At 46.1% G+C, this 144,179-nt stretch overlaps 1 protein-coding gene across 3 annotated transcripts; it reads right to left on the bottom strand.

The window, feature by feature from the left end:
• Window positions 1-8,640: 8,640 nt before the first annotated feature.
• On the bottom strand, window positions 8,641-115,600 carry LOC138299332 (uncharacterized). Of its 3 annotated transcripts, XM_069237518.1 has the most exons (8): window positions 115,384-115,600; window positions 108,434-108,599; window positions 106,967-107,203; window positions 46,748-47,748; window positions 25,503-25,573; window positions 20,651-20,965; window positions 19,447-19,693; window positions 8,641-9,361 (listed from the first exon to the last, which is right to left on the bottom strand). In XM_069237518.1, the coding sequence occupies exons 3-8, from the start codon at window positions 107,131-107,133 to the stop codon at window positions 9,105-9,107; spliced, it is 2,058 nt and encodes a 685-aa protein (XP_069093619.1). In that variant the 5' UTR covers window positions 107,134-107,203; window positions 108,434-108,599; window positions 115,384-115,600; the 3' UTR covers window positions 8,641-9,104. The 3 variants fall into 3 exon arrangements, with proteins under 3 accessions (XP_069093619.1, XP_069093620.1, XP_069093621.1); XM_069237519.1 differs by lacking the exon at window positions 108,434-108,599; XM_069237520.1 differs by lacking the exons at window positions 108,434-108,599; window positions 115,384-115,600 and adding an exon at window positions 115,213-115,287.
• Window positions 115,601-144,179: the final 28,579 nt, after the last annotated feature.

A 144,179-nucleotide genomic window follows, 5' to 3' on the forward strand; every position in this document is an offset into this window, starting at 1 on the left:
CTGATGGAAAACATATTGCTTTTGTCCCCCCTCCTGTCAAAATGAACAGGTGTACAGAAATCGGAAGAGTTTCCACTCAATGAATGTACAGATGGTGTGCTTGGCGGACCAGTACATCTCCCATGTCAATGCTAAGTATCCTGGGTCGGTGCATGATGCCTTTGGCCTGAGGAATAGCAGCATCCCAAATGTGATGGCCCAACTACAGAGGCACAAGGTGTGGCTAATAGGTAAGCCCTGGTCCCCACCCAGTATATGTTGGTGTATGGGTATGGTGTGGGCCATATGGGATAGTGTGTGGCTAAATGTTGTCCCTCAATTTTTGCAGGTGACTCTGGTTACCCCAACCTATCATGGCTACTGACCCCTGTGAGGAATGCCAGGACAAGGGCAGAAAAATGTTACAATGATGCACATGGGCAAACCAGAAGGATCATAGGGAGAACCTTTGGGCTCCCGAAGGCCAGGTTTAGGTGCCTCCATCTAAAAGGTGGATCCCTGTGCTACTCACCCAAGAAGGTCTGCCAGATAATAGTGGCATGCTGCATGTTGCACAACCTTGCCCTGAGACGCCATATGCCTTTTCTGCAGGAGGAGGAGGCTGGAGATGGCCATGTGACAGCAGTGGACCCTGTGGACCGTGAGGATGAGGAGGCAGAGGATGAGGATGAGGATGAGAACAACAGAACAGCAGTCATCAGACAGTACTTCCAATGACACACAGGTAAGACAGTGTTACTTCACATTTCATTGTCATTATTTTGTAAATCTTTGGCACTGGCATTCTGTTATTTCCCAATTCTATGCCCACTTACTGTACACTTTGGCAATTCATTTTTCAGATGTTGGTGCCTCACAATAGCTCCTGGTGTGATCACTGCAGCCAACTACAGGTCTTTAATTTGTGCTAATTTTCTGTACAGTTGGTTTGCAATGTTTTACATGTTACAATGAATAAATATTTGATATACATGACATACTCCAAAATATTGTTTTTTCACAGGGTGTTTATTGAAGTGCTAATATATGGAAGGGCAAGTGCAATGGGATGGGGTGATGATGGAGGGAATTCCAGGGTATAGTTCCAGTCTGTAGCACAGGTGCATTGTCCATGGGGACATAGGAAGGGGAGCAATGGCAGTTCAAGGTGGACAGGGTGACTGAGTGGGACACAAGGGTGACATTCAGGAGAGTCTCATTTCCTGGCGGGGGTCTTGGCAATAGTCTCTGGCTTCTGCCTAGATTACAGGGAACGTTTGCGGGGTGGTTCTCCTTCTGCAGGGAGAGGGGTGCTGGTGGCCTGTGAGTCCTGTGGTGGGGCCTCCTGTTCACTAGCAGCAGCGGAGGTGGAAGACAGTTCAGATGTGTGGCTAGTGGCAGGGGCCCGCTGTTGTGAGACTGTCTCCCTCATTATATTGGCCATGTCTGCCAGCACCCCTGCTAAGAAGACCAGGGTGGTGTTGATGGCCTACAAATCCTCCCTGATCCCCTGGTACTGTCCCTCCTGCAGTCGCCTGTTCTCCTGCACATTGTCCAGGATCTGGCCCATCGTGTCCTGGGAGTGTTGGTATGCTCCCAGGATCTCTGCAAGTGCCTCCTGGAGAGTCTGTTCCCTGGGCGTGTCCTCCCCCTAGCACACAGCACTCCTCACAGTTTCCCTGATGTCCTGTGCTTCTGTCCCTTGAACCGTGTGCCCACTGCCACTGACACCAGGTCCCTGATTGTCATGGGTATAAGTTGTGGCCTGGGGTCCCTGTAGAGGTGGACACACTGCTGACTGATGTTTCCTGGGGACAGAGGTGGGTGGGTGCTGTAGTGGTGTTTCCAGATGGGGGAGTCTGCGGTTGTCTGTGACTGGGCTTGGATAACAGACTGTCCAGAGGACCCTGATGGGCCAGGTTGGTCATCCAGATCCAGGCGACCGGAGTTGCTGTCATCACTGTGGGCCTCTTATGTGGGGGGACTGGATATTGCTGGCACCTTCTGTCCAATAACATTAGCTGGGATACCTGTGGGGATCTTAATGATGTGTTAATTTTTCTGTGTGTGACATACTTTGATTCGGTGTCTTGCCCTGTTTGGTTGTATTGGCCCTGGCAGCTTCCACTTGTGTAAGTTGGTAGGTGGTAGGCTAGCTGATTCTCCCTAGTGTGCATGCTTTAGTGATGGGTGTCCATGCATGGCTGTGAGTGGTGTCCATGCATTGGTATGGCATGCAGGGCTTGGCATTGGGATGAGTGAGATGTGATGGGGGGGGGGGGGGGACGTGGTGGAGTGATGAGGGTGGGGGTATGTGATGGCATGCAGGTAGGGGGGTGATAGTAGCAAAGAGTTGACTTACCAGAGTCCAGGCCTCCACCAACTCCTGCCAGGCACTCAGGATGCATGATTGCTAAGACTTGCTCCTCCCATGCTGTTAGTTGTGGGGGAGGAGGTGGGGGTCCACCGCCAGTCCTCTGTACAGCGAGTTGGTGTCTTGCTGCAATGGAACGTACATTCCCCCGTAGGTCGTTCCACCTCTTCCTGATGTCATCCCTAGTTCTTGGGTGCTGTCCCACGGCATTGACCCTGTCCACGATCCTCCGCCATAGCTCCATCTTCCTTGCAATGGATATCTGCAGCACCTGTGCTCCAAATAGCTGAGGCTCTACCCTGATGATTTCCTCCACCATGACCCTTAGCTCCTCCTCTGAGAATCGGGGGTGTCTTTGTGGTGCCATGGGTGTTGTGTGAGGTGTGTAGGTCAGGGTGTGTAGGGTAATGTGTTGAGGTGTATGATGTGGGGTACGTGAGTGGTGTATAGATGTGAGTGCTGTGTGGCTCTGATTGTGTCAGTTGTCTTGCTGTCTCCCTCTGGTTGCAATTGTTTGTAGTCATAAAGAGTTGTGGGTAATGTGGGTGTGTTTTATAGTGGTGTGGGTGAGTGGGTGGGTGTGGTGTGTGTATGGGTATCAGGTGTGTGTTGTTTGGATTGTCCAATGTGGTGCTGTTTTGTTTATGTGTGTGTATTTTGAGTGTGGTGGTATATACCGCAAGTGGTTTACCGCCATTGAATGTCTGCCGTGGTGATTCATGGGTCATAGTTTGGTGGGTGTTGTTCTGTTGGCGTAACGCTGTGGGTTTTGATACCGCCACTTTATCACTCACCTTTGGTGTGGCGGATTTGTGGCTGAATAGTGACAAATTGGTGTGTGTGTCATAATATGGTAAATGGATATCTGCCGCCACCGTGGTATGTTGGCGGCAGTCAGCGTGGCGGTAAGTGGAATTTATGGCCAATGTCATAAAGAGGGCCTAAATGTAATTAAGGGTCTGAGGCTCTGAAGTTTTATGTTGGGGTTCTGCTTCTTTTGAAGTGTCCACTCCTGCTCCTTCTTCCTCTTGAAAAGCAGTACATCACAGCAGAAGTAACTCCAAAAGCCACCACACAGGCCCTAAGAGTGACCAGAGTTCAGACCTAGATGTCAGCCACAATCATATTTGCTTCAAAATGTTAGCCCACTGTTTATGATTCTCTTATCTACCCCATCTCCTTCCTGATATGTGTCGAGGCACCTTACTTGTGACCTCTCACTTGTATGAAAGAGCACCCTCTACAGCAGTGGTTCCCAACCTTTTGATTTCTGTGGACCCCCACTTTAACATTAATGGAACCCAGGGACCCCCACTGAATCATCATTAGAATCCGGGGACCCCCGCCTGAGTCTTTACTGGAAGCTGGGGACCTAATTTGTCAATATTTGTTAATGTTATTTAATTTTCTAGGCTCTCACGGACCCCCTGAGAAGGCTTCGCGGACCCCCAGGGGTCCCCGGACCACAGGTTGGGAACCACTGCTCTACAGGGGAGTCTGGTTCGCCCCTCCCCAGAGTGGATCCCACCCAGGTTACAGGAATTCAGCAGTACAAAAATCTGTCCATGTGAAGTACTCTACCTCCTTATGTCTTCACCATGCAGGCCTTGGTCTCCCAAAATGGAACCCAGAGTCCTTCATCCTATGTAGTATTCAAAGGCATCTTTACACCCAGTGCATGTATACAGCATACACATATTGCATACAGCACTATGCCTTCCATGTATTGAACCACTCATGGAAACACATACACCCATAGTCCTACATTTAATATACAAACAGTGCTCAGCACTGTTTCCTTAATGTATTGCAGCATTCATAGGCACACATACACCAAGCACATCCATTTAGTATGCACACACTGCCTATCACAGTATCTTTTGATGTATTAGAGCTGAACCACCAACTGCCTCGACGGAGTGCTCTTCCTAGCCGCCTGCTGGCGGGCTCCCACTGACCATATTTAGATGTATAGTACTGCAAGCGTTGCTCTGGTGGCGGATTGCTGATAAAGGGAGCCAGTTGCGGGAGTCAATGTACAATGGCATTGGCTGTGGAAAAGATGCAAGTAACACACATCCTATGTATGTTAGCCATATGTCTACACCTCCATAACACACTACACAACACAACACATACACACCATGATCCTTTGCCATTTCCGCAGAACACAACATTTACATGCAGAAGATACACAATGCCATACATCCTAAAACACAATATACACATACTATTGACACTACACCCACATACAACAGAACTACACCTACCAACTAAATGATACACTCCTCTGTACAAACACATGATCCTTTGCCATTCCACCGGAACACACCATTTACATGCAGAAAATACACAATGCCATACATCCTAAAACACAATAAACACGTACTATTGACACTACACCCACATACAGCACAACCACAACTACCAACTCAATGACACACTCATCTATTCAAACACACTCACACAAACACAACTACACACATCACAACTAGAACTACACAACCACACTCATCTGGATGTTGCACACAGCAACACAACCAAACATACACAACAAACGCCAGACCCACATGCAAGTGGCAGACATATAGACACAACTAAATCAATAGATGCCTATTCATGATATGGACCCCCCCTGGACTACAGACAGGAGACAAGTGAAGGGCAACAGAGCTAGGGGAAATTGTTTCATCCAAACATTTTTCATATGAGTTACATTGCCAAAATAATGTACATGAGAGTAGGAGTACATGTCTCATGATCTGAATCCAACTTTCACAAAGTGTGTCCCACATTGTGTATTGTTGTCCGATTCATTCATTGTGTCATTGGAATGGAATTTTTGTTGCAGTGATATACATGTACTGACTCACATTAAAAAATGGAAGCACAACATTTCACTTACAGGCCCATTGCAAGGTTCACACATGGACATAGTTTACAATTGTGATGTACTCTTTATTTTGGTGCAAGCATTAATTTGGTAAAGAATACTTACACCAAAATAAAAATTGTGTATGTCACTGATTTATTTTATATACAGGTGTTTCTCCACTGATGTCTGACACAGATGGCTTACAGACATATGTATGTCACTAGTTGTTTTTACAAATATTTGTGCAACATGTATATTACTGCACTGGTTCTGAGCTAACGTTAAGTGACCAAACAACATTCACTAGTTATATGTAATGGTTACCTTTCTGTCCAGCAACAATGGGGGTCGTGTTTCCTTTGTGGTCCAGTGGTAGCAGCAACGGCAGGTCTTGTCCAGTCAGGTCCAGACAAAAAAGGAAGTGGAAATGGGGAAAAAAGGTAGGACTTTACCTAATTTCCCTTCCATTCTGCCAATTCAGGTGTGGTGTTAACACCTCCGCAGGCACATCGTAATTCGCTCAGCGGGAAGAATGGCTGGAGTCATGCCGCCAACCACTATATCCAATTGCGCCTTTGACATGGATGGAGATTTCTGGCAGATTGCCGGGACTTGGGCTGTCTTTTGTCTAAGGAATTGGCAACATCTAAATATCGTGGGTGGACCCAAGGTGGCGGAGGGAAATCCAATGGAAAAGTGACAGCGGGACCGATACTGCCAAGATTTAAATCGGGCTCATTAGTACAGTTGGGCACTCTGGTCAGGGATGCACGTCCTTTGCTATACAGGGGACTGTTCTGTCTTATTATCATACTTAAAGATTCAACGGTGCTGATGCTTCACAAAGTCAGGGGAGTGACTGTGGTATTCCAAGAACAACTAAAGGAGGAGTTAGCAATGCTGTATGTAAGAGGAATTGTAGTCAAAATAGAAGCCTCAAAATGACTTGCCCCAAAGGTGTTTGCCTGCAAGACACAAATGTGCATAGACTTTCCTCACATGAACAGGAATATCCAAATGAACAGACGCCTTCTGCACACCATCGAGGAGCTGCTTTCAATAATCAATTTAATACAGTTGTTAACCGCATTGGACCTGTAATCTTCTTTCCTTCAACTAGAATTGTACCATTTACCCCCTTTTGCAAACCATTTTGTTATATACTGGTTCTGATAAAAACTATTTTACCTAGCTTTGACACTGGAAGTGTTTCAGAGACCACTGTCAAAGTTGTTTGGATAAAATGTATGTGCATGTAACATTCTTTAAGGATGACATCCAGGTGTGAGGTAACTAAGAAGGAGCATCGCCGTTAAAAGACATTTTGGAGATTTGGGCGAATGATGTGCTCACAATACGGAGGGAAAAGTGCCATAAGAAGGTAAGTGGAATGATGTACCTAAAGGTTAGTGTTTGGCCTTAAAGGAGCTTAATAAATGTTTTATTGGGGACTTTTTCACAAAACAACCAGGGCAAATTCCAATTTCTTAGGTCTTGTGAAATATTACATCAAATGTAATACCAAACCTTTTGAGAACATGCATAAAATACGTTACTTTTTGTGTGTAAAAGAGGTGTGCCAGATATATTCAGTGAGCTTGAGAGGGATGAGGCAAAATTCTTTGCACTGGTGTTATGTTATTTAAAATCTAGCACACTTTTCACAGTGGTGGTGACTCTGAAGAATCTGATTACAGTGCTAAGTTTGAGGCAAGGTGATATATAGTTCACTCTGGAGAATACTTTCCTTGGCAATAAATGATACATACAGGTGATATTCATTTAAAGTGATGATGTGTTGTAAATATTCATAGCATGCCATAAGGTATTCAGTCATGGGTCTAAGTCCTTTCTACACTTAATTACTACAATAGTTGTTTCAAAAGTACACCCAAGGATAGTTCAATGACTGGCTAACTAGAGGAATTACAGCTTTGTAACTGAACACATATTGGTGACAAGAACACTGTTTCTGCTTGTTTGTCACGTTGAGCAGTGACCCAAAATGAGGAGGTGAAAAAGGTAATTTAGCAGTTCTGTGTCGTTTGATGTCATAAAGGTGTTGTGGGTTGGTGTTGAACATGGGTGAGTGGCTGGAGATACCTGAGAAAGTTAAATGGCTCAATGCAGGGAAATAGGAAACTGTATGTAGAGTTGAAGAAGCACAGAACATAAAAGGTTGAGTTGATGTTAGAGGGTGAATGGTAAGAAAAGACTAGTACTCTATATTGTTGCTTTTGCTCAAGATGATCATTTAGGGCAGAGTTTCGCTAGATTGACTAACTAGGAGATATGGTGTCAGTATGTCGTTATTAAATGTGAACAGAGATGGATTATAGTGCAAGTGCATTAAGGGACATGAGTCAGTTCATGAGATCCATCTATGCAGACTGCTGATGGCCTGTGCAAGATTCAGATAAGGTAGAAAGGGATATTATGTGTTGTTTTTCACTATAACATTTGACAGCAGTGCGTCATATGAGAGTGTATTATTAGATTATTCTAGTTTTGTGAAGATTTGTACACCGGTTGTAATAAAGCTGTTGGTTTTCTTTAGTGACAGTCCATCCACTTGGTTGCAAGAAACAGCATAAAAATTTGTTTGAATTTACTGACAAAAGTTTTGAAAAAATCGATATCCAAAATGTATGTTTGTTGTAGTATCACCAACAATCAATTCACAGAAGCGTGAATTAGTTGCTGAAAGATAGCTCTGGGAGATGGTCATTTTGGGCATGAAGTAATGTGAAGTGGAGAAAGTTTACCAGAGTACAGGGTATATGGTGATGGAGCAAAGCTTATTTTTGTGGCTTCTTGGTAGAGTACCTGTTATAAATATGGTTTTGATGCAAGCTATTAGAAGGACAGAATGGAAACAACATATAGTGAGATATATTATGATCAGCAAATAGATGTTGCCAATGTGAAGGCAGGGTGAGAAATCCCCTACTTACAGCAAAGGAACTGCTTGTGTACATGGAACCTAAGGGAGTGTTGAAAGCAGAAATATAAGCAACACTGGATGATTGGTTTGGATTAAATGAGAGCTATATTAGGTATTTCAATGATGTACAGGAATTATTGGGGGCATCAGAGATGTGTATACGTTGAGAAAGATGTGTTCTAAGGGTAGTTATCTCTGATCTGCCCAAGAAAGGCTTGGTTTTTTTTTAGGGAAAGGAAGTACATGATACAAAGATTAATCTGTAGAATGTTGTTCAGACCAGACAATGGCATCCATTTTTTCTTGTGGATGTATTATTATAATATCAAGAATAATATATGGATCAGTGGGTTATCAGAAGTGGACCTGTCCCTGTCCTAAAGTAAAGGTTGATTGATGACTGTATATCCCCATTACAAGACCTGCTTCATTTTGACTGAAATACCACTAGTGAGACGTTTTATTTTTGTGCGTTTTATTTAGAGACCTGTTGTAAAGATTCACACTTTTGATACTCATTGCTCTGCACCAAAGGAGATGTCTCCTCTGGTTGAGAAGAAGTTTTTGGAATTAAAAACAGAAGATCACATTGATTACCTTCAGTGGTCCTCAGAAATATAGATTCCATCTCTTCTTTACACCAAACATATCCTGCCAGCAAGACTTTAGGTCACCACAAGGCAAGAGTCATTTTCTGAAATCCGTTGATGATGTCATTGGTCTATAGCTTGCCATTCTGCAATGCTTCATAGCCTATCACCAATGTCTGCAGAAAACAGTCGTTGCTTTAAGCCTGGAGGCAGATAAAAATGCCTACAATTCTTGTATCCAAGAGGCCAACTGCTGGATGTGGAGCTTGCCCACACTCAAGAGAAAGACCTAAGTTCATAGAAACTGGGCCCTATGACGATGGGAAAAACAATCATCAGTCATCAACTATATGGTGGGTTGTCCATTGACATGACAGAATCCTGGTAAGGTTCAGAGTTCTGGAGCATTGCTGCCCCTTTCCTGCAAGGAGACAGTGATCCCTCAGCAATTACCTCTGTTCTGGGACAAGGCTGACCTCCTCCTTCCATCCAATCGATGCGGATGGACATCTTCTTGACTGCTCGGCGAGATGTTCCACACTTGCTATTGATCACAGCATTGAAGTTGCAACCTCTGCCACACACATTGGTAACATACTCTGTATGGGGGATGAAGAAACATATGAGGTTTGTGGGAATAAGCAGATGCTTAGAATCATTAATAATATTCAGCCCATTGCAACAGAAGGTCTAACTACATAATTCTGGATCCAGCTATTAGAAGGAAAGAATTCATACTTCATTTGGAGTTATTTATTTCAGTAAATAAAATATGCGTTCATACATGGCCAACTTAATCTAGGCAGCAACAATACCAGGACTCCTATTTGTTGTTGGGCAAATCTCAGCCCTTGGGATTCACCATGTAGGGTACCCAATGAATCTCTGGTGGGACACTGGTTTTCCACCCTCACTATCTGACCCACTGGTGATGAATGTGGACCAGTGGGAGTTGACCCTCTTTCGGACACTTTGGTATTGGCTTATCATTATATAAGGGGGTTTGGTACGAGTAGCTTATTTCCTCCTTCATTCTCTGATGTTTAGTTTTGTACACCATACATACAGGGCTGGTTTAGCTTTTGATGGAGATGATACTCCATTGCAACACTGAGATTTAAACTCATGTGTAAATGGTCTGCCCGGTTGCTGATATACTCCTCCGACAGCCTAATGGAGTATAGCCGTAAGAGGTTCACACATATAACACCGCCTGTCCAATTTAGAGTGGACGGTATTATGTTTTTTTTGATTTGTCACTTCCAGGTAAAACCTCGAGGCGTGGGACCCCTCACCATGGAAGACCACTCCCCTGGTGTGGGGGGTATTAGTTACACTTTTCCCCAAAACAAACTCCAGCTTTGGGAATTTGTTTTTCGAAAAGTTAAAATTTGTACAAGTTTGATGTGTGGCAGTCATGTGACTGCGGCTCATTACAATGTTTAGAATTGTCTGCAGAGCTGGCAGACAACTCTAAATTTGGAGGGCGGAGGACCTTGGTGTGGCAGAAATAAAGTACTGCCCCATAACGACGGATAAACCTTCGCTCGGCAAACTCTATATCAGCTCCTATATTCCTAAACGTTTTTGTACCTGATAGACCTTTCAGGGAATTTAGTGACACTTCCTGGGAATTAAGCAATTTCCTTTTGACATGTGATACAAATTCTTAAGCATGCTATTAGGATTACAAAAAGTTTTGAGAAATAACACTTTTTGTGTTTGTGACAGCACTTCTTTGGCCTATGATGGTCAAGTGCATTTACGTAATCTTAATAAGGATCTTTCTTGGCTGTTACTGGAAATGCAGCCTTTAATCCCATGCAATCACTTTAGGGCACATTTTGACTGCCAGTGTCTCAGCAGTTATTGTTAACCCAGTATTCCCTTTGAGGGCCTCTGTTGGTTATCACAGAACTGCAACACCTCATCTCCATGGAATCTCTGAAAAGAGAATAAGTTACTTACCTGTAACTGTGGTTCTCCAGTGTTGGCATCTTTCGTAGATTCACATGCTTGAATCTTTTTCTGTCGTCGAAGTGGGAGCTCTACGGTACCATAATAAAGAAATACATGACATTACTATAGGATACAATGGCAATGAAACATTCACTTTCGTAACTTATCCATGTAATATAAAAAGAACTGAGCTCCACCCGATCATGTGATGGCATCCTCTAGAATACTCCCACATAGACTGGATCCCTCAGATTTTCAAGCATTAGTTGGAAGTATACTCCCGTAACAATAAAGGGAGCCTCTATGTCTACGGGGAGGAGGGTGCGTTGCATATGAATCTATGAAAGATGCAAAACTGGAGAACTACAGTTACAGGTAAGTAACAGATTTTTTCTCCAGAATTCGATCTTTCATAAATTCACATGCTTGAATCAGAATAGCAACCAGCTACAGCAATATATATATCTCTGTATATATATATATATATATATCTATATTTAGATATTGATGCAAAACACAAGCGAGAACTCTGGGTACTTCCCAAATTTAGGTGGAGAGCAGCTCCAGTAAGAAGCACTGTACAACACCCGCGACACTCTAGATTTGCTCACCGCAAATGTCTGTTTATCTAGCAAAGTTTTTAAGCATAGGATTGACACAGTGTCATTCTCGCCGAGCTGTAAAATGACAAAAGCCATTTACCACTCTAGGCACAGTATTACAGCTTTGGACTGGTCAAATACCATCCAAGGCAACCTGGAATGAGTAATGCAACCCCTGACATATGCTTCGCTCTCATTAGAGCTCTTCAGAGAAGTTTAGCTTTGTCCAGACACAAGAGAGCACCCAGTATAAGTCAAAACAAGACCCTTTCAAGGTTAGAGTGACCCATAAATTATGCAAAACACAAGCAAGAATTCTGGGTAGTTCCCAAATTTAGGTGTAGAGCAGCTCCAGTAAGGAGCACACTACAACACCAGCCACACTCTAGATTTGCTCACCTCAAATGTCTGTTTATCTAGCAAAGTCTTTAAGCATAGGATCAGCACAGTGCTATCCACGCTGAGCTAGATAGGGACAAAGGCCCTCATTCTGACTTTGGCGGGCGGCGGAGGCCGCCCGCCAAAATCCCGCCATCAGAATACCGCTGCGCGGTCAAAAGACCGCCGCGGTTATTCTGAGTTTCCCGCTGGGCTGGCGGGCGACCGCCAGAAGGCCGCCCGCCAGCCCAGCGGGAAACCCCCTTCCATGAGGATGCCGGCTCCGAATGGTGCTGGCGGAGTGGAAGGGGTGCGACGGGTGCAGTTGCACCCGTCGCGATTTTCAGTGTCTGCTTGGCAGACACTGAAAATCTTGGTGGGGCCCTGTTACGGGGGCCCCTGCAGTGCCCATGCCATTGGCATGGGCACTGCAGGGGCCCCCAGAGGCCCCACGACACCCGTTACCGCCATCCGGTTCCTGGCGGCGAACACCGCCAGGAACAGGATGGCGGTAAGGGGGTCGGAATCCCCATGGCGGCGCTGCTAGCAGCACCGCCGTGGAGGATTCCCCAGGGCAGCGGGAAACCGGCGGGACACCGCCGGTTTCCCGTTTCTGACCGCGGCTGTACCGCCGCGGTCAGAATGCCACGGAAGCACTGCCAGCCTGTTGGCGGTGCTTCCTCTGCCCTCTGCCCTGGCGGTGAGACACCGCCAGGGTCAGAATGAGGGCCAAAGTCTTTTGCCATTTGTACAGAAAAATCTTTAAGCATAGGATTGACACAGTGTCATCCTCGCCAAGCTGTAAAATGGCAAAAGCCATTTACCACTCCAGGCACAGTAGTACAGCTTTGGACTGGTAAAAATACCATCCAAGCCAACCTGGAATGAGTAAAGCAACACCTGACACATGTTTCGCTCTCATTAGAGCTCTTCATAGGGGTTTAGCTATGTCCAGAGACAAGGTAAAAGGCTTTTGTCATTTGAGGTACAAATGGCAAAAGACTTTGGGGGTCATTCTGACCCTGGCGGTCACCGACCGCCAGGGCCAACGACCGCGGAAGCACCGCCAACAGGCTGGCGGTGCTTCCATGGGCATTCTGACCGCGGCGGTACAGCCGCGGTCAGAAACGGGAAACCGGCGGTGTCCCGCCGGTTTCCCGCTGCCCCAGGGAATCCTCCACGGCGGCGCTGCTTGCAGCGCCGCCATGGGGATTCCGACCCCCTTACCGCCATCCTGTTCCTGGCGGTGACAGGATGGCGGTAACGGGTGTCATGGGGGCCCCTGTAGTGCCCATGCCAATGGCATGGGCACTGCAGGGGCCCCCTAACAGGGCCCCACATTGATTTTCAGTGCCTGCCAAGCAGACACTGAAAATCGCGACGGGTGCCACTGCACCCGTCGCACGCCTTCAACTCCGCCGGCTCCATTCGGAGCCGGCATCCTCGTTGAAGGCGCTTTCCCGCTGGGCAGGCGGGCGGCCTTCTGGCGGTCGCCCGCCAGCCCAGCGGGAAAGCCAGAATGGCCGCCGCGGTCATTCGGCGGCTCCCGCCAGGCGTGCGGTTACCGCCGCCGGCGGGAGTCGGAATGACCCCCTTTGTCCCTATCTAGCTCGGCATAGATAGCACTGTGCTGATCCTATGCTTTAAAACTTTGCTAGATAAACAGACATTTGAGGTGAGCAAATCTAAAGTGTCGCTAGTGTTGTAGAGTGCTCCTTACCTAAATTTGGGAACTACCCAGAGTCCTCACTTGTGTTTTGCATAATTTATGCGTCACTCTAACCCTTAAAGGTTCTTGTTTTGATAAATAAATAAAATATATATATAGAGATGGTGGGTATAAACATATAAATCTGTAAATATTAAGGAGACATATGTGACCAAAATGGGGCTCACCTTATTAAAATAAATGCTGTAACACTGACTGTCGAACAGCTGCGTCACTGCGCAGTGCTGATTCCAGACAATAATGCTGTGTGAATCAACGTTCATTCTTGCATGTCGAAGCTCTACATATCTACTCTAGAGGAACCCCAGCAAACAAGGCTACTGAGATAAAGACAGCTTTAGTGGAATGCATCTTGACTTTTGTATTCAAAGGTCTGCCAGCCTTGGACTGGCAGAACTGGATAGCTGCTGACAGCCATTGAGCAATGCTTACCTTTGTGACTAGGGCACCTTTACAATTAATTACTCCCAATATGTTTCCAGCAGTTGATCTGTATTCCTGAAGTGTTTGGTGCACGGCAAATAAGATTTCAGACATCTTTTACCGTCAACATATTCAGAGATCTTTCCACTGCTGAGGGTTTGGAAAGAAAGTCCTTAGTATCACAGCCTCATTCAGATACAAAACCCCAAGGACTTTGGGGATACATGTCAGGTAAGTTCTGAGCATCACAGAGTCACCTATAAAAAGTAAGACAGCTCTTGAATAATAAAAGCTTGCATCTCACTAACCCGTCTAGTTGATTTCAAGGCTAGCAATAATGCTACTTTCCATGACAGAAATTTGAGTTCTGCTTAGTGTATTGGCTCAAACATACTTTTCATTTATTGTGCCAGCACTACCTTAATTTGCCATGTCAGTGGAGGAGACTATATTGAGGAAAAAAACACCCTTAATAGTCCTCTAAGGAATTGATTTATGAGCCTGTTAGACCAGAGAAATAGAAAAAAAGTTCAAAGAGTGTCTATATCTTGCTTTTGCAGCCAGGTGTACTTTAATTGACACTTTAATTAGTCCTGATGTTTCCAGAGACAAGAGATATGGCAGCATTTGTTCTGGAGAAGCCTGAATAGGGTGTATGTTTGACTTCCTGCACCATAGACAGAAATGTTCAGACTTTAACCTATAGGTTTTTGTAGTTGTGTCCGCTCTAGCTTTGGCTGGAGTATCCCTATTGTGTTGAGATATATTTAGGTCTGCAAACTCATACTAGTCAGAAACCGTGTGGATAAGTGTAGAGAAGTCAGATCTGGATTAAGGACCTGGCCTTTGTTCATCCTCAACAGCGTCCTGAAAAGTTTCAGCTGAATGTGGTTGGATTTCGACAGCAGGAACATCTCTGTGAACCAATGCTGTCTAGGCTATTTTGGGGCTATCACGATTATACAACACTGCTCTGCCTTCATCTTGTTGAGAAGTCTTGATTTGGGAGGTATGGGGGAAAGTGTATGCAAAGGTCCCTGACCATCTGATTTAAAAGGCATTCCCCCATGATCCCGGACAGAGATGTTAACTTGCATAAAACTGGCATTTCCGGTTCTCTTTGGTGGCAAAGAGATAGAGAAATGGCATGCCCCACAGGGAGAAGATTTTGTTCAGGGTCGGCTGATGAAGCTCTCATTAGTGGGAGCGGTTCCTTGTTCTGCTTAGCATGTCCGCCATGAGGTTGCTTGTTCAAGGAACATGCGCCAGCCAAAGCGTTATTCTGTGTTGTATAGTTCAGTGCCAGATCTGTTAAGCTTCCTTGCAAAGGGCTAGCCATCTTGTGTCCTCTTGCTTCTTGAGATAGTGAATGCTGGTGGTACTGTCCAAACCAACGAACACTGAAGTGCCTGCTGTCCCTGGCAGGAAAGCTTGAAGACTTAAGAAAATTGCTTTGAGCTCTAGCCCAGTGCTTAATTTGTGCTTGCTGTTTCTGGTGTGGACCACCAACACTTATTTTTGAGGGCTGGCACTTATTTTTCTGCCTCAAGTGTTTACTGCGAGCAAAAGACACATATGGAAAAAACGGGGGAAGAGAAAAGCAAAAAAGTGTCACAAAGGGAGAAAGCAGAAAGCTGCAAGAGTGAGCAGGAGGGGGCGGTACTGGCTTTAAATGGATTGGAGAGGTCGAGTTGGCCTCAGGATTACGCTGCCTCAGTATTCCATGTGTGCATATTTAATTGCAGCAGCCATGTGTTTCAGAGGAGAGCTCTGGGCACCAGCACGTTTTTATTTACAACTTATGCACTGATGTAGCCTATTGATGTGCATTCTCTTTTAGTTCGGAGTCCACACTTTCCCCTTATTTGAAGGTCTTGAAGATGGCCGCCCCAGCCCTCCAAGGAGTAATCCATAGTTATCTCGCAATCAGGTAACTGAGGCAAGAATGTTAAGCCTTGGAGAGATTGTTGGCTGTTGTCCACCAGGTCAGAGCTTCTTTCATGGTTGGCAAGATCTTTAGCAAATCATCAAAGGATCCTTCTGTCTGTGTCAACTGTGTGTCTAGTTCTTCCTGTGAAGGTTTTGTTTTCAGATGGGAGAATGGACCTAGAGGTATGGCAGATAACTTCATGCCTAGGAGCAATTTGACCAGATATACTGAAATGGACTTTCTTCTCAAAAGTCTGAGAGCTAGTTGTTGGAGCTGCTGTTGTCTGTCCTGAGATAAGAATGTTTTGCCTTGCGTGGTATCCAAAGCCTCTCCCAGGAATATTATTTTTGGCAATGGAAGAATTGACAATTCCTGGTGCTTGACAATTAGACCTACAATGTTAGGCGGGCTTCCGTGGCTTTTGATGCTTGATGGGCTGTTGGTGCTTTTATCAGCCAGTCGTCGAAGTATGGGAATATCTGATAACCTTTCTTTTGTTGGAAAGCTGCAATAGGAGCAAGACATTTTGTAAAGCTGCAGAGAGCTGTTCTGAGGCTGAATGGAAGGACTTTTAATTAATAGTGTGTACCAGCTACCACGAATCTTAAACATTTCCGATGTTTGGGATGTATGGACATATGAAAATATGCATCCTGTAAATTCAGGTTTGTCATGTAGTATCCATGGTTGAGGAGATGGAGGATGTTTGTGAGGGTTGCCATTTGAAAGGATTGCTTCCATTGATATTTGTTAAACTTTTGAAGATTTAAAATGTGTCACCATTCCCCTGGTTTCTTTTTTATGAGGAAAAACACAGGAGTAGAAACTCATTCTTTTTTTAGAGCGTGGAAAATGTACTATTGCTCCTTTGCTTAACATGGTGAGGGCTTTTTTTTTTTTGTAAATGAAGGCGAGGTCTTTGAAGTAGCCAGTGGTCTTTTGATGAATTCTATAGTATATATGTAAGTGATAAGGTCTAAAACCCATCTGTTGGATGTTATATAATGCCCCTAAAAGGAAGAAGGTGGAGATTTTGGCCCCCGCTTCGGTCGGAAGAGGCATAACTGGCACTTGCGGATGGTCACTGTTTTCTGCTATTGTTTCTTCCTGGTGGATTAGTTTCTGTCTCAAGATTTGCTAGGTATAAGCTACCGCAGGTGGTGGTCAACGGGATTGCTGCTGGTAGGCTGGCCTATATTGCTGCTGGAAGGGTTGATAGTGGTGAAACCAATGGTAACCTTCTCTGTAGGATGTAAAACCCTTTCCTCTTGCTCTTCAAAAGGGGACCTTGCAAAATTGTAGGATGCCCAGCGATCTTGCAGTGTTGGTATCTGCCTTGATGGTCTGTAAGGTGTTATCCACGTGTTTCCCAAATCGGCCATCATAGGCCATGTCCAGAATCTTACTCTGTACCTCAGGTTGAGAAGACATTGCTTTCAACCATCCCTGCCACCATAAGACTGCAGTTCCTGTTAGCTGCCAAAAGTCAGTTGATGCTATATCCATAGTGCAGTCAATCATTTTGGATGCTGCTCCTTCTCCCTCTTGTAGGATTCTCTTTGCTTCCGCTCTTTTGTCTTCAGGCATGAGGTCTATGAGAGCACTTATGTCATACCACATTTCCCAGTCGTACCTGCCCACTATGGCAAAGGAGTTGGCAGCAATCACTGTGATAGCTGACATTGCGGAAAACCTTTTACTTTTACTCATTGTCAGATGAGGAGCGGTCATCCCTAGGAGCTGCAATGTTGGAAGCCAGGGCCATCTCTTATGTAAAAGGAGGCAGGATAGGACTAGGTGTTCCAGGAGATGGAATCGGAATTGGAGAATTGCTTAGTGGGCTCCCTAAATCTCTGATAATAATCTTGCAGCATCCCTTGCAAGTCTTGAAACAGGGTCAAAGAAATTTGCCCCATACTTTTTTGGGAGGTAGAATGGCCAAACTGCTGGGTGTTTCCCCTGTTGCTTAGGCCTTTAAGCGCCACTTTTCTGCTAAGGTTCATATTATTCCTCATAATACTGTTCCCCATCCTCATCCTGATATGTTATATGGAGCTCAGAAGGGCTGTGGGCTGTGCTGAATGGGCTGTCATCGTCTGATTCTTCTACATCAAGAACGTGAGGGTAGGGAGAAACCTTACTCGGCGAAGTGTGCTCAGGAAGCAGTAAAGTTTTTGTGCTTTTTACTCTTGCCGATGGTGTCATTGTTGAGGAGGTCATAATCAAGTCTGTGGTTTCAGTTTCAAGGTGCATGGGCTTTTTTTAGATCTTCAGCACTGACAAAGTTATCCTCGTCGGCGAACCCCCTCTGTCAGTGGTATCCTTGTCAACTGCTTTCTCTTGAGTCTCAACAATACCTTCGCCAATGGAATCAACGCTGATGATGTAAAGGATGGCATCGGTGATGATGGTATTTTCGGTGCTGAGGTTGTCAACATCGTTGAGATCTTGAAAGCAATCTTTGCTTTTGTCGTTGGCCATTCTGAGGAGGACTTCTTTGGACACACTCTGGACTTAGAAGGAGAGGTGAATGGAGAGCTTGCAGTTTCTGAAAAGGCTTGTTCTCCTTTCTTCTTATTTGAACTGTTTCTGACGTACGCATGGTGAGTCTTTTTAAGCCCTTTCTGGACTCCTCTGATGCTCCTTGGTCATGCAACCTTTCCGTTTTGCATGACCTTTACTAAGAGGTTGAAGAAGCCTCCCCTTTTAATCATTCAGGGTGTTTGTTGAAAAGGTGCAACAAATTTTGCAGTCCTTTACCTTATGTTGAGGAAAGAGGCAATAGAGACGGACCTTGTGGGGGTCTTCAAAGTGAAGTTTTGCCTTCCCACAGGTACCAAAGGCCTGAAGAGCCCTTTTATTGATTAATCTGACATAGAAGTAGGTATTAGAAAAGTTCTTTCTCAACTGGTTTAAGAAAACTGAGCAGAGCTCAGGGAGAATTGCTTCACACAACATGCGGTAGAAAATCTGATGGATTCAGCCTCTGTGGGGAGTATTTGGGTTGGAGTTTGGTTCTTTTAAATGACATGGATGAGTTATGAAAGTGAATGTTTTATTGCCTTTGTATCCTATAGTAATGTCATACACTGCTTAATTATGGTATCGTGGAACTCCCACTTCAACGGCGATGAAAGATTCAAGCAGGTGAATCTATGAACAATCTAATCTTGGAAAAGGTATCCACTAACTGTAATTGTAAACCTTGCTGCTCCTCTCAATGTTATCTTTGCGCAGACATCCCACCTGTCAGTGAACCTACAACCCTTCGTCTCTGTTTAATTATATCTGTGTAATCTCCAAGAGCACATCAGTTAACTGTGACTGGAACAGCAGCCTGTCTTATCTGTGTAATGTGCTCCACGATGCCACACAAACAATATTTTCAATAATGCCATCTGTTATGTCTCAGATGTAATTTGTGAGTGGAGTGCGAGGTGTTACAATGACATAGCTAATCGTGACAGGCAGACTAAAAATGTCTCACTTTTTTATCTCTCTATGCCATTTGTTAAAACCAGGGGATAAATCTTTCAGCATGTTTCAGGTCGTTTGTATGCTATTAAAGCACATGTATATGTTGTGCTTTTACTGGTATGTAAAGTGTGCAAATTATGTAAATGCTGCCTTCCAGTACACAACACTCCATGAAACCTTGCATACCTTTAATGGCACCCACCACAGCGACAGGAAGGCGAATGGGCTTCTCCATAGTGGTGTTGTTGTGTGCAATGCGTTGCCCAGTGGCGGAGGACCTGGCTAGCGTCTCCCGCGAAAAAAAGTAGTCCAGCAAGCGCCGTGTCATCAACTTGGGCTTTTCATTTGAGATCTGCGACAGGTCATCCAGCTGATGATGAGTGATGTACACCCCAGAGTTGGGGATAAGCTCTAATTTGGGACGTCCATTTTCCTGAGAGGAGGCAAGGAAGTTAACTGTTAGGCTGCTGTCTTTTGTAGATGGCTGGTATTTCAAAAGATAAGCCCAAAGATACTAATTGAGTGGTTAATATTTTGTAAAACCACATAATTCAGATAACTTCTGTACATGATGCACATAGTAGGCAAAGCATACATTTTAAGAAACAACACTTACCAACAGTCCCACACAATACCATAGAAAGCTTCTGCTGCTAAATATATATCATTCAAAATGTTCCTTCTGAACACTAGTAAGAACCTCAGAAAACACGAGCTAAGTTTAAAATCCCCATTTTTACAATCATGCCACCAAATGACACGAGATAATGTGTTGTGTCCTGTGTTTGGGCCTCCTTCCTGTTTGCTCAATGTCCTTCCTGTATGCCAGTTTATTCCTGGTTTTGTTCTTTGAGAAAGGCTTTTGCTAGTGTTCTATAACGAAGTATTTTGTTAGTTTCAGTTGGTGGGGTTGAGACCAGAGGACTGAGTACAAATCTGATTAAACCTGATTAAACTGCACTGTACAAGTTACTGCCTAGCTACAGTTATTATTTCAAAAAGGGCAGGAAGAGAAAGAGATTGTTGCAGAGAGAGTGGGTGCTCAGTTGACTGGCAAATTGCTATTTAGTAAGCATGTATGACCAGGGAAGGCAATGACAGAAAGTGTCTGTGACCACAAGGGGAGATAACAGAAAGGAATGTCAAAGTAATAGGTCAAACCTTTAAAAAGATTGACAGGAACTGATGACTTAGTATTAAGAAGACTGCAGCAGATATATTTAACTCCCATACGGTCCACCTAAATTGATCACATGAAAAACATCTGATCCCTTCAACTCTCTGAATTCACACCAAATCTTTTATCCCTCCCTGTCACCCAAATGTTCCTAAGCTGCACCAAATCTTTCTAGCATCTGAACCCCTCTAGCCAAACTCATGTGCTCCGCACCTCAACCGGCGAGGCCCAGGCAGGTGTGCCATCAGGTAGAGTTTCTTGGATGGTGTCCTCCCACAAGCCGCAGGATTCGTTGAGGCCAGCTGGGCTGCCAGAGCTCTCCTCTGTATTCATCCAGTACTGGAAGCCCCCTGTCACGGCGCTCACCCTCAGCGTGCCCACCGGTGAGGACTCCTGCACCTCTGCATGGTCCGGTTTCTGCTCTGCCCTGGAGACCTGCTGATGGAAAGGGGGTACTCGCACTTCTGTTGGAGGCATCTTTGGCTCTGGTGCAGGTACCAATGGTGGTAATGGGACTCGCCCATTCACCTAAAGAGATGATAAGAAATTAATCAGAGCCTTGACTGGGTATATTCTTATGCATGTTATCCCGTGGGACTGTAATACAAAAGCACAATCCTTTACAATCTTACATGGAAGCACGTATCGCTTTCTGTACATATTTATACACATACCTCTTCCTGTATTTGTTTCTTACACATGCCTCCCCAGTTGTGCTGTATACACTTCTTGAGGACCACTCTTTCCTCTGCGCAGTCTGACACAGTGACAAGCTTCCTGTACATATTTCTTCAGAAGCTCTGCTGCCTGTTCACATCAAGAAAGAGCACTGCTTCCTCTATACATTTGCATGAGGCCCTGCTTTCTTACACACCCACAACACTACAAGGCTCAGGCAAAGTCACTCCCCTTGCTTGTAATCGTGTACTGCCATCTCAGCCGTTCAGACTGGGGCTTCTCTATTCTAAACTTGTTCCTCTCTCCCACCAATCAAAAGCACTGGTCAGTTGAACATTTTTTGAGAGAGGGTTTTAAAACAATTGATGGTGAAATCAGAACAGACATAATGGAGGGTCGTACCAGGCAATTGTGATCCGAAGGTTTACATCCACATTAAGACCCAGGCCTGCTACTGTGGTAGAGTCGGGCAGTCAGCTGCTCTGTGCATAGATTGAGTGGCAGACAGAGCAGGTGTTCATGCAGAACCAGCGAAGACAACAAAATGGGAGCCAGTAACTGTGTTCGTATGTGGGAGTGTCAAATAACAGAGCAGGAGTTTCTTATTGATCTCTCTCGGAGCAGCTAGATGACATGTCTGGGCTAAACAGCTCTCAGCCTAGTCTTTCAGCTACAGTAAGGTGGGCATTTCACATTTTAGAAAATAAAGCTTTCTTTAAGAGAGAGAGTCTACATATTCAATATTCAGTAATTACAAAGCTAGTATTCCCTCAATGAAGGGACATAATACAAATTAGATATGAGTTGCACTCCATATATAGGCAAAATATATCACTTGACTTATGCCTTGTGAGGCTATTTGTCTGCCATCATAGAACCACAGATTGCATGATAATTACCCCGTCAGTCATATGTGATAAGTTTACCTCTAGAAGCAGCAACAAATGCAAGCATACATTCCAGAAAAATTATGGCCCTCATTCTGACCCTGGCGGTCCTAAACCGCCAGGGCAACGGAAGCACCGCCAACAGGCTGGCGGTGCTTCAGTGCCCATTCTGACCGCGGCGGTAAAGCCGCGGTCAGAAAAGGGGATCCGGCGGGATTTCCCCTGGGCCAGAGAATGGGGATTCCGACCCCCTTCCCGCCATCCTGTTTCTGGCGGTAAAACCCGCCAGGAACAGGATGGCGGGAACGGGTGTCGTGGGGCCCCCTGCACTGGCATGGGCAGTGCAGGGGCCCCCTAACAGGGCCCCACAAAGATTTTCACTGTCTGCTATGCAGACAGTGAAAATCGAGACGGGTGCTACTGCACCCGTCGCACCCCTGCAACTCCGCCGGCTCAATTCGGAGCCGGCTTCCTCGTTGCAGGGGCTTTCCCGCTGGGCCGGCGTCGATCTTCTGGCGATCGCCCGCCGGCCCAGCGGGAAAGTCAAAATGACCCCCGCGGTCTATTGACCGCGGTGCGGTCTTTCGGCGGTTTCCGCTCGCCCGCCGCCGCCGGACTCAGAATTAGCCCCTATGTGTTTTAGGAATTAAATGGGAATTCACCACTGTATTTTGTTTCAAAATGTCTACAGAGAGTGACACTTTCATAATCTTTCGGGCCATTTTTTTCCAGTCTGCCTCCTTAAATGTATCAGCGACCCTTCCTAAAAAAGCTAATTTGCCACCACAAGCCTCTTACAATAGAAAACAGAATGACCCAAGTGAAGTTTCCATACATGCTGAAATATTAAGTGTTACTTCTCAGGACGCTGAAAGGCTGAAACATTCTCCCATAGGTTCAAACTCATTACCTGCAGGTTTGTGGCTGGATAATGAGCTAGTTGAACTATCCTACCATGATATAGGCACAATTCTATGTAATCTCTCCACGTGTGCACTGCTGTTTGTAAACAGCACCATGTGGGTGCAGGAACATATTCCTCACAATACCTGGTGTGCACTAGATGGTCAGATCTCTTGAATGCACTGCTACAGGAGTGTGGAGTTTCAGCAATGCATCTAGGTGGGTTGCTATAGTGTCAGATGGAGGAAGGGTCTTACATGAGTGCCAGGAGTGTCTACTGACTGCATGGACTGAGTCTAGTTAATGACAGTGCTTGCAAGTGACCTACTAGTTGTAAATATTCAGAGGCATTGCCAGGGACGGTAGATGTGAGTATATTCCCAAAGGATGCAGATGGTTGGAGTCACCAAATAGGGTAGTCTTACAGCACTGAATCTTGGCCCTGTACCTCATATAGGGTAAAAAGATGTGATTCTTTCTGGAAGGCCCTGGCTTGAAAGAGACTTCTCTGGAAGATGTAAAAGGAGCCTTATGACACAATGGCTGGATGTCACAGCTATAGCCGGGCTCGAGCCTCCAGCGGTCAGGACCTCAAGAATTCCTAAGTGTCTTTTCAGCTAAATACAGGACATAAAATGGAAAGGATTAATTTGCTAAGTACAGCCCTCTATCTTCAGCAAGGAAGTATGTGGGTGATGCATGACCAGTCACCAATACAGGGCTACGTATGTGGTTTCACTTTGTGCGGTGTGGGTCTGTCTCATACAGTACCATACCTCATACACAACCTAGTACTGAGTCACAAAGGGCGACTGGCACACCGTTTTGTTCAAGATGGAACTGGTGCATAGTCCCTTGCATAGGTTCATATGACTTTAGCTTGCCACACTAGGGAAAGTTTAACTCAGAGTTGCTGGGAGAGCCTCCCAAGATGCACAAGGATGGTAGAAGTACCCTAGTACTGAAGCAAAAACGTAATCTTAGAGAACTAAAACAGCCACTGGAGTCACTACTGGCCCGTGCTGAATGATGTACGATTATCTCTGTGAGTGTTGTATTTTTTTGCAAGTCTAGAATAGCCATATGATCCTGGTCACTACTGCTGCAGATATCTTTAATTGGTCTATCACACTATAGCTAGTTCCCCATTCTATGCCAGACGTCCACTATATCTTCGTTGTTCTTTAATGAGATGATAAAGCTGTATCGCTGTTGTGTCAGGAGATTTAATTTTTGGCCCCTGGTCCTGAATAGCTTGTACATGCTATCATGTTGGTAGTGGTTGTTGGTGCCACTATATGGAGAAAGGCACTACATATAAACTTCCTTTTATGGTGTTGCTTTTACTTAATCTTTGACAACATTTTTGTTTGTTTTCTATTCAGGATTACTTATACAATACTTCATTACACATTATGATATACACTATGGATACAACGAGGTTAGTTTGAGAATTTAATATAATTGGACCACTTAATTGGGTTAGGTTTATTTGATTATATGTAAAGGTAGCTGATACTTTATTAGTATCTCTCATTATTTATAGATATTCACTATAATATAAGGATTGGACTTTCCGGCTATATAGATATTTTGAATAAGGTAGGCGTGTTGATTTGTTGAACTTTATATAAGCTTAGGGTTATAAACTCTTGGTTTTTCTCACCTCACTAGTGGGTTTTGGAGTGACACTACTTGGTGTTTTGCACTTCCTTTTCTAATTTACAGTGGTGTTCTCACGTGATAGGTTATTTGGGCCAAATGGCTTTTTTTGGACTTGCGCACTTGTGTCTTCACAACACTCTGATTAGGAGACTAACTAATGTCGAATTTTTCATGTGGATGTTTTTGGAAACCTCCTATTTTGTTTTAGTTGTAATCATTTATTTTTCCTACTTTCAAGTAATCAACCTTGTATTAGTTTGTTTACACAATTGTCACGGGCTGAAGGGCTTAGATCGTCTTTGTTAATTAATATTCTTTTATCTGTCAATCAAACGTAAATTGGATTGCGTATACTATAGCTATAGTTACTGTTTTATTTATTTCAGCCCTGATGAAGTCTTTAAGATTATTATCTTATTGGACGAAACACGTGTTGGCGTTTGGCTGTTGTTGATTCATGAATATTGAATCGATGAACGTTTTCGTTTTCCGAAATGATCTGCTCTTCTGAAAGAATAAATTGAGTTATACTCACTCATGAGTTCCTGTGCGTCAGCAAAATTTATCAGAACATTTTGGCACCAGATATGTAATATGGACCAGGAAACATTTACCTAAATACTGAGTACTGATACACGATTGCCGTGACAATTTGTTCTTATTCCTTTTATAATTTGTCCAGTTCAAACTGTGGAATAATTAACAGAGGGTTCCTGAGGAAAAACACGTCTCCCCTTTTGGGCTCATGTGACACAGCAATGACATATGAGAATATATGATTCACACTCCTAACACAATATAAGACTAGTGGTTTCTGACCTCCGACCTTACAAATTATATGAGAGAAATCATAAGCTTGCAGGGTCAGAAGGCACATTCCAGCAATGTGCAACAAGCACTATATTAACTAGTGAACATATGAAAAGGTTTACCTGCGACCTCACGTTCGTCTCCAGGAATCCAATGAGGCCTTTCAGAAACTGGATGTTGCTGTCAGTCACATCTGGATAGAGAAAAAGGAGTGAGCTACATAAGGTTGGTGTTTTACACTGCCAATAAACTCAGAACCCCCATAAAAATACCTATGGATTGCATCCCAGTTGATGGGAGGGGCCATGCATTCCATAATGGAGCAGGTGGCACAAAAGGGATATATTATAGGGATGCCACTTAGCCAGTATTCACCAAATTGAGAAAGTGCCAAAAATGGCAAAACTTCTAATTTTCAAATACTCATATATTGTGCGTCACACACTGAGAAGACAAGCTGAAGCTGAAGGCCAACGCTTTTGGAAACAATTTTAGTCTGCCATCAGAAGGCAAGAAGGATGCCAGACTAGATTAGGTGGTATACTTTATCTGGTACACGGCATTGCTTATTGCAGAGTGCAACAAACATTCTTTTTGGAGAGGTGCTAAGCATCGCTTGCAAGCGTTACATGTGAAACCAAGTATTGAGGGATGGGGGACAGAGAGAGAGAGAAGGAAAAAAGACAGCGTCAAATAACTGGACTTGGATAGGCAGACATAATAAGACAACATGAGATATCCTGGAACATGGTGGAGGGACACAGAACAAACGAGAAAAAACATAGGTCTTAAGTACTAAGACCCAGTCACAACCAAGATGTATATTTTGCACACCAACTGGTTTGAAAATGTAAAGGCAAAGTGCATTGCAACCTATGCCCCAGCAGAACACATTGCAAATTACACATCTGCTGGGAATGCGAAAACAACCTGTGTAATGAAAATTAATTAATTAAGCTGGTTGTTAGCGACTCCCTGTGATTGGCTGCCTACACAGGAACTGTGACCTGCAAGAACGGCAGGTCACCATCCTTACAACTACTTTCCAAATTGGGAATCATTGTTTTTCAAAAAAGGCCATTGTCTATTCAAGGGACAGCTGCTGAGGGGGATGAAGTAGTAAGCAGTGGTCCCTGTGGAAGCTGTTCTATAGTGAAAGTTGCTTTTGCAAATAAGGTACTACCCCGTTAAGGTGTTGGTTACTCTTCAATGGTTTGTAACTGCAGCTGCTGTCGCAAACAGTTTCTCCCCCTTTGACGTCTCTTCCTATGTGGGATTCTAATGATTTGGAAAACTGCTTTCTAATTGTGATTCGAATTCAAATGGGATGGGTCAGATGGGGCAGGACAAAAAAGGACCAATCCTTGGCCGGTGCCCAAGCTAGCGGCAAAGAGCTTAGGCAGAGTAGTTGATCAACAGCTTTCTCTAAGACCACAGATTAAAGCTGTGGACTAAAAATGTGTTTCTATTTTTTAAGCACCATCAAGAAACTACAACAGTTTTTTATTGTTGATGCGATGAGGACCATTATGGCAGCCTTCATTGGCAGGAGACTGGATTACGCAAATAGCATGTATCCTGGCTTCCTAAATTGGGATATTGTAAGACCACAACTGCTTCAGAATGCAGCAGCCAGGCAGGTATTCGAGGCCCCTCGCAGATCACACACCTTCCCTCTTCTGAAACGGCTCCACTGGTTGCCAGTGAAGCAGCAGAAATTTGCTGCTTAGTTTTTTAAGCTTTTGCATGGGTTGGCCCTGGATTTCTTGACCTGTCGTGTGGTGAAATATTCTCTGAAGAGGGAATTCCACTCTTCTACATGTAGGGCCAGATGTATCAAAAAAAGAAATCGCTATTTTTGAATTGCAAAATGCTATGTATCATATTTGCTATTCGGTAATAGCGATTTCTTAAAAATCGCAAATGCTATTACCGAATCGCAAATTGCGATACTGGCCCCATTCGCACCTATGGGCCTGTAGGCCCATATTGGTGAATTTGTTGCATTTCCCAAATTGCGAATTCCTAAGTGGAATTTGCAAATTTGGGAAATGCAAAACCCAGGGTGCTGGGGGCCTAAGGCCCCCTCTGCTGCACCCCATGATTTCTTTTCAGGACATGTAAGGCGCACACATCACACTTTGGCATGTGTGCGTTACATGTCAATTTAAAAAATGCATTTTTAAAATTTGCACATGGTTACCACCAAGTTCAACTTGGTGGTAATAGCGATTCCTTAAAGCCCAATTCGCATTAAGGAATTGCTTGTTACATGTGGTTTAGAAATCGCAAATGAGGATTCCTTATTTGCGATTTCTTATTTAAAGAATCGCAATTTGCGATTCTCTAAATGGGCTCGCAATTTTAAGGAATCGCTATTCTAGTGATTCCTTAAATTTGCGTTGCGAATGCCTTTCATAAATACTGAAAGGCATTTTTGCATTAGGAAACGGCCATTCGCACCGTTTGTGAATGCAAAAATGGATGATACATCTGGCCCTTTATCTCCTGGTGGACCAAGATTCTGCAAATCAAGAGTTGGCGGTTGAAGGTTCTCGGAGTTAGCCCCAATCGCTTGGAACTTGCCCCCACTGCACATATGATATCTTACTGAAATAAAAACTTTCAGGAGCACTTTTAAAACCTGGCTCTTTATGAAAACATTTGAGCTGCACCCCAAAGGTTAGCCTCACGCTCTAGTATATCTAGCTCTCTATCAAGCTTAGCCCCATGATACCAGCTGGTGAATAAGCACTTTATAAATATCGGATAACTTAACCCTACTTTAGGTGCTGAATTTGCACAGAGTGTAGAGGAGAAAAGAGGTACAACTGTGAACAGGGACTGCATGAGGGCAAAGAAGGACGAAGAAAACAGGAGCAGCCCATGTATGGTGTGTGCACTCAAACAGAGGGCAGGGGAAGAGACAGTCAAGTGAAGGACTGGTGGAAGTCAGGAAACAGGAGAAGAGAAAAAGGACATGAAAACAGACACAGTTACACATGCTCAGAGGGAACAAATAAGGCAGGGGCAAGGGTCTGTCCAGATATACAAACAATAGAAAAAGACACCAGCATCTGTGCCCTCGTCTCTGCCATTTTTGCCATCCTTCTCTCTGGTCACAAATCTAACTAATGTATCTGGAGGTGCTGCCAACGTCTTTAATATAGCACTCACAAAAAACAGTTAATAAGCCTAAAAGTGTTCATACATAATAAAAGCACTCATAATTTGCTCCAGATACAATTAGATCACTTGTCACGTACTGATATCCCGCTGGCTTAGCAAGCCAAGGTTTTCCAGCTGTACCACCTTCATGACATCGACCTCCATTCATCATGGCTTAGATGTTGTGTAAATAGATACCCTTGTTAGACTTTTCATCCTTGGCGTGGTCTCCCTTAACTTTTTGCCTCTGCTCCCAAGGTTGTTGATGTGTGCTGGACTCTGATTTTGCTGTTCTTGTTACTCTGGGCACTTTACCACTGCTAACCAGTGCTAAAGTGCAAGTGCTCCTTTACAAAATGTGTATATGATTGGTTTATCCATGATTGGTATATTTGATTTACTAGTACGTCCCTAGTAAAGTGCACTAGAGGTGCCAGGGCCTGTAAATCAAATGCTACTAGTGGGCCTGCAGCACTGGTTGTGCCACCCACATAAGTAGCTCTGTAATCATGACTCAGACCTGCCATTGCAGTGTCTGTGTTTGCAGTTTTTACCTGTAAATTCGACTTGGCAAGTGTACCTACTTGCCAGGCCTAAACCTTCCCTTTTCTTACATGTCAGACACACCTAAGGTAGGCCCTAGGTAGCCCCATGGGCAGGGTGCAGTGTATGGTTAAGGTAGGACATATAGTAATGTGTTTTATATGTCCTGACAGTGAAATATTGCTAGATTCGTTTTCACTGTTGCAAGGCCTGGCTCTCTCATAGGTTAACATGGGGGCTACCTTTAAATCTGATTAAAGTGTAGATTCCCTTTGGGAGCGGATGGACATGTGGAGTTTGGGGTCTCTGAGCTCACAATTTAAAAATACATCTTTTAGTAAAGTTGATTTTAAGATTGTGCGTTTGAAAATACCACTTTTAGAAAGTGAGCATTTACTTGCTTATACCATTTCTGTGACTCTGCCTGTTTGTGGATTCCCTGTCTGGGTCAGTTTGACAGTTGGGCAGGTTGCACCTCACACTAGACATTGACACAAAAGGAGCAGGGGTGTAGTCTGCATTTCCTGTTGAGCCATCTGTGCTGGGAGGGAGGGGAGGAGTGGTCACTTACACCTGAAAGGGCTGTGCCTGCCCTCACACAATGCAGTCTCCAACCCCCTGGTGAGTGTCTGGGGCCTGGCCTGGGCAAGGCAGGATTTCACATTCCAAAAAGACTTTACTTTGAAGTAGGCCTACTTCAAAGGAGAAATTGGGTATAAGAAGGGCACCCAAAACCACAGACTTTAGAACACTTCTGGAAACAAGAGGGACCTCTGCCTGGAGAAGAGCTGAGAAGTGCTGCCCTGCTTGTGACTTTGCTTTGTGGAGCTATCCTGCAGTTGCTGCTTCTGCCAGAGTAAGAGGGCAAAGACTGGACTTTGTGTGCCTTCCATCTTGTGAAGAAATCTCCAAGGGCTTGATTTAGAACTTGCCTCCTGTTGTTTGAAGTCTCAGGGACAGCAAAGACTTCTCTCTGCCAGCACCTGGAGTCTCTGGAGAGACTCCTGCTCTGACAAGTGGTGCCCTATCCAGTCCCTGGGCCCTTGGAAGGAAAGCTGGTGGAAATCCAAGGAAATCGACTTAGGACAACTTCGGACCGATGCCGCTGCTGAATTCGGTGCCGTCGCCTGCAACCGACTCCGTGATCTTTAATGGAACGTGACGACCTTCGCAGGCTCGACGCCGCTGCAGCCCCGCTGAAGTCCGCGACTCTGTGGAAGTCGCTGCACCACGTTGAGACCGACACCGGTCGAAGTGTGCGGATTCAACGTTTCGCACCGACGCCGCGATCCCCGACTTTGCGCATCGACTCGTTTTCACTCTTCACCAAAGGTACTGTACTTGGGGGTCTACGCGACTCCGTGTCCGACGCCACGATCCCTGACTTCGCGCATCGACTCGTTTTCACTCTTCACCAAAGGTACTGTACTTGGGGGTCTACGCGACTCCGTGTCCGGCGCCGCTGGTGTCGGCTTGTTGGGAACGACTCCGTCAGGATGCCGTGTTAACACCTCATCGAAGCATTTTGTGTTTCTAAGCGCTATTTTTGAGTTTTATCTTTAAAAATTCATAACTTGACTTGTGCATGTCGGATTTTTGTCGTTTTGGTCTTGTTTTGTTTAGATAAATATTTCCTATTTCTCTAAACTAGTGTTGTGTCATTTTGTAGTGTTTTCATTAAGTTACTGTGAGTGTTGGTACAAATACTTTACACCTAGCACTCTGAAGTTAAGCCTACTGCTCAGCCAAGCTACCAAGGGGGTAAGCAGGGGTTAGCTGAGAGTGATTCTCTTTTACCCTGACTAGAGTGAGGGTCCTTGCTTGAACAGGGGGTAACCTGACTGTCAACCAAAGACCCCATTTCTAACACCCCCAATCATGGGTGTCTATGGCAGAGGTCTTCAATCAGTGGGTCGCGACCCCCAGGGGGCCATGGAGTCTTGGAAAGGGGGTCGCGCATTCCCCCAACTGATCGTTAAAATGCTTCAGCTGAACTTATGTTGATAGTCTCCTGTGCTGTGAAATGAAGCTGCACAGACAGCTAAAGAATGCTTTGTGCCAAGGGGCCTGCTTCCTAAATGAAATGCAAAAGCGAGGTACAAGTTGATCGGCAAATGGTAAAATATACAAATGTTAAGGATGCTTTGGAGCCGGTTCTGGCTTTAATTGATCGAATCACTCAAAGCTTTGTGATGACAAAGATTTGTTCTTTTTGAGTGGTAGTGCAAAGAGTTAACAACTGGGCTGGGAAGTGTGTGCTTTTAATTGTATATACATAGTGCTTACTACCCCTGAGGAGGTGTTGAAGGGACAGATGTTAAAATTTTTTATTACATATGGTCTGGTATTACTTAAATCTACATTTTGGAAATACCATTTTATCTTAAACCTTATACAGTGTGTAATGCAAATATAAAATAATGACTTACATATTCACAGGGCTTCCTGTCACAGGCTGTGACCTCGTGGCACTAAAAATACACAAGTCGCTATTCTCACTGCACCAACCAAGATTTAATTCTGTGGCTGTCTGGTTACACACCTGCCTGTTATTTTATATGTAGCTACCTGATGGTGAAAGACCTACAAAAAACTTACAGAATATTTTGGGGCTTATTTATGAGAGGCTTGTTCCACCACATTAACCCTTTTATTAACACTCTGGCGGCACAAGCCTCTCAGGCATACCTATGATGCAACGCACAGCAACCCTAAGCAGCTCTGCATGGCCTCATAGATATAGAGTAAGCCAAAGCAGCGCAAGCTGTGCGTTGCCTTACTCTGAGTCAAAAAGGCGTTCCATGGGCGTTGCTGTGGGTGTTCCCATGCAACACCCATGGATTTTGACTCTCCCCCAGATTTACAAAATCACGTAAACTGGAGCAGTGCCAAAACCTTACACAGGTATAATGAGGAGAAATGTTTTGACTTCTCCTAATTTTTTCCTCTTGCCATGTGTGTTGCATTCTGCTGCACACATGGAAAGAGAAAAAATACGTCTTGGGAGGTTTTTGTTCAGGAAGGTGCCCCTTCCTGCACAAAAACAATCCTGCCTACATTCAGGCTAAGTATCAATTTGTGCACTAGCACAGGGGGAAGGACATGAATGCACTGTATTTCATAAATATGGTGCATTCCTGCCCTCTTATACTGGGGTAGGGCAGTGTAGCAAGAAGACTTGTGGTGCTGCCCCATGCCAATTCCTCATAAATGATGACCTTTGATTTTAGCCACACCCTTGACCACGCCCAAAAAACTCACCGACCTTTGGTTTGCTAAACACTGTTTCATATTATTTTCTCACCATCAACATTATTTGTAGTGGGAATTGAGGATGTTTATGATTGTCGATCATCAGGAGTACCAGCTTCTAGAATTTTTTGTCAGGAGGGGGTCCTTATGCCTAAGAGCTTTTGAGAGAGGGTCCTGGCATCAAAAAGTTTGAAGACCTCTGGTCTATGGGGAGGGGGCTTGACCACCCTGCATTTAGGTACCACAGCCTGGTGTGCAGGTTCACAGTGCAGCGTGACACTACAGCTGCCATAGTGTTACACTGCCAGCCTGCCAGCACTAGTATGGCCACGGCCCTCGTTAAAATTATGCCAATGAGGGTCTATATACGTGGATGAAGACAGATGCCTGACCATTCCTTTTCTAGCATGTGTCCTAATTGGTGTTAACAAATGCTACATTCAAGAGGTGTATCAGTCTTCTACAACATCTTGAAAAAACACCGCAGTCATTGGTGAAAAGTCGGCAAAAAGGCTAACTAAGCATTACGCCTCTCAAGTGTCAGTGTGAATGTAAAATATTTCATTAGAAAATAGTGCTTGATATAGGTTTGGTTTAGTTAGTATAACTAAACCTGTGTTATGAATGTGCAGAAGCAGTTCTTTGTCTTCAAGTTTTTTGCATTAATAATATATACATTTTCTTTCTGTATTTAGACCTATTCACCATTTTTTATTTGATTGATTTTCAGATGTGCTTACTCGATTACGTTCTTAAAGACACACTGCATTATTGACTTTACTGTTAACTTGATTAACTTCTCCTTTCTTTAACCCCTACAGTGCGGGCGTCGGCCACTGCTCGACGCCCACATTACCTCCCTGGTACGGGTCACAACCAGTGGCCGACACTAGGGAGGGGTTAAAAAATAGCCCGGGAGACGCAAAAGATCTTCAGTGTCTAACCCCAGCCCTCCCCAGGTGATGTCACCACACCGTGAGGCGCGCTGACGTCACTATATGGTGGTGGGGAAAACAGCCTCAAACGGCCTTCCTGACGTTCGGGAAGGCCTCCTTTGAAAGCACAGCACAGACCCTGGGAGTGATTTTTTAGTCAGAGGAGTCCCATTCGATAACTCCTCTTATATTGATTATGAGGGAGGTGATGAGGATAGTCCTGCTGTCCCTTCGCAAGCACAGTCTGCGCAGCGGGACAATAGCAGGTTAGCTCAACCCAGAGAGCGGGTGCATGCACCAGCAAGCACAGAGAGAGTGCTCTCTTGGGAGCTCCCCAATTTAGTTCAGCCCCAAATTCCACCGCCCAAATCGTATTGTGGAGACATCAAAATTGTCTATCACAAAACAACCTGGTTTTGTAAGGCAGGCACCTGCGTTTTTGGTCCTGGGCTCGGTGCCCTTATAGGGAAACATACCAAAACCAGACTTTTATGGAAAATAGACACCCGGGGGAGTCCACAGAGGTGTGACTTGTGTGGATTTCCCAAAGTTTTCTTACCCAAAATACCCTGCAAAGATGAAATGTTGAATAAAAACTAACTTTTTTCTTGTATTTCTGTCACACAATCTACAGGAGTATCCTGGATCCACAAAATTCCTACCACCCAGTGTTTCCCCATCTGTCCCCACTTGAGTGCCTGTACCTAGTGCCTGTGTCAGGAATGGATCACCCCAGGGTCAACGGTTGCCCTCATGTAAGGACAAACATTGACTGTTGTCTGATCTATTCCTGTCGCGGGCACTAGGCCTACCCACACAAGTGAGGTACCATTTTTAATGGGAGACTTGGGGGAATGCTGGGTGGAAGAAGATGTGTGGCTCCTCTCAGATTGCAGAACTTTCTATCGCCGAAATGTGAGGAAAAAGTGTTTTTTTGCCAAATGTTGAGGTTTGCAAAGGATTCTGGGTAACAGAACCTGGTGAGAGCCCCACAAGTCACCCCATTCTGAATTTCCCTAGATGTCTAGTTTTAAAAAATGTATAGGTTTGCTAGGTTTCCCTAACTGCTGGCTGAGCTAGAGGCCAAAGACCAAAGCTAGGCACTTTGCTGAAAACAGGTTTGTTTTCTTTAGGAAAATGTGATGTGTCCATGTTGTGTTTTGAAGCATTTCCTGTTGCGGGCACTAGGCCTACCCACACGGTGAGGTACCATTTTTATTGGGAGACTTGGGGTAATGCTGGGTGGAAGGAAGTTTGTGGCTTCTCTCAGATTCCAGAACTTTGCAGCACTGAAATCTGAGGGAAAAGTGTTCTTTTGCCAAATTTTGAGATTTGCAAAGGATTCTGGGTAACAGAACCTGGTGAGAGCCCCACAAGTCACCCCTCCTGGATTTCCCCAGGTGTCTAGTTTTCAAACATCCACAGGTGTGGTAGGTTTCCCTAGGTGCCGGCTGAGCTAGAGGCCAAAATCCACAGCTAGGCACTTTCCAAAAAACACATCAGATTTCAATGTGAAAATGTGATGTGTTCATGTGGGGTTTCCTATCAAGGGCATTAGGCCTACCCACGCAAGTGAGGTACCAATTTTATCGGAAGACTTGGGGGAACAAAGAATAGCAGAACAAGTGTTATTACCCCTTATCTTTCTCTACATTTTCCCTTCCAAGTGTAAGACAGTGTGTAAAAAATATGTCTATTTGAGAAATGCCCTGTAATTCACATGCTAGTATGGGCACCCTAGAATTCAGAGATTTGCAAATAACCACTGCTTCTCAACACCTTATCTTTGGCCCATTTTGGAAGTACAAAGGTTTCCTTGATACCTATTTTTCACTCTTTATATTTCACCAAATAAATTGCTGTACACCCGGTATACAATGAAAACCCATTGCAAGGTGCAACTCCTTTATTGGCTCTGGGTACCTAGGGTTCTTGATGAACGTACAAGTCCTATATATCCCCGCAACCAGAAGAGTCCAGCAAACGTAGCGGTATATTACTTTTGAAAAAATGACATTGCAGGAAAAAGTTACAAAGTAAAACGAGGAGAAAAATTGCTGTTTTTTTCACCTCCATTTCAATATTTTTTTATTTCAGCTGTTATGTTCTGTAGGAAAACCTTGTAGGATCTAAACAAATGACCCCTTGCTGAATTCAGAATTGTGTCTACTTTTCAGAAATGTTTAGCTATCCTGGATCCAGCATTGGTTTCACACCCATTTCTGTCACTAACTGGAAGGAGGCTAAAAGCACAAAAAATAGTGAAAATGGGGTATGTCTCTGTAAAATGCCAAACTTGTGTTGAAAAATGTGGTTTTCTGATTAAAGTTTGCCTGTTCCTGAAAGCTGGAAAGATGGTGATTTTAGCACCGCAAACCCGTTGCTGATGCCATTTTCAGGGGAAAAACACATGCTTTCTTCTGCAGCCCTTTTTTCCAATTTTTCTGGAAAAACAATTTAATTTTAGCTGTATTTTGGCTAATTTGTTGGTCTCCTCCAGGGTAACCCACTAACTCTGGGTACCCTTAGAATCCCTAGGATGTTGGAAAAAAAAGGACACAAATTTGACGTGGATAGCCTATGTGGACAAAAAGTTATGAAAGCCTGAGCACAAACTACCCCAAATAGCCAAAAAAAGGGCTCAGCCCTGGGGGAAAGAGTGGGGGGGGGGGGAGGGGTGGGGGTAGGCCCAGCAGCTAAGAAGTAGAAGTGGTGCTATGAATTTCTATTTTTTTAATGTAATCTAGCACCTACAAGATCAAAGTGCCAACCACAGGTACCTGGTCTTGCGAGACCAGGTCAAAGTCAAAATTTACAGCTGACTGTGTGGTTCTGACAAGGGGCTGGGCTGGGTCCGATCTTGGCCCACCTTCGGACTTTCTTAATCTATCAATCAGTATTTGTAAAGAGCAGCTACTCACCTGAGAGGGTCTCAAGGCGCTGAGGGGGGCGTCATCCATAGAGTCACGTCTTGATGTTCTTCCTGAAGATGGTGACCAACAGGCTTTGTTTGAGGTGCAGGGGGATGTTGTTTCAGCTCTTTGCTGCATTGTAGGTGAAGGATCGTCCTCCGGTGGTGGTTTTGCAGATGCAAGGGATGGTGGCCAGGGCCATCTGGGCGGAGCGGAGGGATCTGGCGGGGGTGTGGAAGGAGACGCGGTGGTCCAGGCAGGCTGGTCCTGTGTTTTTTTAAAAGGTTGACTTTCAACTAGTCAAGGCCCTAGGCTGTAACTGAGGCTGAGTCATCGACGATGAAGAGCCACTGGATGAGGTCTCGGTGAAGCCATTGATGAAGGCAGGGAAAGCTCTGAGCGAGAGAAGCCGGATTTCCAGACCGAGGAGTTTGTCTTTATCAGTGGAGTGCTGGTTGCATCAAGGATGGTGAAGATTCCTATCTCCTGACTTAGATGTTTTTCTAAGGCTTGGATTTACCCAGAGGAGCAAGGCTGCAGACTGTAGGTGAAGAGGCCTCCAGTCACCAGGATGTCCACCTGAAGAGGATTTGCTGCTGCAGAGAGGACGTAGTGGGAGCTACGGTGAAGTCAATCCATCCAGCGATATACCCTGCTCAGATTGGCTGGCAGGTAGCTCCTGACTTTCTGTTGGCTCTCAGAGCAGTTTTTGCTGAAATATTTTCTAAGTCCAAGGTTTAGGATTTTGGTAAGAGAAGGCCACTTTAACCACATACCAACGGTCCAGGACCTGGGGAGGCACCGCTTGGGGACTAGGACTCACTCCAGCAGCGACAAGCAGCAGTAAGCAGGTAAGTTGTAGGGTCTCTGAAGCTTGTTGTGTCCCTGTATCTCACACAGGAGGCCAGCCAGCTAGCCCTTGGAGTCACTCTAGTGGTCCTGGGTTCAAGGATGTAGGGCATCGGGACAGTCCATCAGGACATCCAGTAGCAGGGAAGCAGGACAGTCCTTATGCTGAGTCTTTCACAGGTTCAGATGTGATCTGAAGGGTGGTTACGGGGGTACAATATTTTTTCCTGGTGCCAGTCTTTGTGTGTGGAGGTAAACTTTGTCCTCCCCCCACATCTGCTTCTGGAAAGTTCTTTCCTTCCCATGTCAAGGCTCCAAACTGTCTGTGGTGTTGACAAAAGGCTGGTGTCAAGTTCCTTTGTGTATACTAGAAGGAAAGCCCTTTGACGTGTAAATGGAGGGCACAACAACTTCCTCAGTGTCCTGACAGAATGGTCCATCCTGTCTGGCCCTTCCTGTCCATAGCTAGTCCCCCTTGTGCCACTCTCTGGGAGGTAGACACAACCCCCCAACATAAAAGCCATTCACAGTCATATGACCAATGACGCTGGCAGAAGGTGCAAATGATTGCCACAAGAAAATGTCAATTCTCTAAAATTGACATTTTCAGTAATATGATTAAAATCCAAATATATCATCAAAGAGGATTTTTCAATTCCAATCCATTTGAGCCTAAACAGCAGAGCTCTATCAGCTCCCAATCCCAAGGTGACACTTATTAAATTTAATAAGGTAACCCAGTGTCAGTCAATGGAAAAAATAGGCCTTATCACAGTTAAAAAACAATCTTAGGGATTTTTCACTGGCAGGACACGTAAAACATAGGGGTTTTTCACGGACAGGACAAGTAAAACTTAAGTGCACATGTCCTTCTTTTTAAATACCATGCACCCTGCCCTAGGAGTTGTTTGGGGGTCTACATTAGGGGTGACATTTAAGTACTAAAATGGAAGGTTTAGGCCTGGTGAAGCTATTTATTTTGCCAGGCCAAAATGGGAGTTTAAATTGTATTACTTGTTGCAGTGGCAGGCCTGAAACAGGCTTTAAATGTTACTTTAGTGCGTGGCACAATGAGTGCTGCATGCCCACTAGGAGCATTTAATTTACACTGGATTCAAGCTAGCCTGGCTGATGAGGGGTGATACCCGAAACCGGTCCCAGGATGCTTGTTTCTGGTCAAGCGTGGACCTGGCCTTGCAGATCAGGCTGGATTGCTCCCAGGGGGGTTGGGGCAAGACTGATTTGCTTATAGCTGGGCCCGAACTGGAGAGGAATGGTGAGAAGAAGAATGATGGATTCAACACAGATCTCCTCCGACACAGTACAGGCAAGAGTGTGCCCTTAGGAGGAGAGACACTTATCAATCATTCAGAAGTGTAATTCGCTCATAAAAGCCTCTCATCAAACGGCGAGGGCAGTATCCTGTCTTCTTAACTCAGAACATTTCATTCTCTAGACGTAAGGAGGTTTTTAAAGTTTTATCTTGATAAAACACAAGACATCTGCAGATTGGACCAATTATTTATCAATTATGACTTTCATGATAGAATGACACTTCTGAATGATTGATAAGCATCTCTCCTCCGAAGGACACACTCTTGCCTGTATTGTGTCAATGGAGGCTACCAGATAATGCGATGTTTGGACTGGAGTAGGTATTGATTTGCTGAGGTCGACATGAAGCCCCAACCATTGCAGGAGGTCGCAAGTCCAGTTGTAATGAAGCTGGGCTTCCTCAGATGTTGACGCCTTGATTAGCCAATCATCTGTGTATGGGTAGATGAAGGTTTGGTGTTTCCTGCGGTGGGCAGCTACTACTGCCATGCACTTGGAGAAAGTTCTGGTTGCTGATTTTAGGCCAAATGGAAGTACTTGGCCCTGCCCCACCATGAACCTCCAGAACTTTTGATGTTGTCTGGCTATTGGAATGTGAAAGTATGCGTCTTGAAAGTTGATGTAACAAAGCCAATCCCCCTGGTGTAATTGGGGGTAGGTTTGATGTAATGCTAGCATCCGGAACCTTTCCTGCCAAATACATTTGTTGGCTGTTTTGAGGTTGAGTATGGGTCTGAATTTGTTCTTGTCTTTCTTTTTCACCACACGGTATCTCAAATAAATGCTCGTTCTTCGTTGTTTGTGTAGAACGTGTTCCGTCACCTGTTTTTGTAAGAAGATATTGACTTCTGACCATAGCAAAGGGAGATGGAAATTGGACAGTTTCGGAGGTATGGACAGTGGAGAACTGGTGAATCTGAGACAATACTCATTTTGCACAACATTGAGAACCCAGTTGTCTTTTGTTATGTTTTTCCTCTATGTCAGATAATTGGAAATGCTTCCCCTCCACTGCATTGGGTAACAGAAGAGGGGGAAGTAATAATTCAGGGTTTAGATCCTGATGGTTTTTGCCACATTGAGCAGGATGCTAGGTGGATCTTCCCCTGGTCTGCTACCATTGGTGTTGCTGATAGGGTTGTTGATGTGATTGTTGGCGACCCTGATACCATTGAGGGGTTTGAACCCTCTGAGTGTAGAAAATGGTGTTGATCAGACCAGAAAGATTTTCTCTGCTCTTTGGGTTTCTCTAATCCTATTGCTTTAAGAGTCTCCATTTCAACCTTCATGCGTCCTATCTCATCATCTGTGTGGCTTCCAAATAGAGTAGAGCTGGAGAATGGGAGAGTTAGTATTCTCTGTTGGGACTCTGGCTTGAGGAATGTGAGGCGGAGCCAAGAATGTCTTCTCAGAGAGATGCTGTGGCAGTAGTCACATGCTGCTAATAAGAAAGAGTCTGCTGCTGTGCTTACTACTTGATTGGAGACTATTAAATCTTCATTGAGTATTTCCATTAAGTCTTCTCTTTTATCGTCTCTTTTATCTCTGGAGAAATGTTCTGCAAACTGTTGCATGGATTGCCATAATGCCATATCATATCAGCCAAGTAGAGCCGTTGCACTTGCCGCTTCTGTGGTGGTTGCTGCCATGCTGCACACCTTTTGACCCACTGAGTCCAGCTTTCTACTCTCCTTATTGGGAAGTACTGTAGAAGCAGGAGTAGTGGTATGGTGCTTTTTGCCGCTACTACAATCAGAGTCTGGAGACGGGTCAGTACGGAGGAAGGCAGGATCTTGCTCCAGAAGGCAATATTTATTTTGGAGCCTTGATGGAGCCAGTTTTACTGTGGCTGGAGTCAGGAAAAGATCCATAGCTTGAAGGAGACCTGGCACCAGTGGAATTAATGGTTGTGATGCTGTCCTGTGTTGAAGTGTTTTGAAGATTACTAAGTTTGAGGGGGTCGGAGTGAACATAGGAACGTTAAGCTTTGCAGCTCCCCTCACCAAGCCCTCCTGGAATGTGGTGATATCATCCACCAATAAAACTCAAGTTGGAAGAGAATCTGACAGTGTCGGAGAGCATCTTGAGCTGTGACGGTGCCTGGGACATCAACTGATTGCAGGAGTGGTGCTGGTATAGGAGGAACAGTAGGCAGTGGTGGAGGAGGAGGTGGTGATGGTCAAAGAGATGAGGCTGGTGGAAGAAAACATGGTTCAACCCTCGTAAAAGAGGAGTATGTTCTGGAATACTCCGAAACTGGAGAGGAATAAATGCTTCTCCTCTTTGTCCTTGCCTCATGTAGTGTCGTTGAAGGACTCCTTGACGTTGACCTTCTTTGATGCCTCAACATCGATCTACTCCTTGCCGGGGATGCCTCAACGTTGATGTTGCCCTTGACGGAGACCTTCAACGGTGTCTCAACGTCAATGGGGACCTTGACTGCAGGTGTTGTTGATGCCTCGGTGCCGATGGATTACTTGACGGTGACGCTGAACGAGGTCTGTGTGTCGACGGTGTGTAACGTCGACCCACTTTGTCTCAATTGTTGAACTTCAGTGCTTTCACAACATTGAGCCGGCTGTTGACGGCAAACAGGCAGGCACTGTCGATCCGCTTGACGTCAACCAGGACCAATGTTGTTTTTGCGCTGTTGTCTTCTTTATGGATGACTGAAAGACAGCTAACAGGGCCCTGGTAGATGAATGAGCCTCTCCTCACCCTGAGCTCCCACCTTCGAATGAAGCTTGTTGTCTTCGCCGCTCCTCAGAGCCATGGAAGAGAATTTTCTCCCTTTCTCTCAGAGTGGGCCTGGAAAAGATCTTGCACTGGTGGCAAGACTCACAAACATGACTTGAGGGAAGGCAGATTATGCAGACTTCATGTGGGTTCGTTTTGGTCTTTATTCTCCCGCAGGCAGGGCATTTATTAAACAAAGATGGCATTTTGTTTGACTAAATACTTCACTTTTCTGTCACAAAAATGAAGAAAAGGCTAGACAGAGATGAAAGTCGTCGAATGGAACAGTTGACAACAAACTCTATGTGGATTTTGTGCGGAATAAAACCTAAAAAAGGCAGAGTTCAATGCTCCAGGATCTTGTCAGCAGAAGCCGTAAAAAAGAACTGAAGCAACTGTCATCAGCTGAGCATGAATGGGAAACTGGTGGTCCCTAGGCTCTTAAAGGCACAGCCTCTATTTTTAACTCTTATAATGACAGCCTGTGGGGCTACACTTTTCTGTTCTCCTTCCTTCCTCTCTATACTCTTAAAAAAGGCTTTGTAAAAGATATTTATACTGTTTTACAAAAACAGCAAGCATTTATATGCATATACAGTTCTCCTGGCCCTTTTTTTAACTACAAGATGAAAAATTGGACAACTGTAGCCTATTCCTAGAGGATCCATAATATGTTTTGTTCTCAAGTGACTCTGCAGGCCTTCCCGAAGAAAGGCGAACATCTACACTTATAAGATATATTGCGAAAAAGTGCTCTGAGGTCCACGCACGTGGGCAGAACTATTCAGTACATATGCAGATCCCCTATGAAAGAAGCCTAATTACAGGAGCACTGAATAGACCTCCACGCCCCTTGGGATACTGGCACAGTGTCCAAGATAAATTTTTCTTTTTAGTTTACATAATGAAGGCACATTTTTTTATTTTTGTTTAAAAAAGGTCAGCTAACTAAAACTAAAATTTGACAGTATCCTCAAATTCTAACTCTTACAAGGTTAAAGGTAAAGGGGGTAGAGAGTTGCTACATGTTACTCAGACAGCAAACTAACACTGTCCCATTTAAAGCCACGCAGGCCATAGATCCAGAGGACACTGCTTAGCAGTGTAATGGTAGTTCATGTTGGAGCTTGTGCTAGATAACTGAAGTACAGTAGAAGACTGTAGGGTTTGAAAGGAGGATTGTTTATGAATTTAGTAATGATTTCCATGATCGATCACTAGTGAAAAAGGTCACGTACCTGTAGTCCTGGTTCTGTATCATATCTTCAATGAAATCATAAAAGCTTGAGTAATTACCTGATGTGTGAACTTACCCCGGAGCACCGTTTTGCAAAGACGTTTTACATGGAAACAGCATCACAGAATGTCTTTATCCATGGGTATATATTCAGATCTGTGAAATGGAAGCCTAAAAGAAACCTAATTCTTCCGTGAGTGTTCGAAGTAATCCTGCAGGATAGTGTCACAGAACTGAATTGCAGCATCTAAATGCAGAGAAAGCCCTTTCCAGCAGAAAACATAAAGTTACAAATGCAGCCTAGTAGGCTTACATTTTACACAAAAAGAAAAAAAAGAAGCCTTTCCTGTCAGGTCAAGAACTTGGAAAGCACCACTGCCCAGAGTGTTTTGTCCTGGCAGGTGCCTCCCAGAGTCACTTCTTTTTAACAGCATAGAATAGAGAATGATTATATATTACTTCAGGATCAATGCATCAAATTCAAGGACTGTAGGCATGCTTGTTGGATTTGGCCCTGAAGTCTGGTAGAAGATCTGGTTTGCCAGGTAGTCTCCTATGATGTACAACCGACAGATCTACAAGGTCCGGGTATCAGCACTGTCTGAGATATTTTGATCTTGAATAGCCTAACACTGATGGCAGGCCATGTTCCGAATTTTGTTGATGTGTTGTGTCCACATTGATGCTTCTACAGTGAACAGGTCAGAACTTAGGCTCTGGACTGTGACTTTGGTGATCTTGAGATCGGTCTCCATTGGTGGCGAGAATTATGTTGTGTTTCTCTGCCAACTGATCTTTTCCCCGTAGACCTCACTCATTGGTGTTTTGTCTTGGTCAGGAGATGTTAAGGAGACTAAAGCAGGCTGAGAGGCGGATCTTTCTAGCCTCTTATTCACCTCTTCTACCCTCATGTGCTCCAACAACTGTGTTAATGGATACAAGTGGTTGCCTTTAAGGACTCAAAGGCATCTAGGGGCACTTGGAGACAAACACTGGCATTCTGACTGAAAAAACATAAGTCAGATATAAAAAAAAAAATGGTCACTCAAAAGCGGGTGGTAAAATACATCGAGTGAATCAGGTAAACATATTTTCCAGGCAGGAAAAAATGAAAACATTTGAGGTAAAAGGCCCCAGCAAGTGTTCTGACATATTTCTCTGACAAATCAGAAAAAGAACTGGGTCTGGGAGGCAACTGCCAGTACAATGCACTCTGGGATAGGGTGCCTCCCACGTTCCTAAAGCGATAGGCTTATATTTTCTTCCTCTATACAATGTAAGCCAATCAGGCTGCATTTTCTACCTTCATTGCATATGCTGAAAAGGGATTTCTCTGTGTTTCGATTGCAATTCTATGACATTTGGAGGATTATTTTAAACAGTCAGAGAAAAATTAGGCTTCTTTTATGTTTCCATTTCACATATCTGAATATGAACTCACAGATAAATACATGCTATTTCCACTGAAGAAAACTTTGCAAAATAGTATTATGGGGTCTGCACACGCAGTGGGAAATTATTCAAGTGTTTATGACAATGAATGAAGATCCTACGATGCAGAAGTACATTTTCCTCTTCCATAACTCGAGCTTCAATTTTATTCACAAACAACAATAAAGGAGATAACTCACTCCTATTCTCCTAAGTGACAAACACTACACTACTATAGAAAGAGAATTGTAAATGAACAGACCTATACATTTACCATGTAGCCAAAAAGATTTCCCAGAGACGACTGACTCACTTGGATATCTGATTTGGAGTCATGATCTAAGCTCTAGCGCCCTGGAGAGATGTCAACTGAGCACTAGGTGTCTGCTCTGTAAATGCTAGCATTTGGAATATTCCACTGCAATACATATCTTTTTTCTAGTTGAATGTGCTCTATGCCTTCCTGTGAGAAGATTTATTTGCTTTATGGTAGCAATGTAGAAACCTCCTCACATGTAAAGTGTGGAGTGATTTCTTTTTGCGTGTATTGATAGAAAAAATGTGAGAAAATGTAGGGAGTGTCATAGTCTTGTTAAGTCTGAAATTACTTTTGAGAGGAAGGTCTGTTGGATCCTTACTACGTTACCCCTGTTCAAAAATGTATCTGGCTTATCAGAAGAAAGAACATTTGTTTTGCTAATCTCCGGTGCATAGATGATAACCACTAGTAAGGCTACCAAGAAAGGTGCTCTAGAGAAGCTCTGTGCATGGGGAGATGGGGGGAGAGATGGGAGTCAGTTTATAGTGTTAGAGCAGAGTGGGATCCTGATTTGGATAATACTTTTCTATGGCTCTTCAAAACTCTTAATTATAGGTAAGGAACGAGGCCTGAGAAAGGCTTTTTCTTTCGTAATACCTGTTACACACACTGTTGTGAGTACACATTTTGAATCAGACTTTGTTAAGATTAGAACATAAGTGACTACTGTTTTTTGTGGCACCTCATCAAATCAACAATGTTCTCCACAAATAAAATATAATACCTCTTCCATGTGAATGTAAAAGATGATATGATAGACAGTTTGTTTGCTTTTTTCAGTATGTTCATGAGGTCTAGGGGGAGACTCGAGTGCCAATACTGCAGACTTTTTGGAGGCAGTCAACAAGTTCAAACAAGTTTAAAGACTATAGGTTCTGATGAATAATCTGCCACGCGCTATTGTCAGCTAGTCCTATCTGCACTGGTGGCATGACCAAGTGCTTCCTCTTAGGTATCTAATGAGGAAGTGCTGTCTCTGTCTTGTGAGGATTCCCCCAGTCTGAAGGGTCTGTCCATGCACAGATGTAATCCTCTACAGAAATACCTCCTCAAACCTTTGGTCAAAGTTCACACCATTGCAACAGAGTCCTTGAATGGCATACCCTTCCATGTACAGTGCCTTAATGCTGTGTACCTAAATGGTACGTCCATCAACACCATGGGCCTCGACAATGAATGCAGCAATATCAAGCAGGGCCTAATTTAGAATGCTGGTATTACTGGACCAGAGAGTCTCAATGTTGATGAAAAGTGCTGTGACTGTTGCAACTTGTGCTCTCTTCTCTTTTTCATAAACCTCTCCATGGGTAAAGTTCAGGATGGTCTCAAACACCTCAGTAATAGTGCTACTCTGGCCTTATCTTTAGTGACAGACCCATCTACAGCAGACTCTGAGGTAGCTCTGGACATAAGCCAAATCTTCCTGATATCTTCAGGCCCACCTGAAATGCACAAGATATATTATGTCACTGTTAGAGATACTCACAGGGACGGTTTACGAATAGTTAAAGCATGGTGGCTAAAGCAAATCGCAAAACCATTCCAAATATTATGAAGGACAAAGAACTTCAAACGAAACTGAGGGACTCCAAAGTCAAAATCTAGCCGGAAATAAATGTTTAGGTACGACATGTTCAGGCATCCTGTCTGCAGAGACTAGAAAACTGAAATGCCAGTTAAGGCTAGAGGGTTCAGCATGAAGTCTTATAGACGCTGTACAGTTTTTCTCCCTCTGAACTGAATGCATATAGTTCATTTTAAGATAGATATTGCAGGAAGAGTTAGGTTCTGAGGCTTTCTTATTTTCACGTTTGGTTTTAGTTGGCTAGCCTAAATACAATAAAAATAAAAGAAAAACCTGCCTTCAGGTAGGCATATAAATAAGTGCATAAAAGACAAGCATTCCTGTGTAGCTATTAAGGACCTAATTAAAGGTGCCTCAGTAAATTCCATCCTGAGCAAACTGCTATTTGCGTGCAGATCATAATTATTAGTGGTGCAATGTTTATCATAACCTGTAATTATTGGGTGCAATTGACTTCATACCCCTGCCACCATTAAATTTCAGCGAATCAAACCTGGCCCAATTATACAAGATAAAGGGGCGAGTACAGCAAGTACCAAAACCTGCATCTGATGCCACAAAAAGTCAGAATAGGCAGTAACTATTAAAACCGATAAATTTCTAACTCATCGGTGACTAGAATTTGACTAGAATAGTACTTTTATTTGATTAATAAAATTAACCACAACAGTACACACGCCTTGGTGACTACTTTTATCTGGTGCAATAGTTCTCCTAACTACTTTAGCACAGCTTTCTACAAATCTGCTTGCCTCTTTCTCCAGCAACATGACCAACAGCAGGTGTTATGACCCCATTGGAAAGTGACTAGCTCCCCACAGCGTCAAGAACAGGTACTAACCAGGCTATGAGCCCTCAAAGTCCTAGTCACACTGAAGTAGGCAAGGGCTACCATGTCAGCCTATTATTACTCTTTTACATTTATGTTGTTAAGCTTAATTTGCGCCTTAGGATGTTCAATACTTGGCTATCTAATTCATGTCAGTAATTTTGTAATCTGTGAATTAGGGCTTTGGCTTTATATTTTAGTATTTGATTAGTTGAAGGTGATAAAAATGTAGTTACCAATCGAGCTGTTTCCGGGGCCCAGCAGCAGCCTGGCTTGGCTTGCTTTAGCTGCCTCCTCATTTCTGCTGGACAGCAGGTCATTTTGCTCCTCTAGGGTCCGCATCTGTGTCTTCAGCTGTTCATTCTCCTGCTCCAGCTCTTTAATTCTTCGCTCCTGCTGAGCAGACACCTCCTCCCGGGAGGCCAGCAACTTCCGCAGCTCAGTTACCTGTGTCTCCAGCTCCTTGACTAGTTCTGCATAGAGTCCTGTCACCCTGCTCCCTTGAATGAGGCTCCTACTATGATCTACCTGGGGCCCAGTTACCCTACTTCCCTGGAAACTGCTATTGCTGTTGTGGTTTGACTGCGACCCAGTCACTCTGCTCCCTTGGATGCTGCAGTTGTGGTCTACCTGCTGCCCAGTTTTCCTTCCTCCGTGAATGTTGCTATTTATGTGGTTTGCTTGCAGCCCTGTCGTCTTACTTTCCTGGGAGCTGCTGCTGCAATGGTCAGCATGAGGCCCAGTGGTTCGGCTACCCAGAATGCTGTTACTGTGGTCACTGTGTAGTCCAATGGTTCGCCCCCCCTGCATGCAGCTATTGTGATCAGCTTGCATCCTAGAAGTTCTGCTCCCTTGGGTACTGAGATTGTTGCGGACAGTGCATTTAGACACATCTTGAGGACTGCAATCCAGGGAGAATCCTGGCTGTTCCTGGACAGATGTGTTGCTGTGTAATGTTAAAGGTCCAGGATGAGTGCTGCCAAAGTCTGTGTTCATAGCTAGCCGCACTACATCATGATGGTTCTCAGCTCTTGAATCGAGGTTTGTGCCCTGCAAGTTCTTTCCAAAGGCCAAGTTCGGAAGCTCCTGTCCACTGGGTCGCCGGGGAAAGGACAAGTTTACGAGGCTGTGAGACTGGGGTCCACTGAAGGTTTTCTGACGTTTCCGAAGTTTGATATCTTCTTCTTTGTTCATCCCATAGTGACAGCTTCTGCCCACAACGGCCTGAGGGTGCCCACTGGAACCAAAAGAAACCACTGTTAGTTTAATGAAAAAATTAACACCTACTGTCTTGAAAATCTAAATCCCCTTAAGTGTAAATGCCTATCTAGACACTTTAGAATTAATACTACCTAGACTTAAATGTTCGCCTAGGTTTCTTAACGATTTGTTTTTTTAACCTAAGTGGTTTATATTTTCCCAGAGATGCACCAAACTGGGTTTATTGCTTTACATGGCTAAGCTGTAGCATTTACCTTCTAGCACGACCCGAAGTACCATACGAAATACATTGACATGGCTAGTGGAAGATGGATGTGGAAACTTACGGTGACTGTATGATTTGTCCTGCATTTTAGACATGCTATATAAAGCTGATATTTTGAAAAGTGCCTCTAGGCGACTTCCAAGTGCTGCACAGCTTTTTCGCTCGTGTATGCACAGTTTAGTGCTTCCAAGCTTTATCTTGGAATTTAAACAACGATATTGCCAAGTCAAATTCCATAACCGGGTTTCTTTGTCCTCCAAGTTTTTCACTTATCAAATACCTATTTTTCATGTATTATTTATTGCAAGGCTGAATTCACTTTCTCTGTCTCGCTCAGGCCTAATGCAAGGTTCTCTAACGTAAGAAAATAGAACTCCGCGAAAGAAGCCCAACGCTTCTCAAGTGCACTATTTAAACACAGAGGACCTTTGTAGATTTAATAAGTAAGGATGGGAGTGTCTCTGTGAATGGACATCGGTTTCTACCACAACATATGGCTGCGCCACTGCCATCACCGGCCACCATACACATTCCATTTACATAGCGGGCATAGTAAAAAAAGAAAAAAAAGGTCTGTGTCAAAAATCTGAACTGTCTTGCTCACCACACTGTATTTCCCATCAGAGTATTCTCTTTTCTAAAAATAGGTGAGATAGAAACTCAAGTCCAAAATCTTCCTTTTTTTCCTTATTTATTTTTCCTGTGAACAATATTTTCACACGATATCTCCTTATCTTAGTAACATTTTCTTCTATAAAAAAAAGTTTGTTTTTTAGAACCGACGTTGACTAAAATACCTAATTTCTATGACTGTGGGCATGTATTTGAAGTATAGGCCAACATAGCTATCTTTCAGGAAAACCTTTCAAACAACATCATGACGTGCGCCTATGGCAGTGAGGTTTATAAGTCGAATCTCTGGCCCATAACATGTAGGCAAATCCCACATACCTAGACACCCATCCATATATAAAAATATGTCTAGGAAGTAATAAGAGCTTATAGTCTCAATGATAACTTGCTAACATTACGAGTAAATGGAAATCTGAGGTGGCCTTGAGACTGGGTTCCGAGCCTAAAATGGGGATTACCAAGCAAATGAACTGACGAGGACTACATTACAGGTTGTTGGCACTGAAACACATATAGCAGAGACAGCATGTGTCAGTGACCAAAGGAGCTACAGAGCACACCCACTCCTTCCAAAGATCACCTCCTAGAACTAAGAGACCCAATATGCTGCCTTAGATCTTTAGGTGAACAGAGTAGGGATGGGGCAGTGCCCTTCTCCAGCAGCACTGGAAGGAAATCAACAGGGTGTCCATCAAAAATGGAGGCACTTTCAAGCAGGAGCCATTGAGGCAGGGTGCTCCCTTTCTGGGTTTCCTGTTTAAAAAGGCTCCCTTGAGCCAACAAGCTGACGAGCTCTGGTTGAAGCACCTGAGTGCCAGTGAGTGGTGCAGAAACCCGAGAGGACTTTTGGCAGTATTTCCAGCAACCCCACAGACAAAGCTGTTCTCTGCTGATGAAGGGCTTACCCAGAAACACGTGTCCAGAGATTTACAGCACTTGCTGCACCTACTAAGGTGAAAAACGTTATTTTACTTTATGGATAAAAAACAAACTTGTACTGCATTTATCATGATGCACTGGGGCTGACTGCATGCTGGAGTGTGAGGCAGGGTGCTCCCTTTCTGGTTTTGCCATTGGGTGTGTAATAGGGAACTAGAATTGAAGAGGGCAGAAGAAGGAGTGTACCCCCATAAATGGAATAGGGCCTATGACGAGCCTGTGGACAGATATGGGGGCCAGTACTCCTCACCCCAGGTCTCACAGATCCTACAAGCAGAACTACAGCAGCTTAAGACTGTAAGGAACACTTAGCCCCTCATTAAAAGTGTGGTGGTCCTAAGACCACCACACCCACTGTGGCAGTCTTACCACCGCAGACTCGGCGGTAAAGACTGCTGCATCACAAGTAGGTCGGTTAGGCAGAAGCCAAACTGCCATAATGCCGCCCAGCTGCTGGTGCGGTCACATGACGCGGCCTCTGGTGAGATCCTTCGGCCTGGCGGCAGGCCTCATACCAACGGTCGTATTAGGAAGCAGCATACCGACAGCTTTTTCGCAGCAGTCACCCCGCCACGAAAAGCCTTGCGGTAATGCACCTGGCGACAGGGATCCTCATTCTTGTCGCCAGCACACAAACCCCCACACGTCCACACAACTCCATGCACCCACCCACTTGCAAACAACCCCCACCCAACCGCACATATCCATACAAACACCCCCACCCTCTCTCACACTGACATACACACTCCCCCAGTCGCACTCACACATACGCACCCCCTCTGCAATCATTCACCTCCCCATCCCCTCCGCATTCATGCACACCTCCACCCCCTCCACGCACATATACATTCACACACTCCCCCTCCGCATACGCATACATGTACACATCCCCCCTCATCTCCACACCTGCACACACACCCCCTCAACCGCATACATGCACAAACCCCCACTCATCTGCACACTTGCACAAACCCCCATTCATACACTTGCATACACCCCCCTCAACCACATACATGCAGACACACACACCCAACCGCATACATACACCCCCAATCGCATACATGTAGACACACACCCCCAACTGCATACATGCAGACACCCCCAACCACACGCATCCATCCTGGCACTCCCACTCACTCGCCCACAAACACGCACAAAGACATCCCCATTTGCACACACACTCAGACACCCCCATTCGCACTCGTACACACACTCAGACAGATACCCCCACCTCTCTGCATACAACCACACACGCACTCGCACCCCAACACCCCCTCCCCTCTGCTTCCATTCAGACGCACACACCCTCCACGCACACCTGCATACACACACGCACACCCATTCTGCTACACATACACGCACACACAACACACATGCACCCAACACTCCCCCTCCCCCTTTTTGGATGGTTCACTTACCCTGTTTTGGTGAGGTGGTCATCTGGAAGGGGATGGGTCCTGGGGACTTCCACCGCCAGCACTGCACTGCTGTACAGGACACCGCTGCTCCGTATTACAATGTATAATATGGCGGGCAGAGTCCTGTTGGCGTGGCATGGCGGTGCTGGTCATGGGACCGTCTCTCTTCCTACGTTGGCCAGGGTGACGGGGTCAGATTTAATTCGAAGCAAATCTAAATATGGCGGTGTGTTGGCAGCAGGGGCTTCGGTGGTCTTGCAAAAAGACCACTGAAGTTGTCATGAGGGCCTTAGTCTTAGCTACTCGAAGGGGATGGGGAGTAGGAAGGTGAACTCCTCTGGCTTGAATTGGGACATTCAGCACTACTGGACAGGCAAGACCAACCAGAACACATTCTATCCCTGCACTGTACACCTGCATCGTGGAGGTGATAGCCTGCATTTAACCAGTTGAAAAAACCTGAAAGCCCATGCTTCTTTAGAAACAAATACAAAAGGACATATTGGGCTATCTCCATACAATGTCACAGAGCAAACAAATCCTTGACATACTAGTTGCTAGCTGTTTCTGAACCGTGGAAAAACAACTTGAGATGAAGGTCTGACTAGGCACACAAATATAGTGACAAAACTGGACTATATTGGACAAGATGAGTGCTCTTTTGGAGAATGGAAAACATACAATAAACAAATCAACTGCACTGCCTTGTTGACAGAATGGACACACCAGGGTAAGCAATTGTGCAGCAAGAACTCAAACAAGAAGACCTAGATATTCACTCGAAAAGAGCAAGCATATGGGTTAAGGACCTGGAATAGAGAGAGTGAGGTGAATATGCTGAAACCTACATGCTAAATTCAATAGCTTTGGGTATTGAAGATAAATCCATGTCTATCATAATAAGATGGATAGATAGAGTCCCAAATCCAACAAAGAAACAACCAGAGACGCTATTGTAAAAGTTCACTACTATATTGTCAAATAAAGCACTCTGATAGAGGCAAGCAAGAAAAGGATCATAACATTTAAATAGTTTGTGTTGTACCATGATCCATGGGTATCAACACTACCATGCAGACAATACATATAGTTTAGCATAAAAAACAATTAGAACACATTTGATACAAATTATTCAATGTCAAAGGCAGACATGACAGCTATGCTCTTCATTTCAGCACAACCTTGATCCAGGATGCCAACATCCATGAAAGCTTTTCAGGAAGTGTGTTTGTGTTTAGTTTTAAAATATTGCATGGATCCGACCCCCCCCCCCCCCCCCCCCCCCCCACCAGACCTATGCTGAACAACCCTGCTTCAACGTCTTGTCTCAAAATATATGCCTTCACAACACTTGGGACATTCACTTTGCTGCTGAGAAAACATAGCAATCAAAACAAGTATATGGAAATGAATCTCCTTATTGGTTAACTTTCTCTTGACCATTGTGTTTGAACCCCTTCAACAGGAGAACTGAGATGAGGAAATATCTTGTACACTCATACAGAGACATTCTATACCTTAAGACACCTCACCTGTTGTCCAAAGTAGAGGAAATACAAAGATAAGTTGAATGCGTGGGTCACATGCTGCCAATAACCATATGGTGTGACTGACTGTGTCCATTTGAAAAGCCCCTCTATTTTAGAAGCACGGGAGGAGAACAAGGAAAACAGACTTATTATGATTAAGGAAATAATTGAGAGCCACAGGTTGATAAAGACAGTGCTATGGACCTAATTCGCAAAAGAAAATATATATACCTTCTTAGCCTGCCTACAGCTGCATACCTTCATGGAGGAAACATTATCGGAATAGGAGACTTTAACTTGGGCATATGCAAGTTACACACATACAAAAAATCTCAAAATCGAGCTCTTATTAACTATATTAAAAGACCCACTTCAAGATGAGTGAATACTGCAAAATTAACAAGACAGAAAATGTCTTGAATATTACAACACAGGATGCATTTAAGATAGTGATTAAGAGGAAAATGGCAGCCATTATACCAAATTTGAAGTGACTCTGAAAAAGATAAATAGAAAAAACCAAAGTAACTAAATGTTTTAGAACAATAATATAACTTCCTATCAATAACAAGCTACGCAAAGACAAATCATTCACACATACTGCAGATAGGGCATACTTGTACTGGTAAAGCGAAAATTGAACCCTTTTTAGAGATTTTTATGAAATAATTTAGATAAATGAATATTCAGATTGAGTAACTTGTTACAATGGAAGAAGAGACACAAGTTACAAAGTCCTTGAATTCTACGGCAGGACCGAAGGCGAGGGTTAGGCTGTCTCTCTTTCCTTTAGCCTTTAATAAACATAGAAAAGGGGCAACATTGCGAAAAGAAACCCACAAGTCCCAGGAATCCTTTAGACAAGAGGCCCTCTAATCCACAGACACAATCCTCTTCAAGAGCCTCTCCTGATGTTCGTTCCTCCTCTTTCTTCACTGCTCCAGCAGCCAAGAAGGTAAGTACTTTACCTATCATGTTTTCTTCGTGAATGTCTGTGCTTGGATATAAATGTTTAGCGTTTATGCAAATCATGTGGTTTATGAGTTGTTTTCCTTCCACAGCACAGCTGCAGGAATGCTCATTGCTCCTTTGCGTACGCTTTACTGACATTTCTGGAGGGCTCTCAGGTGCAACGCGGTCAGCCAACCGCTAGAAGGGCACGCACCGTTTTGATTCGTGCTCAGCACACTCTACCCCCACACGACCGGCGTCAGTTTCACTCATCAGTTTCAGAGTGAAACGTGCCGGACGCTCATCACGCATCCCCAGGGGCAGTGTAATTATCATCTTCTCACCCGAGCCCCGTCTGGAGTCTGAACAACCGTTTAGTAATGGATAGGGCCCGTAAATGTGTATTTTTCCAGGACACGACACAGGTGGCACATCAACCCCTCCGACTGCACGGGGTGCAGAGTGCCCCAATGCCTTCATGCCTATTCAGTGAAAATACTGTTGGTATTTGGTCACAGGCCGGTTATATTGCCCTCTATTATTGGCTGACTGCCGTTTACTTCAATTCAAATGAAGGATTCTGCTGATTACCTGGGTGAGGACTCTCAGGAGTAGTCGGAGGAGGAGGAAAATACTTACCTCCCCATTGACAGTGAGTTCTGTCATATTATAGATATGTCCACCTTTAAGGCAATCTCACAGGTTGTGGCACCCTTGGAGAAGAAAATACTTCATTTACAAACACACTGCCTACAACCTCTCTCAGGAAAGGAAGATCCATCTGGGCCTCTGGCACCCTCACATCCACGGCAGCCCAAGGCATCTTTAGGAACAGTGCATAAACCCGCAAATGAACCAGGGGTGGACCTGGATGCCTTTGCAAGGCTAAAGAAAACTTTTATGGAGTCCCACCCTTCTCCTATGTCCCCCTCGTCTGTTCCCAATACCTCCAAAGTTCCCCTCCATCCGGGGGACGGCTCTGACTCTCCTTCAGCTAGTAATGGGGAGGTTGACGGAAATACTCTAGGCCTTGCTGACCATCTGCTGCCTCTTCCTCCCTTTCGGAGGACCATAAGTCAGACAATGACCAACCTCTCTCACACTCGGCATTGCTGGACCCTGATGAGCTGCTACATCCATATTCTACACAGTGATCTCTGGCCCCAAAAGGTCGCATCCTATGTGGCGAGCCGCCTCAGGAACTTCTTAAGAGCAGAATGCTCCCGACCCTCCTTGGAGGGTAAAGTCGCCATTACTCCGGACATTGATCCTAAGATGGACACCTTTTTGGCAAAATTTGTGAGGGACCCCAAAAAAAGGATTGGTCGGTCTTGGCGTTCATGCCACGACACACTGTTGGATGTTGCCGGTTCCCTCACGAAAATCCTGGACAGGGAAGAAGATACCAAGGCTTCTGGTACTCTCATATCCCCTGAGGCTATACTTTTTTAAGGCAACGCAAATTGTGCTATATCTACAGAGAAGTGGTGTTCCCTCTTAATCAAGATCGACCCCAGACTGGGGGAACTGGCATCGTCAGAAACCGGCCCAGTCTCTTTCGAGAACCCTTCATCTGGGAATTAGGTAAATTTGTCAACACATTTACCTTCTTGGATAAGGCCCAGACATCAATAAAACAAGTCTTCACACTTTGTGTTTTTGCAAGCACCGATCGTGGAAGGGGGTGCTCGACCGGTAGAGGTACCTTTTAAGCTTCTAACAGAATGGGAACACGGCAAGGGCATAGGCAAGATTCAACCTGATTAAGGACCTTCTATCCCACTAGGGGACATCCATGGCAGAGAAGCTCCAGAAGAGGCTTCAGGAGCGGGACTCCAACACCTCTACCCAAGGTGAGTGTGCAACCCCCTTCAGGGCTCAGGATGGGGGTCAGGTTGGCTATGTTTATTCACAATTGGGAGGTTTTGACTTTGGATGCCTGGGTTTTGCAGACAGTTCAAGTGCACATCTTGTGTGACTATATAGGAACAGATTTCTATGTGTATATAATGATAATTTATGGTCTTAGATCATTGCATTAGACATTCACCAATACAGACATAGTGGGTGCTATGTAGTCACTTGGTCCTGAGCTTTTGGCTATTTCCTATTACAAATGTTCTATTCTACTATAGGATTAGGGCATATTATGGTCCTATTGTGATCAGCTTTTACTGCTGCTCTGAATTATTGACTTGATTTGTATCCTTGGAACGTTAGGAAGTGGATGTTTGGTTATTCCACTATTAAGACGCATCCATAAGGACTTTGTTTATTGATGAATATATGTTTCCTCCATCTTCCTTCTATTATGCATATTTGAACTATTGGGTCTGATGTAGAGCTTAAGTTACTTATGTTCTATTACAGTTATTTGACCTGAGTGATTACATACTCACAGTGTGCCGTATTCCTCTACTTCTTTACGTGTTGGTAGGTTATAGTTTTATTTGGTTAGTTAGTGTTATTCTGCCTGTTTTTTCCTCATGTTGGTATTCTTTCTATGATACGTTCCATGGCTTTCTCAAACATGGTTAGATATGTAGCACCTTTCAAAGAAGATTTTAGCATTCGTCAATCAATAAAGACTGCATTGGACTGAGACCTTCGTGACTTTCTGCATTCCAGTTATACTACACCGGAGTAATGTTGAGTGCTGTGGTTTAATTCTGGTTTATTGCATCGTATGTGCTCTGCTGAGTATATGTTTATGCCCTGGGGTAGTACGGCATAGGTAACCATACAGCACCAACTTCGATCTTAGTGAACAGTACAAACCGCTAGCATTATTGTTTGACTCTCACAGGATGTGCAGTGTGATATACCACTACTACCCTCTTTTTCATTTTGTTTGCATTCTATGTATTCGAGTTACGTGTAAGTACCTTATTCTGACAATACTGGTTATTCTGATTATATATATATATATATATATATATATATATATATATATATATATATACACGTATATATATATATATATATATACACACACACACACACACACATATATATATATATGCTTTCATGCATCTCACTGTACAAAGGGACAGAACTATTCAAGCTCTACTAGAATACTGGTTTTATGTTTAATGGTGATGAAAAGCAAGTGATCTTGTACAACGTTGATGGCTACTGTGATGAGTTGGTGCTCTTAGGAAGAGAAACACTGATTTCTTTTTGGATTGTAGGAACGGAGTCTGGCAAACAGGATTAATCTAAGGGCTTTTGGCTGAAGTCACGGGAGAAAGAGGAGTAATAAACGTCAGGAGGATGGTGCCTGTGGATTGGAGGGCCTCCTGTCTGAAAGATCCATGGGACTTGTAGTTTTTCTCACAATGTTGCCCCTTTTCTGTGTTTGTTAAAGGCTGCTTGTTTACAATGAAGCGAAGAGAGACAGCATATTTCTCGCCTCTGTGTCCTCAATAGAATTAAAACTTTCCGTTACAATAGCTAGGCAATTTTCCATTCTACCAAATTGACAGTCTCTGATGGTTTAAGTGGTAGAATTCATAAAAACAGTTAGAAATCTATTTACAGTGACATGCTAAATTGAAAATATAATGCTCAGCCCTAATGCAAGGAAAGATGCCAAATAAGCGATCTCATATAGACCTGTGCCTTGACTGACTTGGAAGAAAAAATGTTAACATTCCGGCTAGAAACCATGAACTACTTCTGACAGGTATTTGTTGGCCAAGATCAAGGTGGATTCCTGCAGATAAGACACAACAGCATACATTGGGCAATCCATCTACTGAAGAAGAGGGAAATGACGAGGACATCAGTAGTTCTGGTATCTCTTGATACAAAGAAGGCATTCAATCAGATACAAAGGAAATTCATAGAAAAATAACTTGGAACGGTAAGCTTTAGTGCAAACTCACAGACATGGATTCTAGCCAGTTACTAACTAATGTCCCGAGTTGGTATAAGCATATTGTCCTTAGACAAGATTTGAATTACCTGGGGAATCAGGAACGGATGCCCCATCTCCATTCATAGTTGTGCTTACAACTGAACCCCTAGCAAATAAGATTAGTAACAAACTTGACATTTTGATGGGGCAGAAGCATTAAGCATTCAGGATTAACCCAATTAAAGAATTAGTTGACTTTTAGGTACACATAGAGAAGCTTGAAATATTAAGTGTACTACTATCTGCACAATAGATCTCACAAATAAAAGCTACCTGGCCATTTAAATAGGCTACGAAAAGCATTACATAACTGGGCATTCAAACTACAAAATCAACAAACACTCTAGTCAAGGCTACCATTTCTGGACTCCTCTAAGTGATACGACATAATCTTCAAAAATAATCACATCTGTTTAAGCCTTGGAATGTCAAGATGGAGCTAATTAAGGTGAATGCTCTTCCTGTCTATTATATGTGTTTCAGAACATTCCACTCCTATTGGAAGAAATACATTGAACAATTACACACATGACTCACAAAGTACCCATGGAGAGGGAAGAAAACCATAAATCAACTACAGTACTGCAGAAATCCAACAAGCAAGGTGCAGACACTCTCCAACATAATAACCTTTTATCAGACCACCCAGCAGATCCTCACAGTACCACAGGAGACAGAGGAAAAGGACAAAACATATTTGCATATAGGGAGAGCAATTTGGCACATTTTATGACAATGAAATAGAACATGCAATCCATACACAAGAAGCCCCAGGAAGATACAGTCTAAAACATGAAACAAAATGGCTCAACATCTTCCTCTCTCCCTGGACACCTACGGCCGAGCTTTCATGCAGAATTCATACCAGGTTTTGGAAGGACCTACGTGACAAGTAGTAGGTAATAGCTACTTGTAAATTTTCAACATAGGCTATGCATAAGAACATTTCAGCTCCATATAGTAGAAAAAAATTACACTACACCCAGTAAGGAAGTGAGTGGTTTACCCAGAAAGCAGGTCTGTAGCTACAAATTCCTTCACCAAATTACAAATTACAAAAAAATCAAATGAGCTAAAACTGAATGGGCAAAAATGAGACACATATAAAATACTGGTATATGTGCAACACTAGAACCCATCGCAGAAGATAAACATGAACAATTATGGGTATACATAACAAGAAAAAATCATAGCGCCCAAAATAGAGAAGCCCACTTTAAAACTATATGTGGGGCGCGGAGCCGGGCACAAGATGACAGTGGATGCATGATTCTGAGTTCCGCGTCTGCAAGAGGGTATACTCCATTCTGCAAAGTGCAGCATGAATTCTGATGGACACCTGATGCCAGACACCTCTATGGGCACTTTACAAGTCCAGATAATGCATAGCGTGCCTGGAGACTCCTGACACTACAGCGAGAAAGACAAATGGCACTGGCCAGGTGAGCCAGAGAGATGCTGGTGGTTGGGTCTTGCACTGCACCTCATGACTCGTGAGATCTGGGAGGAGAATGTGGCACCCGGACTTGTCAGACCTAGTGGTAAGCCCACTCTCCATGGTGACAGAAATGCCCCATCTCCTCTGTACTGTGGCTTAGGCAGTGGGGACTTGCTGGTGCGCCCTAAGCCTGGGCCCACAATTCTGGGCAGTGTTGTTGGCAGGTGCAGAGTTTGGTGTGGCCTGCTGGGGCCTCGTCCCTTATAGAGAGATCCAGAGTCCGTTGCACACCTGACTTGGGACTACTGGTGATGGAGAGAAGGGGGAGTGAACAGGATGTCAGAGGTAAGATACACTAAACTACCAGTCAGGTTGCATGCTCTGAATCCTTTTGTACAACACATAATGCTCAACATAATAATGGAACAATAAAATAATATGGAAGTACAGAAAGTAATGGATTATTTGATAAGGGAGTTCAGACATTAAATGATATAGGTTTATCCTTGTAAAAGGAATCACCTTTAGATTATTTGAGATGTAGCATAAGGAAAAATTGGGTAGAGTGCAATGGGGAATGTTTTGAGTTAGTGTATTGTTGATTGGGGTCAGCTTCATGTAAATATTCACTTTTTTACTTTTCTATAATGTTGATTTTTTGTTAGTGAAAATAATGTTGCACTGTATAAAATCAATAAAAACAAGCATTAGCAATCTCATTAGGTCAAGCATTTAAATGAAAGTGTCAGTCAATGACTGGGTTGGAAGTTCTATAAGTCATCATACATGTACTCTGTGACGAATCTTAGCACTCATAAGTCCATTCTTCCTCAAACTGATTCATTCTTACATTCATCCTCTTACACAACCACAATAAACTCGCATACATACTACATCAGCAAAATATGCAACATAAATTAAAAGAATATAAGTAAAAAACAAAACATGCTGCCACCTAAAATGGTAGACATATGCTTGCACTAAAAATAAAATTAAACATAGCAGCTTATGGCCAGCTTGCAATGTTCATGGTGTTTTGTTGTATTGGATTTGCAGCATGGTTGCCAAGTTTAGAACCAATGTGTTGACCATCTTGAAATGGCAAAACTGTAAAACTACTGACAGTATCATTCTGTGATGGTGGCCTGATCTAGGGGTTGTGGCCTTGCAGGATGTGGTGCACCGTAGATTAAATAAATGACAAGCAAGGAGCCTGCTATCACTGTCTAGGGAGCTGTACAATGCTCTAAGAATAAAGAAAATAAAAAGATAAGAAACAAAGAAAAAGGAGAAAACTGAAGGACTGTCCTGGTAGTGAGGCACTCTCATTTTCAGGCGGATGTGCACGTGATCACAAAAATGATGTCACCCATAGGGCAATAAAGCTAATATCTGAAGTGCTGCCTTATTGCCTTATGGTGAATATTACAGGTGTAAGCGAAGTGTATCAGACATTGGTTCTACTGCATTGGCTCTATTGCCCTTGTGACAGAAATTTCCTGACCTTATTATATATATATATATATATATATATATATATATATATATATATATATATATGTAATTTTAATGTTTCTTATTATGAGATCATTGCAGACAAGTAAGTCAATGAGACCTTCTGAACAAATCTAGCCGCACTAGAACACTTCCCAAACATTTGACAGCCATGACCCAATTTTTAGAACAACAAACTTTAGTGACCCACACAGCTTTAATGGACGTAAGGTGGGTGATTTTTTAATGTAACTAAAGCATTGTGTGGTAACGCACTGTCATTTACAGGCAGCACATTTCCCATGGTAACTACATCTGCATACTGGTTTACTGATAATAATATCTTGCACACAAATGATAATTGTGCTAATGGTCATCCTACAGCGTCTCTGTAACCAAATAACATCCTCACATAATTCATTTTACTTTTCTTTCTCTGACTGCAAAGTGAGAAGGGTTTGCCCTCTGCCATGGATGTGCAGCAAATGTGACAAGATAAATACCGAAGTTAACGGCATCTTTTTTTATTGCTTTTACTTTCCTCACCCACAGTTGGGAAACATTGCTTTTGAGTTTACCTCTGAGATGGGAATCAACACCAAACTCCTTGAGTACAAAAGTAATCTGTAAGATTCATGTGCCAAAATACATGTCTGCAAGCTTAACAGAGTAAAATACCAATCCACCCTTAAAGGGATAGTGGCTTAAACATTTCTATTGCATAATAAAAAGAGGCCTAATGCCTTTTATAAAAACAGATCAGAACTATGTCATTTGGCATAACATCTCCCACTGAACCAATCAAGGCATATAGGGGGTCATTCTGACCATGGCGGTAATTACCGCCATGGCGGAGGTCGGCGGTAGCACCGCCAACAGGCTGGCGGTGCACCGCTGGGCATTCTGACCGCGGCGGTTCAGCCGCGGCCAGAAACGGAGTCGGCGGTGTACCGCCGACTTTCCGCTGCCCGTCTGAATCCTCCATGGCGGCGGAGCGCGCTCCGCCGCCATGGGGATTCTGACACCCCCTACCGCCATCCTGTTCATGGCGGCTCTCCCGCCATGAACAGGATGGCGGTAGGGGGTGCCGCGGGGCCCCTGGGGGCCCCTGCCGTGCCCATGCCAATGGCATGGGCACGGCAGGGGCCCCCGTAAGAGGGCCCCAAAAAGTATTTCAGTGTCTGCCCAGCAGACACTGAAATACGCGACGGGTGCAACTGCACCCGTCGCACCTTCCCACTCCGCCAGCTCAATTCTGAGCCGGCATCCTAGTGGGAAGGTTGATTTGCCCTGGGCTGGCGGGCGGTCTTTTGGCGGCCGCCCGCCAGCCCAGGGCAAATGTCAGAATCACCGCCGCGGTCTTTCGACCGCGGTGCGGTGTTCTGACGGCGGTACCTTGGCGGACGGCCTCTGCCGTCCGCCAAGGTCAGAATGACCCCCATAGTCTTTATCACTGGCTTGTCATCATAATCAACTCAGACCTACTGTGTTGTGCATAAGCTTTCCCATAAGACAATCAACAGGCACACAGTAATATAATTACTAAGATATGCAAAATTACAATTGTCAAAATCATATACATTCCCTCCTAAGAAGGCCTGATAAGGATTATCAAACTGCAAATCTTCTATCCCTCACAGTTTGCTTAAGTAGGTCACAAACACCAAACTCATTACTACTATGAGATTCCATTTAACAAAATACATGCCTACCCGCTTTTACTACTGTGCATTAACAATCCATCATTAAAAGCATTTTGCCCTTTACACATGCTTTTCACTGGCTTTCTCTTAACCCTTCATCATATTAAACCTATGAAATCTGGCATACCTTTTCCCAGTGAACCAATAAGGCCAATAGTCTTTCCAATTGGCTTGATAGAAATCTATCATGCATTTAGGTAAAAACAAAAAAATAAAAACATAAACTACATTACAGTTGGCAATGCAACAAACAACCCCTCTCAAAGGGGCCTAACAATCACAATTAATATCTTTTACCTTGAGGTTTTGCCACAGGAGCTAAACACCAAAACGGTTGCCTACTACGGTAATCTATGAGATTTCATGTAACAAAATGCCTGTCTACAGCCTGTAACAATGTGATAACAATCCACTGGTAAGGGCATACTGGCTTTAACAATGCTTTTCACAAGAAATAAGCTACATCTTCTTCTTCGTTTTTCATAAGGTTTTATAATAAAGAGATCAGACATATGCCTTCAGAAATTACCTTTACCCATGAACCGATCAGGTCTGTACCCTTTATCAGTGGTTTGCCACCCTATCCAACTCAGGCCTACTGTCTTGACTGTAAGCTTTCCAACAACATAACCATCATGCATATTGTCATACCATTAGAAATGTAAACAAAATTACAGCTGAGAAAGCAAAATTATTAGGTCCCCTAATAGGCCTAGCAGGGATTATCATAGTGCAAATCTTCTATCCCCACAGTGTGCCAAATGGCACAACTAACACTAAAGTTCTTGCCTACTATGGTAAACTAGGAGATTCCATATAACAAAATACCTCTCTGCAGATTTTAATAGAGTAATAACAATACACCTGTAAATCCCTATTGAATTTAACATACCCTTTTCACAATAAATGGGTCAGCCCCACTGACTTTATGGTACATTTTCATGATAAACAGATATCAATCAATCAATCATAACATTTAATGTTGGTAATTGACTTGGCATCATAACTAAGCCCTGCTGTATTGAAAATAAACTGTTACACATGACAACCAGAGAACTAATACCAAACGTATCTAATTATCTATGAGACGTTATTTAGGTTGTTTAGTGGCATCACAGTGCTATTTGTTTGACCTTTTAGACCAAGCTCCATTCATCACAGTAGTATGCGTACAACAGAAAAGCCATACGCAATAGCTTTGCTTGATAAAGAACTTGGTTCAAGCAGCTAGATAAACAAATCATAACAGGGTAGGCTCTCTTCCTGTGGAAGCATATGGCGTTTGACAAAAACTATTCTAAGATGAACAAACATCTGGGTAGAGACACAGTCCCTTTCTGTAGAACTCCTGAAAGTTCTCGTTTTGATCATACATGGGCTGGCAACAGCTATGCTGTCAAGTCAGACCTAAAAATTGTGATACTCTCTTTCGTACTTCCCCAGACATTGTCCTGCCTCATCTTCAGGGACCAGGATGTAGCTTATATAACACCGTCAATTGATCCACTCCCCACGCAGAAAGCTTAAACTCCGACACTGATGACCGTAGAGAGATTCTCCTCATAAGATGCTACAGTTTTTACCATATCAAGGAATGAAATGCCTCATCCATTAACATGGCTACAAAGCAAAACTTACTTGCTACAAGGCAGAAGTTATGGGGATGTCAACTCTTCAGGTACGCTTACATTCAAAACACACAAACACCTGCTAAATTGAATTCTCTCATTTCCTAATTATGTGCTAAAATTGCCTCTCAAACTAGTTAGCCTCCTGACCACAAAACCCACTTTCTGAGTGTTTTCACCAGTCAGTTGGGGTGATCACTATTGTGTTAATAATTAAAAGTCTAAAAATCAAAGCTAGGTAACTGCCACTCTAATCTAATGCTTCTATACCATCCAACCAGCTGGCAAAGGTCAACCTGCCACACTCGCCTATTGCTTCACCCACAAAACAGAAAATGGTTAGGGATCTGGCACATTTTGGAGTTTCCTCCCCTAAACTAAATGCAGATTTTGGGACACATAAAAGGGCCTGAAGACATTCCTCTTCCAACAAATGAATGGTTTAAATTCAGTATGACTTCTGCTTGTTTACCTTCTGTTTAGTAGTCTATTTCATTCCTTATCCCTCTCTCACTACAAAGAGCTGAGAAACTGTCATGAGCCAGTGTCAGCGCTAAGCAAAAACAATAAACAAAATAAAAGAAACAATAATTCTTCTTCCATCCACAATTTTCTTTTTTTACACTAAAAATATCAAACCAAATATATTCATGCCGTGACAACATTTGGGGCCTCATTACAACCATGGTGGATGGCATACTCTGTCACAAACGAACGAGTTACTTACCTTCGGTAACGACTTTTCTGGTGGATACATTAGCTACCTGTGGATTCCTCACCTCATGAATACTCCCATGGCGCCAGCATTCGACGGAAATCTTCTTACTAGTCTCTGCACGTCGACGAGGACGTCACTGTCTCGCACGCGACGCCGTCTGACGTCATACAGGCAATAAGAGGTCCTCGACGACGTGCAGACGTCAGTACCAATCATTTTTTACGTGCATGAGAACAACCAGGCAATGCAATGAAAGAGCAAGGCAACATCCATTATATTGTAAAAATACACCACATTGTATGAATAACTGTAAATCTTTTTATGTACATATATATATATATATATAAAACTCTCTCTTTTAAAATATATACACATACCAAGTATATACATAAAGATATATACACATATACATATATATATATATAAATATATTATATATACATCTATTGCACCCTCAAAGACCAAGAGGAGCGCACTCAAGGATTACTTGGCAAGACCATAAAGGCAACGGGGAGGCGGGTGGGACCGTGAGGAATCCACAGGTAGCTAATGTATCCACCAGAAAAGTCGTTACCGAAGGTAAGTAACTCGTTCTTCTGATGGATACAACTACCTGTGGATTCCTCACCTCATGAATAGAGTCCCAAAGCAGTACCACGCCCGGCGGTGGGTGCCTAAATGGTCAAACCAAGAAATCCTGCAGCACTGACCGTGCAAAATGGCCGTCCCTTCTAACCTCAGAATCTAAACAGTAATGTTTTGCAAAAGTGTGAAGGGACGACCAAGTTGCGGCCTTGCAGATGTCGACCACAGGAACACCTCTGGCTAAGGCCGAAGTGGCCGACTTAGCTCTGGTGGAATGAGCTCTAATGCCCTCAGGAGGATCCTTCTTTGCCAAAGAGTAACATATTTTAATGCAAAGAACAACCCACCTGGATAGTGTTCTCTTGTGGACTGCCTTTCCTCTCCTCTTGCCCACGTATCCAATAAACAGCTGATCCTCCAGCCTGAAATCCTTTGTTCTATCGATAAAGAAGCTCAACGCTCTCTTTGGGTCCAGACGGTGCAGTCTTTCTTCCTCTTTGGAAGGATGAGGCGGAGGATAGAACGTGGACAAAATAATTGCCTGAGACAAATGGAAGGGTGAAACAACCTTCGGGAGGAAAGCAGCCTTGGTCCTCAACACCACCTTATCCCCATAAAAAGTTGTATAAGGGGGTTTTACTGATAAGGCCTGCAACTCACTCACTCTCCTTGCTGATGTTATAGCTATCAGGAAGACTGTTTTTAAAACCAAATACCTCAAGGGGCAAGAATGCATAGGTTCAAAAGGGGACCCCATAAGGAAAGTCAGGACTAAGGACAAATCCCATTGCGGCATAACGAATGGCTTTGGAGGATATTGATTTAGAAGACCTTTCAAGAATCTGATAACAATAGGGGATTTAAATAAAGATGGTTGGTCTGGAAGACATATGAAGGCTGACAAGGCCGATAAATAACCTTTAATGGTAGCCACTGCACAACCTTTCTGCGCCAGAGATAGAGCAAAAGACAAAACGTCCGATAGATGAGCATGTAAAGGATCAATCTGCCTCTCTCCACACCACGCAACAAATTTAGACCACCTATTAGCGTAGATAGATTTAGTGGAGTGTCGCCTGGCCGCTAATATAACATCCACTACCTCAGGCGGGAGAGAGAAGGAACTCAGGTTGCCCCGTTCAATCTCCAGGCATGTAGGTGCAGACTCTGGAGGTTGGGGTGTAGAACCTGCCCCTGCGACTGTGAGAGGAGGTCTGCCCTGAAAGGGAGACGGAGCGGCGGGCACGTTGAGAGTTGGAGAAGGTCGGAGTACCACACCCTCCTTGGCCAATCCGGAGCTATTAAGATTACTAGAGCCCGGTCTTGGCGAATCTTCCTCAATACTCGAGGAATCAAGGGTATGGGAGGAAACGCTTAAAGCAACTGGCCGCACCAGGTCATTTGAAACGCGTCCCCCAACGCTTCCTGCATCGGATACTGAAGGCTGCAGAACAACGGACAATGCGCGTTCTCTCGAGTGGCGAACAGATCTACCCGAGGAAACCCCCACTTCTGGAAGATTAAACGGACTTGATCTGGATGGAGACGCCACTCGTGGTCTGCCGAGAAGTGGCGACTGAGACTGTCCGCACGCACGTTCAAAACTCCGGCCAGATGGTTTGCTATCAAGCAAATCCGATGGTCCTTTGCCCAGGACCATAGTCGAAGAGCTTCTCTGCAGAGAAGGTACGACCCCACTCCTCCCTGCTTGTTTATGTACCACATCGTGGTAGTATTGTCCGTTAGGACCTGTACCGACTGACCACGAAGGGAAGGGAGGAAGGCCTTGAGAGCCAGACGTACAGCCCGTAACTCTAACAGATTGATGTGAAAAATCTGTTCCTCTGGAGACCAAAGACCTTTGATCTCCAGATCCCCCAGATGAGCTCCCCACCCTAGAGTGGAAGCATCCGTTATGACTGTGGCCACTGGTGGCGACTGCTGGAACGGCTTTCCTTGTGAAAGATTGTTGCTTGCAATCCACCACTTCAAATCCACAGCAGCATCTCTGGAGATCTTGACAGTACCCTCTAGATCCCCTCTGTGTTGAGACCACTGCCTTCGGAGGCACCACTGAAGAGCCCTCATGTGCCAGCGAGCATGCGTGACCAACAGAATGCAGGAGGCAAAAAGACCGAGCAGACGAAGGACCTTGAGGACTGGAACTACCGCTCCATTTCGAAACATTGGAACCAAATCCTGAATATCTTGAATCCGCTGAGGCGGAGGAAAGGCCCGACCCAATGTTGTATCCAGTACTGCCCCTATGAACAGGAGGCGCTGAGAGGGCTCTAGGTGAGATTTGGGCTCGTTCACCGAAAAGCCCAGGTCGAACAACAACTGGGTTGTTGACTGCAGATGACGCAACACAAGCTCCGGGGACTTGGCTTTGATCAACCAATCGTCCAAGTAAGGGAATACTGCTATCCCCTTCCTTCTGAGCTCTGCCGCAACCACCGACATCACCTTCGTGAAGACTCGAGGTGCTGAAGTAAGACCAAACGGAAGGACCGCAAACTGGTAGTGTTGCGATCCCACCACAAACCGGAGATACTTCCTGTGTGACTTGAGTATCGGGATATGAAAGTAAGCATCCTGCAAGTCGACAGACACCATCCAGTCTTCCATGTTCAACGCCAAAAGCACCTGTGCTAGGGTCAGCATCTTGAACTTTTCCTGCTTGAGGAACCAATTCAAGATCCTCAGGTCCAGAATTGGTCTCAAACGACCATCCTTCTTGGGAATCAGGAAATACCTTGAGTAAACTCCTTGACCCCTTTCCTGCTCCGGGACCAACTCCACCGCGCCCTTTAAAAGGAGGACTTCTACCTCCTGTTCTAGCAACAGGAGGTGTTCTTGTGAACAATACGAAGGGCGGGGCGGGATGAGGGGCGGAAACTCCCGAAAGGGAAGGGTGTAGCCTTTTCCCACAACACTGAGAACCCAAGTGTCCGACGTAACAGTCTCCCATTTGGTGAGAAAATGCTGTAATCTTCCCCCTACAGGAGAGGAGTGAGTGGGAAATGGTGGAAGCCTAAGGCTGCTTCCCCTGCTGCACCCCGCCAGAGGATGAGGAAGAGGCAGAGTGCTGCTGAGAAGCTCCCCTGGTGCGGACCCTACCCCTCCCCCTAAAAGATCTATAGGGATGGGAAGAGGCAGGTTGCTGATATCTTCCCCGAAAGGAAGAGGAGGAAGAGCCACGCCCAAATCCACGAAACCTCCTGAAGAATCTGGAAGAGGCCGTGGAAGAAGGAGCTTGGAGTCCCAACGACTTAGCCGTGGCCCTGCTCTCCTTAAACCGTTCCAAGGCCGAATCAGCCTTAGCCCCAAACAGTTTGTCCCCATCAAACGGGAGATCCAACAATGTGGACTGTACATCTGCCGAAAAGCCCGAGTTACGGAGCCAGGCCTGTCTCCTTTCCACCACAGTTGTGCCCATTGCTCTGGCTACCGAGTCGGTGGTATCCAGTCCCGTCTGGATAATTTGGGTCGCAGCAGCCTGGGCATCAGAGACAAGATCCAAAAGACCCTGAGGAAGCTCTGTAAACGAAGAGGAGATGTCATCCATCAGAGCATGAATATACCTCCCCAGGATACAGGTTGCATTGGTGGCTTTTAATGCCAGACTGCAGGACGAAAAAATCTTCTTCGACTGCGCCTCCAGCTTTTTTGAATCTCTGTCCCCAGGCACCGTCGGAAAAGAACCAGGCGCTGACTTGGACGAACAGGAGGCCTGCACAACCAAGCTCTCCGGCGTAGGGTGCCTAGATAGGAAACCAGGATCAGTTGGAGCCGTCCGATACCTCCTGGCCACGGCTCTGTGAACTGCTGGGGAAGATGCCGGCTTCTTCCACACCTCTAAAACCGGATCCAGCAGAGCGTCATTAAAAGGTAATAGAGGCTCCGCCGCGGCTGAGGCCGGATGCAACACCTCTGTCAAAAGGTTTTGTTTCGCCTCCACCACCGGCAAAGGCAGGTCCAAAAAACTAGCTGCCTTCCGTACCACTGTATGAAAGGAAGCAGCTTCCTCGGTATATTCCCCCGGGAACGAAAGGTCCCACTCAGGGGAAGTGTCCAGCCCACTGGCCGACTCCAGTCCACGCAGCCCATCACCCGAGTCCTCTAGCTCTCCTTCCTCTAGGGCTCGTTGGTACTCCTGCTCTTCTAGTACCCGGAGAGCACGCCTCCTTGAATGCAGTCGTTGCTCAATCCGCGGAGTCGACAATACCTCCGCCGAAGTCGGAGATCGGCGCCGATCTTCCGAAGCCACCGACGCCGCATCCGGCGCCACAGGTAACTTCGGCGCCGACTGAAGAGCAGTTGAAACGGATGGACCCACCGGAGTCACAGGCCGAAATCTCGACGTCGACGGGATGGAAATCCCTGGGGCCAATCCCTCCGAAGCCACCGGAGCGGCCACCGGCGCCGACACTGGCGCCGAGCCCACGTTCCCAAACGGGAGAAAGGGCATAAAGGGTGCCGGCCGAAGAGGCGCAGGATCACCCAAAGAAAAGGCCAAAGGCCCAGCCGGAGCACCCCCTGGAGCCATCTGTTGGAAGATGGCATACATCGCATTCAAGAATGCGGAACTATCGGCTCCAGGGGTGGGAAAAGCCGGATACTGGGGTGCCTGACTCGGAGGCGACCCCGACGCCGGCCTCGGCGTCTGCGCCGGAGAAAACACTTGAGGCTCCAATACCTCAATCACCGACGCCTGTCCAGGCGAAGTTGGAGACGCCGGAGAGGGCAACGGCGTCGAAGGATGCGGCGTCACCGTGGGGCTGACCTCCCATGTCCTTCGGCGCCGATCCGGAGACCTGGAACGAGCCTCCCTTGAATGACGCCGAGATTCTCTACGGCGCCGGGAGTCTCGATGACGCCGATGTCTTGGAGAAGACTTTTTCTTGTGATGCTTCTCCTTTGACTTGGCCATAAACAGCTTCGCCTCGCGTTCTTTAAGGGCCTTCGGATTCATGTGTTGACATGAATCACAAGTCGAGACGTCGTGGTCGGAGCTCAAACACCAAAGGCAATCGGAATGAGGATCCGTCACCGACATCTTGCCTCCACACTCACGACAAGGCTTAAATCCAGACTTTCTCTGCGACATTATTTCCACAGAGAAAGAGTACGCAGCAAGATATACACTGTAACCGCAAGAGTAACAGTTGCTCCCTCGAAGATAACCGTTTCGAATGCACGGAAAAAAGGGAACTGACGTCTGCACGTCGTCGAGGACCTCTTATTGCCTGTATGACGTCAGACGGCGTCGCGTGCGAGACAGTGACGTCCTCGTCGACGTGCAGAGACTAGTAAGAAGATTTCCGTCGAATGCTGGCGCCATGGGAGTATTCATGAGGTGAGGAATCCACAGGTAGTTGTATCCATCAGAAGGGGCGGATTTCCCGTCCGTCGTATTACAAGTTCCATTATGTCCTATGGAACTTGTAAAATGGCGGGCGGGATATCTATCGTGTTTGGGACTGAGTATCCCATCCGCCAAGGGTGTAATCAGGCCACTGATGTTTATGTGGTTGAATCTGCTGGCAACATAGAAAATTTGTAGCTTCCAATTTTCCTAACTTAATACTGAAAGATTGAATAACGTATTCCATTTGGTCAATCCTTATTTTAGTTACTCTTTAATATTGACTCAATATTTATGCATTTCAAATTGTTGCAGCAAAAACTATTACCAATGACAATTTACACCACACACGATGTGAAGATATAAAGAGAGCCCTCCAATGAATTGAGGGAAAGAGGTACAGTATAAGATTAAAATGAATAGAGACCCAACAGCCACCTACACAACCTTCTTTGTGACCACCTCCCTTTGTCATTATCCTCATCCTTCACCAATGTCCTCCTCCGCCTTCACCCTTTTGCATTCCTATCCCTCTGCTCACCTCTCGTCGCCCCCAACTTGAGACATGCTTACCCATCCCCTTACTCACATTACTCATTCTGCTCCTCATTACTCTGATCCATCCATCCTACTTCCTTAAACTCTGTTTTCATCCTCGTTCATCAACTTCTCATACCACTTTCTTTACCTTCTCTACTTTATGATGCTCGTCACCACCTATTCCTCACTAATCAACCCTCCGTCATACGTCTTCTCTTCCCTGTTAATTTATCTACCTGTTTCCTTTTTATTTTGGCTTATACTTCCTTCTGTTTTTTTACTCATCTTTTGTATCCTCACACTCTCCTCTAATCGATTTCTCATCTCTTCACACCACCACCTTTTCTGCTTGTCAAGATTCTAGAATCTGTAGTCAATGCCAAGGAACCAAGGCCCAGATATCTGAAGCAGGTTGGTCTCACTGACACTTGAAGCTTTTCAGATTTTGTGCTGAAAATGTATCAATTAGCAATTCAGAATGGGAGAATCTCATGTTGTCACCCAGAGAGCAAATGCAGACTCCAGTCCAGGTCCAGTTCCCACTGGTCAGCTGGGCACTTCAGGGAAAAGGCCTCTTCCAGGTTGTTTGTGTCCTAATAGCCACACAGAACTTCAGCCATCTGTTTCTTGGAACCCACTTATTTGTCCCAGGTACAGGGGGAGCAGCTCTAGTCCTTCAGGGCTCCTCTAAAGACACAAAAAAGCAGATCCTGCCCCCTTTTGTTCTTCCAAACTACAGTGTTCGGAAAAGGGTACCTTGGATGGCACATTATGGTTGGCATCAGCTAGTGTCTAGGGGTGACACTTGGGTTTGGTAAACGTTGCCAGGCCCCAGACTACCTACTTTTTTCAGTTATCAGTCGTTCCTGTTCACCTTTCTGCAAACGGGACCAAAGTGGTGTAAGGGCAGTGCTTAGCTGGATAAAATATTCAGCCATATTTAACTTGGGCTCTGATAGTTTAGGGTGTGTAGGGGAGTGAGCTATGGAAATGATTAGTGTCTTCCCACACCGAAAAATAAACTCCAGTTTCAATCTGGCCCTGGACCCACATTATAAAATGAGACAAGTCTGGTAAGAGAAAAGCAGGCTCTTTAAGCAACCAGACAGAGGATACACACGATTTGTGAACTGATTCTGTTTGACTCCTTTCAAGGCTTGCATCATGTATAAATGTACCTCAGACAGGACTTCCAGGCAGGATTTGACATGGGTGTACCAACAGAAGGGGCAGCAGCTTTAATTTCATCCTGAATGTGCAGCTAAGCTCAGAGGAGTCATAAGTACCTATTCAGGGTTGATTGGTCTATCAAAGTGGTTAATTTTGTGGATCCTGGAAGGAATTTCACACCTCAATAAAGGATAGGTACTAGCTGGGCAGTTGCTAGGGACCTAATGCAAATTAGCCTCCAGGAGCTTCATAGCAGGGTAAATGTAACTTTCTAAAGGTTACCTTTCCTTAATACTTCTTAAAACTCCAACTTCACAAATACATTGGATTTTAATAACTATTATAATAGTGGTTTATTTATTATCACTTGCTGGTTCCAAACCCAAGATCACAGTGTCAAAAGCAATGTTTTGTATTCCCACTCTGTAGATTGCACAATTACTGCTACAGTCCACAAATGCAATTTAACTCCCAGGTCCTAGGTGCATTTTCTAGATCATTCACTAGGAATTTGCAGGCAAGTTAAATGTGCCATTTAGAAATGAGCCAATTTAACCATGTTTAAAGGAGAGAATAGGCACTTTACCAATGCTTAGCACGGGGAGAGCATGCAGAGTTTAAAAAACAGCAAAAATAGGATTCAGAAAAATGCGTACAAATTTGGGGTGACCATGCAGAAAAGGCAAATTCCCTTCAGTAGCTTTTATTCAGAAATGGAAAGGTGGTTAGCAAGATATGAACTTGTGAAGCCAGAGATTGTAAAACATCTCTGCAGCAAGTGCATTAGCTTCTTATACTATATTATTATATTATCAGTTTAGGACCAAGGAGTAACCCAGCAGGACTATAAGCAGGGCAACTGGAATAATGCAATAGGGAGTTTCAAATCATGCAGCAGGGTTGACTAAATTATGCAGTGCGATGTGGGTTAATATTGCTTTATTATTTTGTCATTTTTTCACATATGTTAACACTGTCTGGAAAAACGTTTCACCACATTAGTACCAGTTTAAAACACAACTACAGCAATAAGCATCTGAAAAGTGACCAATAAGCCTTTGTGATGGGTCTTCCACTGTACAGCAACACTTTAATGCATGATTATTAACGGTATCAGCAGAATCACATAATTCCAGTGGCTATAACTATAATCCACTTCTTTCTATTCATGTGACAAAATGAGAGACGGTGTTAGAAGAGAATAAATGCAAAGTCACCGGTGCCTCAAAGAGGAGTGTGCATTCTTTACTTTACTTCTAATTATATTAGCAAACTCTGCTTCTGAGAGCACCTTGGGAGACTGAGGGTAGGAAGGACAGCGGCAGCACATGTTACCGGTGCTTTTCTTTGTATAATTGACACTTGCACTGTTTCTTCCCATACTGTATCTGTGTAGTATTAGTAAAACTTGACAGTTTTTTTTCACCTAAGAGTCAAGTGTTTTAAGCTTAATATAGTGCCACAAGCAAGACTACTGGAATTATGTGATCCTGCAGCTGCAGCGTATTTCACATAATTATGGATTTGCCACGTTTCACATATTCCATCTGCTGAATTATTTGCAGAATTCAACATAAAATAGTTTTTAGCTCAAATAGATGAGCAGTGGAAGGCCCTACGAGACTTTTTGGATGTTTGTCTGTGTCCATGTATGTTATCTATGTTGTCCTCCAGTATGGTGTGTTCTCCTTCTAGTTTACTATGATTGTTTTACTTATAATTTAGGGGGGTTTCTGTGTACCTTGAATTTATTGTTATTTTTCCTTTTTATTAATAGTGTCATATCATTTTGTTTAGTATAAATAAACAATATTTATGTTTTGATAGTATTATCTTTAGTTCATTTGTTTGTGTGGATATTACCATGAAAGAGAGGGATGTCCCTATACCTCTGGTAAACTACCCTTGATCTCTCTCTACGTTGATTTGGGGGCCCTGTTATTTACTCAGTCAACATTTATATTAAGCTTAGATGCCCGAGTCCAAGCGCAAATGAACTCAGCTGACTGATGAAGTTGAAAAATCAGTTTAGTGTGACAACCGGTGCGTTTAAGGTTGACTCAAGTAAATGAAATACAGGTCCAACATTTACCTCTATATATTCACTGAAAAAAACACAGACTAAAGTGATGTTATAGATAGGAATTGTAATAATATACAATTTAATAACTCTTAGAAATTCGCTGAAAAAAACAAGGCTAAAGGGACATTATAGTTGGGTGAAAATGTCAGTTAAAACATACTGTTTTAAACTAACAAAACCACAGAAATCACCAGTTATAGTTATCTCATTTAACTATAGCCCTTGCCCTGGCTAACGTAGCTACAATTTACGCCCCTGCCATGCATAGTGTTGTTATCAATGATGTAATTTCAGATGTAATTAGGGATGCTATCATTGCAGCTACTGAACGTGTCATGAGCGATGTAATATGCGAAGGAAGAAGCAGTGCATTGCTTTTTTAGTGAATTTCTAAGGTTTTTAAAATTATAAACCATGGGTACTCACAAACATTTTCCCAGGGGCCATAAGGATTGGTCCGTGATGTAACAGAGGGTCGCTTTGATGCCCACAGGTGGCACTGTTGCCCATAAGTGGCCCACCAGTGAAGTTCAGGGGATGGAGGTTGGTAGTATGGTGGGTGTAGGGGAAGCAAAGCATATACAGTTAGTGTTTGAATTGCAAAATGTGAAACCAAAAACTTGGGATTAATGCCAGCTTCTACACTTAACCAAATTGTGTGAGCCTAGGCAATTGTTTTATTTCACTTTCACTCATTGTTCTTCATTATCACATATGAGGCCCTTTAAATATATGACTTCAGGATGTATTCTGTACAAAACCTGCTCCCTTGTTTGATTTAATAAACTATAATGCTCTTCATGAATGATAGAAACCCAGGTCACCCAGAGTGCTCATAACTGACTTGCCTCTGGAGGGCGTGGCTAAGATGACAGCCACATTGGACGCTTTCTGAGAGAGCTCCATGAAGGACCCCAACACTATCCTGAGCTTATCTGTGCCATTCCGCTTGCTGTGGTGCCACACTGCAAGTGAAGACTAGGGACCCCTGTTGTCATACTTCGGGCTCCCCGAACATACACTGGGCACCGCCCAGCACCCACTCATGGTGGTGTAGCTGGGCGTGGCCTGGGGTACTCTGTCAATGGCACCGGCCTCTTTTTTGTGGACTTGTGTACTGGACAGAGTCTCGCCTGAGGCACACCTCGCCTTGCCAGGACCCACTTTTCATCATACCTATCCGCAGCCCCTCCCCCAACAATGGCAAGCCTTACCGGAGAGCCACCAGTGTTCTGCACCGGACAGGCAAACCTCCCCCCCCATCTGAGTGCAACTGGGCACCCTAACATCCTCTTGACACTTGCAGCACTGCCGTGCTTCTCTAAGGCGGGTCCCGGAGGTCCCCACCAGGCCACGGGCATACAACATTACGTCTTCCTGTAAGCAGCGGGACCTCTGAACTTGGGTGTTTCGCAGTAAGCAGCACCTGAAATGATTTTGCCTGTATGGAGTACACTGCCTGGATAACTGGACCTGACTGAAATGATGTGGATGCTGGCTTTAAGTGCAGTGACAGACTATGCACCCCTCTCCATACAGGTGTTTTGTGACTGCTGGTGCCCCTTGGGTGCCCCCTTGCTCTGTCTTTGTACAAAGACAGCCCACACAAAAACCTGGTCCCTTTCATTATCAGTGCTTCACACCTGCACCCGCAGCACTGTCCACACTGTTTTGGCGCCAGCTTCCTCCCGTCGGCTGTCCTTTGCCGCAATAGTTGGGGCCCGGGTCCAGGAACATGGACAACTCAGTGGCACCATTCACATCCTCCTGAGCTGCGCATCCAGATTGGAGCAGCTCAATGACTTTGCACACCCGGGGAGATGCACCATTCCACTCCGGTGGACCCTTGCGACCTAGAGGCCTGAACCTGCCTATGGACTTGGCCTTACCCGGATACTGGGCCTTGCTGTGAGCTGTGGCGCCCTGATTTCCTGCTCTCTGCCCGACACTGGGACACATGGTGCAGCAACATTCGCTTTCTGGTCTTTCCAGAGCGGGCCGAGCATCCGAGTGCTGAGCTCTTTCTAGAGTGCTGCCTGATGTCCACCGTGCTGGAGAACAAGGTCCCTAAGTTGTTCTTGGTGGAGTGAGCGCACCACGTCCCAGGCCACTCATTGTGCATTTTGTTAATCATAAGGATTGAAACCTGATTTTGCAGCTTTTTCGCATGAAGGGTCCCTGGCCCTTTGAAATCACAATAATTTCAGCATATACAGACTTCATGGAAGAGGTGCAGCATCTCGAGGATCCTACCTGAGGTGAAATAGTGCCTGCAAGAGCTGGACCTTCGCTATGCTTTAATGTTTCCCACAATGCTCAAAGTCATAGATGGCGAATCCTCCCATATATTTTCATCATCTGATGATGTATGGACCTGGCCCCACGCCAAAGGCCTTGTTGGCATGGTGGAGACTAGATGACCTGGCGTACCAAATGCAGAAGACGTAGGGTGGCTCAAATGAGGCCTCCCTAAGACCAGGCAGCAAGAGAACAAGGCTGGGGGTGTCGAGGCAGCCACCTAGCACAGCTCAAACCCTTTCACAGCTCTGTGATTCAAGTCAGTTCTGGACTGTGGTTCGGACACTGGTTCTTTCATCACAAGTGGCACAAATGACCCCATCTTTATGTCATGCTCAGCTGACATCTTATGATCTTAAACTTGCGGGTGGAACCGTTGCCCCAGTGGTGAGGATGGCATGCTTTAGTCCAGCTTCCCCCACCCCAGGTGGCATCTGGGCACAACTGGTGTTCAGAGAGTGGCAGCTGGGGACCTTTGGAATGGACCCAATCATGGACACCAGCTCTGGCTTATGCCTCTCACCCTACACGTGATCCAATGAGGACTGGTTTGCATCTATTTTGTTATTGCTTTTGTTTTCATGTTACCGTTGGGGAGTTGTGGACAGGATACATGCCCATAGTCCTGGGGGGGATGCAGCCACTACTCTGCATTGCTGTGCCTGTGTTATCATGCAGTCTTTTGAAAGGTTTACTATCTACATAGATGCTACCAAGGGACATTTTTGCAGGCAATGGATGGCCTACCCCTAGTTGGGGCATCTCCAGCATGGGCAGAGAGTGACGCCACATCTTTCCCGGCACATATCACAAGTCACTCGCAAGAGGTGGACCACGTCTGACACTCATACCCCACAAAATCACATCCTCACGTGGAGTGTACGTGGCATGGCCACTCCTACTAAACGTTACCATGTATACGCATACCTTAAACATCGGCACACACGCTTTGCAATGTTACGGGAAACCCATCTTACACCAGGGGAGCGCCAGAAGGTCCGCATGAAATGGAGAGGGCAAGTATATGGCACAGCCATGTAGGCATATGCCAGGGGAGTGCTCATATGAATAGCCCCTGGGGTCTCGTTTGTATTCAACACACGCTGAGTGTTCTGGAAAGACCAGGGCCTCTCCTATGACGCGTCAGAAAAGGCATAGGGAACCTAGGCACCTAAATAACTTGCCAACATTAGTGTTCCAATGCTGCCCTCACAGGACAGTGTCTCACTCTTAGGAACACAGGTCAAGGCCGATCCAGCAGTTACAAGGCCTGTCCAAGAGGTACTTTCAGGCAACAAGAATCAATCTAAAATTGATGCCAAGCTCTTTTTTTCTCAAGGACCCAGTATCAACCATTTATACAACAAATTCAAGTACGACAGGTTTGCCATCTCCACTGGAGCCCACCAGTAACAACCAAGTAGCTTTCTTTGGTCTAGCCCAAAATGCATTGCTACACCTTAAGGCTGAAGACTTTACATTGAGCTCACATGCAACCACTGGATCTGGGATACCAGCCTCCCAGCCACGAACATTATGCAGCCTGATAAGCTTGTCACCTGCCTCAGGGACAACAAGCATACTTCCCAGGCTCCGCAACTGCTGAATACTATGAAGGCTTGGGACTGCTCTACTGCACATTCTCCTGGGCCTTCCCTTCTACAACCAAGTAATTGCTATAGAAGCAACTACTCTCTTTCGAATACTTCATCTACCATGACATAAGTTCACTCAAATGTTTATGCCGCAAAGGTCCCACCCTCATCCCTCAAGAGTGGAGTTAGCGACTTAGTGGACAAGTTTGATACACCACTAGATAACACCCATTCTTTACCTTTGTTTTCGTCTCCCATGCAGTTGACAAGCACTCACTCAGCTCATTCTTCGATACATGCACCAAATTGCGTTTATTCATCAGGAGCTAGATCTAATGGTGATCATTTTTGCCCAAGCCAAGCAAGCCCAGAGCTCCGACAACTTCCTTTACGGGTCCTTGCAACCCGGCCTTGTCAAGATGGATCTCTCCCTGACAGTTCAATTTCCCAGTAAATCCCCGAAAGCAGAACTCAGTAGGACCCTTCCTCATTCATCTCCTTGGAGTGGGAAGCAATGATAGCAACATATGATGACGGGAGCGGTGCACCGAACTACACCAGCTTCACTCCCTGCTCACCTGAAGTGTCTTCCATAGACTCTAAGGAGGGCACTGATGAACACTCTAACATTACAACAGAGTCAAATGTAGCAGCGGTCTTGGGTGCTGTACTGAACACCCTTCAGCTGACTGTTGAAGCTGTCAATTCTCAGTCCTTTAAGATGGGTACTCAAATAAACTACTAAATACACTGGCAGTCTTTACATCAGGGATTGACTCACAAATCGCAGACCTCAACAGTTTAATAATCAAAGCTCAGAAATCAGCCAATACTTCAACACCAATATGCTCCTGTTCAGCTATTTTGAGGATATTAAGTAGCGGCTTTGAGGACTTGAAGTGCATGTTGATGCGGCACGCCCCGGATAATCCAGGGTCACCAACGCCTCTATGACTGCTCACTTTTTGTCATCTCAAGAGGAGCATCCCTCTTCATTGACCCCTTCACAGGAAGTGTGTCAGGAGCTTTCCAAACTGGAACCTACAGGAGAGCAAAGGGCAGCGGTTACTGATCAACCAGCAGAGCTCACTGAAGCAGTGTCACAAATTCACAGTCTTTAGGGCAAACCTCAGGGTAGCCAGTGCTCACCTTTTGATGACAAACCTAATCGCAACCTTTTGGCCCTAAGAGACACTCTTGTTGCAATCCACCTGTCGACAGAACCCTTGCAAAAAAAACAGACGGAATGGGCGGAGGCATAGGGTGAAGGTCACTGAGAGAAGATTGATCTAGGGGGGGTGGAGCTTGCCCAACCAAGATGGCGGCTACCTAGTGCCGGAGCTCCGAGCTGGCCCGCCAATAATCCTGATATATCCTGGCTGCCAGGGGGGGCCCAATAGCACTGTAGGAAGGAGAGGGCCCGCCTGCACGGGGTCCTGCAGAGGACAGAGGTCCGGGGGGCCCCAGATGCTGCTGGTTGCCCCATCGGGCAGATGAGCGCATCGGCCAATCGGGGAGCGCAGCCTGGCCCTGCCTTCCGTGCTGGCTGATGGCCTAGAGAGCGGTCGACGAGGAAAAGGAGTCTGTGGCACGGACGCACACTTGGGTGACCCGCTGCTGGCTGACTGCCGGAGTGATGCACAGGGCCGTGCTGCGGCCGCCTGAGTGTGGCTGGTGTGGTGGGGAAGTGGGGGGTGCGGCCTTGCCCTGCCTGCTTCCCGCGTGGCAATGTGGGGGAGCCCTGGCCGCGAGGTGCCCCCTCCACCACAGGCTGAACACGAGATGCGACAGAGGCTGGAACCCGAACCCGCGGCGGTGAGGTGAGAGGGTCGCTGGGACGCCTGGGAGTCTCCCAGCCTGACAGACTTTGGGGGTCATTTCGACCCTGGCGGTCCATGACCGCCAGGGCCGGGGACCACGGAAGCACCGCCAACAGGCTGGCGGTGCTTCCTGGGCTATTCTGACCGCGGCGGTAAAGCCGCGGTCAGAAAAGGGGAACCGGCGGTTTCCCGCCGGTTTTCCCCTGGCCCAGGGAATCCTCCATGGCGGCGCTGCTTGCAGCGCCGCCATGGGGATTCCGACCCCCTTCCCGCCACCCTGTTCCTGGCGGTTTACACCGCCAGGAACAGGATGGCAGGAACGGGTGTCGTGGGGCCCCTGGGGGCCCCTGCACTGCCCATGCCACTGGCATGGGCAGTGCAGGGGCCCCCTAAAAGGGCCCCACAAAGATTTTCACTGTCTGCTATGCAGACAGTGAAAATCGCGACGGGTGCCACTGCACCCGTCGCACCCCTACAACTCTGCCGGCTCCATTCGGAGCTGGCTTCATTGTTGTAGGTGCTTTCCCGCTGGGCCGGCGGGCGGCCTTTTCCCCCAGCGGGAAAGCCAGAATGACCACCTTTGCCTGGTTTCCCTTGGTGAGGAGCGACTGGTGGGTTGTGCCCCTTGCCACACCCCCATTGGCATGAGCTGGGAGTGCCAGCTTGGGAGTGCCTAGATGGGAGCCCCACACTGGAGTATCCCCCATATCTCCCCCTGCTTGAACAACTAGTCAGCGCAAGCAGTGACAGGAGGTGGACTCTGTTGAACCGGCTGCAATGTGAAATTGCCTTGGCGCAAATGGCGTAACCGAGGGCTCTGTTGCCTTCTGGCTCTCCCGATGACACACCGCCTCAGAGCTGGCGCTTAATTGGAGGACCTGCAGGCGACGGTCGGTGCGATAGAGGGGATGGAACATCTGGCCTGAGGGGATCTCCTGGAACATGAAATGGGACATTGCAACACCATGTGTCTGAGAGAAGGGCGGAGACACAGGTTTGACCCTCTTCTGCTGGGCCTGACTGAGGGGCTCCCTCGTCACATGAAAAGACCTGTGGGATGGGTAGCTAATAGAGCCCTGTGCTGAGGGGTCAATCCGCTCCATTGGACGCTGGATGTGGGGCGGTTTGCTGTGGGTTCCGGATCTATGCTGGCTATGGGGAAACCCAGACCTATATCGTGGGGGGGCACCTCAGGCAGCTCTGGTGCCTGCCCACCAGCTAGCTAACAATGATGAGGAGAAGATCTTGATGCCTACCACTATGCAGGACAGGATGATAGGGGTGATTGAGGATACCAAACTGACTCTGAGCCAGGAGATTGGAAAGGTCTCCGCTGAACTAAGCCACTTACGAACGGACCATCACAAACTAGCTGCTAGGGTGAAAACTACTGAAAACGACCCTGGAGGAGCTGCAGCCCACGCACCGGGCCCTTTGGGTCCAGGTTACCCACCTCTCTGAACAGGTTCAGGGACTAGAGCGCTGTGCTGAGGATACGGAGGGCCGCGGTCAGCGCATTAATGTGTGAATAGTTAGAATGCCGGAGGGCATGGAAGGACCTGATACAGTGGCCTATCTGGAGACCTGGCTGTGCATGCCCATGGGCGAGAGGCCCCTCACACCGTTCTTTGCATTGGAAAGAGCACACCGGGTCCCGACTCGCAGACCGGAGCCGGGGAGGCCACCCAGACTAACAGTGGCAAAACTCCTGCATTACCGAGACCGAGACCTGCTGTTGCAGAAAGCCCACAAAGCGGGCCCATTCCAGGTAGAAGGAGGCCGTGCCACCTTATTGCTGGCCATTCACGATGGCGGTCCAATCTCGCCAAGCCATCTTCCTGGGAGTGAAACGGGCCGTACGAGAGGAAGGGCTCTAGTACTCTCTGCTGTTCCCCTCTAAGCTGAAGATCATCTTAGATGTCACTACCCACTTTTTTCAGGAACCTGATGAAGCATGGACCTGGCTCGAGTCATATCGTGCAGGCACAATGGGTGCCAAACACGTGGAACGCAAACCACCTCGACGACGTGGCAAGAGAAGACCGATGAGATTCCAAGGGTGGCCAACAGGTGACAAAGCCCACAGACCAGCAGGCTCACCAGGGGAAAAAGGCGGCGCTCCACCGCAGAGGCAAGAAGTTCGGATGAAGGCCACGGGTCGGGCCTGAGACTTTGGACGGGGAGGGGGCTCCTCCGATATAGATTCTGCAGTCAGTGTGATGGAGGAGCTCGACCACTTGACACCTCAGATGTCGGATGACATTGTCTGAATCCATGGGGCCCTGCCCATCTTCAGCCCTGATGGATTCATAAGCCTGCGATGTGGGCAGGTTGGGGCTCAAGCAGATCGTTCTTATGCTCCTGGTGCCGGCCCCCTGATCAACCACCGGATATTCCAGTTGGATGATGATACAACATGTTTATATAATGGTTACTATGGTTTGGGCAGTCAGCAGTTGCTTGTCTGCTCTTGGGATGGGGAGTTGGAGGTTGTTTGTATTGCTTGTTCTAGCCCATGGTCACTTAGAAATCCGTAACGCACTATTGGAGTGTCCTGTGAGGAACTGTGAAGAGGGAAGGTACATATTCCCTGATAATTCTCTTCGATGGTATGGCTGCGACGCACCTTTCTTCTAAAATAATGTCTTGGAATGTCTGGGACATGGGTTTGATAGCAAAGCACCACAAGATACTTTCATATATGAAACGTAGGGGGATACATATTGCCATGTTGCAGGAATCATACCTCAACCAGGTCGGAACAGATCGCCTTCGAAGGCGTTGGCGAGGGCAATAGTTTGCAACTACATACTCAGCATATGCAACAGGAGCGGCAAAATGGGTAAAAGCGGGACTACCCTTTGAGGCCACTACCACTGATGCCGATAAGGAGGGCTGTTATGTTTTAGTAGAGGGGCGACTTTATGGTAGACTGCTTTTCCTGGGTAGTGTTTACGCCCCGAACCAGGACCAGCTCCAGTTCCTACACTCATTATCTGCCCGGCTAGGGCGCTTTACTAATGTTCAATTTCTACTTGGAGGGGACTTTAATGGAGTGTTAGACCTCGATCTAGACCGTTCAACCCCACCACTCCAAGGGGCAGCAACTATTAGAGTGGCAGCGGGTATGCTGACCTGGATCTGCCATTAGGAACTGGTAGACAACCCCACCACTCCAAGGGGCAGCAACTATTAGAGTGGCAGCGGGTATGTTGACCTGGATCTGCCATTAGGAACTGGTAGATATCTGGTGCCTTCAGAACCCTCTTGGTAGGGACTACTCATATTACTCACACCTCTACCACGTGCACACGAGAATAGACAGAATCCTTTGTTCAGCCTCCCTTAGTGGTACAGTTACACACTCAGAATACTTAGGCCGGACTATATCCGATCATAGCCGACTGTTGATCCATCTGACCACGATGGAGACTTGCTATCATCATAGAACCACTGGAGATGAGACTCCGGGATAAGACCTGAGAATGGGGAATATGCTGACGCAGACAATTTCACATAATTTCCTTATATGCAGATGACCTCCTTATTTACCTTAAAAATGGTCTGGCAACGCTGCCCCTATTGTTCCAACTGCTGGACGAATTCAGTGACTGTTCTGGCCTTTAATTAAATACAAGAAAAACTTGTGTCTTGTCGATGATTCGTGGAATGGATCGTCTGCCTTCTTGCCCTGAGGAGGTGACTTGGGCTCCACTTACCTTCTGCTATCTGGGCATCCAGATCTATCATGAGTTGCAGGATCTCAGTGAGGGCAACTTGGGAAAAGCATTCCGAGCATTGCAGTCAAACATCACCTTCTGGCGCTCCCTTTGCTTCCCTATTATGGCATGCGTAGCTCTCATTAAAATGGTGATGCTTCCCAGGCTACTGTATTACTATACCAACCTCCCCATTACCCTGCTGGCCTCTTGGTGTCATCCATTAGACGTGTTACTCAGGGAATTACTAAGGGATGGCGGATGGCAGCGAGTGTCCCTGGCCACTCTACGCCTACCTCCTGACGCTGGAGGGCTTGAAGTCCCAGACTTTGAGCTTTAATTTCTAGTGTCTAATTTGCATTGGCCTGCGCGATGGCTCAGTGTGGTGGGGCTTATGAACTGTCAGTAGATGGGGGGGGACCCCAGTAGTAGTGGACTGGTGGCTGGGCTGCTTGCGCATAAACCAGGGGGTCCTAGGCAGGGAATTTTGCTGGCAACAGCTCTGACCAACTGGCAGAAAGTTCTAAGAAGAACAAACACAGAGGTACCCTACACACCAGCTACGCCACTGGTGGGGATCCCTCATGGAGACCCATCCTCCTGCTTCACAAAAAGACAACTTGACTGCTGGAAGGCTACAGACTTACATACACTAGGCGCACTGGATAGCCAGGGAATGTTGATCCCATTTGGGGATCTTCTGGACCAGACCGGATTGCCTCGCGGGCAGTTTCTGACTTATGAGATGATGGTGGGGGTTATTCGGGACCTCTGAAGAGACGTGGAGGGTGAACCACCTACACACAAGGTCCTACAAACTATGCTGCCTATTAGTGAGAGTTCACACTTGGTTTCCTGGCTCTGTAAGGTGCTATTGGAAATGGTACATAACCCGCTAGATGCTTTCCGGGCTAAGTGGGAGGTGGACTTAAACAAGCCCCTCACCGACACAGACTGGAGCAAAATTTTTGCATATGCACTCTCGGTCTCTTGAAACACCTGACTAAAATATATACAATATAACTACTCTCATAAGACTTACCTTACCCAGCATGGGTTGAGGCTTATCTATGGGGGAAGTGAGATGATAGGTTGCCCACAGTGCCACTTACCCGATGCAGGATTCGGTCATATGACATGGGGATGCCAACAGCTGCAAGAATTCTGGGAAGGGGTCATAAAAAAAATTAACCATGTGCTGAATAGACAACTAGAGACCACAATAGAGACATGTCTCCTGGGGTTATTTGCTACCCATGCCCCAAATAAATTGGTAACAAGTTTGCTGACCTGGCCCTGGTGCTGGCTAAGCGAAGGGTGTTGATGGCATGGAAACATGATAAGGGACCCAGCTCACTAGACTGGAAACTAGATGTAGCGAGATGAGGGAGGGCAGAGGAGAGAGCTCTGAGAAGGGAAGAAAGCAAGGGGATGAGGCGCAGGCCGCTAGCCCCGCTGTGGACGGAGTTCATCGATAGCTGGGAAAACCCTGCTACGAGAGTAGAGTCAGACTTGGGAAGTGATGCAGGGAGCAAAACGACAATTTCATAGGAATGGTATGTGGGACGGGTGCCCCTGGGACAACTAAAGGACCTCAAGGAGATTGACAGATGACCGAACTGCTGCCTTCCATACACACACTCACTTAGGGGAACCATCCTCATGGACCGATGCAAAAATACTACATAAATGATGTAACATAACCTTGATGTTGTTAAACTGATTGTTTGCACATATACACAGACCACGGTCAAATTACCAGATTTCTATATCGTTGGTTTATTCTTTGGTTTTTCATAACTCAACTAGTGAAGTTGATTAGTAATCCTCAGATGTCATGTATATTTACCTACTGGAAAACTGTACACTGCTCATACATGGCATGCTTACTTATATCTTCGCTTCCTTCCCCCAACCATGGTTCCTAAACAGTTCAGCTGAACAACTGACTAATACCAATACTCAAACGGAGGAGTGATATTCTTTGACGATTATGCAAACGCAACAAGTAATGCATAAGGCTCAACAAAGCGGTAAGCTTAGACCGTGTCTACTTATACAATTGCTAAAATTTGCACTGCATAAAAAATGTATTGTGTTGCTTAAGTTGAAATGCCAATAAAATAAGTGTTAAAAAAACAGAGGATGAATTCCACAAGACAGCTCAAAGTGAAGTTCATCACTTAGGAAAATATGCCATAGTCCATTCTTATGGGGAAGGTGAATGCCCTAGTGCCACACTTGCCACTTTGCTGCGCCCCTGTGGAGAGGCTGATGTAACATTAGAGGTCCAGGATGAGCAGGGGCAGCCCACTGGTGATCCAGACCAGATACCGGACAGATTCCTTAGATACTATGCTGATTTATATAAGACAAAACTTCCATATGACGAAGCCAAGGCTGCTGATTATTTAGAGCATATAACAACGACCTGGCTTACTAATGAACATAGGGAACATTTGATGGCACCACTGCAACTTGTGGAAATATGAGAAGCACGTCAAGACATGCAATCTAGTAAAGCACCAGGCACATATTGAATTACTGTAGCCTTCTACAAAGCCTACCAAGAACTACTGATTCCTCATCTGGTTACACTGTTGAAGTAGATGCCGGAGTCCGCTGTCATGCCCACGTCTATGTGGGAGGCCCTAATAGTAACACTATTAAAACCAGGTAAATCACCAATACAGTGCTCATCTTACAGGCTTCTATCACTGCTATGTGGATACTAAGCTTTATGTAAGTACTGGCCAACAGACTGGCACCGCTCCTACCTGCAGTGGTGAGAGCGGAACAGCAGGGTTTGTTTCAGGCCGTAGTCTCATCTTCAATCTTAGAACTCCGTTTGGAGGAATACAGAGAATTGACCCAGAGGTCCGAGCAGCTGCTGTATTCTTGGATGCAGAAAAGGCATTCAACTCTGTCAAATGGGGGTTAATGCTGGATGTGTTATGCCGCATTGGTGTGGGGGAAGAGTTTCTGCGCCTCGTGAAGGTGCTATACACCTCACTGACCACTCGGATTCATGTCAATGGGACTGTCACTGATTCCATTATAGGCACCAGCTAGGGTTTCCAGCTGTCCCACTGCTATATGCCTTGGTGGCTGAACCATTGGTCTGCACCCTCCGCAAATATCATGGGCATAGAGGCTTGCACTTCCCAGGGTATAATTTGATTGTGTCTGCATATGCGGATGATATGCTGCTCTGCATACGTAACCCAGGAAGTAATTGTACCCCCAATTGTGAGTGTGATTTGGAGGCTTTTCTGGCCTTTGTGTCAACTGGGATAAATCTATTATTTTCCCAATAACCTCAGCCATGGCACCTATCCCACTGGAACAACGGAATTGGCACGGTACCTGGGGAAACAGGTACACACAGATCTGGAAGTAGTCCTTCTCGACAATTATGGCAAAGCGGTGCAAACGTTTTCTGAGGCATTGGACCGTTGGATTAAATTTCCCTTGTCTCTAATAGGGCGAATAGCCATCATGAAGATGGTGGTGGTCCTGGGATTCCTATTCCTATTCCAGAACGTTCCAACGTTACTGACGCAAACTGTGTTTGATAACATGCGGTCTCTCATGATAAAACTGGCATGGGAGGGGAAGCAACTGGGGAAGATACTCACACTACCTTACGACATGGGTGGCCTTAATGCTCCAGATCTGGAGACATAATACAAAACGGTGCAGAGTATGCTCGCCCACTACTGGATAAATGGCCACCACGAATGACCACATCTATATCTGGAAAGGGATGCCACGCACCCCTGCACACTACCCCAAAAGCTATTTGGCAAACCGAAATGAAGATATTGTGTGCTGGATTCCATAAGTGGCACAGTTTATTTGAAAGCCAAGCTGGCTCTGTTTTGTGTTCCCCACAGGTCCGGTGCTTTGGTTTTTCCTGGTTCCCTATGAGTCATGAGAGAGGGGCCATACAGGCTTCCAATTTGTTAGGCATTGTCACCATGGGTGATTATTTCCAGAGTGGCACAATTTGCACCTGGGATATGGTACAGCAACAGTGCGCTACGCTATCCACTCTCACTCGCTACCACTTTTATAGAGCTAGACATACAATGCGGGACCTATTAGGTGATGATCTCTTAGAACCCACGGACATGACAGTGCTGACCTCAGTACTACAGGAGACTACTCCGAACAGGCTGGTGGCAAGAATTTGTGCATATGCGCAAGAGTCGTTTAGACCCGGGTTCACTGAAGCTTGACTAGAATGGCAGAGGGATCCTGGGGTTGCCATCACACACAAGCAAAGGCAATATTACTGTTCAGCTGTAAAGACTATGGGGGTCATTCTGACCCTGGCGGTAATTACCACCATGGCGGAGGTCGGCGGTAGCACCGCCAACAGTCTGGCGGTGCACCGCTGGGCATTCTGACCGCGGCGGTTCAGCCGCAGCCAGAAACAGAAAGTCGGCTGTGTCCCGCCGACTTTCTGCTGCCCTTGAGAATCCTCCATGGCGGCGGAGCGTGCTCCGCCGCCATGGGGATTCTGACACCCCCTACCGCCATCCAGTTCCTGGCGGTTCTCCCGCCGGGAACAGGATGGCGGTAGGGGGTGCCGCGGGGCCCCTGGGGGCCCCTGCAGTGCCCATGCCAATAGCATGGGCACTGCAGGGGCCCCCGTAAGAGGGCCCCAAAAAGAATTTCAGTGTCTGCCTAGCAGACACTGAAATTCGCGACGGGTGCAACTGCACCCGCCGCACCTTCCCACACCGCCGGCTCAATTCTGAGCCGGCGTCCTCGTGGGAAGGGTGTTTCCCGCTGGGCTGGCGGGCGGACATTCGGCGGTCGCCCGCCAGCCCAGTGGGAAAGCCAGAATGACCGCTGCGGTCTTTTGAACGCGGAGCGGTCTTTCGGCGGGAACCGCGTGGCGGGCGGCGACCGCCGTCCGCCGCGGTCAGAATGACCCCCTATTTCTTTAAATGGCAGACACAGGTTGCTACATTTCAAATACATCCATAGGGCATATTACACTTCAGAATGACTATTTAAATACGACTTGCAGTACACTGTGGAATGCCAATGGTGTGGAGAGAGGGTGGCTGGATTTGCGCATATGGCATGGGCTTGTCCAGGGTACAGGAATTCTGGAAAACAGTATTTGGTGCATTGGAGTTCATTGCTGAGGTATCTCTGGAATTTACTCTGATGCTGACATTGTTCAGATATGCTAAAGATGTTGAGGAGGAGGTCAAGCAATTGGTAGACATAAGTTTACTCTTTGCTAGATGACAAATTGCTATGAGATGTGCCCGCGACCCACTCCCAAACCACCCGGAGTGGCATACAAACATGGTATGTTGTAACACACAAATGGATACATAAAATGACCTGCTCCCACCCCAAAGTCATCCCAAGAACCACAGGAGTTTCTATCAGACCTAACTAACTGGCAAGCAGGCAGGAGAGGCGGAGGAAGGTGAGGGCGCTGATGAGAGAAATGAGTGAAACCACCCCCACGAAATGCTCTTGGAGGGTGCCGGTAATAATGGATGGGAGTTGCGTGTGTAGGTGTCTCATTGATTATCCATTTCACGCTCAGACCACGTAGATCTATTTTAATATGCTTACTGGTGACTGATTCCCACTATTGTATTATGAACCTTGTCATGTCAGATGTATCATCTACGGAATACCTTAATGCCCTGACATGCAACGTTATGTTCTTGATTTTCAACACCTAATGCTCAGGATTGTAACCTACTATCTTCAGTTATGCCTGATCAGATTGTATGTTCTTGTATTTTGTTTCAATAAACAAATGTTTAATGAATGAGAGAAGATCAATATACTCCTTTTTTAGCAGCCAAACGGGTCGGCCCAAATCCCCACTTTGACCGAACATAGGACAAGATGGGGGGAGACTTGGAGAGGCAGTACAACATCTTACTGAGTCCTCCTTGGACCCAAGCAAGCATCCCTTCTAAAGAGTCCGGGGTATTGCCTCAGCGAGTAATCACAAACAGGTGACAATGACTCCCCACGGGGAGCCATCCGATGTCGCAAGTTCAACTACTCAGTTAAGCACAGTCTCTTCAATGAATCAGTCCTCTCTGTAACATGGAGCACTTTCTATTGTTTCCCCCAAAGTTGGTCAGAGGAGCACCAGTTATTGTAACAACTGACTTTGCAAGAAAGACACGCTCAATCAAAGTGCTCCAAGACCTGCCTCAACAAAAATCTGCCTGCTTGGACCTACAGGTCCCCACTAGCCATCTACGAGCAGCACCAGTATCTCAAGGGTTCACTTACCGACTGTATGGCACTTCAAACTCTGGATGTCCCTGAGTCGCAATCACCGGCACCCCTCATGGCAATGCAAGCACCACAGCAACTTTAATGTATCCAGAGTATAAGTCAAGGGGTGCATTTGATCGGCTTAATCAAGGTAACATTCTTCGATTGTTGAGCCAGATGCTTAACACTGCAAATTTAATCACCCCCAATATGGTGTCAGTGGAATTTCTATCATCTTGCTCAACTCAAAAACAATAAAATAACCAAAGTGACTTGAACCTCCACTGAAGTTGTCAACTGGGTTCTGGAAGTATCAGGATTTTTCGGAAACTGGGGCATTCAAGTTTCCCTTGCAACTGAACCAGCATATCCTTATTTATTTCGGTCACAGTCAGGCCATGGAAGACCTGAGCTTGCAAAGCTAGTCTCTGGTGGCATTTGAAAGCGTGCACAAAGCAAGTCGCCATTGTCTGTAGCTCCATAATTTGCCCTCCCGTCGTTGCAATCCTTGAAGGTTCCATCTTATGACGACGATTGGAGTTGGCTCCCAGAGTCTTTGAATTCAAGAGCAAAGCAATTAGGAAAAAGTAGAACGGTTCTTGATCGCTCACAGTCTGAAGTGCAACTTAATTTATGGTCCTGGAACATCAATGGTTTACTTGATAAGCTAGAGGGCAAGGACACACTGAACTACCTAACCTCTTTTCAAATAATTATGTTGCAAGAGACCTGGACTGAAATAGCGCTGTGATCCCAGGATATGTGAATTATTCAGTGCCAGTGACAAAAAGAGCTCGCAGTGGTCATCTGAGTGGAGGTTTACCATCTATATTCAGTCTGCCATCAAGGCGAGCCATCTAATGCGCCCAATCACCAGCAAAAATCTAAAAACTGATTTACTTTCCATGACTCAAGGCTGTCTAGAAATTAATTTAGCACTTTTTCAAGCTGGACGTCATAGCACATCTGGTCAGAGAAGTAGCAGGGCTGCAGGACAGTACCCAAGGCTTCGAGCTTGTCCTATCAGGGGATTTTAATATGAACTTTCTGGGCATAGAATGCTCTGAGGAGGCCATCGCGGCTCAGAATATCTTCTGGCACGTTCCCAATCAATTTACATGTGGTGCCTTTAAGATAAATTTGGGAAATTGCTAATAAACGACCTGGAATCCATGGAACTACAAACTGTCAATGGTCGCTTCAGTTCAGATTAGCCTCCTTCCTTTACTTTCTATAACCAAAAGGCAGAAACGCTAGTTGATTTCACGATTCTTTTATCCTCCCTATTCCATGAAGTTTTAAAGTTTCAGATAGCGACTAGAGGTGAAAGTGACCATCTGCCTCAAGAATTGTTCTTCACCTACACAATAGATCCTCACAATTCAACATGCGCATTGCAGCATATTACATATACAAACAATGGCAAGAAGCTTAACTGGTCATCGGACACAATTTCGGAGTAATCAGCAATCAGAACAAGCCAAGCAAAAGTGAACCAAAATATTGGGCCATGCTGCCCCACACAAACAGGGCAAATAACCTGGGGTGAGTTCACCAAGGAGTTTGTGGCCTCATGCCCGCATCAATCAATAAATTAAAGGAGTCACCACCAAACCAGGGAACCAAGACACTTAAACGTGACTTAAACAGGGCCTTACTTTTACTCCAAAGGGATCCTGGAAATGTAGCCCTGAAGGTGCTTGTGCCAACATCCAGGTCTGCCTATAGGAAATATCTGTGGGACCGCCAAAGAGATGCGGCATCCAGCTTAGCGACCGCGCTTTTGCATGCGCCTAAGACAAATAGCCATGCACAATTCTGGAAGCGTGTGAACAGCTTGAGTACTCTAACGCACCTTAACTCTACAATAAACATTTCTGAGGCTACCTGGCATCAATACCTTTCCTATCATTTCGGGTCTCTAAATCAAAAGGCAATCCAGGGTCAGGACACAGCTTGTCCGGCATCTAGGGCTACCCAATGGGCAGCACGAAATCAGAGCAGTTTGCATGTTCTACCAGAAGCAATTAAACGGCGAATAATTAAAAGCCAGAGGGAGGGAGCCCCAGGTCCCAATGGTATCCCTGCTGCGCTTGTTAAAGAAGACCAAAACTTTTGGGCAACTCATCTGTCAGGACTTTAAAACAGTACAATTGCCACCAAAACCATTTCACATCCATGGAGAGGCTCAATAATCTATCCTCCGCTAACGATCCAGCAAACTATTGTCTAATAGCGTTTTTAGATGTCCAGTCCAGGCTTCTAGTTCTTACAGGTAGTTTTGAAGAACTAGAAGCCTGGGCTGCAGACAAGGACTTAATTCAGTTAAACCAAACAGGCTTCACTAAAGGGGTAGACACAGCTGCTAATCTTATGGTGGCATCTCTATAATTCTATCAGTCAGCAAGCCAAATTACCCCTCTATCTTTCATTCATAGATTACAAGGCCACTTTCGATCGGGTGGACAGAGGTCAATTGTAGGCCAAGCTTGCAAAGAGGAACATCCCGGGTGATTTGCTAAGAGCGATAATTCTTCTCCACACAAATACCTGGGTGAGAATTAAGTTGAGGGACGGCGCACACCTCTCCAGAGAAATCCCAACTTCTCAGGGTTTGCAACAGGGGTGCATGCTAGCTCCTCTTCATTCAAATCTCTTCTTGGCTGTTTACCATCCGACCTGGACCAAGCTAATTCTCATCCCCCGAAACTGGGAAAAAAGGCCCTGGCATGCTTGATGTACTCTGATGATCTTATTCTCAGCCGTGCATGAACTGGGCTACAGAGGCTTTTGAATTCCACAGCTGCATATTCCAAAGAAAATGCTCATTATTAATTTTGTGACACAACACTAGCACCAGTGGTACTTGGGTGACAGTAAAATGGAGGCTATGAGGGAATATAAATATTTGGGAATTCTCCTAGACAGCAACGGTCCTTCTAAACCCCATATGGAGGCACTAAGGCGGAAATCCCTTTCTCTTACTTCTGCATTCAAACGCATTAAAACCAGTATAGGCAGTTGAACTTATCTACCTCTGCTACAAGTTATCCAGGCCAAACTAGTTCCCACAATAACATACAGCAGTGAAGCTTTCAGAGGAAGAGATGGGGCCCACCTGGACAAAATGGTTACTAGGCTCTTCAAGGCTATAGTCTGTTTACCAAATTATACATCGCCTGTCCTAGTGCGCCTCGAGTTTGGCCTGGTGGGACAGTCATTAGTGAGAAATGGGGCATTCCTTAAGCTGTGCTACAAACTCAAAGCAGCAAGTCTGGCCAGGCTAAACTCCTTCCTCTGGGTGGAAACCAATGAGCAGCCAAACCCTCCTGCCTGGCTTTATCTGCAGTCCTCTTTGGCGTCATTAGGTTTAAACGATCAATGGACCCTCTTAACTCGTATCACCATGTCAAGCAGCTCATCAACAAAAGTGTCAAGATTCATTCACAGCTAACAGATAAAGAGGCCCTGGCAGAAATGAAACATGCCTGGCTCGTTCTGTTGTCATATGTAAGTCTAGTGCCAGTGCCATACCTGGAAACAGCGGTCAGACCACAAACCAAAGCTGCCTTTATGAAATACATGGCGGGGTGTTTACTAACATACGCACACCTCCCTCCATGGAAACAAAGACATATGACAGGTCTTTGCCGGCTCTGTGGGCTAGCTCCAGAAACATTGATCCACCAGATATGCTTTTGTACGGCACTATGGCCGATCAGAGAGCTATCCTTCGGCCAGCCTGGCTTCAAAGACGGCTGCACAGGTGTAGACACGCTATTATGGCTGAGTTTAACGGGGAGGATATACAACTTAGCTGCACACTGGTGACATTTTTAGACAGGACTGGAGGTAAGCTCTTAATGCCCATGGACATAAATAATTGAACTGCTCTTGGAGGACTTAATTAAGTAACACTATTGCACTTTCCAGCTAAGGCCTATGCTTTTTATTTTGAGCTCTGAGTTTCTTTTATAGAGCATTGGCTGGCACACAAGATTATTTTTTGGTGTATGGTTACGCACTTTAACATTGTTTTATGCAGGCATGTGCAACAACATTTATTGATCATGCATTTTTTGGAATAACTTAAACTTTATGGGCTCTTGAAGAATTAATGGGGATAGACAGGATGTTAGAAATTTGTTTTAATAGTGGTAGACACAATCATGAGAACGTTTTTAGTATTACAATTATCATAAGTATTAGATATTTTGGCACATTTGCTTTGTTATTAACACAGGGATATAGAAGATGAGTAAAGGAATACAATGTTTTAAAGAAAGGATTCTTTCCATAGGATATGTATCAATTAATTATTGTCTGCTGTAAAAAGACCTTTTAACTTATTTGGCTTAAAGGCATGTGAGGAAGGGGGCGTGGCTTGGGGCGTCAAGATGGCGGCAGCACCTTGAGAATGCACCAGACCCCTCTGTCATCCGCCGGCATCCACGCCGTGCCGGGCCGTTTCTTGAGCCCCTGGGGCTTGGCTGAAGCCGGCTGACTCCGGGGTGCAGCGGAGCCAACGACCCGGTGAGCAGGAATGCAAGGATCCTGTCAGGTGGGCGCTCAAGATGGCGGGCGCCCGCTGAGGTTGGCGCGTCGCTTGCTGCCTACGCGTCGGCCGCCGGGCGTCACAACGTGTGAATGTGACCCCGTGCTGCCGGGGGCCCCCCCGGACAATTTGAAGGGGCACCCAGGAGACGGGTGCCCAGTGAAACCGGCGGTGGCCGGATTGCCCGGGAGATGGGCTGCGACGTGGTGCAGCCTGGGGCCGGGTTGCTGGTCGGCTGTGGCTGCCACCTGGGGCCTCAGCGGTATTCGGGTGGCCTTGGCCCTGGAGCAGAAGGCGTGGGTGCCTGAGGGAGACGGGTGCCTGCGGTGGTGGGCGGCGGCCAGCTTGTGGCCCGTAGGGGACAGCGGAGATGTGAGCCGGCACTGCCCTGGCTGACTGCAGCAGCCTGGTGGGGCAGTGATGGGCCGCAGATCGGTGGCGGCCCTGGACGTCGCTGAGTGCTGGAGGATGGTGCGCTGGTGAATGGATGACAGAGATTCAATTTGCACCGCCCCCCCCCCCCGGGGCTGTCTGGCCGTGGAAGAGACTGTGTGGGCCCCACTGTGCTGGCCCCCTCCGGGGGTGCCTTGGATCCAGGGGAGCATTGCCCTGTAAGGTGCGGGGCAGCCGGCGGCTGTGAGCTCTGGGGCCGTTCCTGGACCTGCAAGGGGGAGAGGGGCCCACGCCATACGGGGAGGGCCAGTCCGCTTGGACTGGCCCCTCCTGGTCTGAGACTGTGGTGCAGCTGGACGGTGGGCCCCATAGGCTCGTTCGGAGAGATTGCTAGGCCTAGCGGCTGTCTTCCATGGAGCAGGCCGGACGGGCCCTGACGCTGTGTGTGCTTGTCGCTACGTTTGTGAACCTGACCGGTGGAACAATGGGGAAGGACAAGCAGGCCAAGTCTTCCTCCTCCCAGCCTCGAATTGACAAGTTCACCACTCCGGCTGGGGCGGGGGAGAGTAGGGGGTGTGGAGGTTCCTGCCCTGGCTGAACAGACCGGAGGAGACACTGACAAAATCTTGCCCGCCATACAGTCCTCCCAGGCAGTGGTGGAAAATAAAATGGGATATGTACGACTCGACGTGGCGCTGTGGCGCTGTTGCGCCAGGATCTTCAGAACACCTCCGCGTGACTTACTGAGGCCAAAACCCGGGTGTCGACAGTGGAAGATGAGGTCCGGGATCTCAAAAAGAAGTTCTCTTGCCTTCTCACCCGCACGCATGAACTACAACAGCGAGCGGAAGATGCAGAAAACCGCTCGTGACAAAACAACTTGCGCTTTGTGGGGTTTCCAGAAGCTGTTGAAGGCTCTGACCCTGTGGAGTTTATAGAACAATGGATTAAGACATGGGTGCCCTCCGACAAACTGTCTGCCTGGTTCGCTGTTGAGCGCGCCCACAGAGCTCTGCTTGCGAAGCCCCCTCCTGCGGCGACACCCAGGGCACTGATCACCCATTTCCGTAATTTTTGGAGACCGGGTCGCAGTGCTCAGAAAGGCACGTGCTCAGCGGGACATGCGCTATCAGAACTCAAGGATCCTGATCTTCCCGGACTACTCTCGAGAGGTCCAGGCAAAGGGGTGCACCTATGAACAGGTGAAGCAGAAGCTGCGAGCGCTCAATCTGAAGTATATGCTACTCTTCCCGGCACGCCTCAAGGTTCTACATGCCAGTAGAGGGCATTTCTTCGACACACCAGAGGCAGCCTGGGAATGGGTGACGTAGGAGCGGCCGCTTCGGGGGAGCACTGGGGAGCCCCTATCTTGTGCTGAGGGATTGCGGGCGGTGGGGCTGAGGGGGGGCCACTGAGGAGCCCGGCCTCTCTGGGCCCCCTCGGACTGGCTCCTGTCACCAGAGGTGTGGATCCCAGAGGACTTCACGGGGCGAACGCCCCCTCGCGGTCACTGCCTCGGAGGAGAGAGAGCTCCCAAGGATCGATCCCCCCGGGGCGCCCTGCTCTGGGGGAGGAGGAGAGACTGAGTCAGACCCCGCTCATTTGAGCTCCCGGGGCTCAACATGGCTTTCTAATAGAATGCAACTGAAATCCGAAACATTGGAGGGGTCCACCACTCCACACCTCTACAGGGGTTACCTTACCTTCTTCGTTGACTCGCTGGGGTCTTCTGGGGAGACAGATGCTTCTTCAGTTGGGGAGGGGAAGTATAGGGAGGGGGGAGTTGGGAGGCACTTATTACTGCATAAGGATGTTATTGTGTTGTTGTTTGTTTCTTGTTCTCAGCCCTTGGAGATCGCATATGGGGAGACATACACAAAATACACGGACACTGGGCGATACGGGGTCTACTACCAACTGTGTTGAGTCCGGGCCCAGGTTCTTAACCTTTCAGTGGTCCAGGAGATGCTGGAGGCTGCCCTGTTTCATCACTTTGCATGGCTCACATGACGATAGTCTCCTGGAACGCGCATTGGCCCAGTGGATGATGAATACAGGACTTGCTGATGCCTGGTGAATGTGGCACCCCCCCCCCCCACCGGCAATACACACATACTTCGGCGGCACACCATACCCAGGCTCGTACAGACATGGTCCTTACGCAGGCCACTGATCCTTCTCTGGTCGCGCAGGTCCAGATCCACGCTCGGGCCTCTCTGATCATGCCCCGATCTCGATGGTTATTGGCCATGCGGAACAACACTGGAGGCCTGTATGGCGTCTCAACGCTTGGCTTCTCCAAGATGAGACTTACTCTGCGGACTTCCACAAAGAGATTACACTTTCTTTTAGTGAAAATACCGTCTCGGTCACATCTTGAATCACTCTCTGGGTAGGGGGTAAAGCCACAATCCGCGGCCATGCGTAAAGCCTCCTGCGGCGTAAGGAGAGGGAGACACAAGCCCAGATCACATCCCTCGAGGCCCGGGCACTCCTTCTGGAGCGCGAGGCACTGGATCCAGGGGGGGAGGACAGCAGGCAGGCTCTGGAGGTGGTGAGGCAAGAAATTCGAGCCCACTCCTTGGAGGAGGCAAAACAGATTTGGCGGGCAACACAGGCTCAGGTCTATGGTTGGGGGGATAATAATAGTAGGGTCCTGTACTGGTTGGCCACTGAACCCCAAAAGGGGTGCGGGATCCCCGAGATACAGGATGAGTCTGGGTAGATACATACGACTCTTCAGGACACAGTGGAGACCTTCGCCCACTATTACGCTGTACTATACAAAACGGTGCCTAGACCTCTTGTCGAACAACAGATGAGACTATTAAATGAGATAACCCTGCTAACCGTCTCGGCCTCAGTTAGCAGAGGCGTTGATGACCCCATAACCCTAGAAGAAATAGGGGAGCCATTTCGAATCTTCGCTACGGAAGGACCCCGGGCCCAGATAGCTATCCGGCAGAATATTTACTCCAGGTTTCGCGACCTCCTTGTGCCCGAACTCCATGGCCTATATACGGAGGCGCTGGAGGGGGGGGCGCCTTCCCTGCTGAACTGGACCGGGCCACCATTGTTGTGTTGCCTAAATCTAGGCCGCCCTCTCGATGCTGCGCGGACTATCGACTGATGTCCCTTATCAATGCAGAGCTCAAGATTTACGCCAATATATTAGCTAGCCGCCTGCGGCCGGTGCTGCGACACTTGATCCATTCGGATCAATGTGGCTTCTTGTCCACCCGCAGTACTAGGCATTGCCTATGAAGGCTTCATGTAGCCCTAGCGCATAGGCACACACTGCGTGCCCCCCGGCCCACCTCCTAATTGATTTTGAGAAAGCATTAGACATGGATAGGGGAAACCTGGACCTGGTTCTCCGGAGGGCAGGCCTTGGAGCTCCTTTTCGACGCATGGTTCACTTATTATAACAGGCACCATCGGCCCGGGTCCTTGTGAATGGGAAGCTGTCAGAGGTCATACAGATCGAGAGGGGTACTAGTCAGGGGTGCCCCATGTCCCCCCTTCTCTTAGCGCTCGCCACAGAACCCTCGTTCAGATGATCCGCCAGGACGCCTTTTTGGAGGGGTGGCAATGGGGGACGGGGGAAGGACCGCATTGCATTATACGAAGACGATGTGCTGCTCTACTTGCACCCGGAAATAGGTGGCTCCCGGTGTCTTCAATTGATCTATACTTTTGGCGAGGCGTCTGGCATCAAAATGAATGCCAAGAAGTCTCTGAGGGCTCTGCTCTCTGAATCTCGAGCATTAGTTAATTAGCAGACAACCATCCCTATCTGCCGATTAAGCTTCACATACCTTGGTATTCGAATCACACTTGATCCAGACATGACCTGGGCCTTTAACCTCAACCTGCTCTTGTGAAGAGTGAGGGCGGATGTGAGGCGTTGGCAGCATCTTCCGCTTAACATTATGGGACGCATAGCACTGCCCAAAATGTTGATCCTATCCAGTTTTCTATATGTCCTCCAGAATCTCCCCATCCGGATCCCCCGGCACTGGTTTCGGGAGATGGAGGCGGTGGCCCGTTCCTTTGTGCGGCAGGGAGGCCGGCGCCGCCTCTCTTGGGACTCCTGTCAGCGTGGAGTCTTTGAGGGTGGTCTGGCCATGTCGAATTTATATCTTTACTACCTGGCTGTACAGATACAGATACTCACTATTAATGAATGGCTCACTGGGGGGTGGGATGATCCAGCCTATTGATTACAGCTGTCCAAGATGGGATTCCCACGACTTATGGATTTGTTGTATGGCTCCCCTATCCCCAGGGATATGCTCGAAATCACCAGTCAGGTTCTATATGGGTGGCGCGCAGCCCAGAAGTTGACGGGATGGTGGGGTTGAGTCACCCGGCACACCCTGCTCTGGCGGGTAGCATGGATGCATGAGGTTGCTACTCTGGAGGGCTTTAGGCGTTGGGATGACATAGGCATCACGTTAGTGGGAGATGTCTGGAGGGTAAGCACATGATGTCCTTTCAGCAACTCCAGGAGACATATACCCTGAACCAGACACAATTCCATAAATTCCTACAGCTCAGACATGCCCTACATGCTCACATCAGACACAGCACCCAGATACCAGACTTTAGTCCCATGGAGGCAAAGACAATGATGGGTGCGCTGGGTGGGGGAGGTGTGTCACAGATCTATTGCTCCCTGGTGCTGAACGCCTCTCCACCCCTCCTGGCCCTGCGGGCCCGCTGGGAAGACTAGATTGGCACTTAGAGGAGAAGGATTGGCGGGATGCATTAATGGCGCTGCGCACTCTGGCAATATCCGCGAGGCTCCGAATGGTTCAGATGTACTTTTTGCATTGTGCTTATCTGACGCCGACCAGATTGTTCCATGCTGGCCTCAGACCAGACCCCCCAATGTGGTAGATGCTTCCATTCACCGGCAGATTTCTTCCATATGGTTTGTTCGTGCCCTAGGATCCAGCGGTATTGGGCGGGTGTCCTTGGTGAGCTGTCCGCACTATTGAGTCTCGACTTGGCGGCATCTCCTAAAGTGGCCCTCTTGGGGGTGATGAAGGGAGTGGGGAGCTCCCGGGCAACCCGCACACTAGTGGGCACAGCTCTGCTTATTGCCAAAAGAGACATTGTCGGATGTTGTCATCTGCAAATCCCCCATCACTGCAGCAGTTGAGAAAGGGGATGGATTGGTGTACTCAAATGGAACGTTCCGTCTACAAGGCAAGAGGATGTGAGAGTAAATATCACAAGATTTGGGACATTTGGTTGGGTAACGTTCCCCCTTGACTGTGTTTTCGGACATGCCAGGCGTGTGGTCCTACTCGTTCAAGAGTCTGTTTTTGAATACTTCACAGTATTAAGGAATTGTACCCTCTGTGGGATCTGTTGTTATGTATACAAATCAATAAAAATGTGGTTATAAAAAGAAAAAAAGGCATGTGAACTGCATAATGGAAAAAAACAGGACAAAGTAAGCAGACAGTAACTTGTATTTGTGTTAGGCACTTTAGAATATTTATCGCCTTCCTTGATTAATCATTTTAGGTCTACAAATTGCTGAGCGGAAGGTTGTGTAAAAGAAATAGGGCTGATGACGGAATATGTATTGTGAATAATAAGATGGCACAGAACTGTATGCACATAAAAGAAGAGGTCATTGTTTGATGAGAACGTTTGCACTTTTATCACAGATACTGAGGCACCTTTTACATTTTGGAATATTAACACTTTTGCCTTCGCAATCTCACATTGTATGTTATTGAGAAAAATGCATGTTTTGTATTTGGATTTTATTGTTAGTATAATGGCATCTAGGAATATTAGCATTTCAGCCTTCGCAATCCTACATTGTATGTTACTGACAATTGTGTGTTTTATTTATGGGTATTACTGTTAGTGCAATGGATTTAATTAATTGTGAACTAAATAAATTTGAACTTAAACACACATAAAGTGGATGTAGAAGGATGCTACGTGGTCCTAGAGGGTCACCCTGATAGTGGCTCTCCTCACACTAGTGGCAACATAGGCCCCTAATACTACTCAATCGGGCTTCCTCCAGCCCTCTACAACCCTCATCTTCCAGGACTTTTTGGGAGGCAATTTTAATTGCGAACAGGATGTTGTCCTCAGCCGCTCGTCTATCACCTTGCACGTTGCTACTTGTGTTTGCACCACAAGACACTTTCAAACATGGCTAACACAACAACACTTGCACGACGCATGTAGGCTCATGCATCCGGCTCACCAGGAATATTCCTTTTACTCCCTGGTTCTTGATTTACAAACCAGCATTGACCTTTTACTTTGCACAGAACAATTGGGCTCCCTGATTACACATGCAGATTACCTGGTGTGCACGCACTCGGACCACTGACCACTACTAGTTACCCTCATATGGGGCAGAGAGTGTCTCACCATACCCACATGGAGGTTGCAAACAGAGGCACTCCCCAACCCCCCATTTTCCAAAGGTATGGCTCAATGCATCATGCAATACTTCAAACAAAACAAGGTTTTGTCAAGGTCTGGCACAATGCATCATGCAATACTTCAAACAAAACAAGGGCACTGCTGTGTCCTGAGCCCTACAGTGGGACACTCGCAAGGTTGTCGCACGTGGTCATTGCTCATGGCTATTTGGGGGATATGATGCCACTGGGCGAACTAACTGCCATAGAGCAGGAGTTATGGCCCCTGGAGGTGAGAGTGGCTAATCGCACTGCGACAGCTGAGCAGCTCCAATGACTGCGCAAGCAGCAAGCTGAAGCCAAGGCTCTCCTGAGGAAATACGATGACAAGCACCACACAGCCATGCTACATGCGGAGGGAGATAGATCGGGAAAACTATTGGCATGGTTTGTGAAGCAGGACCAGCGAAGTGCACCAATAGGCACCTCTCAACCAGCCATCAATGCCACCTTTCGCAATTATTACCGGAGACTGTATGCAGAGACAATCCACCCCACCCCACAGGGTGTACACAGCTCATTCCGGAACCTACTGCTTGTCCGGTTGAACCCTCTACAGAGGGATGATCTGGATGAACCTCTACAACTGGAAGAAATCTGCCCTGCTACTTTGCAAATTGGCCACAATAAGACTCTGCGCGCCGACGGGCTCTCAACTGAATATTATGCAAAAATGAACACTCTTGTTCATGTCGGGGCGAAGCACTTTCACCAATAATCGTCACCTGCTACACCTCATACATGATGCCCCCACCGATGTCTCCGAGTGGGTGGCGGTGTTCTTGCACATCAAAAAGGCATTTGACCCGCTGAGTGGGGACGTCCTGCTTCTTACCCTTGAATCTATGGGTTCAGCCAGGGTTTTCCAGGATGGATTTGCACACTGTACTGCAACCCGTTGGCGTGGTTTAAAAAAGGCCAGCTGATCTCTGATGGCTTTGTGATTCAGAGGCACCAGGCAGGGTTGGCCACTCTTCCAGCCTATCTTTGCCCTCTCTATGGAGCCGCTGGCTCAGCATCTCTGCCAACGTGTATAGAACTGGGGCAACGTAGAATTAGGTGTCCACCACGTCCTATCATTCTACGCGGATTATGCCCTGATCTACCTGCACAATGCAGAGGCCTCTCTCTCAGACCTCATGCACTTGCTGGAAATTCAGGCTTCGCATGAACTTGCCCAAGTTGCCTCTGGCGTTGCACTCTGCTCTGCTCCGCACTGACCTCCAGGGGACCCGTCTCCGGTGGTGTTACCACACCTTTAAATATTTGGGGGTTCAGATCTACCACTCAGAGAAAGACAAAAGAAGGGCAATCTGGACCAAGTGGTCAGTTCTATTTGCTGGTCCTTACCCTTATGGCGGTCGCTGCCCCTGTCCCCATTTGGCCGTGAGGCGATATCTAAAATGTTGGTACTCTCACCACCTTACAACATCCACTGACTGAAGGTGGGCTCAGCGCACTCAATTTTGAGTTTTACTATGCAGCGGCGCGGCTTGAATAACCACTGGCCTGGTTGAGCACACCCACATGTCTGGATCTGGCACCCATTCGTGAGATCATGGGCAACCAAAGAGTCTACCTGCTGCTCTCGGACAGTTACCCTGCCCCTGCAAAGGAGACACACCAGATGGCCGAGGCTTGTACCTGCAGGTGCAGATTTGTGCATGCCAAGGGTTTTTCTCTTGTACTCCCTGTCCATAGTGATCACGGACCTGCCCCGACTTTGCGGCGAGATGCAGCAGTACAATGTGGCTCCCTGGAGGGAAGCAGGAGTTATAGATCTGGGGGATCTCTATAATGAGGGCTCTATCATGTCCTTTCAGGATGGCATGGACACATACAGAATGGAAGCAGGCCAGTTTTTAGCATTTCACACAATACAGCATTCCTTAGGCGACACATGGGACGATGGCAATGTTGCACCTCCACATCTGCCCCGTTACACATGCTCTTGTCCTCGGACAGCTCACGCCATGCGATCACCTTCCTCTGCACATCCCTCAACTCAACCCCATCAGATTATGCCAGAGGGGGGCGCACCAGGTGGGACGCCGTATTATCGCAACAACTATCAAATAAAACTAGGCCACGCCGTACAACTGCTAAAGTCTCCTGTAACCGTAGATTTTGCTTCACACAATTCCACTATGTGCACCACGCCTACCTTTCCCCTCAGAGCATGAAACGTATGTAAGCCGGCCTTGCCCCCTGAATGTCCCCGGTGCAAACTGCCAGACACTGGATTCTTCCATATGGTAAGGGGCAGCCCAACACTACAACCAGTATGGCAAGTGGTTGCTACTGCGGTGGTGGAACTGGCAGACCACATGTTGGAACGCTCACCTGAATCTTGCCTACTGACAGAAACCTCCACAAGTTTATTGACCTCACCTTTGTCCTATTTAAAATTCAAATAGCTATGGAATGGAAGGCACCTGCCCCTCTTGACCTCCAGCACTGGATGTTCACCCTACTAACACGAAAGCAGGCAGAAGCCAACACTCTTAGGCTCCTCCGCATGAGGGGGGATGCACAAACAGGCAGAGAGGGCTGGGAAACCTTCTTGCTCCATGTCGAAGCTAGGAATGCGCACTGCCCATGAACCACATCATCTAACTACATGCTTGGATTCATGCATATGCACTTACGTGCAAACGCTCTGCCTCGGATAGTGCTGTAGAAGCATATCTCCTGCATATGACACAACAACCGGCATGCACGCCACAATCTGGCCCCAGTGAGACTCTGGCCTTGCTGCCCCCAAGCACAAAAATCAATGCTACTCTCCCCAGAATGCAGACTGCCTACGCTACCGCTGACAAACAATTTCACACAATTGTCACGAGTGACTTATTTCATAGGGCAACTAGCTATACTGTCTATAAGCCCTAAACTCTATGTGACTTATTCAAATTCAGCATTCAATACAAATCAATTCTAATCTCCAAAAACACTTCATCTCAAATCAATATTCATAGTTACAATGTATCTGCTGGACACATCAAAGCAAGTAATAATCATATTTATATTAATCTATTTAAGTTATCACAAGTCGTAATTTAAAACAATCCATTCATTGAATGTATGAATAAAGTGAATCAAAAAAGTGCAGACGGCACAGTGCTCACATAAAGTTTTTACACCAATACAAACATATAAAATAAACAATACACAGTAGCTGCCCAAATAGAAGTCACATAAATCTTAGTATTGGGGTGCCCGTACGTCAAAGCTACCCCTCTCTCAACAAAAATAGTCCTTAACCATTTGGGGGATTCTGTCGACGTTTCGACCCCTAATTACTCATGTGGTCTCCTCAGGACACTGTTGTCTGCCTCACACACAATTCCCTATCCATGCCAGTTGTGTGCTGCCCTTGCAGGGTGGCCCACTGTGGCAAAGCACACACCCACCCCCAGCCCATGTTACACAATATGTCATACTTTCACACCAAGCAGACTCCACAGTTGCACTCATTTCAGACTGTTGTTTATGTGTTACTTGCGGTGTTTAACAATACTGCTGTACCACAACAGCTGTCATGTCCCACTCAGCTGTTACCCAATACATGGTTTGTCCAGCCAAACAGTTATGTCTCTAATTATACCTATTACTGTTGCCATGCTATGACTGTGAAAATCAATAAAACACATTAAAAAAAATAATAACTGACTTGCCTTTTAGTTCACTACTGGCATTGTTGTCAGGGTAGGGAAGATGGGGAAGAACGAACGCCTCTAAATTTATGTTTGAAAACATGTTACTTCTTAAAAAATACATCTCGATGCACTGATATAATCTGATATACTAAGATGAAACGGTTCTGCATGTAATGAAATACATTTTTTGAATTTTGAACAGGTTTTATCATACTTTTACACGGTTGCAGCAAGATGTCTTTAAAAATGAAGGTGTTTCTAAAGTTATGTTGTGCAGCTTATCCTAGTTAAATCCTTTCTTTAACTTCATTTAACCTTTAAATAAATGCTTGCCTGTTTAATATCTTTTTAGTTTTTGCGCTGAGATGAGTATACAGCAGCCCAGGGCTGCCGCTGCTGACCTGGGGGGCCTCATATACAGGTCAGGAGGACCACATGCGACCCCCTGGCCATACTTTGAGTATCACTGTTATAAAGTATGATATTATTACAATTCCTAACTATAACATCATTCTAACCTTTGTTTTTTCAGTTACTATAACATCACTTTAACTTTTGTTTTTTTTCCTGTTAATTTGTATGTTTCTTTTTAACGTGAAGGAAGATGTTCATTACCATGTGTAGTATATTTAGCCAGGAAGGTCTACCCTGTTCTATACTTACAGATACACGCTATATGTAGAGAAATTTAAATAATGCTTACAAGAAAGAGGTATAAAACATAAAATGTGTTCTCTTTATTACCCAAAAGCTAATGGAGTGGTGGAAAGTCTCAACAAAACATTGAAAGAACCTATACACACTGCAAGGTCTGACGAGAAAGATTGAAGACATGGCTCTTCGAACGATAGCAGCCCCCCTCTCCCCCCCCAGCGCCTCGAAACCCTAACGGGTACATAGCGCGCTTTATAAATCTTTTGATTGATTGATTGATTGAAGAGATTAACTTAAATATAAAGATAGAGCCTGACAGGATAACTCCTCATAGAACACTTGGAATGGTTCTGTTTTAGCGGGAGAAAACCCAACACAATGTGGACGAATGTTCACAAAACAGTTGTAGATCACGGAAAACAAAATGGCAATGGAAACACAGAGAAATAAGAAAAGCTTTAATGGGGAAAGCATGTTTTGAAAAGAGAAAGGCAGTCAAGAATCTGAACACATGAATGTGTGATATAGTGAAGATAAGAGCACCAGTTAACAACAAATGATCTAAATTCAGTAAACTTTTAAAAATTCTATAACTTTTCAGAAATGCTGTCAAAAGAAATACTCTCAGCTTTGAAATTTGAATAGAATAGTACATGTCTTTAAAAAGTAAACTGACAAAAATAAAAAGGGAGAAAATGCTGAGATAAAGAAAGATGGGTGATTGGAATAAAGGCCCAAGATTCTCTCTACAGAACAAAAAGGTTGCAACTAACTGGCACTGTCTGATGCATAGTGATGATAAAAAAGAAGTATAAATTTAAGAAACCAGATAAACTGGCTATTATGTGGTATGTTGCTTATGTATAAATGGCTGCCTATGGAAAACGTATGTATGTAAAACTTTATGCAAATATCTGCCATATGTGCCTGTTAGTGCTAAATTTTACTAATGTAAAAAATATATTTTTAAAATGTTGTAAACATTTGTAAAAAATGTTTTAGAGTAAAAGAGGGAGCTGTGTGGTATCTTGAGAAAGGGGAAGTAATCATGGAATGTAGTCAGGTACCATAGAATGGAGAATCTTGAGACACATCATTCAGCGGTGTAGGTGGGAGATATCACTTGCTGTAAGCAGGAAATCTGTAAGTGGGGTGTTAGGTTAAAAAAAACTTCTGTTCTGGATATTTTACTGAAGAGTTGCAGTGACCTCATTTCACATGTTATACAGGCGCATGTTACCATTCTGATGATGATGATAAAGCAATCTATGGTATTTATATGTATAACTATCTTACTACTCAAAGAAGTGGCACTGTTTTCAATAACCCACCCCACCTTTGTGCCCGCTCCTCTGGCTGCAATTGGGTATCGCTTTTGGAACAGAGTTAGAGAGGAACTTGTGATTTACATCTCTTTACCCACCTTGCCGATTCTATATTGACAGCATATCGCTGAAGCTCAGCCCGATCTAGGTCCTGGTGCACCTGAAAGTTAGAGGTACAAGGAACTGTAGCTTCCATGTCAACGTCCGCTCGTTGATGGGGCTTGCTGGCGTCATGCTCGTCAACGTCACATATTGCTTCTTCCATGGCAAGGAAGCCTCAGGTCACAAGAGACATCAGTCTGTCATTGTCATGGCGAGTACAGAATCAACACATCCTGAAGGTTACAAAAAGAAACAATGTACCAAAAGTGTATTGAAAGGACAGCAGAAACCTACATGCACAGCAAGCTGGTTCATCACGGACATCTAACTAGAGATTGTAAGGCAAAACAAAACAGACAGGAAAACAAGAGGCATGTGGAAAGACTTGAGACAGAGAACCCGACTAGAACACTCATTACAGGAAAGCATGTAGAAATATTCGGTGAAGGACTTTCACATGGATAATCAGACAGGGAATCTCTTGGAATGACATGGTGAGGTAAAAACACAAACAACGTAGGAAATAATAAAGACAACAAGGGTAATACAAAACCACATTCAGTGACTAAAAACACAGAGGAGCACAACCATATTTTAGAAAAGAGAACCCCCAACACAATAAAGAAAATTAAACACAATGAGGAACATAAAAGTGATGCTCAAAACTGCGAACTTTTACGTGTGATGAAAAGAAAGAACTCATAGAGACGCACAAAACCAACTAGTGCTACAGGGCAACACCCACATCAGATACCTCAGGAAAACACAGAGGAAGCTCATAAGAACACATAATGCCACAAGCATTACAAGCAAATTCGTATGACAGGGTGCCTGATAAGAAAACAACAAGTCATAAGGGAACACAAGAGCTGTAGGGAAATACTATTTAAATGATGTAGGGCCACGCTACGAGACTCATGCTTTATTTACCAGTAGACAATTCATGTAATCCTGTGACAGTCGAAAGAAGCAACTTCCAAACTACCACAATATTCTAGGATCATACTAAAGAACACTGTAATGCAATCCATTTGCTATAGGTACATGACAGATGAGCTCTCACATCACACTAGTCAGGATGATTGTCCTGTAATGGAATAATTATACTTGCTTTCACAAACACAAATAATACCAAATTCAAACTGACCACACAAAATCCTTAGCACTTCTTTATTGTAATTCACTGACGCCCCACCGTAGCTTTCTGCCTGCAGGATACCATGTGGTCACATTTTGCCAAGTCCCACAAGTCACAGAACCTAGTCTCAAAGTTCCACCTCATTGTGCTTGACACTGCCTGCAACTTTACGAGGTAATACCCATACACTCTCATGCTTTGCTCAATACACACAACTTCAGAAAACTTTACAGTGGTTTTTGCTACATATCCAGGTAGCCTCACCCTATGTGTGTGTACATTTTACTGAATTAGCGTTCTCTGATCATAATGCAGAACCTTTCACCTCTGCTATTTTTCGTAGCATCTCAAGGCAGATCCTCCAAAACATGGGGGCAATTGAAAATGAAGTCATCACATTATGAGCCTCCAGCATTTAGTAGCAATTTCAGGTTGAACTGAAGAAATACTTTGTACTGTTTGGAGCTTTGAAGTTCAGAATATTTTACCTGCTAAAGAAGAAAATAGAGTGAGTGAGTATAATGCGTTTCTAAAAAAGGTTAATTCGGTTTGCATCCAAAGTTGAGCATGGTATTACAGAGAAACAATTTGGCAAGGTGTATGCACCAAGACTGAGAGTGGAAGAGTACATAATACCTTGTGCACACGACCACTTATATGCAGTTTAGAAGCACAATTGGAGGAAAGGTGGAGAGACCACTTCATGCTCCGATGTTGTAATACCACAGTCTGAGTTGGAAATGGCAAATAAGGAACGTACCATGACAAGTGTGGAGAAGTTGGAAGATGGCAGTGGAATTGAGGTGGGGCACATGTAAACAATGATGGTGGAAGCACAGCTGGCTGCACATGTAAAGGTGGAAAATTCCACCATGAACTAATGTTTTGTTACAGGTGAGTGAGAACAAAATACTCTAATTCAAAATATAATATGCAGGAGGTGGTGTAGATGTGATCCTGTCACAATGCAGAATATTATTTACATTAACATTTGAAACTAATTATTATAGACTAGACTAATTATTATAGGATCCATAATTTTATAAGGACCGTGTTGTATTTATTTGTCCTAAATATTGTAATGGCAACAATGTATCGGTTTGAAACTGTACCATATTTTGGTTTTCCTGTCTGGAATTAATAACTGTATTGTACGAAATGTAGTGTTTTGTTCACGAATTTTAATGACTATTTCAGTGCAAAATGTGGTTTACCAGTATTTCATGTGACTTTTTTCACAAGACTCCATACATATCGTAACAAAAGTCAGACGACATACAGACAGGAGTCTAGTCCAACTAGAAATGTACCTCCAGAAAACATTTTCGGTGCAAATCAGTTTTCCAGAATAACTAATTACACGAAATTGCACAAATAAACATATTGGGAAATTCTACAAAATATGAAATTCGGGAATTTTTCATATTTCATGGGTGTAATTTAAATGTCGCACAATTATTTAACCTATGTTAGCTGTCTGTATTTTTACTAGCTGAGTGGTTTGCTATAAACGCCCCTCTAATTTGTCATTTGTATTTTTCCACTGCACTTCCTATCAAGGATTTATCAGCTTTCTTCCTGGGCCACCTTGCTGTTAGATTTCTGATAATATCTTGAAGTGGCCACAGATACTATGTGATTTTCCACTACACACTTTTGAGAACGCAACTAGCCCCCATATATCAATGAGGGTTGTCTCTATCAACCCAATCTGGCATCACTAACAGGTGACTGAACCTTGTAAATACATTAGTTAATTTGCATATGTGTGCTACATACTCTACAATTTATCCATTGCTCTGTCTTTGATAGAGGTCCTTCGTACCATCGCCACCTCTTATTTTCTTTTTTCACTGGTACGAAGCCTAATGACAAACACTCCTTTGTCACCTTTATACAGAAATCTTCTATCTGAGATATGCAACAATGTTTCTCTAATAGAGATCTGACAACACAGATTTTATACCTCAGATAAACACTGGAGGTAACAACCCTGCACTGTTATTCTCCTCTCCCCCCCACCTCCAAGTCCACCGATTATGATCAGTGAATTTATGTGAATATTTTGTTAAACTAAATTTCATTGGCATTTTCCGAGTAGTTTTACATTAACATGTTACGAGATTATGCAATGTGGTTCTGATAGGTTATTCATACTGCACTTCCGTTTTATACAATTTACTATACGTCTATTGTTCCATTTCTTTGTACAGTTTCTCTGTTATTTGCAGTCCAACAAACTTGCTACATTTTCTATTAGCAATTGATAACGTTCCCTCTCCGACAAACTAACTTTACCTTAGAGATCTGTATTAGTATTCTTAAATCAGTGTATTCATTATCTGCTGTGGAGTTGTCAGTTTAACCATCCCAAATGGTATTACTTCTTGTCTTGCTATTAATATACTTTCTTTATTTGTATAGAGCCCCAGTTTGTCTCTAGTTGTTTGAAATACTACTTACTCTGGGCCATGTATCAAGTATTTGCTCTTTTGTGTCTTCTAGAAGGCCGACTGGTTGCCTCAGTCAATTTTCTTGTGTCTTGTGTGTGTTGTGACAGTGCTCCCTGTCCTGGTGTTAACTGAGAGGCCTTTACTGATGTTTATGGTGGTTTGTGTCTTCTAGAAGGCCGACTGGTTGCCTCAGTCAATTTACTTGTGTCTTGTGTGTGTTGTGACAGTGATCCCTGTCCTGGTGTTAACTGAGAGGCCTTTACTGATGTTTATGGTGGTCTGTCGTCACTGGTTATTTTTTCTTTATATAACTTAATAATACATTTTTCCCAGTGTCCTGCTATTGTTTTCTTACGCAGCCGTCTTGTGCCTCTCTTTGAAGCGCTCAACTTTTAGCTTCAACCCAGTATAGTGCATCTCTCTTCCATACCTCCAGACCTGGGGATTTCCAGACTTCCATCTCATTGTGATGTTTCGTTCAGCTATTATCTATGCTAGGTCTGCAAAGGTCATGGCTACTTTGTGTTTCTTTTGTTGTGTATGCATTTCCAAAAGGCCACTGTCTACACTCCCCGTATCCTTTCTTCCAGTGATACTTTCTATTGTTGTTTTTACAGTGTTTCAGAATCGCCGCATCATTGTACAGCTCCACAAAATGCAGTGGAAATTTACTGTTTCATTACTGTACCTGGGACAGCCTGGATGGGCCTCATGGAAAATGTGGCCTAGCTTATTTGAGGTGAGGTGTGCTCTGTATTTCACATCAAATTGGATATACCTGAAGTGTGCATTACAGGATAAACACATTGGTATTCCAATGAATTTTGCCACTTCTTGGCATGGAATCCACATCCCACCAATCTTTCCCATTTAGCCCTAGGTTTCCGGAGCGAAATACCCTTATGTTCTAGTGTGGATGTATACAGCCATGTCACTCTCCTGCAACTTCTTCTCAGTGTGCTTACAGTTTTAATCACTGCATGTGGCTCATTTACAGTGATATTCCATTGCTGACTCATGGAGTGTATTATCCTGTTATATAGCAGAAACTGGCCTCTTGGTATCTCTCATCTGTCTACTGGTGTTTGAAAGTCTTTTATGCCACCATACTGAAATAAATGGCCAATATTCTCTATGCCAGCCCTTTCCCAGTGACGACGGCCCTTGAGGGGTTAAATGGCCCTCCAAAATTGGGAAGCCCCCCCAAGGGAATTGACAGTGGTATGTTATGACCGGTTTTGTGTAAATAATACACAGTTTCAGGCACGTCATCACCGTGGGTAGCTCTTATTGGGCATGGTGTGCTTTAGCAATAGTGCCTGCAGAGCACCTCCTTGTATTTTGGCTATTTATGCAGCCGGTCTCATTTACTGCCAGCCACCATGTTACCCACTGCTTTTTTGCCACCGTTTAACAGGGATGTGGAATTTAATAAAATATCTAGCTGTCCATGTGACAAGTTGCTTCATAAATCTACTCGTCCTGTAAAAAAATCTACTTGTCCCTTTGGTACCTTGTAACGCGGCGACAAATTATGACAGCAATCTCATTATATTAGAGCTCTAATAATAGCCTCTGTGATTATGCCAGGTCTAATACTATAGCAGGACTTGCATATTAGCAATTTCCTTATTTTGCCACCTTTCTGCAGATCTTCGTACTGGGACTGGAAGTAGCGGTAAGCAATAGTTCCAGGGTTGGAATGCCCTTTTGAGTCAATGCAAACCTACTAACCTGCATGTTTTAAGGGCTTTCACCAGGCCTTCACCTCATATTTTCCCATACTGTGGAAGGCTGGAAATCTACTTCTGAAAAGGGCAGAAGTAAAACTTCTTCCAGGGTTGGGAAAAAAGTGGTTAGAGGGAAAGTGAACTTGTGAACGCTAAACAGAATTTTTCATGAGCAAATCCACACATGCATTTTTGCTTGTGCTGAAATACAGTCCCTCAAAGATTTTCTACTACTACAATTTCCTAGTCTACTTGTGTAAGTTCTTGTGAATTCATGAAATATGTAAGTCTGCGCTAATGGAAAGACATTTACCCTGGGTACACTTTTGTGACTTTCTTTAACAATTGGGCCCCTAATTAGATCTTGAGTTAACTAATATTTTTTTGTTTTTATTAAAATTCTATCTCTCTCTCTATCCGTCTGTCGGCTGCCTTCACTGTGAGTGATAGCAATCTGCTCTTTTACAGGGAGCATATTGGCATACAGAGTAGTTTTGTTCAGTGCCACGAACTACTGTGGCAATGAGTGGTTTTTGAGACCAAAAATATTTTTGTTTTTTTGCCAATGTTTGTTACCAGGGTGAGGGCCCAGCAGCTCCCACAACAATACAGTTTTATCAAAGCCCTGTCAGAATAAGATATGCATTAACAAAACCAAAACACTGAACACCAATGTCAGACCTATTGGTTTTGCCAATGCTTGTTTATTTTCGTGTTTTCCATAATCATCTTGAAACTGGTTACACTGGTTTTCCATTATGAACATACTTTGGAAATACTAGCATCCATCAACACATTTTTACTAAATGACGCTTCAAAGAAATGGTACCTAAAATTTCACACTAATTTAGCAAAACATTTCTCTCCTAGCTGCATTTTGGGAACATTTCATTTTGAAAGCAATCTTGCTTTCGAGCTTCTGCAAATATGTGCATCTAATCAGAGGGCATTCTGGGACATTATACGTAGCCTCATAATGTTAAACTTTGCAAACATGCATACACATTTTTTTACTGGAATTACTGTCCGTAGTGAAGGCCAAGCTTACAACATCTATTTTAGACCGCTCACCCTGATAATAAAGGCTTTGCATTAATGAACCGTAAATACAAGTTCAAACAGATTTAACATATGTATACAAATATTACATCAACTGTGGGCAATTCTCTTCGCTGCTCCATAATGTGGTAATGTAAATTGGCAGCCAACGGGTTTGTGCTGCAGGAGGTTGAGCCTACTGGTCCCAAGGACAAAATAAAAATTAAAACTTGTCCTTGATCCCAAACAATATGTCCTGGGCGTCAGGCTATAGGAATTCCACAGCCCTGATTTAGTATTCTCTTTAGCCTGTTGCTCCTACACCTTCCTTGCTTACTGGTAACACGTGTTTTGCCAGCGACACTCTTCATTACGTCCCCCTGATTAATGTTCCCAGAACTGCATCCAGCTCCCTGAATTTTTAATCTGATAGTATGTATGGTGTATTAACAAAGTAATATAGATAGTATAGCAGCATCACAGGTTTGGTGACTGCTATTCGCCCTGCTGCCATCAGTGGTACTACGGCCTAAAAGACCACCTGAGACCTTAGGGATCTTATCACATGGCACATATTTCCCTCTACTAGGTTCAATTCCTTACAGTAGACATTTATGGCCAAGTCATGAAAAGTACAGGGTTCCCAACATAAGGCACCTCCCACCATTGTCATTTGTTGGGGGCAATGACTGTCTTAAAGGAATGCACATGATTTACTAAGATTAAACTATAGGCGCTATAAGATACCAAATTCACTCATGGCTACTGGAGTCAGATCTTTCGCTGCATCTCTTATAAATAGCAGCATTTCATCTCTTTACGTTGATATGACATGCATTGCATCTTGCAGTCAAATTCCCAAGTAAGAGCCTAACTGCCTCGGTAATCACGTTGCTCTCCAATAGCTCCATGGCTAGCGAAAGTGACTTCTCTGTGAATACAGTAGCATGTTCAAGCACTAAATGGTGTTCTTTCTTTATGATAAGTTTTAGGTGAAGATTTCTCATCAAAAAGTTCTATTTTGGTTCTACATATTTTGACCCTGTAATCACAAAGCACACTCTATGGCGCACAATGGTATTATCTTGGCAGTTGTATGCGGGTTAAATAATTCACTTGTATTCACAAGGGTCCTAGTCAGCTGGGCGCCTGTGAAATATGCACATTATACACTCAATATGTCTGTAAATATATGTTTATATACACATACGTATGGTATAAACTATGCGTGAACACATGCCCCCGGAAAAATTGAACAAAAAAACAAAAGCATGAGCGTCTTTAAACAAAGTGGAGTGTGTCATCAAACTTGTGAGCAAATGATGTTTCCTACATCTCTAGCACTTGGCAGGTCTGCATTATATATTCAGGACTATAAGTCCCAGAATGCAAAGGGCAATCCTGGACGAGATGGGCTACTCATGTAAGATCTTGGAAAACGTGAGTGCTCTCAGTGTGTTGTATAGATTGTGTGCTTTTTCCCTAGGTAAATTACATGCAGTTTTTCTGTGCGGGCGTGACATCTAAAGATTCTGGCATATTCAGTTGTATATACTGTCTTGTCCAGGCTCACCCTGCTCCGTCGCTTGAACTCGCTATATTAAACTAACTCACCGCATGTCTTCCATCCCCGGGACATTCCCTCCACAACGTTTCACACCACCTACTCTCCCCTGTCAAATCTCTCTTACCCTGGACTTCCCCTCTACTCGGGGCCTGGCGCATTTCCATCTACCGCCTATCGCATCATCGTACTAACATGAATATGTATCCTGTCCCTTTCTAAACTAAACTATAAATCCGTGTGACATTATCCAAAGCAGGGCCTACCCTGTTCTACTCTTAAGCAAAGTACAGGTACTTATCAATGGATGGAATAATACCATTTCTAGAATGCACAGGACTGAAGCGGCCCGATTCTACCAGACTGCTCCCCACTGACATGCTGCTTGCATACTCCACAGAGTAAGGGGGTGCCATAGGGGCAAGCAGTCAACCCAGTATCTTACAGACCCCGCCTCTACCTTTCGCCCTGCCCTCGGGGGCCCCTGTACCTTTAATAACACCTCCATGCGCCTCGGCCGTTTCCTGGTCGCTTGCCCCACCTCCAGGCGGTTGAACGTCCACGTGCTGGTGTTGTTTGGCTTCTGGTTGGCTGATACTACTGCCTCTCTCAACAGCTGTTAGAGGCGGTCCGGTGTTGTATAATTAGTATCCTTCGGAATTTGTTCACCCCTTGCCCTGTGAGCCCACCGAGGCTCCTCCCTCCTTATGCGCAATTGGCTGTACGGAGCTTCGATTTAGTTCCCCCCTCCCCTCCCTGACGTTGCTTGCCTGCTTCTGCGTGAGCAGGCGGAATCAGCCACGGGCCGAGCTGAACCGCCGGAAGATGACAGCTCCGATACTACACCATCCCAAGTCTCAGTCTCAGCATATATGTCAAGTTTGCTTATGTGTGACATTTCCATGTTTTTAGAGTGGTTAATATGTGTGACATTTCGATGCCATTGTGTGACACCTTGGTGGTTCCATCCACGACTTTAAGTAAAATTCAGATATTGCCACCTTAAGGGCAATATTACCGTGTCATTTTATGAGTTAGGGCAAAAAGAGAGATATTCCTATAATTTGCCAAGTCAAAAGAACAAACTTTTTTTTTTAATTGGCCTTATGCCGTATTTTAGAGGGGCTGAAACACAGCCGTCCGCAATAGAAGATTTGCTAATTTGGTTGATTTTAGGGGCACTAGTTTGGCCAAAGTGTTTGTTGTTGGGGAGCTTGGCAGCCATAGAGTTAGGAACTTAATAGCTTACTAGTTAGTATTTATGAGGGAGAGTTCTGATGCAGATGTAAATCCGCTAAGTACCTCACCATGGGCCAGATGTCGGTGCGACTCGCAATTTCTGATTCGCAAAATCGGATGCAGAATGGTGTCTCAGACACCGTCTGCGATTCGCTATGGGGTCGCAAAGACCCACCTCATTAATATTAATGAGGCGGGTCGCATATAGCGACCCCATAGCGAGTCCCTGCACTCACAGGGATGGTAGCCTGCTGAAGACAGCAGACATCCATGTCTGTGACTGCTTTTTAAATAAAGCAGTTTTTAAATTTTATTTTGCAGCCTGTTTTCCTTAAAGGAAAACAAGTTGCAAAATAAAAAAAATAACGAAGCCGTTTGTTTTTGTTTTTTCAGAGTAGGCAGTGGCACTGCCTGCTCTGAAAAAACCTTTTTGGCAACATTCACAAAGGGGAAGTGGTCCCATGGGGACCCCTTCCCTTTTGCGAATGGTTTACCACCGGTGTCACACTGGTGGTAACTGCAAATTGCTTTGCGACCGCAGTCATGGTCACAAAGCAATTTAGCATCGCGATGCGAGTTGCAAAAAGGAAGGGGGGCACCCCTTCCTATTTGCGAGTCGCATTCACAATTTGCGATTCGGTACCGACTCGCAAATTGTGAATGAGCATCGCGATGAGCATTTTGCATGGCGCAAACTGCGATTTTCGCAGCTTGCACAATGCAAAATGCTTCCCACATCTGGCCCCAAGTCTCTTTGAGAAAGAAAGGGGTCCGTGCAGGGACATTTGGTGAGTAAATCGTTATTTAAATTGTCTCTTTTTTATTTTATTCAGTAGACTTTTCGCTGTTCTTGACTTGAGCCACCGGTAGTCTTGGAAACTCTGCAGCACAGCTATTCCCTGGCTATGCTCTTAGGCAGTCCACTTTCTCTGGATGTTCCTCTGACCAGGACCCACTGAACATCTCCTGAAGTGTTCTGCAGGGCCTGGAAGACTCAGTGTGGCTCTCTTTTGGCAGGCAGGCTTATAGGTATAAATCTCCTCTAGCTGAAACTTCAGGTCCTCATATAATTCCCTTCACTCCTGACAGACTTGCTATCAAGCAGACAACATCCTCGTCACACAGGAGTCATTCAAGAACTCAGTGAAGCGCTCTTTTCCATGGTCATGAAGAATGTGGACCTGGATCAAAGCCTGCTGGTTTGGACTCCACTTTTATATACATTTTCCAGACAAAAAAAAGTGGATCCATTGCCTCAAACTTCAGATCAACCCTGGTGTGGGTCTCTTTCTAGTGTAATTTCCAGGCTACTCCTCAGACACAGCCTTTGTATAAAGTGATGTTTTTCACAGCAGGTAGCACTGGAGCTGTCTTCAAACTGGAACACCCACAAGATAGGCACAAGGACATACGGGCTTTCTGCACCTAGCTGTCATCAGTCTCTCTGGTGCTGCAATCACCTTGAACCACAGAAGCTGCAGTCCCACCCTTTACCCTTACTATCCACCAAACTGCAGTACTCAGGAAGAATTAACCAGTAGCCTTTTGCTAACAAAGTCTCTATGGAATTTGTAAAGGTAACCCATTTTGTGCCATGCTAAACCAGGCTCAACCCAAATGTAGCCCACTAGCTTATTAATACACACAGAGTTCTATTACTGTGCATGTGCCACAAGCACACTACATGTACATGTACTCAACATGCACACAGAGTGCCAGGGCATGGTTCTGGCTATTCACATAACATCAGGACTTTACACAAGAGGATCAGCAGCCCACTCTCTCAGTGACTCAGGTAAAAAGGTCTGGTCTACAGGACACTTAATCTCAAAATACAATAAGCTGTCACTGCTTTATATGTTATACACAGAACAGGTACAGTAGTCCACTGTCCTCCATGAGAGGGCACGTGGTGCACCTCATCTGTTCACAGGACAGGCCCTGGACCTTGCATAGGCAGCAACAGGCCTAGGTATCTGCGCACATATTAGATTAATGTCACACCAGGGCCAAAATAATTTCTTGAAAAGTTATTTTTGGTTTATATAAAAAACAACAAACAATGCCACCAGGTCAATGTAATTACCCCATCAGAGTGCATCCTGCGAATCCTAGTCTGGTAGGGTCCTCCACCATTCCTGTCCCTCTCTCTGATGAACAGTTATCTCACCTCAACTGTGCAGCCCCTCTTTCAATGAAGGGGGGCACCCACCAATTTCAGGAGACCTGGTGAGAGACAGCCCCATAACCGCCATCTCTAGTCAAGGAGGTATTTGGCAGACCCTCATTGTCCCATATCAAGCCGTAGCTCCTCATACCCAATAAAACGTTTGAGGGCAGCCCCTTGCTGCGTAGACCACTCTCCACTGTCATACAGTGAGTCATCCCCAACTCCCACATTTCTGTTGTGGGGGCCAGTGGGTCTCCCCATTGTCTCGCTTTATCTCTTTTGGCCAGGGCAAATCCCAATGAGCGGAAGAGTAGCTGTTTCTTTTGCAGATCTATGTCTCCCAGGATACCTAACAGGGCACACTGTGGGGTCCTCACGATGGGTACTCCCAAGATCTTCGACAGGATGTAGGAAAATACCCTATTTTTGGCATGGTTACCCCTACTTTTTGCCTGCTGTTAGTGTGTTTTTTGTTCACTGGGACCCTGCTAACAAGGACCTCAGTGACTGTGCTCTCTCCCACTAAATTTGTTGCTTAGGACTTTGATCACCCCACAATTAGCATACTAGTGCCCCAATATAAGTCCCTAGTATATAGTACTTAGGTACCGAGGGCATTGGGGTACCTGGGGTTCCCCATGGGCTATAACATGTATTGTGCCACCAATGGGAGCCTAGGCAAAATGTGTCGGCAGACCTGCCATTGCAGCCTGCGTGAAAAAGTGCATGCACCCTTTCACATCAGGTCACTGTAAGTCACCCCTATGGTATGCCCTCCTAGCCTACAGGGCAGGGTATAGGTACCTGTGTGTTAGAGCACCCCTGCATGAGCAGAGGTGCCCCTACCACCTCCAGCTCCATTACACTGGACTTTGTAAGTGTGGGGAAGCCGTTTTACCCGTTAACTGGACTCAGGTCCTCCTGTGTCCAGCTACATAATAGGGACCCCGATCCCGGGCATGTTTGGTATCAAACATGTCGGAATCATACCCCAATACCGTTGCCATTATTGGGTGTATGATTCCATGCACTCTGGGGGTTTGTTAGAGGACCCCCAGCATTGCTCCTACTAGTCTTCTGGGGTTTTTCTGGCAGCCCGCGCTGCTGCCACCCCCTCAGACAGGTTCTACCCTCCTGCTGCTTGACCAGCTCAGGCAGAGGAAGACAGAACAAAGGATTTCCTGTGGGAGAGGGAGATAACACCCTCTCCTTTGGAAATAGGTGTTACATGGCTTGGGAGGGGTAGTCTCCACAGGCCACCGGTATGCTTTGAAGGGCACATTAGGTGCTTCCTTGCACCAGTCCAGGGACCCCCGGTCCCTGCTCTGGCGTGGAACTGGATAATGGAGAGGGGATTGACCACTCCCCTGACCATCACCACCCCAGGGGTTGTGCTTAGAGCTCCTCCAGGTGGCCACTTGATTCTTCTATCTTGAATCCAAGGTGGGCAGAGGCCCCCAGGAGCATCTGAGTGGCCAGTTCAGGCAGGGAACATCACAGCCCCCTCCTAATAGGTGGTCACCCTGCTGGTGACCAATCCCCCTTCCTGAGTTATTTAGGGTCTCTCTCTTGGGTGGGTTCTCAGATTCGATTTGGAAATTCCAGCAGGACTCCTCTGCATCATTTACTTCCTCTTCTAGCCACTGGGACTGCAACTGGACCCTCCAGGAACCAACAATATGCAACTTCAGCAACAAATACACTCTGCAACATTGTTTCTCAGGCTCCTTCCAGCCACTGCAACATTTCCCTCGCTGTGCATCCTCAGAGGGTGGTGAGTCTTCAGCCTGCACAAGAAGTAAGAAGGATTCTCTCTTGGAGTGAAGAAGTCACTCCCCTGCATTTGCAGGCACCAACTGCAAGGACGACCAGCTGCGTGGATCTTCTCTCCTCTGGAGGTGGTGGTCTGGAGTGGTCCCCTTGGTCCTCTCTACCAGCTATCCATCTTGGGAGACAGTAAGCCCTTGCCTCTCCTTGCAAGACAGTACCCCTGTACACTGCAGCTGTTGCAGCTACCAAGGCTTGTTTGTTCCCCTCCAAGGGATCTTCAGGCTCTGTGTAGCCCCCGCCCCAGCACTTCTTCCTACAATGCACAGTCTGATGCCTGCTGATTCAGCGACGTGGGATACTTCTTCAGGTGTGCTGAGTAGGCCTCACTGCGATTCTTGTGCCTGCTGCCCGTGGGTCGCCTATGGGGGGTTGCCTCCACTTCTTGTGACTCTCCCAGCTGCTGAGGATCACCCCAGACTCTTCTCCTTGGGTTGAGTCCCCTGGACCTTGCTGGTCTTCTTCAGCCTTGCAAAACCTTCATCGACTCTTGCATTTGACAAGACTTGTTGGTGGTTTTCCAGCACCACTGACCAACTGCATCACACCTGCCGACCTGGGACATCACTTGCATCACTTCTGGAACTCCTCTTCTGCCCCTGTGCTGCACTGCTGACTTTCTTCGTCCACCGTCGACCTGGTCCTGCATCCACAAAAGGATGGGTAGTGGCTCCTGCCACAACCGGACACTCTATCTCAAACCGGATTTGGTCCCCTTCCTTTGCAGGTCCTCTTCTGTCAGGATCCACCTTTGGGTTCTTCTAGTCCTGTCTGGGTCTTGTACAATCCATTTCCAAAGTCCTCCTGTTGGTTTTGGGGAAAGCCAGGCACTTACCTCTGCTCTCATGGTCGCTGGGGGTCACTCTGGTACTCACCTCTTGGGGTTCCTAGTTTCTCTAGCTCCACTCACTAATTCCACTTCCGTTGGTGGGGGGACTGCCTTTCACGTTCATTTTTAGTATATGATTTAGCCCTCCCATAGGGCCCTCACTATTTGCTATTGCTTTTACCAATGTCTATTGCTTCCTGTGCTATTTACTAATTACTAATGTGTATATAATAGTGTGTTTACATACCTCACTTGACAGCCCAAGCCAGCTACTATAGCAGGAGAATAGAGGACCCCGCTAACTCTCAGAAAGAAATATTCCAGATCTTTAAAGAGCTTACTATTATTCCTACACCGGCCTTCCCGATTGAAGCGTCTGTTATTCATAGTAACTCTCTAGCAGCCCATTTCCAGGACAAGATTAAGAGGATCTACGCGGATCTCTCATTGTCCTCCCCCCAGATGTCTTCTGATGAGCTGGCAGGGAATTCCCTACCGACCGGACCCTCACTAACTGCCTTCTTACCGCTCACAGATGAGCAAGCTTTTAAATTACTCAGTGCTATTAAATCTGGCTCCCCTTTGGATCCTGCTCCCCGTCTATTCTTATAAAAGCCGCAGATGTTGTTATTCCTTCTTTGACGAAAATTCTCAATGCTTCTCTCACCGCGGGCCTCTTCCCCCAATCGCTCAAACAACGCCATTGTAAAACCTCTCCTTAAAAAGCCCAAACTTGACCCCTTGGTTCTGGATAATTACAGACCCATTGCTCTTCTCCCCATTCTAGCTAAGATACTAGAGAAGCATATAAATCTACAGCTTATGAACTATTTGGAAAGTAATATGCTCCTTCACCCCTCCAAATGGGTTTTAGAGCACAACACAGCACTGAGTCTGCGCTTCTGACGGTGACCGAATCTGCCCATCATCTATTAGATAAAGGAGGACATGTAGCCATTATTATCCTGGACCTTAGCGCAGCTTTTGACATGGTTGACCACTCTCTTCTTCGTGACAGACTCCGCAAAATAGGCGTGGGAGGCCCTGCGCTTTCTTGGCTGTTCTCCTTTCTTACTGGAAGATCCTTTCAAGGTTTAGACCGCTCTTTCCTGTCTAATGTAATTTCCTCAGTATGTGGAGTCCCTCAGGGATCCTCCTTAAGTCCTACCCTCTTTAATATCTATCTATCTTCCTTGGCCAAAGTGGTTGCCCCCTACAATCTTTCAGTGATCACCTACGCCGACAATACTCAATTAGTCGTCTCTCTCTCCAGTACTGCAAAGTCTCCCTCTGCAAATCTATCTGGCTGTATGAAGGACGTTAGTGACTGGATGATTCAATCCAAGCTTAAATTCAACGACGGCAAATCTGAAGTACTCATTTTAAGCAATGGCTCTCCTGCCTCCCCTTTATCTTGTTACTCAGAGACCTTTGCCAGTCTTCCGTCCCCTAAAAGACAGGTAAAAAGCCTAGGTTTTATACTGGATTCCCGTCTTACGATGGAATCACAAGCTAAGAAAATCTCCTTGGTTTGTTTTGGCCTTATCAGATCGCTTAGGAAGATTCTCAGTCTTCTCCCTCCTTTGTCCAGAAGGATCCTGGTCCAGGCATTAATTCTTTCCCGCCTGGACTATGGGAATTCCCTCTACCTCAGCTCCCCGGAATACGTGATAAGGAAGCTGCAGATTGTTCAGAACGCTGCAGCTAGGCTCTTTACGGACTGCCCGAGAAATGTATCTGCCAAGCTGGCTCTTGTGGCTCTCCACTGGCTGCCGGTCAAACATCGCATACATTTTAAATCCATGTGCATCACTCACAGAGCCTTACATAACAAAGGACCTTATTTTTTTAGAAAACACATTTATATTCACGCCCCTCGAAGACATCTTAGATCTTCTTTAGCCCGGCAGATTCATATACCCCGTGTCCATAGAGCATGGGGTGGAAACTCCTTTACTATCAAGGATGCCCATCTTTGGAATGCCTTACCTTCTGAGCTTCGCCATGAACCTTCTGAATCCTTCTTTAGGAAGAAACTGAAAACCATTCTTTTTAGTCATTAGTTGTGTCTTTTCATGTGTCTTGGATTTCTCTGTACCTTTAGCGCTGGGATGCCCTAGGGTAGCTATGCGCTTTATAAAAATGTATAAACTAAACTAAACTAAACCTCCAGTTGGGGTAATGCCTATACAATATTTTAGTATTTGTGTTATAATAAACTACCTTTATTTTTTGTAACACTGTGAGATTCTTTCATGTGTATGTGCTGTGTGACTATAATGGTATTGCATAAACTTTTCATGTCTCCTAGACAAATCTTGGCTGCTCATCCACAGCGACCTCTAGAGAACCCTGGCTTCTTAGACAATGCCTACACTTCACTAATAGGGGATACCTGGACCTGGTATAAGGTGATAACACCATAGGTGTGATAAGACATTTGCAATTGCCTTACCACTTTGTCACTAGTAACTTTCCACAGGAAAGACTAGTAGTAGCTTATAGGTACAAACTGCACCTAGTTGTCAGGATGTCTAGTCTCCTAAGTTTGGGTAAGCTAGGGGTCTAGCATAGCCCTTGCTCCAAACTTTCCTAGGGAGTCTAGCTGTTAGAGTAGTACACCACTCCAGCAAGAATGTCTTCAGTAGAGCACAACTCTCAGCCCCCAGACTCTCCCTATGAGGGTCTTACCTTCCAAGAGTTGAGGGAGATGTGTGCCACTAGAAAACTGAAGGCGGACAAATCCCAATAAGAGTCTGCTTCTAGGGTTACTCCTCCAGGTTGACCAGGACAATACAGGCAGCTAGGTTGCGGAAGAAGTAGAAACTGACCCCCCAGTCCTAGATAGGGTAGATGTAGGCTATACTAGGAAGGTTCAGGAAGAAACTGGGGAATACCACAGCCCTGTTAGGAGCACTGCAATTAGTGAGAGGGGGGTCATGTCAGTAGGCCCACCTTCACTGCTAGGGGGGTTAGTTCAGAGAGTTCCCAGGAGGAGGGGTAGATCCTCCTCTGTCCATACTCCTGTCTCTTCAGTACCTTAGGGACCCACTGCTCCACCTCAGGGGAACATTCCTTAGGCAGGGAACTTAGGAAACTGAGGTTGGAGGAGGCCAAGCTGAGGCTGCAGTTGCAACAGCTTGCCTTAGATAGGGAGGTCTTGGCAGTGGAAAGAGAGGGACAGGGTGTAGGGTTAGCACCCCATGGTGGCAGCAATCTACACTTTAGGGAGGACTCTTATGATTCTAGGAACCTGAGTAAGATAGTCCCACCTTACAAGGTGGGAGATGACATTTACAAATGGTTCACTGCTTTGGAGAGGGCCTGTAGAGTTCAGAAGGTCCCCGAAAGGCAGTGGGCAGCAATCTTGTGGCTCTCCTTCTCTGACAAAGGCGAAGACAAACTCCTAACTGTCGGAGAGGAAGATGCATACAGTTATACAGCACTCAAAATGCACTGTTAGATGGTTTGGGTTTGACCACTGAACAATACAGAATCAAGTTCAGGGCAACCAAAAAGGTGTCCTCCCAAAATTGGGTAGATTTTGTGTACTGCTCAGTTAAAGCTCTGGAAAGGTGGTTGCATGGGAGCAAAGTGAGTGACTTCCAGGGCTTATACAATTTGATTCTAAGAGAGCACATTTTGAATGTATATCTGATCAACTGCATTAGTAACTCGTGGACTCTGATCTGACTTCTCCCCAATAATTGGGAAAGAAGGCAGGCACGTGGGCCCGCACCAGGGTGAGTAGAAAAACTCACACAGGGGGATACCACAACAAGAACGAAGCAGTTAAGCATCAGGATAAGGGTGGGGACAAAGATAAAACAAAAGAGTCTTTATCAGACCCACAAAGCTCCCTTGGGGCTGGGAATAAATCCTCTTCCTCAAATTTTAAGAAACCTTGGTGCTACATTTGTAAAAACAAAGGCCATATGGCAGGTAACAGTTCCTGTCCTAAGAAAGACACCAAGCCCCCCACCCCTATTATACCCCTTCTACTCATAGTGCCCCTAGCAATAGCAGTAGTGATGGTAACATCAATAACAGTAGTCAGTCCAAAAGTGTAGCTGGGCTCACCTTGGGGACTCTAGTGGGATCTGAGCTAGTGAGAGAGACCACTGAGGCTGTGTTGGCCTCTGATGGGGGCATTGACTTTGCCACTCTAGCTGCCTGTCCCCTTAACATGGGTAAGTACAGGCAGCATCCCTTAATCTACGGTGTTGAGGCTGAGGCCTACAGGGACACAGGTGCCAGTGTCACAATGGTGACTAAAAAACTGGTGTCTCCAGAGCAACGCCTACTTGGTCACACATACCAAGTGACTGATGCTCACAATAACATTTTGTACCACCCCATGTTAGTTATTGACTTTAGCTGTGGGGAGGGGGGGGGGGGGTACTGGCCCTAAAAAGATTGTAGTGTCCTCTGATCTACCTGTAGAATGTCTGCTAGGTAATGACTTGGAGAATACAGCTTGGGCTGAAGTGGAATTGGAGGCCCATGCAGCAATGCTAGGCATTCCTGGGCATATCTTTGCCCTTACCAGAGCACAGGCCAAAAATCAAATGAAACAGGAAACCCTGGAGCCCAGGGGGCTCCTAAACAAAAGAGCGGAATGGGTAAAAAGTTACCCCCTTCTCCAGCCTCCAGTGAGGATTCAACCCCGAAGGAGAAGAATCCACGCTTTGGGTGGAACCTACACCAGAGGAGCCCAAAGCTTACATAGCTGAGCTCTTTGGTGAGGGGGAGCTCACCTGGGAGGAACTCAGTATGGACCAGAAAACCTTTCTGTCATTGGAGAGCTTAAGGCAGCAAGCTGCAGCACAAGAGGCAGGGGATGTCACCAGGAGACCGGTAATTCCTCTGAAGTTTAGGGAGTTCCTGTTAATTCTAGAACATGACATTCCCCTTGCAGGCCACTTGGGGCAAAGCAAGACTTGGGACAGGCTTGACCCTCACTTTCACTGGCCCCACATTTCTGAAGACACCAAGGAGTTTTGTCGCTCCTGTGTCACTTGTCTAGCCAGTGGCAAGGCAGGTGGCACCCCAAAACTGCTTTTAATTGCACTACCAGTGGTTGGGGTGTCCTATGAGAGGGTTGGGGTGGATATGTTTGCCCCCCTGCACCCTCCAACAGCCCCTGGCAATAGATTTAGACTGGTAGTAGTGGACCATGCCACCAGGTATCCAGAGGCCATTCCTCTTAGGACCACTACAGTTCCTGCAGTGGCCAAAGGCCGCCTGGGAATTTTCTCAAGGGTGGGTTTTCCTAAAGAGGTGGTATCAGACAGAGGTGCAAACTTAGGGGGTTATTACAACTTTGGAGGAGGTGTTAATCCGTCCCAAAAGTGACGGTAGAGTGATGGATATACCACCAGCCGTATTACGAGTTCCATAGGATATAATGGACTCGTAATACGGCTGGTGGTATATCCGTCACTTTACCGTCACTTTTGGGACGGATTAACACCTCCTCCAAAGTTGTAATAACCCCCTTAATGTCTGCCTACCATAAAGCCATGTGGAAGGAGTGTGGTGTCACTTATAAATTCACCACACCTTACCATCCCCAAACAAATTGACTAGTTAAGGCATGATAATGGGACTCAGAGAAACTCAGGCAGAGGTGGGATGTCCTATTACCTTGCCTCCTCTTGCCTATGGGGAACAGCCCCTTTGAACATCTGTTTGGACACCCTGTTGGGATCCCTTTGCTCTTGTAAAAGAAGGCTGGTAGCAGCCTCTCAAGTCTCTAAAACAGGACATTGTGGACTATGTACTAGGCCTCAGATCTAGGATGGGCGAGAACATGAAGAGGGCTTCCAAAAACCTCCAGGCCAGCCAAGAGTTGCAAAAACAATGGCATGAGCAGAAGGCTGTGCTGACTGTGTACCAGCCAGAACAGAAAGTATTGGTCTTGGAGCCTGTGGCTCCCAGGGCACTCCAAGACAAATGGAGTGGACCCCACACTATTCTGGAGAGAAAGGGTGAGGTCACCTATTTGGTGGAACTAGGCCCTCTTAGAAGGCCCTACATGGTGCTTCATGTGAACCGCCTGAAGCCCTACTATGACAGGTCTGACATGACCTTGCTCATGGCAACTGATGAGGGACAGGAAGAAGAGAGTGAGCCTCTCATTGATCTCTTCACCCAAAATACAGTGGATGGCTCAGTAGATGGCGTTGTGCTTGCAGATTGCCTCTGAGTCACAAAAAGATGACTGCAGAAATCGCCTGGGAAAGTTCTCTGAACTCTTCTCCCTGACCCCTGGTCAAACCACATGGTGTGAACATACCATTGACATAGGTGACAGCCTGACTGTTAAAAGTAAAATGTACAGACAGCCTGATCATGTCAGGGAGTGCATCAAATCTGAGGTGCAAAGGATGTTAGACCTGGGAGTTATTGAGTCTTCTGAGAGCCTCTGGGCTAGACCTGTAGTCTTTGTCCCAAAACCACACTCTAAAATAGTAAAAAGGAGATGAGGTTTTGTGTGGACTATAGATGTCTCAATACTGTGACCAAAACAGATGCTCATCTTATCTGTAGGATAGATGAGCTAATTGATACACTGGCTTCGGCCAAGTATCTAATCATCTTTGACCTGACTGCTGGCTACTGGAAGATCAAGTTGTCAAAGGATGCCAAACCAAAAACTGCATTTTCCACTCCTGGTAGGCACTATCACTATACAGTTCGCGTAGGCTCTCATTATCCTAAATGAGACTACTGGATTTCTAGATAGCAGGGTTGTTCCTGGTGTGGGGGACTAAGTCTTACCCACTTAGAAGGACCTCTGTCACCTCAAATCCGGTTTTGCTCCGGCTAACTAGCAGTGCCTCATCTCTCCCAAGGGGAAGAGATGATTGGGCAGCCGAGTGCATGACATCTTTAGAACTTCTCAGGGAAGTCGTGGTCACTCAGATACAAACCAGCTCTCTCATTTACAGTATGATCTCATATACAAATGACAAAGGCAGTTTAAGTTTTATAGATTGTTTTTAATAAAATGACTCTTTTTTAGATATTAAGGCATGAGCCGCAATAACCAGAACCATACAAAACAGTAGGATTGAAATAGTCACGAGGAGAGTGAAACATAAGAATAACGCTATCATGGTGTTAATAAATTCTACTCTCTCTCTCAGTTAGTTCTATTTCGAGCACAGCATATTAAGCTTCTAACTTGCCTTTTAGATTCCCCGGGAAGCCATCAACCCTCATACCTGAGCAAAGGCCTGTGATCTGGTTCAGCGTCTGCAACAAGGCAGTCAGCATCTAATTGTGGTTCCCTGGTCGGAATCTCCCTCTTCCCTCTATTAGCACAAGGAAGTGTTTTTATAACTAACATGTCAGTGTGATCACAAAATGTCCCACCGCAAAAATACCAAAGACTAAACTCCACCACGTCTTTCGGCAATGTACCAGACTGTATCCTTGACTGAAGCACAGAGTGAACAAGAATGTGTTATTGAAAACTTCAGTGCTGAAGTAGGCTAAACAGTGTGATATAAAAAATAAAACAAGACCGTAGAACTGGCTATTTGAAAAATAACAGTACGAAGCTGAATAACAAGCATTTAGAGCAAAGTGCACAGAGGCTCTATGCTGCGAGCAAAGGAATAAAAGACATCCAGGGCAAAGTGCACAAAGGCCTAATGCCTAAAGCTAACGCTCAAAGGATACATAAAACTGACCACGCTACACAGTGATGCCCTCTGAACTATGAACAAAAGAATGCACCTGTCACATTTTAGAGGTTGGTGAACAAAGTTCCAAGACCTGGAAAGCTTCAGTGCACCTTATCCAGACGATATAGCTGTCTTTAGCTCTACCTGGGAGGATCACCTGGTCTACCTTGGGAATGTATTGGAGGCTCTGCAGAGAGCAGGCCTCGCTATCTAGGCCTCAAAGTGCCGGATAGGGCAGGGAAAAGGGTTTACCTGGGCCACCTGCTGTCAGGAATAAGGCCATACGCGGTCCAGGTCCTGCCCGAAACTCCGCTACGCGGCTCTGCGGCGCTTTATGCGCACCACTTGTCATCCCCTCTTGTTCCAAAGGTAGCCATTAGCGTCGTTTGCCCTGTGGCAAAGCTCATAGAGCTGCAGATTCAGGACATTGGTGGACAAGATGCACTTATCAGTGCTATTCCAAGAAGGGACTACAATTCCCATGTTTTTAGAGGCAGCAGACATCTTGGGGTGTGACAGGCCTATAAAGCCCAGCCACACCCAAGCACGTTGCTCACTATTTTGAAGACTTCGATGCAATCAGACCTCGTGGGGGTTTCTCTGAAGAAGAGCAGATTTCCTGCATGGCAGATGGATGGCAAATCGGAGTACCTTTGTTTCCAATGGGAATTCTGATACGAGTAGGTCGTACTCGTAGCGGTAAGGTCTAGCTGAGCCAAATCTTGAAGGGAGTTGTATTTCCAAAAGGTAAAGCGCCCCTTAGCACAACAAGCAAAGCGTTTTCAGTTTTCAGAGTAAAGCAGCCTTGGCGCGACAATTAAAGCGCTTCAGAGCACAGAAGTAAAGCGTCCCTTAGTACAACGAGCAAAGCGCTTCAGTCCACATGAAGAAAGCATCCTTGGCACGGTAATTACAGCGCTCAGTCCATATGAGTAAAGCGTCCTTGGCATGGTAATTAAAGCGATTCAGTCCACATGAGGAAAACGGCCTTGGCACGGTGATTAAAGCACTTCAGTTCACACGAGGAAAGCGGCCTTGGCACGGTAATTAAAGCGCTTCAGTCCACATGAGTAAAGTGCCCTTGGCACAACAATCAAAGCGCTTCAGTCCACATGAGTAAAGCGCCCTTGGCACAGCAATCAAAGCGCTCCAGTCCACATGAGTAAAGCGCTCTTGGCGCGGCAATCAAAGCGCTTCAGTCCACATGAGGAAAGCGCCCTTGGCACAGCAATCAAAGCGCCTCAATCCACATGTATAAAAAGCCCTTGGCACAACAATCAAAGTGATCCAGGCCACATGAGTAAGGCACCCCTTAGCATAAAGAGCGGAGCATAGCGCTTCAGATGAAACAAATGAAAGCGCTATCTGGCATAAGGAACAAAGCGCTTCAAGTTCAATGAGTTAAAACGTTCCGGCCTTTATAGTTGTGAATGTGAAAGTATTTTTGGAGATCAGTGTAAGGAAATGCCTCCTTGGCATGGTTACCACCTGACTTTTTGCCTTTGCTGATGCCAAGTTATGATTTGAAAGTGTGCTGAGGCCTGCTAACCAGGCCCGAGCTCCAGTGTTCCTTCCCTAAACTGTACCTTTGTCTCCACAATTGGCACAATCCTGGCACCCAGCTAAGTTCCTTGTAACTGGTACCCCTGGTAACAAGGGCCCTGATGCTAGGGAAGGTCTCTAAGGGCTGCAGCATGTCTTATGCCACCCTGAGGACCCCTCACTCAGCACATGCACACTGCTTGTCAGCTTGTGTGTGCTGGTGGGGAGAAAATGACTAAGTCGACATGGCACTCCCCTCAGGGTGCCATGCCAACCTCACACTGCCTATGGCATAGATAAGTTACCCCTCTAGCAGGCCTTACAGCCCTAAGGCAGGGTGCACTATACCACAGGTGAGGGCATAGGTGCATAGCTAAACCTTAGACATTGTAAGTGCAGGGCAGCCATAAGAGTATATGGTCTGGGAGTCTGTCATACACGAACTCCACAGCACCATAATGGCTACACTGAAAACTGGGAAGTTTGGTATCAAATTCTTCAGCACAATAAATGCATACTGATGCTAGTGTACATTTTATTGTGAAATACAACCAGAGGGCATCTTAGAGATGCCCCTTGAAAACATACCCGACTTCCAGTGTGGGCTGACTAGTTTTACCAGCCTGCCACACACCAGACATGTTGCTGGCCACATGGGGAGAGTGCCTTTGCCACTCTGTGGCCAGGAACAAAGCCTGTACTGGGTGAAGGTGCTTCTCACCTCCCCCTACAGGAACTGTAACACCTGGCGGTGAGCCTCAAAGGCTCACCCCATTTGTTACAGCGCCACAGGGCATCCCAGCTAGTGGAGATGCCCGCCCCTCCGGCCACAGACCCCACTTTTGGCGGCAAGGCCGGAGGAGATAATGAGAAAAACAAGGAGGAGTCACTGGCCAGTCAGGACAACCCCTAAGGTGTCCTGAGCTGAGGTGACTCTGACTTTTAGAAATCCTACATCTTGCAGCTGGAGGATTCCCCCAATAGGATTAAGGATGTGACCCCCTCCCCACCGGGAGGAGGCACAAAGAGGGTGTAGCCACCCTCAGGGCTAGTAGCCATTGGCTACTAACCTCCCAGACCTAAACACACCCCTACATTTAGTATTTAGGGGCCCCCAGAACCTAGGAAGATAGATTCCTGCAATCTGAAGACGAAGAAGGACTGCTGGCCTGAAGCCCTGCAGAGAAGACGGAGACACCAACTGCTTTGGCCCCAGCCCTACTGGCCTGTCTCCCCACTTCAAGAAAAACTGCAACAGCGACCCTTCCCCCAGGGTCCAGCAACCTCTGAAGCCTCAGAGGACTACCCTGCATCTCTAACGACCTAGAAACTCCTGAGGACAGCGGCTCTGTTCAACCAACTTACAACTTTGCAACAAAGAAGCAACTTTTAAAGACCACACGTTTCCCGCCGGAAGCGTGAGACTTTCCACTCTGCACCCGACGCCCACGGCTCGACCTGCGGAAAACTAACTCTGCAAGGAGGACTCCCCGGCAACTGCGAGCCCGTGAGTAGCCAGAGTTGACGCCCCCTGAGCCCCGACAGCAACGCCTGCAGAAGAAATCCAGAGGCTCCCCCTGACTGCCTGCTTCAAAGAACCCGACGCCTGGGAAACACACTGCACCCGCAACCCCCAGGACCTGAAGGATCCAAACTCCAATGCAGGAGCGACCCCCAGACGACCCTCTTCCTAGCCCAGGTGGTGGCTACCCCAAGGAGCCCCCCCCCTTGCCTGCCTGCATCGCTGAAGAGACCCCTAGGTCTCCCATTGATCTCTATTGCAAACCTGAAGCCTGTTTGCACTCTGCACCCGGCCGCCCCTGTGCCGCTGAGGGTGTACATTCTGTGCCTGTTGGTGTCCCCCCCGGTGCCCTACAAAACCCCCCTGATTTGCCCTCCAAAGTCGCTGGTACTTACCTGCTGGCAGACTGGAACCGGGGCACCCCGATTTCCATTGAAGCCTAAGGCCCTCATTCTGACCTTGGCGGGCGGCGGAGGCCGCCCGCCAAAGTCCCGCAGTCAGGTTACCGTTCCGCGGTCGAAAGACCGCGGCGGTAATTCTGACTTTCCCGCTGGGCTGGCGGGCGGTCGCCTTCAGGCCGCCCGCCAGCCCAGCGGGAAAGAGGCTTCCACGATGAAGCCGGCTCGGAATCGAGCCGGCGGAGTGGAAGCTGTGCGACGGGTGCAGTTGCACCCGTCGCGTATTTCACTGTCTGCGCAGCAGACAGTGAAATACATTTAGGGGCCCTCTTACGGGGGCCCCTGCAGTGCCCATGCCAGTGGCATGGGCACTGCAGGGGCCCCCAGGGGCCCCGCGACCACCCCTACCGCCATCCGGTTCCCGGATCTGGATGGCGGTAGGGGGGGTCGGAATCCCCTCGGCGGCGCAGCAAGCTGCGCCGCCTTGGAGGATTCAATGGGGCGGCGGTACACTGGCGGGAGACCGCCAGTGTTGCCGGTCCGACCGCGGCTTTACCGCCGCGGTCGGAATCCCCATTGGAGCACCGCCGGCCTGTCGGCGGTGCTCCCGCGGTCCTCCGCCCTGGCGGTCTTTGACCGCCAGGGTCAGAATGACCGCCTAAGTGTTTTGGGCACCACTTTGACCTCTGCACCTGACCGACCCTGAGCTGCTGGTGTGGTAACTTTGGGGTTACCTTGAACCCCCAACGGTGGGCTACCTTGGACCCAACCTTGAACCTTTTTACCTGCTTTACTTACCTGTGAACCTAACAAATACTTACCTCCCCCAGGAACTGTTGATTTTTGCACTGTGTCCATTTTTAAAATAGCTTATTGCCATTTTTGCCAAAACTGTACATGCTATTGTGATGGTTCAAAGTTCCTAATACCTTGCATTTAAAGTATTGTTTGTAAATCTTGAACCTGTGGTTCTTAAAATAAACTAAGAAAATATATTTTTCTATATAAAAACCTATTGGCCTGGAATTGTCTTTGAGTGTGTGTTCCTCATTTATTGCCTGTGTGTGTACAACAAATGCTTAACACTACCCTCTGATAAGCCTACTGCTCAACCACACTACCACAAAATAGAGCATCAGAATTATCTCTTTTTGCCACTATCTTACCTCTAAGGGGAACCCTTGGACTCTGTGCATACTATTTCTTACTTTGAAATAGTACATACAGAGCCAACTTCCTACAATAAGCAAATCATAGTTTTCATTGTTTTTTGGAAAGCATAATATGTGAAAAGCATATTTAATTCTTTGAGATGTTCTAGGTCATGATCAAAGATTTATTTCTGATGGATACAACTACCTGTGGATTCCTCACCTCAAGAATTTTCCCCCACGCGCCAGCTTCAATGGAAAGCTCTAGCTCTGCACGTCGACGATGACATCACAATTGCCGACTCCACGCGACGCCGTATGACGTCATCCAGACAATAAGAAACCCTCGTCGACGTGCAGACGTCAGTTCCCTTTTTTCCGTGCCTTCAATTAACGGTTTTTCTTTGAGGCTACCAGGGAGCTACAGTTTCACTCGGGTGTAACTATGTCTCAACCGAGGAAGTCGGGTTTTAAACCCTGTAACCAGTGTGGAGGGCGAATGTCAGACACGGATCCCCATGAAAATTGTTTATGGTGCCTTAGTTCCGACCATGAGGTTGAGTCATGCGGCTCATGCCAACGCATGAATCCTAAGGCCCTTAAGGAATGAGAGGCAAAATTGTTTCTTGCCCGTTCGAAGAAGAGGAAGGAGAGGCGACATCGGAGAGAGTCTTCTTCGCGTTCTTCGAAGACTCATCGGCGCCATGGGGTCTCTCGGCATCGTCATGAATCACGGTGCCGATCGAGCAGGTACCGATCCCATTCAAGATCTTCGTCAGCTCGGCTCCGGCCGACGTGGGAGATTAGCCTGACTGTCACGCCTCCACCGACTCCGGCTTCTCCGACATCTCCACTGTCGGTATTTGAGGTCGAGCCACTTCAGGAGCCGAGGGCTTCTCCGGGCAGGAGATGCCTGGACCATCATCGGCTTCTCCTCCGGCGCCGGTTCCTCAAACTTATCCGGCTTTCCCGGCGCCGGGCACGGATCCTGCTGCATTTTTTAATGCAATGTTTAATATTTTTGCCACCATGGCGCCTGGTGGAGGGCACGCGGGTCCGACAGGTCCTTTGGCCTTTAACTTGGGTGTTCCGGCTCCTTACAAGCCGACACCCTTTATGCCCTTTCTTCCTTCTGGAACTGCTTCGGCGCCGATTCCCTTGGCGTCGCCCAGAAGACCTGTGACGCCGACGACAGCCGCTCTTCCGGCGCCGATGGATTCGCCATGGATCCAGTCGATGGTGAAGTTGCCTGTGGCGCCGGAGGGTCCTGCGTCGGATGGGTCCGAGGACCTGCGCTGTCGAAGATCTTCGGCGTCGGCCGACGCCTTATCCACGCCAGGGCTTAAATCCAGGCTCCGATCCAGGAGATTGGCTTTACGGCTCCTGGAAGAAGAGGAGTATAGCAGGCAGCATTTAGAGGAAGGTGAGATCGTGGAGCCTTCGGGGGACCTGCATGGCTTAGATACAGCAAGTGGCCTGGACACTTCCCCGGAATGGGATCTGGCCTCCCCGGGGGAGTATACGGAGGAGGCTGCTTCATTTCATGCTGTGGTGAGGAAGGCAGCAGACTTTTTGGACTTTCCACTTCCTGCTGCCGAGGTGAAGACAAACCTCCTGACCGAAGTGCTGCATCCAGCGTCGGCGGTGGCGGAGCCTCTTTTGCCTTGTCAATGAGGCTCTTTTGGACCCCATTAAAGACATCTGGAAAAAGCCAGTGAATTCGGTGGCCGTCAACAATGCTATTGTGTGGCTCCAGGCGACTCCGGAGAGTTTGGTTGTCCAGGCGTCATGCTCCTCCCGTTCTGCTCCTGGTTCGTTCCCCAGGGCCCCTGCGGACAGGGAGTCTAAGAAGATGGACCAGGCAGCGAAAAAGATCTTTTCTTCTTTCAGCATGGCATTAATTAAAGTCAACCAATGTGACTTGCATTTTGGGGCGTTATATTCATGCCCTTATGGATGAGGTTAAGGGCCACCCTGGTTTGCCACAGGAGGTATTGAACCTGTTGTCGGAGGCTCAGGCGGCGGCGACGCAGGTAATTCAGTCTGGGCTGGACACCTTGGATTCAGTGGCAAGAGCTATGGGCACATCCATAGCGACGAGACGACAGGCCTGGCTGCGTTCGTCAGGATTCTCCCCGGATGTACAGACTACTCTCCTGGACCTGCCATTTGATGGAGACAAACTTTTTGGGGCAAAAGCCGATTCTGCTCTATAACGTTTTAAAGAGAGTAGCGCCACGGCGAGGTAATTGGGACTTCAAGCAGCCACTTCCTCTACTTTTAGATCTTTTAGGAAGTTTAGAGGTTTTGGTCATGGCGCTTCCTTTCGTGGCAGGCTCCATGCGGCAGGACAGCAATCTGCAGGAACTCTTTCTTACAGATCCTTCAGGGGCAGGGGTAGAGTACGCACTAGAGGTGCCACCCAGCAGCACTCTGCATCTTCCTCTTCCTCAGGAGGGGTGCAGCAAGGAAAGCAGCCTTAGTCCTCCACCACTCCCTGCTCACACATCTCCGGTAGAGGGGAGACTTGCCCACTTTCTTCGCATGTGGGAGTCCATAACATCAGACTCCTGGGTCATCGGTATTGTGGAGAAGGGGGTATGCTCTTCCCTTTTGGGAAATTCCTCCTCCCTTCCCTCCCCGTCCCTCCTTCTGTTTGGAAGACCGTTATTGCAACAGGAGGTGATGTCCCTTTTGTTGAAAGGCACAGTGGAGTTGGTTCCAGAGCAGGAGAGGGGTCAGGGCTGCTGTTCAAGGTAATTCCTGATCCATAAAATGGATGGTCGGTTGAGACCAATCCTGGACCTGAGGATTTTGAATTGGTTCCTAAAACAGGAAAAGTTCAAGATGCTGACCCTGTCAGAGGTTCTTTTGGCGTTGAATGAAGGAGATTGGATGGTGTCTGTCGATTTGCAGGATGCGTACTTCCATATTCCAACCCTCAAGTCGCACAGGAAGTATCTCCGGTTTGTGGTGGGGTTGCAGCACTATCAGTTTGCGGTCCTTCCGTTTGGTCTTACTTTGGCACCTCGAGTATTTACGAAGGTGATGGTGGTGGTAGCAGCGGAGCACCGAAGAAAGGGAATAGCAGTATTTCCTTACCTGGACGATTGGTTGATCAAAGCCAAGTCTATGGAGTTCTTGCGGTGTCACCTGCAGTCGACAACTCAGTTGTTGTTCGACCTGGGATTTTCATTGAATGTGCCCAAATCTCACCTGGTGCCCTCTCAATGCCTCCTGTTCATAGGGGCAGTACTGGACACAACATTGAATAGGGCCTTTCCTCCACCGCAGCAGATTCAGGACATTCAGGCGTTGATTCCAATGTTTCAAGATGGAGCTGTCGTTCCAGTCCTCAAGGTCCTTCATCTGCTCGGTTTGTTCGCTTCTTGCATTCTGCTGGTCACTCGTACATGCTGGCACATGAGGGCTCTTCAGTGGTGCGTCCGCAGGCAGTGGTTTCAACACAAGGGAGATCTCGAGGATTCGATCAGGATCTCCAGAGACACTGCAGCGGATCTTCAATGGTGGGCTGCAGTCGGCAACCTGTCGCAAGGAAGGCCGTTCTCGCTGCCTCCGTCAGTGGCCACAGTTGTAACGGATGCTTCCACTCTAGGGTTGGGGGGCTCATCTGGGGGGCCTGGAGATCAAAGGTCTTTGGTCTCCAGTGGAACAGAGGTTTCACATCAATCTGTTGGAATTGCGGGCAATACGCTCTCAAGGCCTTCCTCCCTTCCCTTGGCGGTCAGTCAGTACAGGTCCTGACGGACAACACTACTGCGATGTGGTATGTAAACAAGCAGGGAGGAGTGGGGTCGGATCTTCTCTGCAGAGAAGCTCTTCGACTCTGGTCCTGGCTTCAGGACCACAAGATTTGCTTGGTAACAAATCATTTGGCCGGAGTTCTGAATGTGCGTGCGGACGTTCTCTGTCGGCTCATCTGGTCCAATCACGAGTGGCGTCTTCATCCAGATCTGGTTCTTTACATCTTCCAGATGTGGGGGTTTCCTCAGATAGACCTGTTTGCCACTCGGGAGAACGCGCACTGCCCGTCGTTCTGAGGCCTCCAGTATCCGGTGCAAGGAGCTTTGGGGGGCGCGTTTCAGATGTCCTGGAAGGGTGAGTTGCTTTACGTGTTTCCCCCGATACCTTTGATTCCTCAGGTGTTGAGGAAGATTCACCAAGACCAGGCCCAAGTCATCTTAATAGCCCCGGATTGGCCGAGAAGGGTGTGGTATTCAGAGCTTCTCCAACTCTCTCTGTGCCCTCCGCTCTGTCTCCCTTACAGGGCAGACCTCCTCTCACAGTCGCAGGGGCAGGTTCTACACCCCCACCTCCAGAGCCTGCACCTTCATGCCTGGAGATTGAACGGGCAATCTGAGTTCCTTTTCTCTTTCGCCAGAGGTGGTGGATGTTATTTTATCGGCCAGGCGACACTCCACCAAATCAATCTATGCAAGCAGGTGGGCCAGATTTGTCAGATGGTGTGGAGAGAACCAAGTTGATCCCTTGGGGGCTCATTTGTCTGATGTGTTGTTATTTGCTTTAAACTTGGTGCAGAAAGGTTGTGCAGTTGCCACAGTTAAGGGCTATTTATCAGCACTGTCGGCTTTTCTGTGTCTCACAGACCAACCCTCTCTGTTTAGGTCACCTTTGGTGTTGAGATTCATTAAGGGTCTCACTAATAAGTTTCCACCCGCTCCGTTTGTTATGCCACAGTGGGATCTTAATTTAGTGTTGACCTTTCTTATGGGGTCGCCATTTGAGCCGATGCATTCTTGTTCCTTACGATTACTAGTTTTAAAAACTGTATTTCTAGTGGCCATAACTTAGGCCAGAAGAGTGAGGGAGCTCCAGGCTCTTAGTGTGGAGTGCCCATATCTTTCCTTTTTTAGAGACAAAGTGATGTTAAGGACCAAGGCGGCTTTCCTTCCGAAGGTTGTTACACCCTTTCATTTGGGGCAGACTATTACTTTCTCTTCCTTTTACCCTCCGCCTCATCCATATAAGGAGGAGGAGAGGCTCCACCGGTTGGATCTGCGAAGAGCGTTGAGCTTCTTTGTCGACAGGACGAGGGAGTTCAGGCAAGACAATCAGCTCTTCGTTGGATACGTGGGGAAGAGGAGAGGCAGAGCAGTCCACAAGAGAACACTATCCAGGTGGGTCATTCTCTGTATCAAACTTTGTTATTCCTTAGCAAAGAAAGAACCCCCTGTAGGACTCCGAGCTCATTCCACTAGGGCTAAGGCTGCTTCGTCGGCCTTGGCTAGGGGTGTTCCTGTGGTTGACATCTGCAAAGCGGCAACTTGGGCATCCCTCCATACTTTTGTCAAACATTATTGTTTAGACTCTGAGGTCAGGAGGGATGGCCATTTTGCCCGCTCAGTGCTGCAGGATTTCTTGGTTTGACCATTCAGGCACCCACCTCCGGAGGTGGTACTGCTTTGGGACTCTATTCTTGATGTGAGGAATCCACAGGTAGTTGTATCCATCAGAAGAACAAGTTACTTACCTTCGGTAACGCCTTTTCTGGTGGATACCTTGGCTACCTGTGGCTTCCTCACGGTCCCTCCTGCCTCCCCGTTGCCTGTTTGGTCTTACCAAGAATTCCTTGGGTGAACACTGGTTTCTTGTATATTTGTATATAATGATTAGATGTATATGTACATATTTATTTATATATATGGTATTTTTTAAAGGAAACATGTTCGGATAGGTATATGTATACATATATATATATATATATATATATATATATATATATATATATATATATATATATATATCCAAGAAAGAAGTGACTCAAACAGATGATCTCATTAAAGAACAAAAATATATTTCTACTAATATATATATATATATTTGTTTCCATATGAGTGCGTTGTTTCCATTAGTATAGTTTTATATTGTTCAATAAATGTTGGTATATAATTTTATTTGATGTAAGTATATTTCTCTGCAAACTCAATGTCACCTGTTCGCCTCAAACGCACGTAAAAAAGTGGTGATAACTGACGTCTGCACGTCGACAGGGGCTTCTTATTGTGTAGATGACGTCATACGGCATCGCGTGGAGTCGGGCAATTGTGACATCATCGTAGACGTGCAGAGCTAGAAGAAAGTTTCAGTTGAAGCTGGCACGTGGGGGAAAATTCTTGAGGTGAGGAATCCACAGGTAGCTAATGTATCCATCAGAAAAGGCGTTACCGAAGGTAAATAACTTGTTCGTTATGAATGCATAGATGTTACAGTATTGATATTCAGAGTATGATCATAGTCCAAAGCTCTTGCCATCTCTTGGTTCTGAGGCTGTAGTTTGTTCTTGTTCCATGATTCAAAGAAGGGGCTTTGCCCTCACTTCAAAAGGGCTCTCCATCTGATATTACGGAGATGCATTTAGTCAAGAGTCTATTAATGAGTTATACTGCTATGAATGAGTAAGTGCATATTTGTTCTAACCTTTTCTTTTCAGATCTCTCTCCCTGCTGTTCCCTACCCTAATTCCCTTCCCCCGACTGGCTTCATCATAACTCTGTGCTATAATAGCTTTCTGAGTTGGTGACGCCGGGAGGTGGGCCTTTTGTTCAGCAATGTTCAGATCCAGAGGAAAGGACACTGTGACAGAATAGTGAGCCCACGAGTTTTATACTTTCCTCTTGGTCTGTACGTGAGCTGCGCAAAATGGCCACCCTAGATACCCTTATGCAAGTAGTCACTCAGATGCAAAGGGATTTGACAGACTCAAAAAATGTTACATCTAATTTAGTTAATAAAGTCACTCAGTTACAGAGTAAGGTGGATGGTTCTGAATCTGAGTCTCATCTTACGCCTTCCGCACCTACTAACATAGCTGTGAATGTGCCGACACAGATTCCTTTAGCTGCACCAGAGAGGTTTTCTGGGGACCCCAATAAGGTTCAAATTTTTCTCACACAGGTGGAACTACATTTTACGTGTCGGCCCAGTGCCTTTCCGGGCGCACAATCTAGAATTGCATTCCTTATATCGTATCTGAATGGTGATGCAGCTACTTGGGCAGTGCCATTAGTCCGATTAGACAGTCCTCTTTTAAATAACTGGCGTCGTTTTGTAGAAGAATTTGTAAAGGTATTTGACAGACGCGCATTAGCTATGTCTACAGAGTTACTAGAATTACGTCAAGGAAACAAAGATTTGATAACGTATTTGTCCCACTTCAACAGGTTAGTAGTGGAAACCACTTGGCCTGAGGAAAAAAGGTCAGCAATATTTTATCAAGGGCTAAAAGACGAACTAAAAAATGTATTAGCCCAAGTTGAACCAAAACCAGGAACTTGCACTGATTTAATTAATATAACCCCACAGATAGATCACAGACTCTCTGAAAGAAAAGGAGTAAGGAAAAAATGGGAAAAACCCAACTGGCGAATAGAAAGGTCCAGACACCTTCAATTGTCTTCAGATCCTATGATAGAACCGATGGATATCGGAACTGTTCACCCATCATTGACCAAAGAGGAGAAAGACATGCGATGAAAAAATGGTCAGTGTCTGCATTGTGGAAAAAAAGGGTCATTTTGTGAAAGAATGTCAAAAGAAACCCAAAAGTAAAATTGATCCAACATTTGTGACAAAGAAAAAGATAGCGGTTGCTTTGGAAAATTCACAGGAAAACTAAAGTGCTGAAGAAAAAACAAAGGGGACCTCTTGGGCAAATTGACAATCCCTTCAGTGTGCTCTTGCACAAATCGTTATGTCAAACATTTTCGAATTTTAGTACAAATGACTGTGCAGGGAAAAAGAAATAATGTACAAGTTCTAATTGATTCAGGGGCAACAGGAAATTTTGTGGACCAACAAACTGCACTAGACTTGCATATACCCAGTGTCAAGAAAAAGGTTCCAGAAGTTGTTTATGCAGTTGATGGTAGTGAGTTGGCAGGAGGTCCCGTTACTAAACAAACCTCACGAATACAAATGATTTGCAAGGATGATGAGAATCAGAACCACTGTGAGATAATTTGCTTTGATATAATCCAAGCACCCCAATATGGCTTTATCTTAAGAATGCTGTGGTTAATGTTACACAATCCATGCATAGACTGGCACAACCAGGTTTTGTGCTTTTCTTCTTCCTCTTGTGAAAAAAATGTTTTCAATCAAGACAAAACAAAAAAGGAAATCTCCAACACTCTATTGCTACTGCAGTTGGGAAGGAAATTGATCTGCCATCACAGTATTCAGAATATACTGACGTTTTCTGTGAAAAGAAAGCGAGCTCCTTACCACCACACAGGCTGTATGATTGTCAGATCGACCTTGTACCTGGCGCCAATATACCAAATTGTAGAATCTATGCACTATCAGAGAAAGAAAATCAAGTCCTACGAGAATACCTTGATCAATGTTTAGCCAACAAGCTGATTCGGCCATCACAATCTCCAGCGGCTTCTCCACTGTTTTTCGTACCCAAAACTAATGGCGATTTGAGGCCTTGTATTGACTTTAAAGCGATAAATAAGATCACAGTTAAAAATAAATGTCCACTACCTCTCATACCAGTCTTGTTAGACCAGGTAAAATCCGCCGTTATTTATACCAAACTTGACTTACGAGGTGCTTATCACCCAGTTTGAATTAGAGAGGGAGATGAGTGGAAAACGTCTTTTAAAACTCATTATGGCCTCTTTGAGTAGCTAGTGATGCCGTTTGGTCTATGTAATGCCCCAGCAACCTGTTAATATTTCCTAAAGGATGTTTTGAGAGAATATCTAGACATCTTTGTCATCGTTTATATTGATGATATATTGATTTATTCAAACTCTGAAGATCTACATGAAGAACATGTTAAAAAAGGTATTACAAACTCTACAAAAACATAATTAATTTTGCAAATTAAGTAAATGCGAATTCCTTACCAAAGAAGTAGAATTTCTAGGAGTCATTCTAACACCTGACGGCATGCAAATGACTGAAAGAAAAATTCAAGCTGTATCCGAATGACCCACACCAAAATCAGTACGTGATATTCAATGTTTCTGATGGATACAACTACCTGTGGATTCCTCACCTAATGAATACTCCCATGGCGCCAGCATTCGACGGAAATCTTCTTACTAGTCTCTGCACGTCGACGAGGACGTCACTCTAGCCCACGCGACGCCGTCTGACGTCATACAGGCAATAAGAGGTCCTCGACGACGTGCCGATGACAGTTCCCTTTTTTCCGTGCATTCGAAACGGTTATCTTCGAGGGAGCTACTGTTACCTTCGTGGTTACAGTGTATTGTCTGCTGCGTAGTCTTCTCTGCGGTAATAATGTCTCAGAGGAAGTCGGGTTTCAAGCCCTGTCGAGAGTGTGGGGGCAAGATGTCAGTTACAGATCCTCACTCCGACTGTCTATGGTGTTTGAGCTCCGACCACGACGTCTCGACTTGCGATTCATGTCAACACATGAATCCGAAGGCCCTCAAAGAGCGTGAGGCCAAGTTATTCATGGCAAAGTCAAAGAAGAAGGAGAAACATCATAAGAAGTCTTCTTCGCCAAGGTCTCACCGGCGTCATCGAGACTCCCGGCGCCGTAGAGACTCACAACGTCATTCCAGCAAGGAGTCTCGTTCGAGGTCACCTTCGGCTCGGCGTCGGAGGACTTGGGAGGTCAGCCCCACGGTCACGCCGCATCCATCGACGCCGTTGCCCTCTCCGGCGTCACTGACTTCGCCTGGTCAGGCGTCAGTGATTGAGGTGGTGCAGCCTCTTGTGTTTTCTCCGGCGTCGCAGACGTCGAGGCCGGCGTCGGGGTCGCCCTCGATCCAAGCACCCCAGTATCCGGCTTTTCCCACTCCTGGAGCTGATAGTACTGCGTTTCTTAATGCGATGTATACCATCTTTCAGCAGATGGCTCCAGGAGCTGCTCCGGCTGGTCCTTCGGGGCCCTTGGCCTTTTCGTTGGGTGATCCTGCGCCTCTTCGGCCGGCACCCTTTATGCCCTTTCTCCCTTTTGGGAATGTGGGCTCGGCGCCGGTGCCGGCGTCGGTGGCCGCTCCGGTGGCTTCGGATGTTTCGGCCCCGGAGGTTGCCCTTCCGTCGAAGTCAGGATTTTGCCCTGTGACTCCGGTTGGTCCATCGGCTCCAAGACCTCGTCCTCCGGCTCCTACCTCGGCGCCGAAGCTGCCTGTGGCGCCGGACGCGGCGTCAGATGCTTCTGGAGATCGGCGCCGTTCTTCGACGTCGGCGGAGGCCATGTCGACTCCGCGTATCGAGGAGAGACTTCATTCGAGGAGGCGTGCTCTCCGTCTTTTAGAAGAGCAGGAGTACCAGCGAGTCTTAGAGGAGGGGGAGATTGAGGACTCTGGAGACGGGCTACATGGTTTGGATACAGCCAGTGGGCTGGACACTTCCCCTGAGTGGGACCTTTCATCTCCAGGGGAATATACGGAGGAGGCTGCTTCCTTTCATGCTGTGGTGAGGAAGGCAGCAAGCTTTTTGGACCTGCCTTTGCCGGTGGCGGAGGCGAAGCAGAATTTGCTGACAGAGGTATTGCATCCGGCCTCTGCTGCAGCTGAGCCTCTCTTGCCATTTAATGAGGCTTTGCTGGATCCGGTGTTGGAGGTGTGGAAGAAACCGGTGTCTTCCTCGGCCGTTCATAGGGCTGTGGCCAGGAGGTATCGAGCTGCACCATCTGACCCTGGCTTTCTCTCTAGACACCCTGCGCCGGAGAGCTTGGTGGTGCAAGCCTCCTGTTCCTCAAAGTCAGCGCCTGGTTCCTTCCCGACGGTGCCTGGAGACAGAGACTCCAAGAAACTGGATGCGCAGTCCAAGAAAATATTTTCGTCATGCAGTTTGGCGTTGAAGGCCACCAACGCAACGTGCATTCTGGGGAGGTACATCCATGCTCTGATGGATGATATTTCGTCTTCATTTACGGAGCTCCCC

This window comes from Pleurodeles waltl, chromosome 6 (assembly GCF_031143425.1).
Source record: "Pleurodeles waltl isolate 20211129_DDA chromosome 6, aPleWal1.hap1.20221129, whole genome shotgun sequence".
In the NCBI taxonomy this organism is placed as follows: Eukaryota; Metazoa; Chordata; class Amphibia; order Caudata; family Salamandridae; genus Pleurodeles; species Pleurodeles waltl.

Excerpts from the sequence above, each read along its gene's own strand:
- LOC138299332 (XM_069237519.1), bottom strand. The coding sequence starts at position 107,133 with ATGGAAGAAGCAATATGTGACGTTGACGAGCATGACGCCAGCAAGCCC. Across the intron at positions 19,694-20,650 it reads CCTGGGCCTCGCCGGTTGAG|GAAAATGGACGTCCCAAATT; the intron begins GTGCGGAGCACA and ends GCCTCCTCTCAG. Across the intron at positions 9,362-19,446 it reads TGTGGTGGGTGCCATTAAAG|AGTATGTTACCAATGTGTGT; the intron begins GTATGCAAGGTT and ends TCCCCCATACAG.